The following is a 122094-nucleotide window of genomic DNA, read 5'->3' as shown; positions in this document are numbered from 1 at the left end:
AACCGTTTTTTGTTGTTGTTCTTCCCTCTCTCATTCTGTCTGTCTTGTCTGATTTGTTCAAATGTTTGTAATGTCTCTACGCTCTTATCCCTGCCTCCCTCTTTCTTCCCCACCTCCTCCTGACAGCTCCTCCCAAGACTAAAAAGACAACTAACAAACAACTGTGATTGCTCCCTTCTAGGTCTCCCCCTCCGAATAACGCCAAATGGATGCTGTGCTGGGCTCCTCACCCCCTCACCAACTGCTATGGAGGCATGCCAAGCCATGCAAGTGACCTTTATCACACCATGAATGCAAGCTCCGCCGTTCAAAGAGGACACAAGTAACCTTTTCTTGTTATCTAAGAAGGAGCTGTTGATCTGAAGACAGAGGCGCTGGAAACGAGAGGCCGAGAGAGAAGAGACTCGTAAAACAATCAAAGAAAACAAACACACGACGACAGGATGCCAAAGCGGTCCGAGGAGATGCTGATGGATCTGTGGATGTCCTTGCTGCTGGTGTGGATTACTTGTGTTCCCTGCGTGTCTACGACTCCTATCATAGGCCAGTCCAAAAGTACACAAACTGGTGGGTCCGCAGCGGTGGCGAGCAGTCCTGGCGAAGGACAAAGATTACTGAGCCGCGCCAAGAGAGGATGGGTTTGGAATCAAATGTTTGTGCTGGAAGAATTTTCTGGACCTGATCCAATTCTAGTTGGCAGGGTGAGTGCTGTGATTGTCAGCATTATATTAAGCTCGCTTATCGTGTGGAAACATTAATTTGGCCATTTGAATGCTCCCTCCGTATTTTTTTTTCTTCCTTCCCATGGGCAGCGGGAGGGTTTTGGTTGTCAAGGGGGAAGCAGAGATATGGGGACAAGAGAGAGGGATGTGTAGAGGCAGGGAGGAAGAGGGCTGACAAAATGCTTTTGGAAATAATTAAACTCTCATCAAATAATGGTGGCAACATTTTATGCTGTGTTGGATGTCCTTGAAATCCGAGATACTGTGCAGCAGTCACAGATTGTTTCTTCCCTTCTTTTTTACACACTTGCTATTTCTACACAAAATATACACATGCACGAGAAAGAAAGTTTTTTTTTTTTTTTTTTTTTTTTTAATTCCCCATATCCACCCACACCCATTTATTCCTGTAAAGACCTGATTAAATTGGAATTGTGCATTACATAAGAGAGGTTTTTATTTATTTATTTATTTATTTTTTCAGTTATGGTTAGTTTTTCCATTCTATAATGAACAGAACTGCAGGCTAATCCTGCGGCTCTGGGCCACCTGCTCCCTGGCCTGTGTGGAAGTGTCAGGCAGGTTTTCAGGGGAGGGACGGGAAGGCTGCTGGCCAGCCCGGCCAAAGCAGCTTGTTCACAGCTCATTGCTGGGACTCACCTGGGGAGAGTCAGCCTGGCAGCCAACGCTTGCTTCCCTCCCCCAGAATATCACCCAGCCACTCTGGCACGGACGGGAACGCAGGCCATCGAGCATATTTGATCTTGTTCAGTAATAGCTTTTGCAAACAGTGTTGCGGTGCCTAATATTTGATAATTGGTGGGTATGCCTTTCTTGTTTATGACATATTGCCGTTGTAGTGCATTGCAATATATGTTTTTTCAACCCCCTCAGAGCTGACAGCACTGACGCAAAAAGCTGCTGTTGCACAAGAAAAAATAAAGCCACTTGTGATCCAAGTAAATACTTTTAACTTCACTTCCTCTTGTTTTTTGTTTTTTTTTACTTATTTTATCCCGAGCATTGTCATATGGCTGCATCAATTAACCATTCGGCACCATGTGGGATTTGCACCTGTGTTTTCTAAATACCGTACGAACACAGAAATGCTGTTAAGTGATGCATTAATTTTTCACGCGAGTCAATTAGGCAGCCTCTGTTGGATTCCACGATGGCTGCTCATCAGAATGCTGAAACAAACAAGCGCACACTCCGGGGCCACAGTGGCCATCCGTGAGACTGGAATTTAAAGGTTAGATCTCAGCTGTGACATACCGAGTATCGAGGCTTTCACATATCAACTGGATATATTCAGTATGGATGGCTGTTTTACCTGAAAGTGTTTCTTTAAAAAAATATAACCCTTAATGACGACGAACGTGGATAAGAGATTCGTAATTTCAAGCTCACCAGGCTGTGTGCCTGCGAGGGTGAAATGCTCTTCGCACTGCCGACAGAGGATTGGTGGCACAAAATCAAGGTGTGTTAGCGGTCGTGAGGGATGCTTTCTCTCAAGGCCTCGGTTAAGGCTTTGCAACAAATGTGACCGTAGAATAGGTTTGTCATAGATATAGGCCTCTCCCTGTTGAAGGACATGCAGGGATTGGGCGCGGGGTTGGGTAGGGGGGGATGAAGAAGAACTCTGCTTGCCTTTTTGCGAGGTGATGATGATGATGATGATGATGGGTTGCGTTCACTGCAAGGTTAAGTGCTCATGACTATGCCTGGCAGAGCTAAGATAAGTCCTATGTTAAACCAAGATGGCACTGTATTGGTTTAAGACTATAAATCTCTCTCTCTCTCCCTCTCAGTCCCCTTTTCTTCCCCTTTCTCTGTGTTTCTCACGCTTAATTAAAAAATGAATCAAATGGGCGGGAGGTGTGATTCAAATGGGTCACACGGCTCTCTGTGTACTTTGCACAATTTCCTTCCACTGAGTGTGAGACTGCCTGTGTCTGAGGTTGTGGGCCTATTATCAAGGAAGTCCAGGGGCCAAAGATTGGATTCTTTCCATCCCATAGTTTTTTATTGCCGGTGCGCTCTGAGGTTTAATTATACATGCATCCCCAATCCTGTGTCGGTGACCAGGCTCCCCTCGACCACACCGACACCGGGGAAGGAGAGTGAGAGATGCCGTTTGCGAGAGGGATAGAGTGAGATTGTGCCATCGATTTTTAACGGTGTGTCATTCTCGGTGTTCGCTCTCAGCGGAGACGATTAGCATAAAAAAAGGCAGGGGAGGGGGGGTTAGAGGAGGCGGAGGTGTGGGAGAGTGAGAAGGATGGCCACAAGGCGTGACAGCACCCTTCCCTTTTGCTGTTCTTCTCCAGCGCGTCGTTTTTCTTGACATTGTGATTCACTGAGCGCCGTGTTCGTCAGCCCCCGTCAGTCCCGTTGGCGTCGGGGAGCAGACATGCAGTACCTGTTAAAGTGAAGCAGGGGAGACAGCTGTGAAAGCTTGTTGCTCGGCTGTAGCTTAAAACGAACACGGTGTTGGAAGGGATTTTAGGATTACTCATCAGGAGCCAGGGACGGTTCAGAAATAACCCGTCATTAGGAATAGAAGTACGCAAATGGAGTGTTAAGGTAGATAGGCTCGAACGTATCGCTCACACTCGGACTGAGCTTGGGGACGTGCGATTGCTCATTGTTGACGACGAGTGGGAGATATCACTTCAACGAGAAAAGACTCTCATGTAGGCCACTGGAAGGCAAGCAGAGGGTACTTTTAGGTAAAGCGGCTCTTGATTTACCATTTCACAGCCATGATGGGAAAGTGTAGCCTGGGTTTTAAAATAAAATGGCAGTTCTTTGGTGTATAAGGTTGTTGTACTCTTGTTGACAGCCTTTCTTCACTCTGGCATGAGGCCTATCCGAACCCTAATGCAATCTCAGCCATGTTTCCCTTCCCTTCTTTGATCAAAGCCATTTCAATTATTCAAACAAACAAAGAAGCAGCTCATTTACACCACGCCATTAAAGACAAAACGTTGCCTTAGAACAAAAAGACAAACAGTGGACAAATTGCTGTGTTTGCACCAAAGAGAAATCTGAATTCTTTTCTTTGTAGTGTGAGACAGATTGATGGCAGTTAGCGCCGGGATATCTAACGGCGTTAACTTTTCTCGACTCCTTTACTTCCCAGCCATCATTTAGCATATGGTGTGTTAGGATTGATAATGATGGCTTCCAGCCTGCTGAATAGTAGCGCAGATGTGGTAAATTGACTGATCCCTCATCCCATTGTCCAACGCTTTTATCCACCACAGCATCGTATATGTGTTTCGCACAAAGAGAATTGATAATCAGCCATTAGTATTAATCAATTCAGGTTGAACTGCAAGATTGCAAGGACTGACATTGGCTTTGATTATTGATTCAGCAAAGGAAACGGATATGTTGGGAAGGAAAAAAATACCTTTGTCTTTGTGTGTGTGTGTGTGTGTGTGTGTGTGTGTGTGTGTGTGTGTGTGTGTGTGTATGTGTGTGCGTGTGCGTGCTGTGGGAATGAAATACAAGCTTCATTCTTCCAAACAAGCTGTTTGACAGGATTCCCAACAAGAAGGACCACAGTAGTATCAGATAGGAGGTGTAATGGAAGTCCGCAGGGTGTTTAGCTTGTAGCAGAGGAGATATTGTGTAATATAAGTGATGTTTGCATTGCCCTAAAAATTTAAGACCTTTTTCAAGTAGTGACTTGTCTGAAATATTTGTTCAAGTCTTTCTTGTCTTCCCCTTTCGAGGTGCTTTCAGGTGAAACTGACAAGAGAACACAGCTTGGATTCATAGTGTTCCTTGGAAAAAAAACGGTGCCCTTAATATTTTATTATTAATTGATTTATTTACTGAATGGTGTATCTGTTCAACACGATACAAGTTAAGATTGCAGTAACTTTTCTTTCGTCTGTCATCTTTATCCGGGATGTTTTTTCCGCCGAATTCAATTCAGAACTGTTTGTAGCTTTTGTTGCTTTCTGCACTTTGGACTGCCAGAACAAGATGTCTATAAATACTGATGCGAGCTACTTCTGCTCGGCTGGATTACCTCTCCCCATCTCTGTCCCCCACCTCTCTCCTTCTCTGTGACGGGGTGATTATGGAGAGACTGACTCTTGAGCCCAAGTAAGCTTGCCTCCAGGGCCGATGTGGTGTGGTACAATGACATTGTTAGAATTTCTCCAAGTGTTTGGCTTTGGCATTGCGAAGCAGCGAGGCAAAGCTAAGGCGAGATTGAGTCCTGAATGCAGCTGCCAAACATCCCGGTTTTCTTGACCGAGTCGTGCCAACGCGGCCTCTGATCGGCGAGGATCTCCCACCTTAATCTGCATTTACCCCGGCTCCAACAATTGAACGCATATCTGGCTCTGCCTTTGATTGATGGATGAGGAGTGGGAGTTAACGAGAATATTAGCCGAATTATTGCCAGTGATTGATAGCCATTACGACACATGAATTATAAGCATTGGCTCGGATATAATGCATTCTGAAATATAGCCCAAATTAGACAAAGGTCCCAGTGCCATAGTGAGAGGATTGAATCCAAAAAAAGCTGTCATTAAATCCATATTTGTTGGACTTCATTTCATTCCATTTGGGTTCTCACACCCACAACAGCCCCTGGAATACAGCTCTGTAATCTCTCTCCAGGCAGCACCACAAAGACCCGTATTGAGCTGCAGTCTAGCAGCAGCTCCTCTGTCTCTCAGCCCTTAGATCTCCATCCCCTCCTCTTGTGTAATTTAGTAGAAAAAAAACATGCTAACATCCCTCTGTCCTCTGCTTCTACCTCCTTTGCCTGCTCTGTGACGGCGCTCCTCTCTTTCCCCGAGGCTCACCTGTACAGTATATCACTAATGCCGGCAGGGCCATTATATCAATGGGCCATGGTCACAGTCTCCCTCTTCCTTTCCAATCTCTCCCACTGTCTGTCCCTCCCGGTCTGTAATAAAACACTGGGCCCAGCGGTGGCTCTGATAGAGCTGTGGGATCACATTAGTGCTGCCCTCGAAAAGCTTGACAGGTTGTCTATGGCTTTGTGTCGTCATCCTGGTTCCCATTAACAAGCTGTGTATGTGTGTGTGCATGTGTGTGTCGTACAGTAGTCCATTCGGGAGTGTTCGGGAGGACTAAAATGAGATGAGCAGACAAAGGCTTGGATGGAGTATATTTAGACATGAGGGTTATATGTGCACCAGCAAATACATGGCGATGAAGCTTCATAGCCGTTGTATCATTGCAAACATTTGCTGGGGTGTCAGCGGAGACATATTCATGAAAGATTTCTCTCTAAACTGCTCTCTATGTGTTTTGAGAAGACATTGCAGTCTGAATTCTGTGGTATTTCCAATTTACTGTTGACCTCGTCCTCACTGGCATTATTACTTTTGAAGCAAACGTATCGCCATTGCCTGTATCTTAAATGCTATTGCCGAGTCGTTTTACTAGCCTGCCAGTGCTCATTTAATAGAAAGTGCGGTAACACTTTATTCAAAGGGGTGTGCATATGACTGACATGACTGTCAGAACCATCTCATGAACACTTCTCATGAACACAAAGTCTTTGTGAATGTTTATGACTGTTGTCATTAGGTGTCATTCATCTTATTGCTTTACTTGTGGTCAAGGTAATAATTCATGACACCGTTTTTGAAAGTGTAATGAAACTTTATGACATATATACAACAAGTCTCAATTCTAATCAAACTTTATGACATCTTTACGACGAAGTCTAAATTGTTTCTCTTTACTTGAGGTCAAGGAAAAATATTCATGTCACAAGTATAATGGTCTCATGACAGCCAATGTAATGATTTCTTGAAGATTGATAATTAGGCCTGCTATGACATATTTATGACAGGTTATATTGTCTCGCTTAATGTCAAGTTGTCATAACACATCTCAAAGAATGCTAACTTTGCATTAAAAGTGTCATAATTTACCAAATGACACTTATAGACAACAGTCATAAACTATCATAAAGACTGCTTCATGTTCATGCCATGGGTCATGTCATGGTTGTGAAGGTGTCATGTCAGTGTTATGCACACCCCTTCAAACAAAGTGTTACTGAAAGTGCTGTAGAGTATGTTTATAATATTGTACCAATGGCGTGATGTGTCATTTTTGAATCATCACTGATTCTGTGTCCCTCGTGATGTCTTTCTAAACACACCCACACAGATAACCATGGAGCATACACAGCTCACAGTGCCCTGTCTCTCCTCTCACATGTGCCGGGCGACTGTTGTGCATTAACTCACATACCGCGTTGCCATAAGGGAGCTGAAATCATGTTTCAGTTCAGTGTATCGTAAGGAGGCACATGACGCGTCTCGTCCGCGATCCCTGGTAGCTCTCTTGTGTACATGCATCAGCTGCAATTATAATTTAACAGGAAAGCACATCCATTCACATGGCTTCAGAGTCCCTGAGCAAAATAACAAGCTTGCTGCTATCACTCACATCTGTGGCTCAGCGTGATTAAATCCATGTTGTACGGTGAGTAGCTCACGCGGGGGCCACTTTCCTCAGCTTCTACAGCAGTGCTAATTCGTAGCAAATGGCCCCTTTAGGGTTCACCTTGGACTGCGTCGCCGCGCTTAGCTGTCTCCCATGTCAGTGTTTGTCAGTCAACGGTGTCAAACTCTTCCACTGGAAATCCAGAAAAGCCCTCTCTTCTAATTAAGTCCAACAATCCCTCTCCCTCCCCTCTCCTCTCCTTCTGCCTCCCTCACACTTCCCTGGCTCACCGGGCTTGGCCTGGGATGGCTGTGCGGAGGTGGAGCGCTTAGCAGGCTAAATCATCTGGCACTCGGCCTTGAACTTTGCTCTAACTAATTTATAGGAATTAAAGTGGTTCACCTCAAACACTTGGCTCGTGTGCCGCTTTGGCTAAATTAGTCTGGTTTCTTTTCAAAATAGGGGATTTGGCTTTGTTTGAATTATATCATTTTCAAAGCATCAAGAGATACATTTGCAATTTAATAGGCTTAAGCCACTTGGCCTTTTTCTTGCGCTGACATTTAAATGATTGGTGATTTGTTAAACAAATCGCCGGCCCGTGTGCATTGAAAACAGGCGGCAAAAGGCGACTAAATTAAGGCAGCATTAGAGAGCGTGACGTTGGACATTCTGCTTACTTATGAATCTGTGCTGTGTTTTCCAGTCAAAACATTGGCCAAGCATCAGTAGCAGTAAATGAGGTTACAATTATTCAAATCTGATTATTCAAATCAAAAGATTATGATTATCTGAAACCTGCTAATTGGCCCTTGCCTCTGACATAGTAGTTGTGGGCATAAGCTACGGCAGCAGCAGCAGCAGCGGCAGGAGCTAAAGATCCCTGCTCCCTGTGCCAGTGTGCTCTTGTGGGCTCAATGTTTGGCTCCATTCCCCAGGCAGCTCCTCTCCTATGGATAGAGCCCAGCGTATGTGAAATGCTGCAGGCGGCTGCAGGCGGCTTATCCCTGCGCCTCTGCTCCCATACACGTCCCATCAGCCAAACTGGGACTGCCGGAGTAATCTTGTTAAGAATGGATGTTGCTATTGTGCAACTGGATGTGCATTTTTGCTTCACAGTTAGCTGGGAGCACACGTGGGCTGGAGCAGCAGAGACAATGGGGAGGGACTTTTGGATCTGCAGGGTGAGTGCCTATTTCTGGCACTTAAAAGATGACAGTCCTTAACGCTCTTCCTCCGCCTCTTTACTTTCCCTCCTCACTCCTTTCCTAGCTCCTTTCTCACGCGCCTCATAGAACATAATAACAACAAAGCGGCCTCAGTAAACAGTGGAGGTGACATTTACTTGAAGATCGGTGTCTTCACCTATAACAGGTATTAAAGATGATGATTATTATCCCTGCTGAGTGGAAGGCAGGAGGTGGCTCACCTCAATCACTGACGTGACAATAAAAACACACACACACACACACACGCACACACACACACACACACACACACACACACACACACACACACTTCTCTTCCTGCAAACGCTCCTAACTCTGGTATCAGGGTGCCAACAGACTGTGGCTTTGACCTTTCTCACAAATGAATTATTTCGGTTTAATGATCCCTTCTGCAGAAAGAACAAAAAGATAGCTGAAATAATAGCCACAGGAGGAGAGGTGGAAACGTAAAAGGGCAGCACACACCACCCCCCATACTTTATTCTCCAACCTTACTTCCACTCTACCTGTGAAGACACCTGTATCCCTCTAATAATGCCTCTTCCTGCTGTTTGTGTCTCCAAGGTGCATGTGATACATCTAGCCTGAACCGTAGAAACGAACTGACGTGAAGATAATAATAAAAAAAACACCCTGGATGTAACAAGCAGGTGGTGATGATGGAAACACACGCTTCTTTGTTTGTGTGTGAAAGTGACACTTTGGATGTTTTTTTCTATTCTTTCGTCCTCCAATGTTTGATTAATTCTTCTTTTTTTTCTTCTGTCGGATCAGAAAAAAGGGATGGGAAGTGAAGGGGGGAGTAGATGCATGAAAAATTCACAACGTTATAATATAAAATCCAGATGAATCATAAATGCTTAATGGGAATCAGGGCCGAGCATGCTGGATGTTAAAATTGTTCTCAAAGATTCCTGGGTGTATGCCCTTTGTCTGCCAGCACCGCATGCACAAAGAGGAACACTGCATGTAACGTCGCCTCTCTCAGCTGCTCCATCTCTCTCGATGGCAACGAAATGAGGTGTTGAGGGACAGTGAATAGAGAATGCCAGAAACATGTGAAAAGCTTTTAGAGGGTAGAGGCCGTCTGTTATCGAAGTCTGGCTAATTACCTCTGGCCTAGCCGCAACTGACTGTTGTTGTGCTTGTGGATTGGACATGCACCGTCTATCTGATGAAATATTAACAAATCTTTGCTAACACCCAGTCTCCTCTATTGTGTTTTTAATGAAAGGCAGAGATCCAAGAAAAACTTCTGCTATTATGAATAATAGAACATCCAATTAGTGTAACATCATCGCAGATGAGTTTGATGAAGGACCGGACTGGTGTAACGTTGGAGGAGAGTGAACATTTAGTTAAGTTATCAAAGTGTTTGAATGTGGTAGGGCGGTGGAGGTTGATTGCTTATGACGCGCTGACAACCTCATACACAATTAACCCCTGTGTACTGCTTATATTAAGAATTACGAACAAGGAAGTTGAACTAAAGTTTGGATTGCACTTATTGTGTAAAAAAACTATGATGCATATTTTTCAGTTTTTCAAAATAGGGTCAAATCAGAAAAGTAACAAACTAGCTTGCCTATGCAAAGTGGAAGCCTAGCTTGCAAACATTAGCACTGATTTCCACCAGATGGTACTTTTGGATCAAGTTATATGAACACATGCTTACATGTAGTACACTGTGTACCCAATTTACTCACTTGTGTAGTGCGTACATTTAAATAGGGTTGTGTTGTCTGAAATTGCGCATGGCTGATATGCACTGACCAGAAAATACCCCTTCTGTTTAATGATAAATTGCAGCCAGGCGGAGCATTACTGCCACCTATTGTCGTCCACCTGGCTTGTTTTCTCACTGACAGCAGTATAGTGGTACTTATCAAAAAAAAAAAAATTGTTTGTGTTTCGTCCTTTCAATAATAACCGCCGCAGCTTCCTCGCCGCCGCGTTCACTAGTTGGGAAATACGTTGCTGGTCCCGTAGCTTCTGCTCCGTAGCAAAGATGGCGACCGCTGGGTGCGAGTAGTGTCCAGCGTTCCAAACTCAACATTTTGACCGCTTTGAGTACAGCATCTGGGTACTCGTAGTGCACTGCATGTGGCCACACTTCAGTGTCAATGCACTATGTACTTAAAATAGCAAGTGTAAGTACATAAGTACGCAGGTTTTAGTTGCATTAGTGTTGTGTTCATCCCACATTATGCAGTGGATGGGGCTTAGCTAGTGTTAGCTGTTTCTTTTGACCAAACACAATGATGAGTTGTCCTGTAACCTCAGCACTCTGCATGTTATTCAGTGATCAAAGTATTACACGCAGTAACATACAGAGTGCTCAGAGTACACATGGGACCAAGCAATGGCTAACCATGTCAGCCGACGAGCTGTTTAACTGTATGTGTGGCACTTGGGATTACAGCAAAGTGATTAGAAATTATTTTTACACAGAATTTGCATCAATCAAATTACAGTACTGAGACTGCCAGTCAGAAACCAAAATCCACAACCACTGGAGAACACTATTGCACTTTTTTCTGCCACCACAGAAGAATATATACTGTACAACTTTAAATTCCTCTTCTTCGGAAGTTACAGTTTTGACCAAATAAGTACACGAGTCAAGTCACAGAGAATATACAGTGTGTGCAAGAAAAAAGAATTAGAATTTCACTTAAACTTTTTTTTCTCAGAATGTTTTTTTTATTGAGACAGTTGTTATTGTGTAGACTTTTTGTAGGAAAGTGAAAGTAAGATTACATTCAATACATCTTTATATAGAACATTTGGTACAAATGTACAGAATTAAAACAAGATAACTTAAGTCCACCCATACCCTTTCCATTCCTCAACATACTACTCTTATTCATTCAACCCACTAAATAGATACATCAGTGCAAATATGTAGTCTACAACTTTTACTGTCAGGTATGATTTCGCTTAAACTTTAAATTCTATAAATCAATGTAATAATTACATGTAAACACATGAACAACTTTGTCATAATCAGAGCTATCCATAAGCTTATCCTGCTCGGGGTCACAGGAGGCTGGCACCTATCCCAGCATGCACTGGGCATGAGGCGGGGTACACCTTCAAAGGCTGCCAATCTATCACAGGGCTCAGCACACATTCACACTCACATTCACACCTACAGGCAATTTAGAATTTCTAGTTCACCAGTTAACCTGCATGTTAACAAGCATTAATTAATGTTGTTATGGGGAAGTATGTTTTGTCTTAATATACAATAAAAAAATTGTGCTGAATGACAGTTAAGGTCAAAATAAAAGCTTGATTTGCTCTTCACTGGTGCGATTAAGAACGCTAGTTAAGTAATGCATTGAACTGAAAATCCAAAAATACAACATTGTCAACAATATTATCCTTTAAGGGAATTCTCTTTCAGTACTAAGCAGTGAGAACAAGAAGCGCAAAGATACTTTAAATTTCACAAAAAACGAGGAGTGCTGTGCCTCGGAGGGGGGGAATCCCCTCCGAGTCTCCCGAGATGACTCTCCTCGCCTCTAAGAAAAGGGAACACTGCCAAATGGCACGGTGCCCTTTTATGTTACTTTCTGTGTTTGTTTTTTTTTCTGCGTCATGACGCCGCCGCGTCGCTGCTGTTAGCTGATGAAGACAAGGAGCAGCTGTGGTGAGGCAGCAATATTTTAATAGCTCCACAGATCTTTCAATGGTTTGTCACCGGGGGGAAACGACCTGGGCCTACCCCAAAACCATTGTAGCCTCCATCTGGATGGAAGCAGTCACACAGGTCCTCATTTTCCTCCATCTCAATCTGTGCGGCACTCCCAGTGTTTACGGCCGGCGCCCGCTTGGTTCACCACTTGCCAAGATACGGAATGTTTATCAGTGTCTGTCTGTGCACACAGGAACACGCGGCACACGAACACAGATGCACATGCAAACACAAACACACACATTGTCTGTGTCTCATTGAGTGGCCAGATAAGAAAACATGACATTATCTTTTCGGTGTGTCTGGTGTACCTGTGTGTCGGTTTATTTGTGTGTGTGTGTGTGTGTGTGTGTGTGTGTGTGTGTGTGTGTGTGTGTGTGTGTGTGTGTGTGTGTGTGTGCGTGTGCACCCATGTGTCCGCACAATGAGTGTGCAGTCAAAATGCTAATGTCATATCTGCCTTGATGACCTTTTCTTCTTTGTTGATGCCCGGTGTTTTTTTTGTAAACAGTGCTGATATCCTGGGATGTGTAATTACTGCACCGCATCAACACGATGCCTCTTTATTAGTTTTCTGACAATGGCCTTCCTATTCACAGCTGAGTGCTGTTTGTGTGTGCGTGCATGCGTGCGTGTGTGTGTGTGTGGGCTTTTCTCTTTTTTTTTTTTTTTTTATTCTTTATTGCAAGACAAGTACAATGGCAAAAGTGCATACATACCAGGGGTACCAGGGCTTAAGGTGTAAATACATTATGAGAAAAAGAGAAAAGAAAAAAATATAACAGAAATTTCAAAAGTTCATGCAATTAAGAAAAGACAGAATCTTTAAGGTTTTAGGGTTTGTAGAGTGCTGAATAGTTTGTATATATTGTTGCATTTCATTCATAAAAACTTTAGATGTTTTCTGTTAGGGAATTTACTAGGGCTGTCAAACGATACATTTTTTAATTGCGATTAATCGGCAAATTTCTATAGGTAATCGTGGTTAATCGCATGTTTTAACCCATGAATACAATTTTAGTATTTTGCATTTCCTAACTGTTTTTAAGTACATATTGACAATGGAAAGCAATTCTTACCAGTGTATCTTGATTGGGAATCAAATGAATGCAAAAAAAGTTACTTTATGAACTTGACTTTAAGATTTGTAATTGTTTAGTATTTATTTACTGTAAACAAAAGAAAAATGTGTGAATCTGTCATTATTGCACAATTCCTCCAAGTAGGCCTACCTAACCTAACTAAGGTGTAACACTTACACTTTGCTTATACAATACAAACAAAATGGTCCAAAATCAGATGCCACAGCAGGACATTTGTAACCTTTACCTTTTTCTAATAAGGAATGTAACAATTCTCCTGGGCAGAAAAGGGGGTGGACAAAGTCAATGTGCAGTAACTCCTATGTAAATAATTTTGATTACTCACTGACGTCCAGTGATCACCGGTTAATGAGACAGCGTTTGCACTTTGCAGCAGTTCCAGTGTGGCTGCTTTCTCCGTGGAGTACAGGCTGTGTGTGCGTGAAACTACTGTCCCCCTCGACAACGTTTTAAAAGTAAACTTTCCATTCAGAATCTTATTGGCATCCATTTCGGCGTCTCGCGCTCGCCATCCACTCAGAACGTAACATTAGCCTGCTACTCTTTGGCCGGCTCCAAGCCCAAACCAGTGTGTGCGGCGTGCCTGTTGTTTTGTTTCCGGTCTAGCTAGATCCGGTGTGGTGTTGTAGTTTTTCTAACGTTACTAGTTGTTGTGACAGCATGTGAAAAAAACTACAAAGCTAGGCCAAAAAGAACGTTAATCTCGCGCTAAGAAAATTGACGCCGTTAAAATGGGTTTGCGTTAACGCCGTTAATAACGCGTTTAACTGACAGCACTAGAATTTACTTTTGTGAATGTGAAATGTTGCTAAGATAATACAAATATTTATAATATATATGATATTGTTTTTCTGTTCTAAAATGCAGGCATCATAAAAAAACACAGCTGAATCCTATATCACTAGTCCTTAAAGCATCTGCTGCTGCTTCTGCTCTCACACACACACACACACACACACACCTGATAAAGACAATGGGTCATGTTGTTTTTATTTATGTCAGTTTAGCTCAACAATAGTCATAATATCCATACTATTTCATGTATTATCCAGTTTTTCATCTCCCGGAGCTCCTTAGAAATGATCTAAGGGGATTCATAAATAGATCATATATCCACGTTACCCAGAGAATGAAAAAAGGATGGAGGGATTTAACTGAGCAGATTCCTCAGTGCGATGTATTACTACAACAAATACCGCATCAGATCAAGACCAAATTCGGATCAGGTGTCTTGAGCGGGATCTATGCACACAATATGTGTGCAAACATTTACAATGCAAAAACAGGAGCGGGATTCCTGCCTTTGTTGCATCACCGGCGTGGAGGGAAAAAAAGCATGTCAGAAGTGTGTCTGTGCATACGTAATGGGATCCTACTCTGCACCGGCTCTGCGTTTGTCGATAAGGATCACACTCCCCAGGTTCGACTCCGGGGATTAGGGCAGAGGCCGTTTGATCTTGGTGGTTTAGCATAAAAATCGCAAGTCTCCCGAATCCTGAAGCAAAGGAGCTGAGTTAGCTAATTGGGCGGTGCTGCTGCATGCTGGGATGGACACATTGTAGCTTCATGTAGAGACCTCAAGATGCCTTTGACAACGCCACAATTACGGTAAAGTCAGAGTGCTGTGTTAATGATGCTTTTAGAGCGGAGGAGAGTAGAGCCATGTTTTAATTCATGCAGCTATTGACACAATGCTTTCAAATAGAGGAAACACACACACATAAACACACACACACTAAATAATGTGTACATAAAATAGCAACTTAATCTCAATCGCAGCAAGCAATCAGACAGGAAACTAAATCTGTCCATCATCAAATTGGAGCCGTGGTCAGCCTCTGCGTATGAAAGTGTATCCCGAAAGGCTCCGGAGCTGCGTTCAGGATCCCCTTGCATCTACATCGGATCCACATGCGTCTAAGCAGCCGACGCAGCAAAAGCAGAGAGGGGTGTGCATGTTACAGAACATAATTGCTACTAATGACCATTAGGAGTTTGGTTTTCATCCTCCAGGGGCCGTAGAAAAGGCCTTGCGTCTTATCAGTTGATTAGAAGCAAATAGACGGGGCCGGATCCTGCATATTAAGTAAACAGGGGGCTAAAATGGTGTTACTCTATCAGGGGAAAGTCTAATGGAGTGGCGGGGAGCTCATCCTCTGCTAATGCTTTGAGTTCTAACAAATGGACAACTGCTCACAAACCAAGCAACTCGTCAAATATTGGTCTCATTCTTTCTCCCGCCAGTGGAAGTTGTATCCGTACAAAACAAAATCAAGAAAGAAAATTGTTCCATCGGTTTGGGGTTTGGGCTCAGTTTACTTTCCTGCTCAGAACAGCAAAATGCTGTAGACCTTTGTGCTGCTCTGTAGTAAAGGCACTTATGCTTTTCCAGCAGCAATGCTGGCATCCAACTGTCAGCGATGGCAGCAAAAAAGTTGTTTTTTTCCTCTCGTGGATTCATTTGCATTATGCAAATAAACTATTGATATGGATCTTCTCCCCTCCGATGAACATTTTGCACAGCAATTTGCCAAGCAAGTAATTTCTTATTGATAGAATGATATTAAACAGGAAATTGTTTTATGAAATGACAAACTCATCTCACTGAAATGTTGGCGAAAAAAATAATAAGAATAAGAGTAATAAAATTAGAAATCATGAGTTAAATGGACAAATGGAGCCTTGCACTCGTCACAGTTGTTCTCGCTGCGCTCTCTTCACCGCCACCTGTGGTTGCACTCTGGGCTTGTGGCTTTGCATTTTAATTCAGTCCAAACATTATTAAGGTTACAAATTCCCTGTGTGAGCTGCAGGGATATCAGCAGTTATACACAGGGCTGTAGGACTTGACTCGAGACGCTTTTCTGTTGCCTCAAATTTGTCTTGGACTGTATTTGGACTAGGACTTGTCTTGAACTTGGACATTGGACTCGCCAAATATTCTAGTTGGTGACGACCGAGTCCAGCACTATATGTTTTTTTTCTGAAGTAACTTTCTCTTTCAAAACAACACCATTAATGAAGCGGGCTCATTCAGAAAACAGATATTAGTTTAATTAAAAATCTATCTAGAACAGGCGCTGTGATTGGTCGCCTGGGATACACCGGACTGCATCATATACCTCAATCATCAGCTATCAATCCTTTTCACTTAGACACAGACACAATGTCAGCGAGCACTCTGTACTCTGGGTTCTTTAGGACAAGTAATAAGAGAATTTCCATTTTATATTTTAAGTATATAATATGGCCTGATTTGATCCTATAGTGTGTTACTCTGCACTTGCTTTTTGATTGTTACACATAATAAAGAAAAATGATCATCTTAAAGTAGAAGATATACTGTCTCTCACATCACATAAATTATGAACAGGTACTGTAAATGATCGTTCTTGAAGAGGATTCTTTTTTTTTGTCTCGGTATCGACTGTCTCTTGTTTGAACTCGGTCTTGACTTAGACTCATACTTTTTTGGACTCGACTACTCCTGGTCTTGGACTTGTCTTGGACTTGACAAAGGTGGACTTGACTAAAGCCCTGGTTATCCATATTGCCAGGGAATACGTGTGCTGTGTTTGTGTAACCTGCACGTCACATTTGTCAGGATTTAGAGAAATGACGGACCCAAAAACGCAGAGATGACAAGGCAGTGTTGAGTTTGAAGATTTAATGAATAAAAAGGGTTACAACAAAAAGAGTCCTGAAGTAAGCAGGCAAAATTTTTTTCCGAAAAACATTGAGGAATCCAAAAGACCAGGAATCACAATAAACTGGACCACCAAGACAAACGGGGTCGAAATACAGACACACAGACAATGATCGGACAGCAGACAAACACAACAAAGACTGAATCCACAAGGTAACGAGGTGAAACAAGGGACAGGTGACACGAGGGCCCAGGAACAGGTGAGACACATCAGGGCGGGGCAGACAATAACAAAGGCGGGAAAATACAAAACAGGAAGTAAAACAAGACATGACATGGGAGAAAACGGACTACAAAATAAAACAGGAAATGAAGCATAAAACATACACAAGGATGAAAACAGGGTAACACGCAACAGAGAACACCAGAGACAGGAAACAAGGAAACGGGGAATGAATGAACACAATAAAACAGGTAAAACTATACAGAAAATCACAACCATGACAACGTTGTGTTTTTTTATTTTTTTTATTTTTTATATGGGGAAACCGAACAAATAGCAATATATTGCAGACTGGAAAAGGTGCCTTTTCAACGTTATTTGTATTTAGATCAACACCCAATTTTAAGTTTGTGTCAACAGAAATTTGCCTTTGTTGAATTATAAATCAAAGGCTGGATTCAAAAATGCATTTCATGTTTTGTTATTTTTCGTATATCATTTCAAAAGCCCGTTTTCAGCCCGGTGCTAAGGCAACATCAAAGCAACCAGAAACATGCAGCACCTCAACACTGTGGCCTCTGCTAACCTTGAGAAAAAGAAGGAAAAAAAACAAACGAGTCACTCAAGTCAATAAAAAAAAATAATATCAGTCCAGCAGGATCAGTCGCAGAAACATTAGACTCAGTTTAATTCATAATGACCTCACAGTTATATTTCCTTTTGTCTATGTCCGCCGAAAGAAATTATTTCCCAATATATATATATATATATATATATATATATATATATATATATATATATATATATATATATATATAGATATCTATAATATATAATGATACTTGTGTGTTATCTTCTGCCCCATTCCTGCTCTAATATCGAGCATATCCAGAGATTGGCACCTGGAGGAAAACAGAAAAGGGAAAGGGGGAAAAAAAGGGTGTGCAGCTGCATTTTCTTCCTCAGTAATCGAATCCCTCAAAAGAGGTCCATTTTTCTTCATCTCCCCAGGTCCACAGGACCTTTAAACAGAGCAAGGCACCAAAAAAAGGCGCCATACAACACAATTATAATTCCAATATAGTCTTGTAAAGAAAATGTAAACAGATAGCCAGGCTGTAAAACTGCCCCCATTTTCCCAGAAGACTGGTAATAAAGTAGAAAAGATGTAATACTGGAAGAGGCTTTTTACCCCCTGTCCTTTTCTCGCTCCAGAAATTGAAAAGTGTGGCTCTCTGCGATGACACTGGTAGAAGGGATGCTATGAGATTTATGAGCGATTTTAAAGGGGAAACAGAGGAGGGGTAGATTTAACCACAGGCGTTAATGCGGTTTTTCAAACGAACCCAATTGCACGAGTATTGATAAGAATAAATGGTAGTCTGCATTGTTGGTCGAGCACCTTTTCCAGTACTGCTGTGCATGTTTGGTCACAGGCTTCATTTCAGACCCGTCTTGACTCTGACAGGGGACACAAACAAGGCACGGGCCCCTCCAGAAATCTCAGCAAGAGCAAATTGGTGACAAATTTTGATTTGTGGGATTGTGCTGCTTCCATATTGGCATATTTTGAATTCTCCGGGCAAGACTTTTCGTTTTCTTCTTCCCTGCCCATAGTATTCTCCTCTTTTGAATATTCTGTTTGTTGTGTGCTGTCTTGGGGGTAGCATTTGTTTTATGTTCTTTTTAGTTTTTTCTCGAGTTTATTCTCCAATCATTAGAAGGCAGAGGAATGGCTGTTTATGCTCATTTCCTGGCAGTGGTTGCAACTGTCCTAATAATAATTACTGGTAGTGGGAGCGGCTTGTGCACACAGCGTAAGTGTGTGTGTGTGTGTGTGTGTGTGTGTGTGTGTGTGTGTGTGAGGACGGAATGTGTTTGTGTTGCATCACCCGTTTCTAAAACAGTTATATTGTACATATTTGTTATTTTGTTATAGTGTCCTTTGTTTATTCCCTTTCTTATTATGTCCATAGTAAGCACCAAACCAGGCTTTTCTCATGAACCATTCGTACAAAGAACATATTGCTTTGAAAAGTATTGCACTGTAATACATATATATTCCATATATATGTATTCCAGTGTTTTTAATCGGGATAACAGAAAAGGAAAACACAAGACTTTGACCCAGGTAATGGGCGTTTGTGTTCCAGTACTATTAAGGGCACTGGTGTTTCAACCCTAACCCTAACCCTATCTTAACTAGTCACTTTGGTGCCTAACTCAAGTGCAACGGCTGCTGAAACCACCGTAACCTTACATTACCCTGTACCTGGCTCTCACATTGGGAGCATGCCTATGTTCCCACATTTCTAAGATTTTTGGGAAAATTAGGCTCTATATTCCCACAGTTCCCACATTACTAAGATTTTTTTTCCAACATGATGCTCTATGTTCCCACATTTCCTTTTTCATAAATTTGTATCAGATTTTAGTCCCCTAACCCTAAACATTTTTGTGGGAGGATAGGGCTTAAATTGAAGGGAAATGTTGACCTAATTTTGAGGGGTTTTTTTTGTCCTAGAAATGTGGGAACATAGGGCCTAGTTTTAAGAAAAATCTTAGAAATGTGGGAACATAGGGCCTAATTTTAAGAAAAATCTTAGAAATGTGGAAACATAAGGCCTAATTTTCAGTGAAAAAAATACATTCTTAGAAATGTGGGAAGACAGGGCTGTGGGACCATTGGGCTGTGGGAACATATTTTTCACATTTTTAATTTTAATAAAATTTTAATTTAACTGTAAAGATTGCTAAATTTAATTGTCATGTGACAGCTCGAAACGTGACCGGCCGTTTAAAAAAGAAAAGAATCATTTATCATTTATTCTTCACAAAGTGTTGTAACATTTATGTGAGGACAAGAGTGTATTTTGTGAAACAGCGTTGATGGATTCCAAGCCATATTATGTAAAGTATTCTGATATTGTTCAGAAAACAGTTTACAACCCGACAGTGGTGACCAAAGGCTGCTGTTGTGTTGAGTCATTAGGGCTGTGTGGTAAGATCTCGTAGCGTGACCTTTTAGCATTTCAGCGTGAATGCAATCTGGTTCTCGCTTAGCCCAAGAGAAGAGGCTCCCGGAGCCGGTTAGTGGGATCATTGTGACTGGCCGAGCAGTTTCCCACTAAGCGTTAATCACAGAAAGGAAGAGAGCGGCATGAACTTTTGTACTTGTGTGAGTGTGCGCGTATGCATATATGCGTGTGTGTGTGTGTGTGCCCTCCTTGTTGTCTGCGCGGGTGTGAATCGCAGTTCGGGCCAAGAAGCAGTAAGGCCCGGCAGGCCGGGAAGACGTGGAGAAGAGGAAGGCTGGGTGTGACAGTTTAGTGTGAGAAGGGGAAATGGCAATGGGCTGCTGAAGCTATTCATCCGTCTGCTCTGACACCCAGCATGCGTGGAAGATGTCCCCAGGACTCGGCAAGGCGGAGAGGAAGTGTGGTCGTGCAGGGGAGTGGGCGGCAGAGTGGAAGTGTCATCCTCTCTGTAAGTGTCACTCCGTCTCTGGTTCCCTGTCTGTATGTGGCACATGGGCGCTGTGTCTTTGCACAGCACTTGCTGTCACTTTCCAAATGTCCGAGCACACAAATGCACAAACATGCTTTTAACCTATTGAACCCTGGGCTGCTTTGGCACTTCTTTTCTACGAGGCCTGTGGCAGTCGCAGCACGTCTTATGGGTATGCTGTATAATGTCACTTTTAATATCTTTAGCTTACCTTGCACGGCAGCTGGATTCTCGCTATATCACGAGATCACGCGACATATCACAGAAAAATCCATCTTGTCAGGCTTTAAGTAACGCGTTGTGTCTAAACTACCAGCTCACCAAACCAATCAGCGTCCTGTGAGGAGCTACAGGCAGCTACTTGGCGTGGTTTAGGTGTGTGTGACGGCCGCAACTTTTTGTTCTAAACGACAATGGCGGATGTGATGACAGATGGTTCATCCGAACACCTGCCAGGTATTTTTTTTTGGAAGTGCCTGCCCTTTCCTAAACAGTTTCCAATGACGGCTTCTCGGATGGTTCTGTGTAACAAACCATCTGGCTCGTCAGGTTCGATATTTAGCACCAATATGTTGAGAATGAGAGGACTTGAAAAGGAGCAAATGAGAAGAAAGTAAGAGATTAATATTTGAAACGTTTTGCCACTCCGAGTGGTAGTAGTACAAATGAGACGTGACTGTACTGTAACTTTACTGTTTTGAGCCCAAATTAGCTTTTTTTAACGGTTACAGTGTTTGTACATTTTCAGGGAAAAGAATAGTACTTTAAATGTAATGGAGTATAAGATTTGATTGAGTGATCTACATTGTTGTGAGTCCCTGGGAGGCAGAAACCACTCCAAAAACAATTCCATCTACCAAAGGGCTAAGACGCAGGGCAACTCTTCTAAGTCACTTTGGTAAATGACTTTTTTAGCCTTCATTGACAAGAGACACAGACGGGAAACACAGACAAAGAAAAAGAGGGATGACGTGCAACAAAGGTCCAACAAAGCAGCAGAACTGGGGACATTGTGGTTATGTGCTATGCATCTCATTTACTAGACTGCTGGGAAGCCACAGAGGGAGGAGGCTTTTTATGGAGAAAAAGTATCAGATTATTTGGTTTCCTGTGTCTTTAATGGACAGGACAGCTAGGTGAGAGGGAGGGGGAAGACATGCAGGAAATCATCACAGGTCAGACTTGAACCCTGGACCTCTGCGTCGAGGTATAAACCTCTCAATATATGTGCGCCTGCTCTACCCACTGAGCCAACGTGGCCACGTCCACAGGTTTTAAGCACACAGATAATAGTTTTACAGTACATAAATTGGATAGTGTGTCCGAGTACCAGAGATGTATAAGAACCACTTTGATAGGACATTCTGTCAAATAATATATTCATAAAACAAAACAAATAACACAATCATAATTTTCTGTCACTGCTATTGTTTTATCTTTTCTTATTTTCATTTGAGATGAATATGTAGGTTCTACAACCAGGGTTCCCATCATGCTTTGTAAGGCTTAGGGTTAGGGTTAGGGTTTGATGCTGAAGAAAATGTCGACGGTTGAGGTAGTACTTACATCCTTTAGTAACAGCAGTAACAGCAGTACAACATATTTCTTAGTATTCAAAACGATGCATACACTTGTAAGTAAATGTACAGAAGTACTTGCAGCAACATGTACTCTTAGTATCGGCAACAAAAGTACTTTCTATGCAGAATAGTCCCTTTCAGAGTAGGGACCACATATATTATATCATTTGAATATTATTATAGATGCATTCATGTGTAAGTAGCATTTTAATCTCCTAGTGGAGCTCATATTTATACACTACAGGGTAGTTTAATCTGTAAGATTATTAATTTTAAATGATAAAATATGGTATATGTGTGTAATCTTTTTTTATAAAGAAGTATGCTGTCAAATAAATATAGTGGAGAAAATCAAATGCAATATGTCTATGTGAAATGTGTTGTAGAAGGATAAAGTGGCATGAATTGGAAATACGTTGAGGAACTGTACAAATAAAGTACAGTATCTCAAAAATATCCTTAATTGCAGTACCAAATGTACTTACTGGAGTAGTTAGCAGTAGTTTCCACCTAAGCAGTCATGCTAATTCCCTCAGTATATGTATGAATGATCAACTGAGTTCAAAGGGTAAATCATCCGTCTACGCAGAACTTAAACTAACTCCATAGTCTGGCAGAGCGCTGCGGATGTGGGTCTGGCTCCACACAGCATTCTGGAATGGGAGAAAAACGTGCTCTGGTTTATTGGCATTTCTTTAAACCATTCACAATCATCTTGGGCGGCGCTAAGGTGCCTATATGCTATAGGTGTCTCTGCAAAATAGCCTCGGGAAGGAACTTGTTTTGGTGGAACACGTATACGTTCAGAAGTAGTTTTAGTCGTGCAACAGAAATCCCAGATTGGACAGATAGTCTAGCTAGCTGTCTGGATTTACCCTGCAGAGATCTGAGGAGCAGTTAACCGTAGTCCTCACAAATCCACCAGAGGTTAGAACGCCAACACAGAGACAGAGGAAGGTGAGGGACATCTGGCCAAAATGAGGGACATCCGGCGGAATTTCCGGTAGCACCTGAACAATCCCGGAAATGAAACGTCGTCGATATAGACTACTCACTCCGTAACATGTTGTAATGTCCCCCACCAGTACACCCCCAACCCCCCTTCCCTGCATAACAAGCACTAGTTATTAACGTAGTTACCTTCAGCATCAAGTCTGTCGCAGTGGGTGACCCAGTTGGGAGAGGGAGAAAGACAAAGAGAGACTGAGGGGGGAGCCAGAGTTGCTGGGATTTTAATGGCTCCTGCTTGCCAAGTGTGGTCATGAGCCTCGGGTGCACAGACGAGACCTAATCAAAAGCCCCTCACCGTGTGACTGACAGCATCAAAGTGCATCTGCTTACTGCGGGGAATGCTCCCAACTTTCTGATTTCTTCACAATTAAAAGTGGCTACGGGAATGGAAACGCACGCTGTGATGATTTCTTCCTGCTGTATTATTTATTTTTTGTCTCCCTCATTTTCCTCTTTTTCTTCTCGTAAACAACATGAGCGCTTATCCCGTTCCCCTGTTATGTTTGTGTACATTATTTCCCAACCCTCAGGAGGCCCAGTGGAGGAGAGGGAGAATTAAAAAGGGAGAGAAAGAGCTAAGGAGTGAAAATGTAGAAAAGACACGGAGAGAAAACGCTGCTGAGAGGCAAGCAGAGCGAGGAGAGTGGGAGAGGGCTGTATTTTTACACCCTCACTGTTTGTAGAGCGTTTTAGCACCCTGAGTAAGTACGCTATGTAGAAAAAAAGTGTTGTGCTGCTCCATCAAAACATCTTTCTGGAAAACGACAGCGTGACCCACAGCAGGAGCGGTTGACCACCCAACTGTAAACCCAACTTGAACGCTTAAAGACGTTACGGGAGCTTGTGTTTGCTCTGAGGCATTTCAGTTTCTGTCTTCCCACTTTTACATATTTTACCATGGATATTTCAAACACTACATACTCATCGAAAACACCAGGATAAATTGGATCTGTCGGATTTATACTTTCTATTTCCATTTCCCTCCCTTCGATTAGCGGATTGGCTACTTAAGAGCTGCTTCCTATCAAGGGAACCGCAAAACTCTGCACGAGCCAGAATGATGGAAATTACTTTGGTGGCTTCCCTGTGTGGCGCAACTATAAGGCCAGGAGTGTATTTCAAATATAATGGAGTTTGGTGCATTCCCAAAGGCAAAATGACGCACATTGTCTCGCTTTTGGAAACGCCGCCAAACCTTTAGCACAGCTACATTCACCTGCTTCCAAAAATCCCCCTCCGGTACTGTTTGTTAATGTTGTGATTGGTTTTGTTTCATACCTGCGTCCTTTAGACCTTCCAGTCCCCCCCCTCCAACCCAACCTTCCTCTCAATGTGACTCCCAAGCTCCTCCATTTTGGCTTTGGTGTTATTAAATGAAAAGACCTCAGGTTGCCGGGAGGATACTGGCACTTGCTCACAGCATCACACTCAACAGCGACATTTGGGAACACACCAAATTCAATTTCTTTCACTGCCAGCCTAATGACAATGACGACCTCACAGAGTAAAATGCAAAGTTGAACTTTTCTTTGTCATAAGCTCTTAGACGTGATTCCTGATCCTGTGACGTCCTTTGTTTTTTCATCCGCCCGTACCAACGGCGCAGGTCAATAGGTTTGGCCACCCCGTTTCTGTGTATGTAAGCATTTTTGCCAGCATCTGGAGCGACTAAATGGATATTGGAAGCTGTTGCTAGAGCCGAGAGAATGTTGGCCAATGGTTGAGATTGATGAGTGTTTGGGCGCTTTCCCTGTGACCCCGCCGCATCTGGCAGGAACAAAGTCAGGCAGGTGTGACAGCCAGCATCCATCTACTAGTCAGCTGTAATAGGGAGGGGGCATTTGTACAGTGACACACACACTCACACACACACACACACACACACAGGCAAGCACATACGCACACTAAAGCCTGTGTTTTCTACACATTTTAGCAAGCAAGGATGCACACACATATCTGTCACACACACACACACGCACACACACACAGGCCTGTAAGTGAAGTATGCTCACACTCCAGCTTGCACACACACACACACACACACAGGCCTGTAAGTGAAGTATGCTCACACTCCAGCTTGCACACACACACACACACACAAACACACACACACACACACACACACACACACACACACACACACACACACTGACTCAGAAGGGGAAAAAAAAGCCTTCCTGGCAAGCTCCACTGTGTGTGTCTTTCCAGGAAGGAGTCGTTTTGCGATGCTGACTCCCTTCAAATGTCTGCGAGCGCTCATGTCTTATTATGGGAGACAAATGACATGTCGCACAAACGCCGCGTCCCCGCTCGTTAGCTCCGGACAAGACAACCTGAACATGTTTCGCTTAACTGTGTCCTCTTCACATGGCGTTATATATCAGGCTGACTTGGGGTTTTAGTTAATTAATACAGTATATAGATGTTAGCCTTTATGGTATGACAGAGGTTCATCTCTGACCATATTTACATTTTTTTAAAGCATTTTTATTATTATTCAAGTTATGTTTTCTGTAAATTGACACTAATAGACATTTATCCTACAGTAAGGTCACACTGCCTTAAAGGGTGGGTTCACCCAAATTACAAAACAAAAAACAACACACATTTTTCAATCACCACTGGTAGAATCAGGCAGATTTGGATTCATGTGCCCAGGTTTCCCATTATAATTAAGAATACTTGGAATGTAGTTTTTACAGCATACAAAAATGACATTAAAGAGAGCAACATGTCCTTGATACAGTACTCCTGTTCGCTCTGTGGATGATTTAAAGCAGCCGGCACATTGTTTTTGGAAATGGTATTAACGTCCAATCAAAATGCATCAGTCCAGTCCAAAATACATAGATCCACATTTGTCATCAAAACAGGTACAGTATTACACTCCTACACACACTTAATTCCAGCCCGGAGGGATCCACGGTGTCTATGACTGGTTGCCATAAGTTTTCTCAACACCACTTTAAACCAATCTGTCACTGGAGATACATCTTTAGAAATTCTAAATGTGTGCGTGTGTGTGTGTGTGTGTGTGTGTGTGTTTCCACCTCGGCTCCATCGAGGAGAATAGAGATATGCAGTACAGTTGAATCACTGTGTAATGTCATCTTATTCTGAAGCTCCTTCCTGCAGGGAGTATTTAACCCCTGCCCAGACCAACGAGGCTCACTATGTTTCCACATGTGGTTATTCTTCGCAGAGATATATGTGTGTAAAGATAATTTTGGGTCTTGACTTCAAATCATATCTAATTATGGGGGAAACACGTAATCTTTCACTCCAAAATATCTGGATCTCTGTACTTTCTTAGAACATGTGAGCATATGTGGAAATTCCTGCATTACGTATTAGATAGAGCTGAGTTTAAGCCCAGTCTGTCCTGTAACAACGGCTTATAATGCAGCTGGTGTAATACATTTTATAGAGACTTAACACCCCATTTTAGCTTGAACACGCCCCCTTCCTAATTCCCATTTTTATGTATTTTGTATGAGTTTTTGGGGGTCAAGTGGACAGAATTATTGGATTTTCTCTGGAAAAAGAAACATAACTTCCTTTGCATCGAACACTATGAAGTAAAGTTTGTACATGTAATTTACTAACTCAAAAAAGTGGATTAAGTGTTACGTTTCTCTTTAAATGTTGACTCTCTGTTTGCATCACAGCAAAGAATAGTGAATGTGTCTTTTAGGAGGTAGTAATGATTTTATTACCCTTGGTTTTTGATATTACATGACGGTCTAGATGGTTTCAGAGGGTTTTTACTAGGGCTGCAGGATATCAAGTCAACTTTATTTTATTTGTCAATTCTGCAATATGTGCTGGACATACAGAGCAATAAAAAATATGTTTCTCTCCGACCCACGGTGCCATAAGGACACGTACAACAAGTATAATATAAAAGATAGAGGAAAAAATGCAATATGCAAGGATGTAGAATATCGCTATAACGTTATTTCTTTTGATAAATAAACAGTTCTACTGCTTTCTGTATTTTACTAAAATACAAAAAATTGCTTTGGAATTTAAAACAAACCATGTCCAAACTCTTTTATAAGACCAAATGAACATTGAATTGAATATTAAAAGAATGACAGTTACATTTTAAAGTGCAGTTTTCTACAGATATTTTCTTAGTGTGTCTTTTGCGATATGTCACATTTAGCGTTTGTTCAATATATTGTTCAGCCCTAGTTTTTACCATACCAAAATAATATCACTGTAAGCATTCAAAAACATTGTAACACTTTTTATTTTTAAATTGAACACTTAGCATTTAAAAAACCAAAAAGTTCTGGGAATAACTCAGTCCAACCTGTGTGCTGAACAAGGAAGATGGTGACATTTAAGGAGCAGGGTCTGATTGCAGTCATGCAGGTTCTCTTTGCAGTAAAAGCATCCCTCAGCTGGGTGGTCTACGCCACCATTGTTAGAGTGCCTTACTGCGTCAAGCCCCAGGGTACAAGCTCCACCGCCCCTCCACCCTATTCCACACCCACCACCGCCGCTCCCCTCCCTTCGCTGGCATGGAAAATCCCCCATGAGCCTCTTCTCTGATGTAAATCACAGGTAGGGGAAATGTGAGCCCGGCTGATGCACCGGCAGTGTGCCGTGAAATCTCTGTTGACATTACCGACGGGCGATTCCAGAAAAAGACACAGAGCGAGAGCTGGAGAGGGGGAAGAGAGTGATAAAGAGGGAAAACGAGCTAAAGAGAGAGCTAGAGAGAGAAAGAGAGAGAGTGAGAGAGAGAGAAGGAGAGAGAGAGAGAGATGTGAGGAGACGTGAGCATTTCAGGGAGTCCCTTTTGACTTTCTTAGTTAGCTCTTTTCCCTGTCTCTGTCTGCTGCACGCTTTCATCCTCAGCCTCTCATTGAGATTTGCCTTGTTATTTTTTCCCTCCATTCTTTTATAGGCTGACACAAAGAAACAACCTGTTTTAACTGGTCTTAAAAAAAGCCCCTTTAATTCACCTGCTGGATCTTACAGCTATAATACCCTCTAGGCCTAACCCGTTTTCTTACTTTTCTTTAGGTAACCTTTTAACAGAGAAAGATTGATTTTTTTGGTTAGATTTTTTTCATCCCAGTCCTGGTAGCTTTGTTATGTGATAGCAAGAAGTGGAAAAATGAAGATAACTTGGAAACGAAATGAAGGTAACAAGGGAATCAGGGAAATGGGTTAAGAGAGGCAAATTCCATGCCCACTTTCGGAAGGGGTAAATTACTTTAGTTTGTGAAAATATTTTGTCCTACCTCATGTCAAGTACAGCGTTCCAGGATGGCTTTGGTATCATTTCTCTTGGTTATGTGCTATTGGAGTGGTGCAACGGGACAGAAAAGTTGGCCCTGTTTAGCCAAAGGATATGATTATGTAAGCGAGAGAGGCCTTGGATATTTGTCTAATGTGGCGGAGGAATACTGAGGGTCTCCGAGCGACATAGTAATTCACTCAAAGGTCGTCTGTGTGGGAGGGGGCGGGTGAGGGGGGGGAAGGGATCAAAGGAACATGTCATCACTGTCCACCGTGTTAAAACAACAGAGATGACACCGTCTCCTCTGTCGTGTCTACTTTTTTCTCTGCTACTTGCTCCTTTTATTCTCCCTGCCTCCCTCCTTCCTTCCTTCCTTCCTTCCCTCTATACACTCCGTCTCCTGGTCTGTGTTCCAGACAGAGTGTGAAACACGTATAGTGGCATCATGACACACACAGGGAGTGCTTGTGCTTGTAGCTGCCGTCCACTCCAAGGTGATCTGACATCTTAAAGCGATGCTCTGCGCAATTGCACATTCGCTAAGACAAGCGTGTTGACGTCGCTGCCCCCCCCATCCCTTAGCAGTCTGAAGCCGGCTGCCAAGTGCTTCCGCGAAGAAGAGGATAGCTTAATTGTTTCTGCCACAGCCATGCCTCTTCTTCATTTTTCTCTCTTTCCTTCCTAATCCCAGGGACGGGAAAATGGAGCTGTTATTTGCATGTCTAATGATACTCGATATCACAGGCCTCTCAAAGGAGAAGGCACAGATGATTATTAATATAGCCGCTGAAGCCCTCATTTACACCGCCTTTTGTTCTTAGGCCTGAGCAAATACTGCTTTCAAATACCTGCCTTTTACTGTAAAAGCTGTATCCCGTATAAAGACGTTGGCTTTGAGGGTGGAGAAAGCACAGCAGATACGGGCAAAGCGTTTGTGTGTCTCTCTGTCAATTTGAATGCTGGAATAAGCTACTGATGTACAAAAAATATTCTTAGTCCAAATAATGTAGCTGGGATATTGATCCGACTGGAGATTAGATCAGAACACATATTCTTAGATGTTTTAGACATACAGATCATAACTTTTTTTTTTTGGCAGGGAATGGTCTGGCTCCATAAATCTCATAGTTGTCCTTATATGATCGAGCAGCTTTTGGCATTCAAAGTTACACATATTTGACTGATCACGTGCAGTTAGTGCACATTAACTATTGATATAATAAAGCTATAGAGCCTGCAGCACGGTTGGAAGAAACACAGCAGAGACTTGCTATAGGACAAACAAAAGTGCTCGGCATAAGCTGTCAGAGCCCATTATTCAAGTCCAGAAAACTTGCGGAATACCTGCAGGAGTTTTCAACACACAGCAATGCATGCCTTCCCAGCAGTGGCAGTTGGCATTGAAACTGGCTAATTTGCAAGGCTTCTCAGGTTGAGAACAATGACTATGACAGCTCGAGCAGGCACTGTGGAGCACATCTGCATTTTTCCGCAGGAATAAGCCCCAAAGAATGGCTCCAGCACTTCATGTCTTCCAATTATGGAAATTTGTGCATGTCTATATATACTATATATGAAACAGCTCTTGAAACATGCTTGCAATGCAAATTAAATTAGAACTATGACTCAGGTGTGTTCCCAAATTTACATGTATACACATGTATCGTTTCTTAATTATTATTATTTAATTTCTAATTTATAGTTTGGCAGGGCCAGTTTTCAAAGATTGAAATGAACTAAGAACATTGTACTTTTTACTATTTTGAATAAAACCATACAAACCATTCATCAGCTTAAAGAATATGATTCCTATAAATTAAACCACCTTAATATCAAAATGAATTTTTTTAAATAATTGACTATTGAAATTCTCAATTACAAGAACTTTAATAAACTTTAATTTAAAAAAAATCAATTTTTAATTAAAAAAACAGTATCAGAATTTTACTTTAGATACTATGTTTTGTTGATAATAACTTTGCTTTTATTAAAGTGCAATTTGAAATGTAGGACTGTAATGGAGAATTTATATAGTGTGGTAGTGCTGCTTTAGGGACTGTAGAGAAATTATCGAGGTCATGAGGGGGGCTGAACTTTATGTTTTACTTTGTAAAACAGCAAGGGTTATTTTTGTTTTCTTTAAACACTCCTCTTGACTTTGAGAGAAAAAAAGTGACAAAACAGTTATATTTGTAATTAATTCAACTTCTTAATCATGTACACCAATTTAACCCTAATATCTTAATGGAGCTGTTAATATCCACCACCAACGTACACGTCGATAGACAGAGGCAGATGAGTTTGTCCACTGCAAAGTGCACCTTTTTGAACCAGGTTTGAGAATGGAAAACTTGTACAGCAACAGACTTGGGATGGAAAGAAAACTACTCTAGAACGAGAGATTCAAGATGGAAAACCTGTCTTGTTTTTTATCTATTTGTGTAACTATTTAGTACGCTGCAAAGGAAGGCTGGAGTAAAAGATATATCTAGGATGAAAAAAATATTAACAGAACCTCCCCTGCTGTCTTAAAAGGTCAGACCACCCTGCCTTCAGTCAAAAGAAAAATTACAATTACTCCCCCTTTTCTGACATCCTCTTCCACCTCGTCATTTTTGTACACTCCATGACGTATGGATGTATACTACACTTGCGAGGACTCTCCTTTCCTGCTTTACTTTTCCTAAACATGAGCTATAACACTTCCCACATGAAACTCACCAGTCGGCATGTGTTGTTTGTGACATTTAACAAGATCACATGACACACACACACACACACACACACACACACACACACACACACACACACACACGCATGAGTCTGTGATACTTCCACATCCACACTCATATACTCTGTGGTTAAACCACAACCAAAAAAGAAGAAGAAAAAAAAAATGAGAGTTTTAAAGCAGGGCGGGAGGAAGGGAAGCGAAGGAAGGAGGGAGGGAGGGAGGGAGGGGGGGAGTAAAATGTTGAAATATGAATTACAAACCCGAGCGGCACCATCTGGACCGAGAAAACACACATCATAGTGGAGAGCCGGCACATTGAATTAGACTTGCTACGGGATCCATCTGCACCTCGTGAAATCAATCTCATTCCTTGATTTGATTAGGTCAGCCACGCTGAAGAAAAAGAAAACTGTTGTGCTTCTTGATTAAGCTTGTTTTGTTTTGCGCCCCTCCACCACCCCCCCACCTCCAGCACACTGTGTATACCGATGAGTTTGGGGCCCACAGGTAGGGTAATGACAGTAGTCGAGGTTAATGCTAAACAATCTCCCTCTATTTAACACTCAGCATGTGCGCCACAGCCTTCGTAGCCGAGCTCATTTACACTTTTTTTCACGGCTCTGTCTCTTCATTGTTTAGAACATTTCTTTCTTTCTTTCTTTCTTTCTTTTTTTTTTATTCGCTTTGCTTGAATCACAGATTTTTCTTCGGGACACATGTGGAGCCGCCCGTGCATTGGACTAATGCTTCATACCAGAAGTGGTGTTCTGTTACTTAGCCTTGTTTTCTGGTGTTGTAGGTTGGGCACACACCAATGAACAGACTGATTGTCCAGTGCTCTCTTGTTGTAACAACAGGCATGTAATGAGCAGGCGGTAAAAATCTATAGTGAAGAATGCTTGCATGCTGGGTGCATTATGCAGAGTTGTTTTTATTTTCTTATTTCCCATTCTCTCTCGGTGATGACACTGTACCCTCCTATGATTAAAATGCATCCTCCCATGCATCCACACTCACAAACAAAAGGCTCTTCATGGGTGGCTAAATCTAATTGCGTTGCCCTCTTGTACTAAAGGTAGCTGCTTTGACTTTGACTTATTCTCCAGAAGCAGTAATGCGCCTCTGGGTGTGGATGTGCCATTGCTCAAAGTGCAGGGATGGACACGGAACACATTAGACCTGATTGACCCTGGTACGGACTGCACGCAAATCAAGTTCAAATTGTCTCCTTTTTGTGTTTGTCTCATTAATTCATGATTGTCCAAGAGGAAAATAAAGCAGAATGAAAGCGGAAGCAAAAGCTTGCCGATGATCTCTCTCGGCATTAAAAGGAAGAGAAAAAACAAGCTGTGTGGAGAAGGTATAAGACTGGGAGTCTCTGTACTGATTGTAATTACTGTACCTTTTCTGAGTGGAGCTGGCTTCAATTACAAAGTGGCACCTTTGCTTGTATGTGGGTCGTGACACTATCTCTTTCCCATTGTCTCAATAAAGGAAGAGTGTCTGCAGTGATAATAAATTAACAGGGTAATATTCAAGGTGCTCTTTACCCTTTTTGGCCTCCATGAATATGCCGTTTGCTCTCTCAAAAGAGCAATGTTATTTTTATTTTTTTTGCAACAAATGTCCACAAAGCCAGTGTAAGACTGTGGCCAGTGTAAGAGTATATAACAATATAACCTATAGAGTTGTATTCTTACTGAGGTATAAGAAAGGTAGACAGAAGTAAAAAGCAATGGATCTTATAGCTATAAATACACAACACTTAAAATCTGTCCTCATTTATTAAGAAAAAAAAATTGAGGAGCCTACAATAATTCAGGTTAAAATATTTCTGAATGAAACTTTTAATTTCCAATGTTCCAGCATCTACCTATGTTCGCTATATGGTTTCCTCTTATGAAATATGTTATGGTTCACACCAGAAGGGAACTTTTCTGTCCAATTTGATAAAATGCTACGTGCCATGAGACAGACTGGAGGGAAAATGTTCCCAAGAATAGCTAAGTGTATCATATATCATGCATCGCGCCATCTGTTCCGTACATTCAAAATGTTATTGCAATATTTAGAATTACAGATTATTCATGTAGGTGTAATTAACAGAGTCAAAATCCAACAAATGGGAGGAAGCTGCAATTCATTTCCAGACATGTTTGAGCAGAATCTATCTGGAGTAACTATTTAGGCTACAGTTGCCTAGGGGTGTACAGATGGGAGAAAAAAAATGGTAGCGCTAATTTTACCACTTTTGCCAATGAATTACTGTACCCCTTGCAGTATTAGGCCCTCTTGAATGAATTCTATGGATTTGTTCTTGTGAGACTGGGTCACATTGGCCAGATGAAGAGAACTGGGTCATAATAAGTGACTGAACTGGATAGAAAAAGGTCAACATCTGGCTGTTACAAAAAGGTGCTATGTAAACTAGTCCACGCAGCACATGGCCTTGGGGTTCCCATACATTTTACATAACAACATGCAATCTACTGCATATTTAATACAAAACATGACATTTTCCAGTAGGATCGTCTCGTCTGGTCATGCAATCTTGGTTAAACAAGTCTGTGGTCTTCACCACATTAGGATCTCACCAAACATGACATTTAGAGTCAACACAGTGATGCATTATACAGCAGGTTTTCATGCTGTGCTATGTATTTGCCGGTTTGCATCATTTGCTACATTAAATAACATCAAAAGCTACATATTGTGATAAAACGCAGTGGTGGAATGACTGTGTACTAACATACTGTAATTAAGTACACATTTGTAAATGCTTACATAGAAGCAGTGTGTAGATGGGGCCCCTTGTAACATGTTTCATATGTGTATTAGTTGCTACAAACTTCTCACGTTTTCATTTGAAAAACAGTTGGGAGCTAAAACTGGCCTAGAATTGTCCAATATTTCACAATAAGGCAAAGATAAGACACATGTCCAAAAATGAATACAAATCTGTAAAGCTGAACTTTGTTTTTATCTTCTTTCCAACCCCATATATCATCTCACAGTCCCCTGGATTTATATTGTGACACTTTGGAGGACCCTTAGGTAGTGAACCTTTGGACTGAACTACCTTACCATGTGTCCTCACCCAGAAAACGACCGTATGGGTCGAATATGCAACCGCACGCAAAATTAAGTTTTTTGTTAGGCGGTGACCTTTTGTGGCTGAAGTAATTATCGAGAGAGCAAATGAGGAAGTAAGGTGACAAAGTATAAGAGCCAAATTCTATGTAAGAAGGTAGGTTGGGGTGGTGGATTAGTTCTGAACCCATAATGTCATTTAGGGATGAGGATGTGTTGCCCTAACGTGTAAAATAGTCAAAGCAAGCCTGACAACAACAACCAAACCAGCTACAGAAGTACAGTGCTACTCACACATTGTTGCATCTGTGTTAACAATATAGCAGTCACAGCGGCCATTTCTGTTGTACTAGTCAAAGTACTTGTTTCTATTACTTTGACTTTTGTCCATTTAAGTACATTTTGCTGATAACAGTTCTACTTAAATATAATTTTGAATGCAGAAATGGTGCATTTTTACATTGTGTACTCATGTAAAGGAACTGAATACATCCTTCACCAATGACAAATAGTATTCATACAGTATATGTGTGTAAAACTGTTTTTTCCCAGACGAAATTCCGCAAACGTAGTGACCCTTAGCGAGGACTAACTGAGGTAGAATTTGGAAAAGGCAGTTGGACGTACTGTGTGCAGTCTGTTCTAGCAGACAGTAGCTGACAAGCTGCATCACAGTGACAACATCTCCTCCCTCTCGCTCCTTGCTGCAGTCTTCCTCTCCTTCTCCAGTCCTACTGGTACATACATAGGAGGAGCACATGTCCTATCTACCATTTGCCCTGACAAGGAGCAAAATCATTAGTTCTCTCTGTCGGGTTACACTTAAGTATGTGGAAGCCAGGCCCGAGGCGGGGGTTGGGGGTTGGGGGGGTAGGTGGGTGGGAGTAGAATCTGTAGAATCTTTCTCATTAGGACACAGTGATTGTTCAAGTGATTGCCATAAAAGCTCATCTTCAGCAGGGACTGACATATTTCCTCCTCCGCTGACAGGATAAGCAGTCCCATGCAGCCCCTGATTGGGAGTTGTGGTTGGCAAATGGAGCTGTGCGTGTGAGTGTGTATGTGTGTGCGTGTCCATGTGCATGGGCGTGCACAACAGTTCTGGCACGAAGCAGACAGTGTTGTAAAGTACTGCCACAAGATAATTTCTTCAGGCAACCAAGGTTTTCTTTATCACCCTGAGTTGCAGCTTCAAAATATATGGATGTCAACAGTGGCTAAGGAAAGACTCATAATAACTTCCCCAGTCTGTATATATATACACACACACACACACACACACACACACACGCTGCACTCAATGGCATTATTACCTCTTGATGATATATTCTGTTTACATTCATACAATGAAGCAACTGTTTACTTTGAGAACAAGTACAATGTGACAGCTGTAGTACACTTCAGTTTCATTCGAGGAGTCGAAAGGTCTTTTTTAGACTTTACAGCCAGTGAAGACTTGCCTTGCACGGTTCTCGCAATATCACAAGATCACGTGAGAAGCATAGGATCACATTTTATACCAAAATGTATCTTCTCAGGCTTGAATGAATATTGCGTTTGTGTCTGGACTACCAGCTAACCGAACCAATCAGCATCCGCTGAGCAGCTATAGCAGCTACGGGCGTTGTTTAGGTGTTTGTGACGGTCGCAACAGTTTTTTCTTGAAAGTGCTTGCCCTTTTTCAATGACGGCTTCTCAGATGATTTTGACTCGTCCTGTTAAGTGAAAAAAGGCTACTAAGAGCTCTATTGCCACTGTAGTCTTACATTGCCAGACCTTCCTCCACAGAGCGGCGGAGGAATGTCTGGCTAGTCCGCACAGCATTCCAGGATAGGAGAAACACATGCTCTGGTTTATTGGCATTTCTTTAAACCAATCACAATCATCTTGGGCGGTGCTAAGCGCCGGACGGAGCCACGGTGCCTCTGCTAAATAGCCTTGGGAAGGAACTTGTTTTGGTGGAACGTGTGTACGTTCAAAAGTTGTTTAAGTGCAACAGAAAACTTAGATTGGACAGATAGTCTAGCTAGCTGTCTGGATTTACCCTGCAGAGATCTGAGGAGCAGTTACCATAGTCCTCACAAATCCCCCGGAGGTTAGAACGCCAACACAAAGAAAACGGAAAGTAACGGACATCCGGTCTAAATGAGGGACATCTGGAGGATTTTCCGGCAGCACCTGAACAATCCCGGAAATGAAACGTTAACGATGTAGACTATTGCCACTGTAACTACTCAAATACAAAAAAGAAATTGGCAGGGCAATGACCTATGTGTCTAAACCACCTGTGCTCAGAATACTGTATTGGTTCTTTGTGACTTCAGTCTATGTATTAGCACATAATCATCATGGCGACAGTACTGTATGCTGCATGTTTCCTGAATGCCACAGTCAAAGTCACTGACTCTTGGGACTGTTTTAGTTGCCCAGGCAACTCAGTTAATGACAGGGACCCGTGACAGCCCCCCCACCCCTCCTTTAGTAATTGTACTCTTTGATTGTCTCCTGTGCACTCCAGTGCAAAGGCTGTCTAAGAAGTGGGCGACCAGGGCATTTAAAGCAGACATCATTGTTAAGAACTGCAGCTGGTTACAGCCACCTCTGCTCAACTCTCAGGAAATGTGGTGTTAAGGTGGCAGTTTCTCGCAAAGTGATGATTGATTGCACAGCACTTTTTTTTTCTCAAAAGAAAGCACACAGTGTGACATTTTTATAAAGTAGAGGATTTAGTCATCCATGCGTAATTTTTGTTAACTCGTCAGCCGGAATGCACCATGGCTTGTTCTACCTAGACAGCCATACAAAGTGGTAAGTGATGTCACAAGAAGAGGAATTGATCCTCCAAGGCAAATGAAAGCAGTACGCGTTTTGTGTGTTGTAGATATGCATTGGTGTTGTTTTCAGGCATGGAGCCTGAAAGTGCTTGGCTGGTACATGACCCTCCACCTTTTATAGTTGTACAAGGCCCTGCACTCGAAGGACCCAAGCCATGGTGTGTGGATATCAGTGGATACAAGTAAGAGTTAATTTGGCACAAGTCTTTTAGTTGTTCCAAAGTGCGGGGCAAAATGTTTAGTTGAGAACGTATCTGCCAGCAGATCTGAGAGCAGCTGAAAGTGTTGATATTGAACTATATAACTTCCTTCTTTAGCCTTTTTTGATTCATTTATTTTTCTGCTATCTGTTTTAATGGTTTTATTACTTCACGTTTATATTTTCTATATATTTATGTTGATTTTTAGAAAGTAAAGGAGTCTAACTAATGAATGTAGCAATTCATACTTATAAACCAACACATTTTAATTGTGGTAAAATATTGTAATTTCAAGGTGACAATCACTAGCTTTTTTGAGCATGCAAAAGCTAGTAAGTCAACCTTGAGTTTACAATAAAAAACATTTTTTAAATTATTTTTGTGGGGCATTTTATATGCCTTTATTTGATAGTTTAACTCTTGAGTTGTGTTCCCATCGACCGTGCACTTGTTTCCCTCCCAGGTCAAAATAAACACCTTTTTTTGACACTTTTGATGCTTTTTGTCTATGATTTTGTTCCTTTATTTTTATGTTTTTGATGCTTTTGTTACCCAACCACCAAACACCACTAACACCAAGTTATTACCACTAGGTTTCCAATTCCAATTTATGAATAATAATCCTCATTTGTAGGAAATTATACCTCATTTTTGAGTTAAAAAAGCAGAAATTATGAAATATTTAGACTAATATTAGAGGAACATATGCTGATGGATAATCACAGACTTCAAAGAGTCAAAGATTAGTCAGAATACAGTTTTGAAACCATTTCAATTGTTTTTGAATTGCTAAAACTTGAAGAAAACATCCAAAATTCAATACGAGCAGTGATCATGCGAAGTACGTGCGAAGAGCATTGTATGGAATCCATCTAATTTTTGAGTAATTTTTATTTTAAAAACCGCCCCAAAAAACATCAAATCGGACCCGAGGACAACATGAGGGTTAAAATAGAGAGATGACAGCAAGTGAAGGAAGAGAGACAGAGATGGGTGATGACATGCAACAAAGGCCCCTCGTCGCATGCGTACATCTCCATCCTTTTTCTGATAAGATTACAACAAAACAACAAAAAGTGCACTCTTATTCAATCAGTTTCCATGGAATTATATAGGTATGACTCTAATCAACATCATTGTGCTTAACAGTTTATTCTTGGCCTTAAAAACAGCAGTTGGCAAAAAAACTCAAGGTCCCCTTACGTGCTTGTTATATCACATGGTCCTCATCAGCATGTGTTCAAACTTAACCGAGTTGCCTTCAAAGTCAAGCTGTACACTTCATTTCTATATTATTGTGCATTACTTTATTACACAAGTGACCTCGCTGTACACTAAGGATCAAATCCTTGATGGGTTGCTAAAAATATGTATGATATACGGCACAACCAAAACTGACATGCAAGCTAAAATAGTCCATTTGCACCCCAATGGTGGAAACATGCAGCCATACATGCCGAGCTGCAGGCATACCACTACACACTAGAAGTCACACAGGATAAAAAAAAAAAAACAATGACAGACCAGATCATTAATTTGAGCTCATTTAAGGAGATTCTCAGTGTGCAGGATGTTGCGAGGCATTTGTGTTAATGAGCTACATCATTCATGTGAAATGATGGCACAATTAGGAAAACAAAAGTGCAAGGTGTGACAATTTAAGTGAATGTGCTTTGTCAGTGTCTGCAAACAACACCTCCGAGTATATGCATAAGAGCCGGCATATAAAAACATTGCGGGGGGGGTGGGTTTAGAGGTCGGGATTCTCACCGACAGATTTTTACCTTGCTAGTCTGCACCCTAACCACGCTCCCGCAGGGATCTCTGTTGAAACACTGTGGCAGGAAATGAAATTAAAGCTGCTGAATACAGATGTTGGGATGCATGCCTGTGTGCTCAGTTGTGTGTGTGTGCATGTGTGTGCGTCTTTGTGTTTTTTAGAGGCATGCACTTTAACAAACACACCAACCAAAAAGAAGAGGGCTGCCAGCCGTGTCACTACAACACTGCAACATTGCTGAATTTGTAAATGCTCTGCTCGGTGCTTCTCTCCTCCCCTTTGAAAGTCACTCACCTTGGGGATCAAGAGGCTTATATGAAAGGTGACTTACAGTGAAATAAGTGCTCTTTCTGTTTATGTGAATAAAAGCAAAGTTCTTTGCTTCCCCTCGTGTCAAAGCCCTGGTGTTTCTCTTTCTCTCTGACCTCTTTTCGTCCCGCACAGATTTACCTTTGAATGTTCTGCCTGTTCTTCTGTCCACAGATGTTTCAACGGCCTTATGTAGCATTGTCAGACTCATTAGTTATACTCAGCCCATTCTGCAAAATGGGAGCCAGTCACTCGGCCTAGCCCGTAATGCAGCTTTAGTGAACTAATTAAACTGTAATTACAAAATAATGAGGGACATGCAGTATTGCCCAGTAACTTAGGGCTAGTTATTTGTGAGCGTGGATCGTCATGTGCAGCGTTTCCTCTTTAATTTTTTATGGATTCTGATACTTTTCTGTTCTCGCCGTGTTATGGAATGCACAGTCAAAGCACTTCCAGCTTCTTTGTTCAGTGAATTTCACACTGTAGGGAGCAAAATCCCCCACAATGTGTGTTTGTATGATGTATTTGCGAAGTATAATGAGGAACAATGTAGGCTAAGGTCCATTTCCTGTGCTACTTATAAAGTTATTGCCCCCAGCGGGCCTCATTTAGCAAAGTGTAGGCTATGTTGAGCCACGTTTAGTATCCTTGCTATACTAGTTGCAGCAAAGCACAGCAGCAAAAACAACACATTACAGTCATACCGTACACTTATCTGCATTTACACAGTGAGAACTTCTGGAATCTGCTGAGCATATCAACTTGCATTCATTAACCCATCCTTGTGTCCGTTTACACAGTGGGATCAAACTAAGGAGTCCACTTCACATTTTCACCTGCATTTCATCTTTTTTCTTTTCCTTTTAAATTGCAGCTACACACGGACTTGGATGTGGGCGGCAAGAACATCAAGTACGTCCTAGCGGGCGAGGGCGCAGGTACCATCTTCGCCATCAATGAACTAACGGGCGACATCCACGCCATGAAGAGGCTGGACCGCGAGGAGAAGGCCGAGTACACGCTAACAGCCCAGGTGGTTAACGCCGACACGGACGAGCCCTTGGAGCCGCCGTCTGAGTTCATCATCAAAGTCCAGGACATTAACGACAATCCGCCGCAGTTCAACGAAGGCCCGTACCGAGCCTCTGTTCCAGAAATGTCTGCCGTCGGTGAGTCACAACAAATAGACTTCCTTTCTGGTCTGCGCCGCACGCAGCAGCCTAATCAGTGTGTGAGATTTTCTGAGGCTCTAATGGGCTATTGCATCAAAATAATGAGTCAATAGGAACTAGAGGAAATGAGTGTGCCTATTTACATGCTTGTCTGCTATGAGCATCTTGGCAAATGAAAACACTGTGCAAGAAGGATAAATCAAAAACGATAGAACTTTACTCATAGCTCAGCACTGCAGTGAACAACTGCTGCCAGTGTAAGCACACACTTAGCTAGGCAGCGTAACGCTAATGTTACATCCTCTACATTACAGTGGTTCTCACCCTTTTCGAGTCGCGTCCCGCAAGAATAATGAGGTTGGTGTTCGCAAACCCCCCACCCCCCTCGACAACGAGAGAGAGAGAGAGAGAGAGAGAGAGAGAGAGAGAGAGAGAGAGAGAGAAATGCTCATTTTGAGTGATTTTAGTGAATGCTCTGATTGACACATGTACACAAATAATGCTTGATTTAATGACACTAGCACCTATAGCCTTGTTGAATGTGCTCCAGGCTCTGTGGATTTTTGATGCGTTTGTAACTTTTTTCTCTCCCCCTGACCTGCTTTTGGACCCTTTTCTGTGTTCCAGGACCTCCTGATTTACAAATGAAGCTTTCAATAAAACACATGAATGAACCAAACTCACACAGTGATGTTAAAGGTCCCACGGCATGAATATGTCACTTTATGAGGGTTTTTTTAACATTAATATGCATTTACCCCAGCCTGCCTATGGTCCCCCAGTGGCTAGAAATGGTGATAGGTGTAAACCGAGCCCTGGGTATCCTGCTCTGCCTTTGAGAAAATGAAAACTCAGATGGGCCGATCTGGAATCTTCTCCTTATGAGGTCATAAGGAGCTAGGTTACCTCCCCTTTCTCTGCTTTGCCTGGCCAGAGAATTTGGCCCACCCATGAGAGAGAGAGAGACATCATGGCTTTCAAACGAGCAAAGTGGCAGTTGTTCAAGGCCACACCCCCACCCTCCACCTTGCTCCCCCCTCTCTCCTCCTCAATAGCTATAGACACAGTGTGGGACTGGCTCTAGTGGCTGTAATTCTGCACCAAGGCTGAATTTCGGGAAAGAGACTTTAGATACAGTATTAGGGGACCACTAAGGTCTATATAAAAGAGACTTCAGATACAGTATTAGGGGACCACTAAGGTCTATGTAAAAGAGACTTCAGATATAGTATTAGGGGACCACTAAAGTCTATATAAAATCATACAAAGAGCACCATGTCATGGAACCTTTGAAAACATTCCCCAGTCTACAACATGTTATTTTTTTATTTTTTTATCCCCAACGATCTGGCGACCCCCAGGAATGATCTTGCGACCCTCCTTGGGGGTCCCGACCCCCAGGTTGAGAACCACTGCTCTACAAAACAGCCCACTAACGAAGAAGTCCAACTAACAAAATGCAAAAATAATTAAGCAAAATTGAACTCATAAACACATCCAAGGGCATAAATTTGGGTTCAAATGTATCTAGTGAAAAACGTTTATATCAACATTGGGGGGACAAATCGTCTGTCTGGATCGTCCCCGAGGAAATTTTGAGCATCAAACGCTTCATTCTGGTGAATTTTTCTGCAACAATGTGTGCCTTTTCTGCATGCAAATGTCTTTATTTATGAAAATATTGTTATTATTAATTTATCAATCTCCTGTATTTCTCAAAACTTTCTGCAGATTCAAAACCTTACACGTTTCGGGATGTTTTATTAGGAATTATGTTCATCTTAACAACAAATATTTGCTTGCCACAGTATTTAAACTCTTTGACTTTGTTACCCCAGCCAGTTTTGAATATTACTAGTAAATTATTAGTAAATTACGCCTATGAACACATCAGGATCGCATGAAATGCCATTTTAAAAGCTCTACCACACACAACTTGAGTTCTACAGAAGCTGAAAAAGCACAATGAGACGCCACCGTACAGCCACATCAGCATATGAAGATACAGCACTCGCCCTCTGGCACGCATAAAAAAAAAGCCTATTCTCCACTTTGCATAGGTCAACGGCCACGCTATCTTATGATGTGGAGCATTTGTGGAAAATGTGTAATTTGTATGGCATTCTTGAACATTTTCATGTGTGCAGTCACTAATGTGGTATAAGCTGGTGATCACTACGATCAAATATTTATGGAAAGATTAGAAAAGAGTTAAGAATGTAATATGTTGGAAAATCTGTGGGAAAGGGACTAGGAGCAGAAACCACCGTGGAGCACTTTATTTAGTATGAAAGCCGTTTAGAATTTGGCTTAACAAACCTCGCAGTAAGTTAGTTTTTTATTCAAGATTCAAGCGTTTTTAGTATAATCAAAGATGACACAGACTAAGCTAAATGAAAGCTTAAAGGGTTTGCATTTACACTCGCCACACACTGTCACTTAGCATGTCAACTCTGACTGATGCTAATTGCCACGAGCTACCTTCCGTCAAACCCCCCCACAAACGGTTACACAAACCGCCACAAACACTTTCCAGTCCACTGTATGCTAATATATTCATATATTCACATTATTATTCCATCCATGCATTTAAATGACCACTGCAGGATGATCACATAATTCAAATGTGCAGCTCATGTAGGATTGGCAGAAGCTGGTTTTTTTTCATTTGTTTTTTTCTTCAGGGGAGCCTGCGCCGCTGACCCCAGAGCAGCAGGAGTCTTGTAGAAAATGTTTCCATCAGTAGCAGGGAAGAGATCAGAGTGTGTCTTTATGCCGAGGTCTGTTGTTGGGCGTTATGCACTTGTTATTGTGTTTTCTCATCGAGCTTCCCCTTGTTACCTGTCACAAAGCTGACATAACACGCTAGGGCAGATGGTGCTAGGTATGTAACGGAATCTGTTTGGTGAATCCCATCTGTAGGTTGCAGCCTTTACGTCACTTCTCTGAGGTAACGGCGATTTAGCTTCAGCTTTAAGGTTATTTTTGGGCTTTTTTCCGCCTTTATTTGACAGGACAGCTAGATGAGAAGACATGCAGGAAATCGTCACAGGTCGGATTCGAACCCTGGACCTCTGCGTCGAGGCATAAACCTCTCAGTATATGTGCTCCTGCTCTACCCACTGTCCCATCCCGGGCACGATGTTGACGACTTTTATTAGCTGCTGTTGCTGCTGCGACGGCAGCGGTGGAAGAAGTATTCAGATGCTTGACTTAAGTTTAAGTACTAATACCGCACTGTAAAAATAGGGTGTTACAAGTAAAAGTCCTGCATTGAAAATTCTTTTTCATTTTTTTATTTTTATTTTTTTTTTTTTAAACAGGAAAAGATTAAAAACAATCGGACCTGACTCAGTATAAAACTGATTTTCAGCAGGTTCCTGTTCTGAACAGAACATAAACACCACATACACAACAGAAACTCCTAGACAGAACAGTAACAAACACACAGACCAGGAGAATGAACAACAGGGCACAGCCATAAAGCTGACTCAATGGTCACAGGTATACCTCTCCATTAAATAGCGAGCAAATGTTAATTTAAATAATCTTACTGACGTTAAAATTCTGATGTGCTGTGGAATGTCATTCCAGGCTTTAGTGAGCACATAGAAAAAAGGTCTCTGTCCATAACAGTTTCTAAAAGCAAAGTCTATTTGTAGCAGATCTCGTAATGCGCTCGGACCTTGAACTGGGTTTTGGGACCAACGTAGACAAAGCAGCTGCAGTGTGACAATTTAAAATTTGATAATACAATTTTATCCCAAGGCTTAATTTATAATTCTGAAATGTCAAGGCATTACACAGAGATAGTGCAGTACAGTGGTGAGTCCATCCAGGAAGCTTAACATGTAGTTTATAGGCTTTGTTATAGATTCTTATTACTGGTTCAAGAATCTCATTTGTTGTGAGTGACCAGACAGGTAAACAATACGACAAAGTGGACATAATGATGACATGAAGATAAGTCTTTGAGACAGAGAGCAGCAAATATGGTCTAATTTTACTATAAACAAATAACTTGTGGTTTAACTTTCTGGTTAGGGTTTGGACATGCTCACAATAAGTGAGATGTGAGTCAAGAGAGACTCCAAGATACTTATAAGTGGTTTCAACTGAAAGTTTTTGATTAGAAAACATGATGGGTTTGGATATGGATAAATGTCTCCTAGATGAGTGGAAGTACATGCATTCTGTTTTCTTGATATTAAGTGTTAAATGATTATCTTGCAACCAGTTATATAAATGCTGGAGATCTGTGTTAAGTTTGTGATTAATTGTATCAATATTTGAGCCAGATAAAACAATAACAGTGTCATCAGCATATAGCAGAGAGCTAGAAAAATTAAACACATAAGGAAGATCATTAATATACATAAGGAAAAGTAAAGGACCTAAAATACTGCCCTGTGGAACTCCCTTAGAACACACTCGTGGCTATGATGTTATTAAGTTGATTCTCACAGTCTCAGATTTATCACTTAAATATGATATAAACATATCTATTGTAGAGGAAGACAAATGAAAGGATAGAAGTTTATTTAACAAAATTTGATGATTAACTGTATCGAAAGCTTTTCGAAAATCTACATATACAGCTCCGGTAATCTGGCCCTTATTTAAAGACGCACGTATCTAAATGTTACTTACTTACTAAAAGTATATAAGTATCATTAGGAAATGTACTTGATGTATTATAAGTAAAAGTACTCGATGCAGAAGAATCCCCACATTTTAGAAACTGGAAACAATTAAAAGGGCCCTATCTTGCAGCGCCGAGCCTGACGCAAGTGTCTTTGCTAGTTTAAGAAAGTAATTTCCCATACAGCGCCCAAGTCTTTTAAATAGCAAATGCACCTGCGCCCATCTTTTCACCCATGGGCATGCTGGTCTTACAGGGAGGTGTGTTCAGATGCATTCTGGGCGTATTGCTATCTTGAGGCGGCGGGAAGTGATTGCGACATTGACCAACAAAAACCTGGTCTAAAGTCAATAACGCAGCATTTCATTGTTATTTTAACAGCAAATTAGTAAAGTGCTCCTAGGCTTGTGCACAGCGTGGCCACACTGTGCTTGTTACACACACAGGGACGCACAGCAGCACACAAACACGCAAAAGATTAAAAATAAAAATATTCACAATGTGAAGTAGTATTATGATATGATCTGCTCGCACGCTTTCCCTTCACGAACAAGGCAGATCAGTTCCTTCTCCTGAAGATCTCTCCTTCCTGCACGTAATAGCAATGCTCCAAGGTCCAAACGCACTTGGCTTTGAAGGGAATGAGAGATGACACTGAGATTGGTTTAATGTTGGGTAGTTTATTAAACTACCTTTGTTTTTGTGTGCAAAAATCTTAATCTGTAACTAAAGCTGTCAGATGAATGTATTGGAGTAAAAAGTACAATATTTCTCTCTGAAATGTAGCGAAGTAGAAGTAGGAAGTGGCATGAAAAGAAAAGACGCAAGTAAAGTACAATGCTTGAGTAAATGTACTTTGTTACATTCCACCGCTGCGGCGGCGGAAGCAAAAAGGAACAAAACAGTGCCAAAGAATCCATGTAAACACGGAACAACAGTGAACTCGGTTACTTGATCCCTGCTGCTCATTGTTTTGGATCTCAGTTGAAACGGATTGCAGCCCTCCGAGGGTTTTTGTCGGTGCAGTGCAGGGACAGCCATAGCGATGGGGTAGAGAGCAAAGTGCTAGTTGACAGCACTGTGATTTGCCAATGGGAATAATGCATAAGAAATGGAAATCGGCGTCTCTTTGTTGATTGTTGTTCCCTTTTGTCACTGCTGATTAATTAAACATTCACGTTTGCTCAGTTGTTTGCTTGAAAGGCTTTTTCATTCCTGCGACTAGTTTCCCTCTTGTTAAGTTTTCATGCGCTGCGGCATTATGGGGGGGAAGAATCTGATGCTGCGGACAAGCAAACAATCATCTCTCTCGCCTCATATTCATAAATCACCAGTTTCTCTCAGACTGCTGTTTCATATTTATCGCGTTGAAAATGAGAATTTGTGCAGGCCTCAGTGGATTAGTGGAAGTGTGTGCTGTGCAGTGGATAACTAATAAAGTCCACAGGAAAGGGAGTAGGAAATAAGCAGATGTAGGTGAAGTCTGCTGCACACGAGCAAATCTCCCCTCACTGCGAGAAACTGGGAAGCGTTACAATGTAATTACTGCACGTGGTAAGAGATGCCCCATCACGTCCGGTATTGAGTTCAGACAGTGCTGAGCGCGCTGATGTATTTCTGCTTAGTGGGGGAACCCACCTGCATGGAATAATCAAAAAAATCTAATCCAGACCATAACAGGCTGGTTCTCTTGACAATGTTATCTACTTACAGAGCTTGTCAGTTCCACTCCAGACTTCATCAATGTCTTACCAGCTCCTCGCTTATCAAGAGTGTCCACGGCATATCAGCAAGACCAGGGACAAATATCAACGCCCATCTTTTATCTGCCAAGGACTATGGCGAGATAGAAAACCCCCCTCATTCACCATCATCACCCCCCACCCCCTCCAACCCCATATAGGAAAACGGCCCCCACAGCCGGATGAGATATGTGACACGGGCCACTGAGGTCGCCATGTTTCCTGTGTGTGGAGGAGCATAGAGGTTAATGGGAAATGAAGGAGAAAGACCTTTTGTTCTTCCTTTTAAAAAGGGGCCGGTCGGATAAGACGTGTGGCTCTCTGTGACTTTTCTGTGACTTTCATTTTCCTGAATGGCTGAGAGTGGAGGTGACTACAGTTCTAATTGTTTGGCACACCGTCTCGCGAAGTACAGTTTAACAATGAGAGGAAGTGGAGAGCAAAAGGTGGTGGCCGTGCTGGAGGAGAGACGGCCAGTCAGAATAGAGTTTGATGTCATTAGTGGAAGGAGCCAGGATAAGCGCGATATCGGTAGAGGGTTTGTGACCGCCGTGCTTGACTGGGTGTTCTGTTTGACACGGAGGGAAATAAATCTCCAAAATGTCAACTTTATGGTAACGAGGGAAAACAGCCTTGTTGTCACTTTCAGGGGGGGGCAATGAAGCAAACTAACCCTAACATTATTTCTACATATTTACACATTTCTTGCCACCTGACAAAACTGGCCACTCTTCTTTTAGCTCTGTTTTTCTCTATGCAACATTTCCTGAAAAAAAATGCTATTTTGCTGCTAACTGCTCTACTACGTACACTCGCTAGGAGCTAACTTTGTATGTCCGCCATTTTGAAAACAGCTGCCTGCCATCGCTGGAAATTAGGTTGAGGGCTAGATAACCCAGACACCGAATCAACAGAAGCTAAAGTGCAGTGACCTGGAAAGCTCAACACCCTAACTTTAGAACATCTAGGCAGAAGCTAGCTGCAAATACAGATACAAGTCCAACACAACAATATGGAAATGCAGCTCGATGGTGTTTTAAGCCCCCAACGTCGACTTTAAGGCAGCGCTGCGACCGCTGACTTCAAGGCACCTAACCCTAACCTTACACCTAACCTTAACCATTGCCTAATCCTAGGGCCTTCCAGTCAGCGCTGCCAGGAAGACAACGCTGGGGGCTTAAAACACCAGAAATGCATGGTCACTGAAAACTGATGAATTTGAAGACTACTTGTCAAAAATGTTAAGAAATAAGCTAACTATGTCATTTTAACATTGCGCGTTTGTGATTCTGAGCTATTAGCTATGCACTAGTGTTAGCATTACACTAGCGTATCCCCCGGAGACTTTGTTCTGTTGTAAGGACTTTTAGACTCAGCGTCTTAATTAGAGCATTTGTATCTTAATGCAACGTATGCATCATAAAAATGGATGAGGTGTCTTCATTTGCCTGTGTTTAATTAAGTTGTGTTTAGTTCTCTTTGGCCACTGTAGAAAAAGCACTGTAGTGCAACCGTATCTCCTAGAAATTGCCTTTATATACTACTAACTATGTTCTGATGAGAAACATAATCCCTGCCTGTATTAAATTGACAGCAGACGTATTTTTTGAGTGAATGTGGGAAGGATTATGCAACAAAAAGGTCTTTGGTTGAGGTTAGGAAAAAACTGTGGTTTCAATCAGATGTTAATAAACACATTGTGTCTCATGCATGAAGTCACTGCATTGAGACCCCCGTCTTTCCCTAACATTAATCCGGTGCTGCAAGTGCCTATAACTATAACAAGTTTCATAAGGGTTCAGTTGTTAGGAACAGATGTTGTATTACAATATCTCACATTCACAAACTAATAAAATACATACAAAACATTTTACTGATAAGTTCCGTATCAACACTTTGTGACTTGGTAAATACGTTAATTAACATAATTATATTCATATAAAACACAAGATACACAACATATTTTCCCTCCAAAACATATTTGCTGTTGCAAATTCGTAGTATATAAATGTAATGATCGGGATACGGTTGTGTAATATTGTTGGGTATTGCAGATCTCTGTAGGCTTATCACTATGAACAACCCTTTCCACATTACGCATACAGTCCTCATTTGATCCATTGTCAATATAAAGATATTCATTAGTGCAGCTTTAATCATGTGTTTTTCTTAGATTAGCTAATAGATTTTTGTATGTATTTTATAAATCCATGGGTTGTGTAATTTCCTCTGCTTCAAATCTTCTGGCAATGGGTAGCTCACCTGGTAGAGTCAGCGCCCATATATAGAAGTTTACTCCTCGACGCAGCGGCCGTGGGTTCGACTCTGACCTGCAGCCCTTTGCTGCGTGTCATCCCCCTCTCTCTCCCCTTTCATGTCTAAGCTGTCCTTTAGAAATAAAGGCCTAAAATGCCCAAAAAATAATCTTAGAAAAAAAGTCTCCAGGCAATAGAGGACCATGTGCATTTTTCTTTTAATTTGAAAGATAAGAATTCAAATAAAAATTCATATTTGATATACTCCACCTCTCCATATCTCTTAGATATTCTGAGTTTCATGCGTATATTCGTTAGATAATTATGTTTCCCTGTCACTTCAATTTACATTATTTTTCTCGTTTTGCTGCTTGTTTGTCAAAGTCTGGCCATGATAAGAATTCTAATTCATTTGCACGGATTGTACAGATCTCGCAGGATTAGTGGATCCCGTTTTCCTGTTAATGGGGTCTTTGACTTTTAGGCCGGTACAAGCTGACAAATTCCCCCGTATGGCTGTCGACCATATGCAGGCGTTGCGAGGCTCTGCTACCCTTCTGCAACTAACAAGGGGGTTGTGATGTAGTTGGAAATTACAAAGTCTGCTTGAAGTGACGCTTCAGGTAATTAGGAGGAGGTCGCTAGACCATCCTCTCTGCGCTAAGGGGGGTGGGGGTGCGAATGACAATAATTGCTACACTGCGAAACAAACTTGCAGAAAGTTGTTTTGCCGGATGGAGCTTGTGTGAGAGTTGCCCCAGGAGTGTTAGGCTGTGAGTGTGCTTCATTATCAAGACGATTAATACACGGACGCGTAGACAGATGGCCCGTCTCCTCTTCACACAGGCCGTGCTCTCTGAAACCCCGGCAAAATGAGTACCTGTGCCGAAGCACGGATCCTCGCCAAATGTGTCAAGATCTGCTAAATTGGAGCGCAGACATAAAATTGAAGTGACATTAATAGATTACCTGGAGTTGATTTGCATTTTCAGAGTTATTATGGGTGTGGGTAACAGGCCTAACAGGCACAGCCGTCTATGTAGGGGCCTTAATGATGTTTCTGATTACGCTCTCATCACCACCGGCAGCTGGGAGAAATAAGTAAAGGCTTGTCATCACAGATTTGGACGATAAATGAGCAGACTTGATCAAGGGGAGACGTATGGAAATGAGCAAGATGCAGACCTTTATCAGAGTGGATCGTCTCGCACTTCCAAAGTGCAGCAGAAAAGCGCACTGCATGATCACAGATGACTTAATAACCACGCAGTTTTATAAGTGATACACTGTTACATAATCCTGCATGAAGGATAACGTTAAATACTGCTGTATACTTCACCACATCTAACTATATATCTAGCTATCTATCTATCTATCGATCTACAGTATCTATCTATCTATATATCTATATTTCTTAGAGTCAACTATTACATTTATTGGCAACTTTGATTGGTAATTTGTTTTGAGTCATTTCTCAAAAAGGTAAAAATTCTCTGATTCCAGCTTGTTAAATGTGAATATTTCTTTGTTTCTTCTCTCCTCTGTGACAGTAAACTGAATATCTTTGAGTTGTGGACAAAACAAGACATTTGAGGACGTCATCCTGGGCTTTGGAAAATACTGATGAACATTTTTCATCATTTTATAGACCAAATATTCCATTAATCAAGAAAATAATAGACAGAATACTCGACAATGAAAATATTCATTAGTTGCAGCATCTACTGTATCTATCTATCTATCCATCCGCCCATCCATCCGATATGTATAGCTCTTTGTGAAGAGCAATACGAATCACATATATTATTATGCTACGCATTGTCTTTCAGATCAATACAGGGAAAGCTGAGCTATTTTCAGAGCATTTCATGCTCCACTTGGACCAGATGTTCTATTATAAATCCGCTTCCTTGATATAGCTAAACATATTATTGTGCTATGCTGATCTTGTAGTAAATCTTGAACACATTTTGGTCTTGGTAAGTCTGACTCTGAATGCGTTAAATGCAGTTCAACTTGAATGCATCTTAGCAGTACTTCAGGGTCACAGCAACCCACATAAGTAAAAGAAAAAAGCCAATTATTGTGCATCTTTTATCTGGTGTATCTCTGTTGAGCTTTGAGCAGGGAGCTAAGAGTGAGGTTGCCTGGTGTTTGTGTACCACTCGTCTCTGCTCCTAGACTCTGGTCTGCAGCTTGGCAGATGGACTGAGTGGCAGGGGGCCCCTGGCCCTTTAACATAGTGGGCAGCTGGGCCAGTGCTGGGCTGGGGCACATCTGACGAGCAGGCTCCGGGGCTGGGCAGGGACGTGGCAGACCGGGGCTGTGCTGATGGTAGTGGGCGGCTCACAGGCTGAGCTGGGGGTGAAAGGGGGTCAGAGCAGTGAACCTGGCCAAGGCTGTGGCTCTCTCAGGCCTGTCTAACTGCCAAGCAACGTGGATGCCAGCCTGCCCTTTTCTGTGGCCGTGCTAAATGGGGATAGGACAGGCCTCCGAGGCAGAAAAGATTTAACTGACATGCTGCAGTTTCTCTGTAAATAACCTGCTAGTCCTATCTATCTCACCTCATTTGGCAACAGCATCTGCACTTGTGCATCTGTCTGTCTGTGTGTGTGTGTGTGTGTGTGTGTGTGTGTGTGTGTGTGTGTGTGTGTGTGTGTGTGTGTGTGTGTGTGTGTGTGTGCCAATGATGGAGTACTCGAGTCCTGGACTCAGACTTGAGTCGCCATTCTCTGAACTCGACTTGGATTCGCGCACTGATGACTTGGACTCGAGGACTCATGAAATAGGACTCTCACGTTGGATGAAGTTTCTTCTTCATGTGTAATAGGCAGCGATGGAGTACTCGATTCCTGGACCCGGACTAGAGTCCGACTCGAGTCCTGGACTCGGACTGGAGTCCATCTCGAGTCGCTATTCTCTGGTGACTCAAACTCAGGTAATGGTGACTGGACTCGGACTGGACTCTGAGTATTCTTTGGTGACAAGGACTCGGACTCAAACGCTGGGGACTCGAGACTTGACTCAGACTGACAGTTGGTGACTCGACTACGCCACTGGTACGTGCAACGTGGGTTTATTTGTAGGCTTGTCTTTCTTCACGCACGTTTTCTGGAAAACTTGTCACCTGTCAATAAGCCCGTGGCTCTTTTTTCCGTGTCCATTCATTCTTCTTCACGGCTGCTCTTGTCGGTAGCTACGCCCAGCAGCTGATATAGAGTCATTGCTAATTCAGCATCTCTTTCTTTCACACTTACCTATCGCATTACTGTGAATAAGAAAAAAAGGGAAAGCCAGATATTCCCTAGCTAACATACAGTATATGTTCTTCAGGAGTAAAAAGAAAAAAAGAAAGAAACACAACATATACACGCACAGTCACAGCTGCTCAATATCACATACACATGTGTATTACTAATTCATCAAATGTTATTTATTATCCAATGTACCTCTGAATTATGCATGTAACATCATCAGTCACTGGTCCAGATACAGTAATATAAGTCCTTTAGAGCCTCATGGGGCATTCTTTTGTTTCTAAAGCGTGCAGGCAGACATACGTGCACACGCTGTACATGTAAATGAGCACACGTACAAGTGCACATGTGCACTAAAACACATACCTTCTCCGCGTTAGCATAAAGCCACCGTGCCGTTGTAAAGATGCTCTTTCTCAGGTGTAATCTGTCCCTGCTCCCCTGTTTAGCCCGCAGAGACTCTTCGTACGCACACCCTCTCTTTCTCTTATGCACACACTTTTGTTTTTCTTTTCTCCTTCTCTGTACTTCTCCCTCCCTCGCTCTCCCTCTCTTCTCGCCATCACTCTTTTTTTTTGTGAAGCTAATGCTCTCTCTCGGTCTTCCCCTTGAGGGAGAACAAAAAAAAGTAGCCGGCTTCTAGGTAATGAAGCCCTTCAGTGTGATCTGCATGAGATTGCCTCCCTTGCTGGCCTGGTTGCCTTGCGATGAATAGCAAAAGACTCTCAATTAGACTAAGGACAAAAAGCAGCTTTCTCCTCAGCCACAGTATCGTTTCTCAAAAAAGTCGCCTCTTTTTTGTGTGTGTGTGTGTGTGTGTGTGTGTGTGTGTGTGTGTGTGTGTGTGTGTGTGTGCCGTGCGCGTGATGTAGAAAGAGAAGAAAAATGAAAAACGAAGGAAGCAAATAAACAAAATCCATGAAAGGGAAAGTAAATGAGAGAGTGTGTTGAGTGTCAGAGCATGTATGCAAGCCGCTGTGTGCCTGTGCTTGTAATGATGAGGAGAAGGATGTGACACAAATGTGAGTGGATGTGATTAAATGGATTTCATGCAACAGGGTCAACAGTGGTACAATGGGACATGATGGAAACAAAGGTTACGAGTGAAATTCGGCAGAATGCATTTATTTATTTTTTTGAAACATTTATGCAGCTGCAGTGTTGGAATTATCATCTGAAAAGCCATTTTTATTTTTTATTTTTTTAAACACACCAACTGTCACGTCCTAGGTTACTGTCCTGTTTAATTATGTGTTTGTAAGGAACATTTTTGCAGCCTTGAAATGCATGTAAAACTCATCTTTCGCTGTCATACTGTCACACGCTGCTGATCATTGTATCAAGGTCAGTTAATCAATCTGAGAGTGAAAACAAGGACACAGCATCCTCCCTTCAGCCGTGCTGCAAGGGAGGAGAGCCATGCACTGATCCTCTGAAAACACTGTAATGCCTTCTTACAGCCACTGGCACATACAGGCACATCCCCTCACTGAAACTGAGTGAGTGAGTGAGTGAGTGAGTGAGTGAGTGAGTGAGTGAGTGAGTGAGTGAGTGAGTATTTTAGAGCTGCAAAGATTTCGGGGACACAAGTGACACCAGCGATACAAAATACTGAAAACTCCCTAGCTCCAATTAGGTTAGGACTAGAGTTCTAAAACTTCATACAGGTGTTGTTGACCAGATGTAGAATATGTATATGTGGTGTTCTGCATACGCTGGCATAAAGCATGTCTTAGTTATTATTATTCAAAAATTACGTTTTTTAGACACGGACCAAAAAAAACAGTTTTGAACTGCTGTAGTATGTAGGTTGTGTTTTAATCCCATGCCATACAAGCACATGTCCAGAAATGAGAAGAATTTCGGTTCCGAATGAAGCCTCATACATGCATTTTGGAGCCTTGGAGTTCTTCTTTTATAAGCTTTTCCATTTGGGTATGGCAAATAGGCGAAAATCAAGCAAACATCTCCGAATTCAAGTTTCCTAAATGTGAATATTTTGTAGTTTATTTACTACTCTGTGACAGTAAACTGAATATCTTTGAGTTGTGGACAAAACAAGACATTTGAGGATGTCATCCTGGGCTTTGGGAAACACAGATCGACATTTTTGATCATTTTCTGATATTTTATAGATCAAACAAGTAATCCATTAATCGGGAAAATAATCAACAGATTGATCAACAGTGAATAAAACTGTTAGTTGCAGCCCAAGAATATTTGAGGTTTGAGTTACTATCTGAAAACACATTAAAATGTGAACATCAACATCTTGCAATCGGACTAGGATGGAGGATGGACTTTGCAAACTAGCATTTTAATAACTAAAGCTTAAACAGATTACTAATCAGCAACTAATGTGGTATTAATTTGTTGTTTTTAGTCCTTTTATCAAGAAGAAAATGCCCAACATTTCCTATAAAGGATGCCCAGCTTATTTGCTAGTTTTGCTTGTTATGTTCAATCAACAGTCCAAACACACTATTTAAAGATGTCACATTGTGTTTTAAGAAATTGTAATGGCCACTTTTCACTTTTTTTTCTGACCTTTAATTGACCAAATGATTAACTGGTTAATGGATTATTTGAGAGAATGAAACAGATTGAGTCAATAATGAAAATACTGTAGCCATCCATGGCTTTCTGCTGGGCCAAAGTGGGTGGTAAAGCCTTTGTTATCTATTGGCCCTGATTTCAATCGGTGTGCTTCATTCAGCCATTGATGTAAGGCAGTAACAGAGACAGCTTGTCCACAATGAAAGAATAACTCAATGCCGTGAACGGAACATTTATCATGAGTACGTACCTTTCATTTAAAAACACTACTTCAGCAATGCACCTCCATCTCGGGCATGAGAAAGATAAAACAAAGAATGATGAAATTATGGAGAGAAAGAGATATCCTAGTTTGTAGTCTCTAATTTGGGTCTAGCTCCAAAAACCCAACACATTCTCACTCCCAGTGCATTAAAAAGCGACACTTGGTCAGGTGCTTTTGGCGTTGGTAGTTGACGCAGAAAGTCTCTTTAGACACACTAGATCTGGAATCTTGGCGTCACTTTTTGACGCTCTTAAGTGACATGTGGCACAAGAACAGGACAGTTAAGTTTAGGAAAAGATGGTGGGTGGGGTTACAAAATGTACGTTTCAGTGACACGCGGGACAAGAACGGGACATGAACCCCGGTCTCCTGGATTAAAGTCCTGTGTTGTCTGACCCACCCACTGCCCCAACCAACCTCCTTTTTGGTCTTTTGTACTACTCGCTACGGTTGTCACTCTTAATACTACGTCATCATACAACACAGCAGTCCAGCTACTGCTCTGCCCGGTACGTCCCATACAGACACTACAGTAAAGGGTGATTTTAGCGTCGCTATCTGACACTGACAGCCACAGACCAAGCGTCAGTATGTGACAAGTTGAGAGTGAGAACCGGGCGGAAAAAGCACGGGATCCTACAATTCCCATAATGCAACTGAGTCTTTTTTACATCCACATCTTTTGAACCGCATGCTCCTCATAATTAAACTCCGCCAAATGGATCGCTTCGCATTTGCTCGACATATCCATCTGGGAACTTTCCGTTGGAGAACTTCTGGGAAGGGGCAAAAATACCGGTCAGATCAAACTCTTGCCGTAACCAGTCGGGAGAAGAGCAAAAACATCTTTTCCTCTGAGAAAAGCCTCCAGTGCCGTTTTTTGCTCTTCTTTCAATGAAGGAATACTTTTAATTCAGATAAAACTTGCGCGATAGCTACACTCATCTCATCCGTGGAAGCTGCCATGTTGTTTACACAAACAGTCGCTTCTTGTTGCGTCACACCTAAACCCGCCTCAAAACCAATGCTGATTGGTCGGTCGTTTGGCGAACGGCTCCAAATTTTCTCTATCTCAAGATGCCAGACTGATCTGCGAGTAGAAAACTGGAGCTCGCCAGATCAGGATGGTCTCACGAGGCTACCTCATAATGCAGGCCTTTTGTTAAAAATGTGTAGTCTCATATTTTTAGATAGGGTGCAGAGCATAGTGCAGACACTTGCAGAGGCAAAACGCAGCGCAGGTATATGTCATCACCGCTTCTGGCTACCTCACGGCTGTTATTTCAGTGGTTGCACTTTGAAAGGTTTACGTCAACGAGGTCAAAGTTTAAATTAATTGAACTTTTAGCGCAGCACTCGGTGGCAATTTTGAGTGGTGCGCCACTCCAACGGTAGCGCTCCTGCCTAGTTGGGTGTAAGCGCTCTCCCCCTGGGAAAACAATGGCATTGCCAGCGCAGAGTGATTGTTACCATTGATCACCTGTGGACGGCTTTTGTCTTCACAAAACTCCGCCAGAGCCACAGAGACATTATACAACATTTGCACAAATGGTGTAGTTCTTACCATGACTTGTAGATGGACCTTAACGTAACATTAATGTAAAATTTACCCCCTTTAAAGTCAAATGTAATTTGTTAATGGAGTGATATTCAATTGATACTTTAGTAAATGATTTGAGTAGTCTTCTTTTTTCACCCGTAAAGTGAACCAGCTATCAAAAAGCACATCCTGTGTGTGCACTGAACACATCTTACACTGTACTCTATTCTGCTGCTGCATCGGAAGCAAGAGTGTGCAACTGTAAATGTAAATAGACAGATGCTACAAAACAGCGAATGCCTGCAGTGATTATCATACTGGAGATAGGTCTATTCTAGTCTTGCATCACATGACCTTCCTCCACAGCGCCGCAAAGGAGGGTCTGGCTAGTCCACACAGCATTCCCGGATGGGAGAAAAACGTGCTCTGGTTTATTGGCATTTCTTTAAACCAATCGCCACGGTGCCTCTGCAAAATAGCCTCGGGAAGGAACTTGTTTTGGTGGAACACGTATATGTTCAAAAGTTGTTTTAGTCATGCAACAGAAAACTCAGATTGGACAGATAGTCCTCATAAATCCACCGGAGTTTAGAATTCCAACACAAAGAAAGTGGAAGGTAACAGACATCCAGCTGAAAAGAGGGACATATTGGGCAGAATTTCCAGCGGCACCTGAACAATACCGGAAGTGAAACCTTGTGGATATAGACTAGGTCCGGTGTAGCTCTGCTCAAACACTATTTTCTCCCTCACTAATTGCCCCCTATTCTAAATGTGCCACACTGAGCTGGGATCATTTCCCACACATTCTCTCTCCTACAGCTACAGTATATGACGTGTTTGTGTTTACAATGTTAAGACAAAGGACTATTTTTAACATTGTTGTTGATGTTTCTTAATTTATTTCTGCATACACAGAACAGCTCTGTAATTTTATATCTAATGCTATTGACTTGTGGAGAGATCCATTTCAGATGATTAAGCCCTAACCCATATTATGGACTTTATACAATTTCCTTATCCTTCAATATGACACAAAAGCTCTACTAAAAAGTAATCTAGCTTCCCTGTGAGTGGGGTCTGTGTGGTGTCCTTATCAGCTGTGTTATATATCAGCCAAAAGTGACAAGGGACTGTCTGAAGTCACGCTGGGGAGTGGGAGGTCCTCTGCATCGCCTCTATAACAACAGGCAAAATGAAAAGGTTCTTCAGTTCACACCGCCAACTTGGCAAATGCTTACTCATATCTGCTACGACGCCAGGATGCTTTCTCATATGCATCCTTCAGTACACAGTCGTGGTTCACCTATTAATAATTGAAGAATTAAAAAAAAGCCCTACAACACAACATTATTGTGTTTTTTTTTTGGTGCACTTTCCCTGCTCGGTATTCATCCCTCTTTGCTCATTCACGTCTCCCTCCTGCTGTATCTTGTATTGTGTGGATCATCCTCACTTACTCTTTGCTTTGCTTTTTTCAAAAAAGACAAGAACCTTTGCTCTGCAGCCAAGAGTACACATGAGTGTGTGTGTGTGTGTGTGTGTGTGTGTGTGTGTGTGTTGAGGCTGTGCTCCCTTTTAATGCTTCAGGTGATTTTACAGTGTTGCGCTGCAAGAACAGGATACCCCTGTACTCTCATCCCTCCATGTCTGCATTATTAATTGTCTAAGGTACCAACCATAGCTATCTGGAGCCTGCAGGCTCCCAGCACCTACAATTAAAATCAGCGATTGCATCCCATTGAAAGACATAATAACACTCTTTAAAGTTACATTCTGCTCCCAGAAAGACAGTGTAGATTTAACTGCAAAAAAAGACCAAAATGACAAAGAGAGAGGGAAAAAAAGAGGCTTGGCATTTTTTTTTGTATGTGGTCATATGTTGTGTGAGTACATCTTCCACAGATCTAAGATTCATGTGCCATACTGTAGCTGGCAGTGGGTGGGGGGAGTTGGTCAATGCAACATAAATAGGGGTGGAACACATTCATCAAGGTGGCAGAGATTTGAGACTAGAGAAGCCCATCCAATCACCGGCAGAGAATAAAAGGGGAGAGGCATAAAAGTCCGTACAGCAAGGTCATTTGAAAAAGAAGCTGATAAGACGAAAGGATCAAATCTCCAGTACGGGGCGAGGCCCTCTTCTTGATGTCTGTCCCCATTAACTAAAGCCCTCGCCTGGCTCGCCTCGCACAGTCACTGCCACGCCTCAGCTGTCTGATACAATGAAGGGGAAAGTAGAAAAAAATAGAAGACTCGTCCGACATGCCGTGCTTTCGCTGCTTATATTTTGTCATCAGAATTTATGGCCTTGCCCGTAATCTAGTTTTTTTAACCTTTTTTTTTAAATTTCTTGTTCAGGTAGTACTTTAAATGTTTCACTTTTTTTTATCGTTTTTTACGATCTCAAATTCAGGTCTGGCTACTGTTTGTGTTACCCTCCTGTCTTGCTGTCATGCAGGCGGCTGATTTGTGGCATCACGCAGCCTTCTCCAGCGCTCGCTGTTTGTGTATTGGAGCATTGGCAGCTGTATTGCACTCAACGCTGCAGTATGGATTTAGTCAGTTTGTGGTTTTACCACAGTCACAGTCTGGTGTACACACACACACACACACACACACACACACACACACACACACACACACACACAGGCACACATAAAGCCACGCGCACACACAGCACAGTCAATCCTACAGCAGGTTTACTATGTCACACTGGGGGCTGCTGTGTAATTGGGTGAATCTGCTCTCCAGCACGCTACAGAGATAGCCCTTTAAAATTTCACTTCACTTCTGGGAGTGTAAACAAACCTTGGGATTACTAGGGGTGTAAATCCACATCCCAACATTCCTGTCGCTCTCCTCTCCTCTCTTTTTCTCCCCTTTTTTTTTCTGTCGGCCACCTACTTTGAGAGTTAAAGGGCAGGGTAGGTGTTTGCTCAGTATTTGGAGTGTGTTTGTGCATCTGTCTGCCTTCCTGTGTTTTAGGACTGTCAGCATGTTAACAAGTGCACAAGCACGTGTCTCTCTCTCTACGTGGTAGAGACAGCGTGCATGTGTGTGTCGATAGGTTCGCGCCGTGGGCGTTGTCTTTATGTGGCGGCGTGCAGCTTTCTGTCTGTGTTCTCTGTGATGGATTGCTTGTCAGACGGCAGCATAGCACCGGCTGACGAAGACATTAAGTCACCAGTCACGTAGACGTGGTACGTTTCAACATTCCTCTGGGAAAAATGCTTTAACCCTTCTCGCTCCAGGACGGCTGTCAGATGACAGAGTGTATTACTTAGAAGGTGCTCGGCGCTAAAACCCACGGTATGGCTGGATTCAGTGGAGTTCAGCATCTTAATGCAGTTGGGTGGGAGGTGGGGGACCTCTGTAACACGTTGCTTTTAGATGGGCCAGTTGTTGGGGTTATGGGCTACCACTGTCATTTTTATTTTACTTCTGCAGGCTGTATGAATAGACATTATGTAGTTGACGGAGCACACCTTGCACTGCAGCAGACTCAGGGAGACGTTGCTGGGGGAGGGATGAAAACGCTTCCCTCCAACTCTGTCCTTTGGTTTTTAATGCAACGTCATCCCCAGTGCTGCTGCTGCCCCCGGAATATGGAAATAGCACACTCCAAAAGAATGTAAATGTTCATGCTAGCACCTAAAGAAAATGTAGTCTGTTACAGGTAGCTGCATTTGTAATACACATACTTAGATCTGAGATTACTTTTTGTTCATTATGTTTGTGATCCAGTATTAAAGTTGTTCTCAATAGCATCAAACATTGATTAATTATTATTTGTATTATTTATTAGGAATATAACAATAAAGAACTCATCTGTTTTATCAAGACTGCGTGGCTGGGGTTCGATCAGAATTGATTGGTATAGTGAGCAAACAACCCACCAACAGTTATCAGAATCCCATTCCAATAGCTCTGAATTCTGATTGGCACGTGGGAATGGGACGTCACATTTTTATAATTTAGCCCTGCCCACTGATAAGAGGGCAGACAAAAACACGCATCTAATGTGAAATTAGCACCAAAACACCAAAAGAGTTTGTGGAATCTATCTGGCGGGTTGGTTCACAGGACATGGAGCATCACCGTGGTACATCGCCACCGATAACAGTGTAGGAGGGGCCAACTGATGTTTCTGTTTTAAGCCATTTGTTGTCACAAGGCACACATGGTGAGGCTTGACCGTTGTGTTTTTTTTTAAATCACACACAACCATAGGTTTGTATCTGAATCAGAGACACAGAGGGCACTCACATGCTGCTTCATGTTGCTGCCAGAAAGAAAAAAAGGAAGTGGGCGGGACTTACAGAGTAGACCATTGATTAGGAGTGAGTGAAGTCAGGTAAAAATGAGTGGATCCATGTCATGAAAGTAAGCGGAGGTTTACCCAATAGTATGGCTCTATTCTACACTTATTTTGCGTTCATCTAGGACCCCAAAAATCTTCCAATAAGAAACCCATTGAAAACATATGTGTTCAGGGTCGGAAAGGCGTCTACTCTGTCTCCACAGTGCTGTCTGTCAAGTCAAGTTTGCTGAGATATCTTTTGTTCTTTTTCTCCCTGCTGATGTGGCCTGATAGTTTTGCAGGAGGATTTAATACTGAGGACATTTGCTGCTAACTCGCTGTGAGACGCTTGATGGACAGGCAGGGAAGCCACACAGCTAAATTAAACAAGAATCCTCAAATAGGAAGTTTGAAGCCGGAGAAATGCATGGGCATGATGGCTGCCTCGGGTGTCCTGCATCTGTTTGGAGCATTGGGTTTGCCCGTCCTCAAAAAAATGAACGCTGCACCTCCTCAAAATGCAATACGCACAGGGACATTAGGGCCGGTGCAGAGAGAAACATTGTCGCCATCGTCCTGACATTTCAATTTTATTTAGTGTCATGACACTTTCCATCATTTCTTTTTTTCATCCTCCACGTTAGCAACTGTGTGGAGGAGGGCTGTGGGTGGTGCGCGATCACCAAAGGCTTGCGCCATGTGGATGCTTCGACAGCGTTGATGTCATTACGTAGAATTCATCATGGGGGAGACAGAAACTACGTGCTATAGCTTTAAGTGGAGGGGACATGGTATTTTTATTTCACTCCTAATTCCCTCCTTGTTATATCTATCTGTCAAAAAAGGGATAGTTTTATTATATGTGTTATTCCATGTGTTATTCCACAGTTGCTCTGTATTCACACAGAAATATACAAGCACACCCACTCAAAGTTGTCTACTGCCTCTGAGCAGCTCAGCTCAGTGGGCTACACGCCTTGTTAAGGGCATTTTGGCAACAGTGTATACATAAGCAATTCATTTCTGGAATTAAGTAATAACTTTGATCTCTGGTTTACCACTCTGAGGAGCTAGTGCTGATGTAGGGCGGCCAAAATATTAACCGCAGGTCTATTTCCAACCACAGTTTTGCATTATGCTGAAACTTGTTTTTTTTCTCTTCTTTATTTTAGTTTTTTATTTTTATTTTTATTGAGGAAGCATAATTCACATTAAACACTCTTGCCCCTGTGGCAGAGTTCTCAAATTAAGCTAAATTTTGTTCATTTAGCCATGATAAAGTTGTTCATTAGACAATACACTTTGCCTTATTCTTTGTTATTACCTCGCCATTGTAAATGCCTTGGGAGCAATTAAACATGTGAAGTGCCCAATTTTCCGTCCTCGACTTTCAGTCCTGAACTCTATCTGCATGTTGCACACATTTCCTATGAACTAATTAAAGTGAATCAATGACAGCACCCTTTAAAATGGCAGCACATGTCAGCGGGGGAACAAAGGACCCTCTTAATTATTTGGTTCCTGCCGCTCCTGTAAACGGCTTGTCAAGGCAGTAGAGTCAGTAGCCGGCTCCTTGAAATAGGGATGTCACATACGCTGACATGTATTATACTCACACACACACACACACACGTAAAAGCACACGGACACACTCAAACAATGTCCCTGGTTTCTCTGTGACGGCTCCCTCTCTGTCTTATGAAAGACTAGTAATTGTAAAACAACAATGACAATATATGTGCCTAAGTGTGACGGCCCCCTTACTCTTCAAAAGTGCAGCATCCCTTATCTATCACTGGCTCTTGGGAACAATGTCTTAAATGCTGACAACCATATCTTATCTTCAATATATTTCTTCTCCTTGCTGTAAGCCCTCCTCTGGCCCATGTTGTATACGGCCAAGTCTAATTTTGAAAAGTGTGTTACGTCGTGATATAAACACATATATCCTAATCTTTTCAGCCTCCGCAGGGTGTTCCTCATTCATTTGCCCTGTTCCTCAGCTGCGTTCTGTGGCCCCGCGGCCCTGCTGAAACATGCACTTTAGCATGAGTATGCATTAGTCCTGTTATGAAGACTAATGGGCTGAGAGACACCATGTTTTTTCCTGCCCTGCAATTATTTACTGTGCCTCCATGTAATCCAAAATACTTATATCTTTCAGATATAAATACAAAGCATCATGGTAGAGGAGAGCAACCACTTTTAGTCACAGCCTGGGCTGTAGATCATATGAATGTTGGTGGAAATGGTGACAAATGAAGGGGTGGGAGGTTTGAGGCTGTGTTGGAAAAATGAAAAAAAGTAAGTTCACACATGCCAGTTGTTTATGAGCCTGATTATTTGTTTAAGGGTATCCCTCAATGCCCAGCTGTAATGTTGCCATAAATGCCCATCTGCAGCCCATGAATCTAAAACTGGCTTTGACTATTGGCTTTGACTACTGTAGAAAAATCTACTGGCGGTGCTCCAAGTATGTCATCTTCTCCTTTGAGAGAATAGATGGACGGGGATGGATGGATGGATGAAAGGATGCCTCGACACGCTTGTTTTCTCCACCTCTTTACAACCGTTTCTGTGTTATCAAGAGCTTTGGCCTGCCACACTACAACACAGCGCTACACTTTGTGTTTGACAATACTCTGCCTCAGAGAGCTAATCGCCTCTTAATTCTTGCGTTATTCCCCATCCGTGCACATGCATTTCAATCACATTGGTGGTAGTGGTACTGTCCAGAAATAGTGCTGGCGGCACTGCCTGGAGAGATGGGCTGTCTGTCTCTCTGTCTGATCATGAGCTATTATCCTCTCTGCCCACAGACAGGAGAGAGCAACACCAGTTTCTATGTGATCATGATCAATACATAATCACTTTCCTGTCACCGCAATGGCGCCGTCAGGGGACACACCAGCCATTTTAGGAAAAAAAGGGTTTGGCACGCCATGATTCTGACCTAGAAAAGCGGGAAGGGGGGGGGGGGGGGGAGTGGCTAAGTGAACTCGGGACTCACTTAAACATTCATTGCCATGGGGTGCATTATTACATTTTCACTGTGCTTGGGTTCATTACATTAGTTTGCACTGTGCTGTTGTAAGAAAAGGGGCTGTTATGAGACCAGACAAATATTTACTGGCCAACAGACGGACTGTCTCAGACTGAATGGCAGGGGAGCAGCTACAGTATGTAGTTTATTATTCATTCAGCATCATTTATGACATGGCTTTGTTCAACAATTTTCTAATTGGCCAGTGGATGCATTCTGAGGTTTGGGGGGGTGGGTGGAGGATGCGTGGGATTTCCCCCTGTCTGTCTAGCAGACATGGATTAAAGTGTTCATATTATGCTTTTTGGCTTTTTTCCTTTCCTTTATTGTGTGATATATCTTTTTTGTGCACGTTAAAGATTTACAAAGTGAAAAAGCCCAAAGTCCCCCCCCCAAAGGGACTTACCGTCTCCAACAGAAAACACTGTTCACAAACTGCTCCAAACAGCTCTGTTGTAGTCCAGCCTTTACTTTAGAGACAAATAATAATAATGTTCGCCTAGCTGCTAGCGTGGCACTCCCTCATACTCTGCTTCTGACTGGCTAGTAGTCCTTACCTAGGTACTGTCAGGACACGCCCTCATACTCTGCTTCTGACTGGCTAGTTGTCCTTACCTACAGTAGGTACTGTCAGGACACGCCCTCATACTCTGCTTCTGACTGGCTAGTTGTCCTTACTTAGGTACAGAGCATGTGCGATTCCCAACAAAGATGGAACAGAAGTGAGATGTCTCACTCTGTAGCTAAAACAGAGAGCTCAACACAGGGTGAAAAGAGGAGCTGCAGCAGTGTGCAGTACAACAAAAACATGGTGTTTTTTGAAAATGAAATCAGGCAAACCTATTCTGATATAACCTCTAACTACAATTATGAACCTGAAAATGAGCATAATATGAGCACTTTAACATTAATTTGGAGTCATACTGTAAGTGGCCTGACAAATGTAAGTAGAGAAGCTTTTACTGCACACTAGGTTGAGAACAGCTAGCTTTGTTCTTGTTGACAGCTCATATAGCCTGCAGGTTAATTAAGCAAAGCAGTCAATGTTAACATATAAAGCCAAAGCTATGACGTCACTTTCTGACTAGCCTCTGTTCTCTCATTTCTATAGCTGGTCTTCTGAAAAATAGTATTATTTTTATTATTATTATTATTATTATTATTATTATTATTATTATTATTATTATTATAGACAAAGATGTTTGTAATAACGCTAACGGCGGCCCCTTGGCTCACCCACGGACTCGCTTTTTTGTCAAGCTGTCACATTTAGCCGGAAAAGGTCTAGGGCTTTTGGGAAATGGTGTTCATGAAAGGCCACTAAAACCAGAAATGTCAAAACAAACAATGACATTCGACCATCAACAGACATTTAGAAAACCCAGAAGTTACTCTCTATTGTAGCAACTAGCTAACTGCTAGTGTTTTAGCCGCTTGCTTTAAGCAGCTAGTGAAATTTTGTTTGTAGCTAACGGGCTGATCTTACATAAAACCAAAATAAGTTTTTCTTTTCAGAAATGGTCAAAAACAACCCTATCTGATCAGTTCTCCTGAGACAGCAGCATTTGACTTTTTGTTAGCCACTCAGAGCTAATTTTGACAGAGAGCTGGAGAAAATGGCTACTTAAAGGGTTTGGTGTCACCTGAAAGCTCCCTGTTTTAAGAAGATTTTCTTATAACTAATATTTGCTTTGTGCATACCTTACTGTTACAATAAACCGCCAGGAATTCAGTGCTGTGATGCATACTACTGCTCCTGTCTTTATTTCTCCCTTTGCCTTTCGTCCCCCACAGTGTAAAGCCAGTGAGACATAAACAGTATTCTTTTACCCGGGTAGGGCTCACAGCAGGGCACTGTTAGCCCCACGCCTCATGCAGCCCACAGCTCTCCCCATGCCTCAGTGATATCCCTTCTCTATGGCTCAGTGCCTACATGCATATGAATGGCCCCTGTCTTCTACCCTTCACGCTTCTGAGCTGGTCCAAGCTGAGCAGAGCTGAGATGTTACACAGCTGCCATGCTTGTTGGACGTCGGGGTATGGAGGAGAAGTCTAGCCTTCCAGCACTAGAAAAAGGAACTGTAATGGCACATTCTTTTGAGCGAAGATAGGTATGACGGTACTTGAGCGTAGACTGCTTCACTGTGGTGCAGTTTGCTGAGTTGCACTACGCATGCTGAGGGTGAATTCTGGGCAATGGGGGGGAAAAAAGCAGATCATGTTCTTGTTAGATCAACTGGAAAATAGAACCCCTGTCTACATACATGTTATAATGAAGACTTTGTAATAGTTTTGTGCAATGCAGTTTTTTTTTCCTTTGCAGAATATTTCATAATGGGAGAGCGTATTTTTGCAGAATATTTATTTTTCACAGTAGTTCATGTTTTATTTAATAGTTTTTCAAGGCACTTAATTGCGGGGAGCCCATCACACACATTTTCATACAATAATGGGTTGATTGACAAAATACAAATAGAAAAATACAGTACTCCTCATTTTCATTTCATCATCCAGCAGCATTTTTTTGAGACCAGCTGGGGTAAACAAGCATCTTGAATTTTAACATATTGGATACTTAATCATGCTTATTCATATTTGTACACATAGGCAAGTGTAGTGTTCAAGTTCATTTCCTTTTCCTGCCACCCTGCAGTGTACAGTACGCGTCTGCAAATGAGCATCTCGTGATGGCTCAAAGTGACATCTTTACAACCTTCCACTGTTTGATTATGTGTGCAATACTTCTAAGGAAATAAGCAGGCATACAGATGAAGCTGTGTTGTGGGATAATGTGTTACAGAAATAAGCTGCAGTGTCCTTCCACAGCCATTGTGTGTCACATCGGGCTGCAGCCCCCAATTTATCCCCTCTCTGGTTCAAGGATGATTCCTATTGATTTCCCATCACTGAGGCAGTATACAGAGTAAATAGGAAGTGTGTGCCCTATTATTTCCGTCCGTTGATAAAAGAGGAGGCTAGACCCCCATGTCTTTATTCCAGGGGCCCCTTTAGAAACCGCAGGCCCTTCAATCAAAAAACAACAACTGTATTAAAGCCTCATATACTGTACGGTAATGGCATCCTTTGAAAATGAATAGTGTGGTAATAAATCCCGGGAATTTCAGGACGTGATTAATGAGATTACACTTAGCGTGGGAAAACAAGCGTAAATGCAGGCTGTATTTTCATACATGCTTAATGCGTGTCACTCTGTGGGCTACTGCCCAAACCAACAGAGGGAGATTTGCTTTTCCAGGAAACAGTTATATGTAATCTTTCAGTGTCTGGGCATTTGCTCGGCAGCAGGAGAAAAGTGGGACAAATCCATTTAGACAGGAAATAGCATGATTGCACCGCCATATTCCTAACAGGTTTGATCAAGAATGGTTTGTAAGCAACACTTTTTAGGTTAAAAAAAAAATATATATATATATATATCTGCCAGAGCAGTGGGGTGCACAGGACATCGGTTGCGTTTGGAGGCTTTTTACATACCTAATTCCTGCCTGCACTGCTTTTGTTTTTTTTGCAGCCATTCAGTTTTTGTTTGGGTTTTATCCCTGGATGTTTCTAGGTGTTGCTATTATTGTAATCGCCACAATGCTACAGGCTTCAAATAAAAGCTAGAGACAATATTCCTCCTACAATTGCGTTTCTGTGCCCGTTGCCTGGCCTACAGCTGCATCCATTTCTGCAGTGTCCCTGAAATTTCGGAGCATTATCAAGGGGAAGGACGAGCTAATCTGCACTGATTTGAAACAGGACCAAAACACTGGCTTTCCTAATCCCTCATTTTTTTATCAGGGGTGGTGAGGAGCCTTTTACCCCTGTGGGAGGGAAAGAAAGAGGGAGCAATTTAATGCTCCAGCGGTTCCACTGTTTTTATGAAGATTTTTTTTTTCCCTACCCTCTTCTTCCCCCACTTCAATCCATAGTGTAACTGAATTTAGAAAGCCTGTTTGCAATAGTCAGACACCTTTTAGAATCACGAAAGTACTTTTCATAATTAGGGATGTGTTGATGGCCGCCTTCTCCCTCTGTAGTAGTAGTAATTTAACTTTAAGGCAGATAAGGCTCTTTATCTCTGAATAAAAGGAGGTGCAATTTCTTTTTGCTCTTTCTCATTTTGTTCATTTGACAATTGGCAAACACCTATGGCAAACAGGATATAATTTGCTTCTGCATGAGAACACCAATTTGGATTACTCCACACAACAAATTATTCATATAATTGTGTTTCCTTACATTCTGTCAACCCATTTTATTTAATGTGTTATTTACTCGTCTAAGACGTTTGTGGGAAACGTCCACATAACGGCAGAACTGTGAATAGCAGACATGGAAAACCTCACACTGAGGTGTTCTCCAATATGGTGTGTAGATATTAGTAGTACTGGGATACATGCAGCTTAGTACAGTCAATTTAATGGAATATCATGCTCACAGTTTTTTTTCCTTCATGCCAATTGAGAGCAAGTGATCCAAATGTCAGTTAGTGGATTAAAGTAGAGAAAATTCCAAGTCTATCAGCAGCTGACATCAAGTTATGTGTTGTTTTGTTTTTTTGCTAGCGCTATTGCAGCGAACAGAAACAGTAACACAGGAAGAAAGAGAGCTCATTGATTTGCTGTGATCTTAACACTGCAAAAGGCTAGGGGTGTAACAAGTAGTATGAAATTTACAAGGTAAGCTTTGGCAACACAGCATGGGCCATCATAAGACTATAAATTACTAGAACACCCGGTGTCTCGGAGGACCACTTGAGGCTCTCTCACTGTGAAATAATTGGGTTGCAACAGTGAGACTGCTATTCCAGTGTGTAGAGTGCAGAGGTGGCTTTTGCTTTGTTTTGCTGTTACAAGACCAGAGATGCTGCGCTGATTATTAATCAATGGTTGACACATGGAGCTGACGTCATATAGAGGGAGATGACTGTATGGATCTGAAAAGCCTCTTTGGTCAACACATCCTCATACCTAAACAACAGAACAGGTCAATTGTCAATGACTCCCAAAACGGCAATGAGTGTTCTATTTACTGCTGCATGGTGGCCGTTTTAAACATGTGACTGTAACACATGACCGCAGTGGAAATTTTAATCATGTGACCGTTCTATTATGAAACCAAACTACTTAGGTGTAGGCAACAAAAGTCCTCAGTTAGGGTTAGTAAGTGAGTTTGTTAGTTAGTGGGTTAGGGTTAGTTAGTTATTTAGGGATTGGCTAAAAATAAGTCATGTAACTAGTCCACTACTAAAATGAGGATGCAACATGACTTCACAGATGTCACTACGTCACGGACTAAAGTCTGTCAAACTGGGTTAATTTCAAAAAGGGACAGGTGACTTTTGGTTTCACACAGGACACAACCCCCAGTCTCCTGAGTCAAAGTCCTGTGTTTGTTTGACCCATCCACCACCCCCAACATACACAGAATGTGGCGCTGTCCTACTTTGTTACCTCACTTTCTCGTTTGCTCTTGCGATAGTCACTACAGCCACGAGAGGTTGCTGCCTAAGAAGAAACATAATTATGAGGCATCATGAGCAGATTGTGCAATCGACCTATTTGTTGTTTTCTGGGCAAGGACGGTCCGTCTTTGCCGTGGTGCTATGTATGAATGGTTTGTAGATCAGATGTATCTTCAGTCATTCTGTGCTGCACATTGGTCCGCAGGTCAGTTGGAGGTTGTTCCAGTGCTTGTAGAGGCAACAAAAAAAAAAAAAAAAAACAGTTAAGCCAACAGAATACAGATGTCTGATCTGCGGGTTAAATACTGTGCACCGATTGTGTTTCCATCACATCTGGCTTTTTTTTTTATTGTCATGTTTTACTCTATGACTTCAAACCTCTGAATCACAATGTCGGAGCCCAAACTGGTACATGGCGGAGGTCTATACTACAAGCCTTTTCATCTGCAGTGGGCAGACTTAGGTGCCTGTTGAAGGACCTGTGCCGTCTGCGACGAGGGACGCCTCCCTTTGTTGTCAGAACACCTCTAAACATCTTTCACAGAAACAATTACCATACCATCTGTAGCTTCCTGCCAGCGTGTTGCTCACTGTCAGCATGTCAGCTTCTTTGCTCTCCATACTTCCCTCACACACACACACACACACACACACACACTCCCTCACACTGAGACTGATGAGAAGCTAGGTCACTGTGAATTAAAATGGATGAGTTTAATTGCGTTAATAGTCTCTTTATATTCAGTTTTTCAATGCATTTTTTCGCTGATACCTCATAATGGAGCCACCGTTGGTGGACTGAATTGTCACTAATCTCATTAACAAAAAACTAATGGCAGAGGTGACGTTGTTGAAGGTCCTTTTCCTGCACATTTCCTGCAAACCTCATAGAGCTGGTTTAATAAAAGACCTCATTCCTGCTACATTGAGTTTTGTTGGTGTGAAGGTAATGGCTAATTGCTCTAGTGCTATAGTGATATCCGATTAGCATTTTAAGAATACACGTGGCGACGGTTGCATTAACATAGGCAAACTTTTAATTGGGCAAACTCTTGTTCGTGTTTTCTTTGTGCTCGGCTCATTGGATTATCTTATAACCTTCACAGAGTGTTTCCAAGGGACGCACAACCTTTTAGTGTGTACATTAGAGGTCTGCAGTTCTTCAAGACCAACAGTTGTGAATGCATAACTTAGCAATCGGTTGATTGGCAGGTTACTTTCCCCTCTGTGTTACAAAATAAGGGTGTGACACATCCATCTCAGTCACGTTGATTTGCACACCAGCCAACGTGTCCAGCAGAAGCTAGCATTACAAGAGGCTACAAGACTAATCAACACTGACATGACTGGTTTGCTCACTTAGGCCAAACACCCATTACAAAATATTTAATCTGAAGTCCCGTCACATTTGCCGCAAGTAATTGACACTATGACGGCAGAACTGTTAATGAATTAAGGACCTGGGGTGGCACAATGACAGATACAGTTTGTTTATGGGTATACATGCCTTTTCAAATATCATGTTGCTTTTTGTTCAGACTAAAAATGACTCAAAAGTTTGTTTATTATATTATTGTGTGTAATGACTGTACAGCAATTATTAGTCTGTGTGTATGTCTTATTTCTGCTGCAAGGATAGTGCAACATTTTTGGAAGAGCAGTGGAGGGTCTTTTAAATTTACCTCACACTATATTAATATATATTTTTTTATTTGCTGCCTGTGCCCAGCTTATTTACTCACTGACAGTCTGTTCAGTTAGTAGCTCTTGGTTCAGTGGCTGCACTGCTTGGGATGTATTTGGCATAAATTAAAATAAAGTTATTGTTCCATTTGCATATTACCTTTAAAAAAGTACACATTTTTAAATATATGCATTATTAAAGTTGTACCAATTCAACACTGGTATATTTTGATAAAGCCTTGCTTTTAAAGTGAACCACATGGTTTAGCTGGCCTCTCCATACCAATAATTTCCATACTGTCCCTCATGTACTGAATTCCAAATATACTGATATGAAAGGCTAATATTTCAGAGCAACACACTTGCAAATGCGTTGTCAAGCTTCTCTGAAACAGATGGGATCAGATTTTTTGAACAAATCAATCCCACATAGGGTTGAGTAGGCACATCTTGATTGTCACAGCTTTGTAGAGATGATTGCCTATAGAGGTATAGTTCATAAGTCTGTCTTTTTGCCCCACAGGTACCCCAGTTACCCGGGTAACAGCTACAGATGCTGATGATCCAGTGTACGGGAACAGTGCTAAACTAGTCTACAGCATACTGGAGGGACAACCATATTTCTCTGTAGACCCCAACTCTGGTGAGTGCAGTTCTCTGTTGGTGTTTGCTAAGATTCATTTCTATTCTGTGGACACAAAGCTGTGAGGGTTGTGTCCCTCCACCTTAAGTAAGTGTCACACACTGGAGGCCATTTTGGAACATATTTGACACATTGGATATAAGAGTCACCTGTGCAGGATGGCCATGTCAATGTGTTGCTAACTGTAAGCAGCTGTAGTTCAATCAGGAGATACTTTGTTGCAGATATGCAAACATTTGTTACAAGTGCAAAGTAAGAAGGTACATAACTTTGGAGATTAGACTCCATCGTAAAAAGTTATAAATATATATATATATTTGAGGTTTAGAAAAACCCAAACATATCCCTCGATGGAGCCTAGACACTGGTGGTGGCGACTAAAAACCCGAAGACCGGACGACAAAAAGCCAACAGGGAGCCGTCAGCCGGAAGAAGACCAGGAACACCGTGGTTGAAGATGCCTGGAGGTGTCACGTCACGTCTGAAAATACAACTGACAGAAGCAGGGGAGAGCACAGATTGTCATGCTGTGATTGGCTTGAACATACATGCCCGATTCTGATTGGTTTACACAAACCCACAAACCAGCTGATCAGTTTAAGAGAAGAGTGTAAATGTTAATGAAGTCTCCCTGACAGAATTTGCACTGAGCTACATTATTACACTATTTAGCATGCTTAATGCTACACGCAATAATACAGAGGTCTAGTCTGATCATTATGACTGAAAAAAAGGAGACACAAAAGGAGGACACCTCTGTGGGGGCAGGCAAAGCTCTTTGTGTTATTCATTGTTTGCCTGACAAAGCCTGACGGAGATCTCGTTGAGATCGAAACCTTAATTCATTACATTTAATGGGAGCTATTTATACAGCATGCAAATGCTTTGTCAGTTTCTAACCAATGGAGAGCATAATGTAGTACAATATGTAGCAAATGAACGCCACGCCCATAATGGGACAAAAAGGAAAGAAATAGGCTTAACAGTGAGACAGTGATTACATCTATGGATTATTTCAGTGGTCCTTTTCTTCTCGACACAGCCATCCACATCAGGCCAGAACCTTTTAGTATTTAAACATTTGACTTTTTCAATACCTGCTTCAACTTAAAATAAGCTTACAAAGTCACCTCAGGTCAAGTTATGGGCTATCTCAATGGAAGTATGTCCCAACTCACTGTCGGGAATACATTTACCTTAGAAGGGCCTAATTTATTGTAGATGCAGATATAGGGGAAGCTCCTACCTTAACTGTGAGGCCTATGCTTTCTGTGTATCAGACCCACAACAAACAACTCAATGTATGGACTGTAGACACATTTAAAGCAAGCAGTATGCAGTGCACAATTATAATGCAAGTTTACTGTTTGTTTTTTTACTTCTTTTGATTACTAAAATATATTTTCACAGCACATACCAATTTTCTTTCACCTAAAGGCAACAAGGTTTTCTGAAAAATAAAGATTTTGATTTTGACTGTATAACTGATACACACGTACCAAAGACGCTGGTATCGGTTAAATGTAGTCTTAAACAGATTATTCCCTGCCATGTGAACATAATCTGTAAGATGTATTAATCAAATGCATTACATACTGACATGTAGAGCAAAGATCTGCACTAGCTAATAAAAAAATATAAAATCTATTCTGGGAAAAAGAATAAACGTCGACACTCAGTTGACAGTTCATTTGTTTGGCGTTCAAAACGCAAACTCTGTGGGGGAAACGTCACGACAACTCAGAAAACACAATCCTCTTTAGCAGTTCTGTCACTGAGCCATTCCAACTAGAGTTTAGATTCTCTCCCTGAACCCGAGCCCGAACTTGACCCGGCCGGGTGGGTCGAGTTTTTTTTAATGTTTCTTCATTCAGATCCATTTGTGATCCATTCCATTCCGAGTAAATAAACAGCGCCGTTTACATGCTTCGTCCTTGTTGCATTATTCATTAAGATCATTCTAAACAGATTTCTGTAGTTCAAACAACTCTGAATTGTAATTGAGAACGTCAGTTATAACGACCCATGTAGTTAAAAAAATGTCGGGTTTAAATCGGGCTCAGGCTCATAATTACAGTTAATGTGTCGGGCCGGGCTGGGCTCGGTCACAATGTGCACGGGCTCAGGTAGGGTCGGGCTTGATTTTTTTGGGCCCAATCTAAGCTTTAGTTCCAACACAACACGTCCTCTCGAGTCTGCTTCATTTCTGCTTTTCAGCTCCATGACACAGATAAGCCACACCCGCCCCAGCCCGGCAGCCATTAGAAGCCCACAGTGGGATTACGATGTGACATTCGTAAATCAGTTTACATGCATTTATAACACTGCCTGAGTTTGGCAGCAGAGCTCTCCGTGCTGTGTAGATTGAAATGAAAAAGAAAGCCAGATGTGACTGCAGTGAGAGCGTGGTTTTTAATGTACATGTGCACTGCCCACAGGTGCAACAGGTTGTACAGTTTCCAGCAGGTGGAGATGCAACAGCTTCCCCACCTGCTGTCTCAACTGAAGTCACCTCACACTATTGCTGTGCATTAGGCTAAAAATGCATACATTTTCTGAAAGGGCAATAAAGAGATTTATACTAAAAAGAGAAAAAAAAACACTTATCAAAAGACAACTTGGCAACTTTGTTAACGAGCGTGGTGTTCACCACCATGTGTATGTCTGCATAACTTCTTTATGGCAAGCCTGTAAGGGACAACATTAGCAAACGCATGCTAAACGGGAGCTGACAATGTTGGTTATAGCTTTAAAAAAGGACTGCAGGTAACTCAGCCCATCTGTTTTTTGAAATGCTTGTAGATTATCGCTGCATGAGGCTGCTAATAACTTGGGCTCCGGGGCTCGCTCCGTTTCTCTACCCCTTCCCTCTACAGCTGCACACTTATGTTTCAATCACATCAGCGGGGGCATTGTAGCTAAAATGAGGAAAATTATAATGAAATAATGCAGAAAAATATCGTTGCATGGATAAATAAACTAAAAAAGCACCCACACAGCTGATATGCGGAGTGAAACAAGAAAAAGACCCCGTTCTGTGTATGTGGCTCCTACAGTAACTCATTTAATAAGGAAACATTTAGATCTCTCAGAGATCTTCGTCAGGCTTGTCAGCAGCTACTGACATCACTAATGGAAAGTATTATATACACACAATATCACTCACGCATGATTGCAATCTGGATAATACAATCACCCTGGGCCTGCTGAATAAGACACATGTAGCCTTTCACAACAGGAAGTAAAAGCTATGTGGGTGAGGACAAAATGATGGCTCTGTCAGTGGGATACATCATAGCAATCTCCACAGCGCTGTGGAGTAAGGTCTGGCTACACCACACACATTCTGGGATAGGAGAAAAAAATGCTCTGGGTTGTTTGTATTTCTTTAAACCAATCGCAATCGCTTTGGGCGGCGCTAAGCTCCAGACTAAGTGACAGTGGCTGCATCTCATGCCCTTTATTTGATAACTCCTCGACACCTCGGTTCTTGGCTGAACCGGAAGTTGTTCTGTCCCTCCTCTCCTCTTAAAGCTCTTATTTCTGCCCCGAGAACCAAGGAGTGATAGCCGAGGATACACGAGAACAGCCTTCCCCGAAAGTCGTGCAGCTGAAGGAGTTGCTAACTCCACCCGTACAGCTGACAAATTCATGTGACGCTTCAGAGGAAAGGACAGCTCATCCCTCTAAAACACATTTGCTCGTTGCCTCTCTCTCCAATGATTTCGCGAGGAAGGGAGGCAAGTGGAGGAGTTGGGGATGCAATTTAAGGGCAATGGGACGTACACAGGGGCTCTGCAAAATAGTCTCAGGAAGGAACTGGTTTTGGTGGAACATTTGCACCCCACAAAAGAAAACGCCACATACAATATTAAATGATGTTAACTGTTGACACAATACCGAAACGTGAGTTATTTCAATTAGCTGGATACATGGTTAAACTTAATTTGCTCTTCCAGTGTATCGCCGTGTGTACTTCGTGTTGGTCGTCCTAAATGCTAAATGGGCCAATACTCATATGCTGCTGTGTAACATCATCATGCGTTATGAATTCATAATAATAATAATAATAATAATAATTACTTGCTCATTTCACAAGGCACATTCTTCAGGAGCGTCACCATGCATAAATTTATCTCAAAACAGATTCCAGATTGGATCTTTAATTGCTTTTTCAGCTGACTTTTTAACATGTGTCTGTAAGCAATATGATTAAATAATGGTGGAAATTACATTAATAAGAAATGAGATGGAAATCGACTGCTCACAATTTTGGAAAATAGCACACAATAAACAAGCTTCAAGAAAAGGGAGTCTCTAAATGTATGCACATAATTAGGACCAAGGCTTAGTTCAACACAAAAATCGGGCTGGTCCTCCTCAGGGCTATAGGTGTCTCCGTCTCCGAGCAACATGCAGACAGACAATTTAAGGATTAGCATGCATGCTTTTTGTGATCGTGGCGCACATGCAGATGGCTCATTCAAGTGAGCCAGATGTTTTAATGAATGTTAATGACAAATAAAAGGTAAGGGGGAAAACAACCATTAGAATGTCTTTGACACTTACAACGCCACGTTGGAAATGAAAAGCATTCAGCAAATAAATAAACATCATGCCCCAATTCATCACTTGGTTAATGGTCGGTGAGGAAGGAAAAAAAAAAAAAAGTTGAGGCAAATATCTATGGAAATGAGTGTTTGTCTATCCTCCCTTTTCAGTGATTAGGAATTAATTTGAATAATTAACGATGATCAACACAGATGAGTGTTGCTTCTAGCATGAAGTGTGTTTGTGTGTGCGTGGAAGCTGGAGGATGAGTGACTTGTTTGTGTTGCCTTTTTTTAATGTATGGGTTCTATTGTTTACGTGACTAGAGGAGAGGTAGGTTGTTGATGCCAGTCAAATCTCATTTTTTACTGCTTAGACCAGGGACATAATACAGCATGTAGAGCAGGGGTTCTCAAGCTTATCACTCAAAGATCTGCATCTGATTATTATTTTTTTTTTTCAAAGTTATAGGTCCGGAACGATTGGCAATAACAAAATAACATTCAATCAACTCACTTGTAACTTTTAAGTAACATCCAGTCAAGTTAAGTACTCGGTACCCTTACAGTATACTGTATATAAATAACATACAACATTGTATTGATTACACAAGGTATGGGCTGGGTCCACATTGACTTGCCGTTCAGTCCCAATCCGACCTTGGTCCGGACTTTCAGGAGCCCTGATGTAGAGTATAAGTTCTGCTTTTGCACACTAAGCATACGCCCATATATGTTTGATTATTACTACACGTAGCAGATATTAGAATAAGGTGGGAGAAAAGTTAGATTAAAGTCCTTTATTTAATTGGGCATCTTAATGGTTTAAAAGGGCGACCCATTTCTTTCTCTGATGACAGATTTGTGTCCACTCACTTCACTCTATCGTTCAGATGCTCTGTGTGTGTCCCATGCACATTTACAAGGACAAGTGAGACGATACACTTCATACTGTATTGTGTTTCAGCTTAGGAGTGCTTAAAAAACCCTTTTTCTATGCCCAGTTTCATTTTTTATCTTTAAGAGCATTTAAAGGTTAAAGGTTATCTGGATTTATTGCATTTGAAACTCAGCACTCGGCCGCTGCATTGTCTATTGCAGTGCTCTATTTTTTTTTTTTGCCAATATATGTATTGGTTTTCACTTTTACAACAAGTAGAATATGGATACATTATGACATCCCCAGGAGAGAGAAAAAGTACAAAAGACCAAACAATAGAAACAAACAAGCAAACCAAAAACACAGGACAGCAGCTCAGATTCATACAGGCAACACCGGGGGGTTACAACGATAACGTGCAATTAATAATTATTAATTTTGAATTAAAGGGTTCAATGTGTTGTTGGATCCCTTATCTGTTACTGCATTCACAATGGTATGTCACTAGTCCCAGGATCTATATATGAATGTAACATTCAAATATAACTTGTGTTTACAAATTGAGCATCTTTTAATTGAAAAACATCTTAACCCTAACTTAAACAGCTAAAAAAACATACTTTATCACCTTGATATTATTTGAAAAACCTGATGTGATGTTTCAGAAGTCCACTACAGATAATGGCACATTAAATAGAGTAGAGGTTCATATGCTGTGCTGTGATTGGTGTCGACGGTACTTGTAATACCCCTCTCACTTCCCAAATAATTTGGATTTGTTTGGACAGTTTGTTTCTAAGAGGCCTGGCAGGAAGTTAGACCTCTCTGTGGTCTAATTTACTACAAACATAAGTAGCATCACTAGAATGTGTTTGACATTTCTTTTTTTATTCCTTTCAGTGGATGACTGAAGAATATATATATAAGTTCATGCATAGACCATATAACATATCCTACAGTACAAGCCCGGTTCGTGGCAAATTAAAATGGTAACCACCTCAATACTTTTCTACATATAATAAGTTCAGAAGAAAAGCATAAACATATTTTTTTATTGTATTTAAAGGACAAAAAAGGTTATGTTATTTTAACATATACTGTAAAGCAGTGGTGCCTGTGGGACCCAAATAATGATGAACTAAAGCCAATGTCAACAATGAACAAAAATCAAGATTAAAATATTTCACTTGGTGGATGGGAAGATCTATAAAATACAGACATGGAGACATACTATGAAAGTAACCTTATGGTCCTGGGTCTGGGAGTAGTGGTCTATGGCGCTAATGTCCTAAATCCAATGGTCGAAATTGATTCGTTGTGCTGATTAGAGCTGTAATCGGGCCTTAAAAGTGAGGCCTGACGGGGCTCGAGAGTGCGACCAATTTGGTCGCAAATGCGACCAAAATGTGTAAGGGTGCGACTAAGATTTTTCCTAGGTCGCACCGGTGCACCTAACGTCCTCGCATCCGCTGCCTCTCCACTAACAAAGCGATGTCGTTTCTATATGGTTTAATGTTGCGTTACATGACCAATTCCTTCTGGAAAGCCGTGCCTGTGTTTGGATCTCTCCTCCGCGCAGCCCTCCCCCTTTCACTCACACGGCAACATGGAGAGACACAGCGCCGCTGGTCCAAACTCCCGACATTTGTCTACAGTTTTAATTGTTATTAACACAGCTGTATATTGTTAAGTATGAGAGAGAAACCTGTATTGGTACCAGTGTTTCCGCTGGTAACTCTCTGTTACTGCGGCCGCCACGGCGAAACACACATTAGAAGTTATTAAATGCAACTAACTTCAGTTGGTTGAGTAATAGTGTGTAAGACGGAGCCTGCTTGATCATAGTTCACAAAAATGCAGCGCAGTGACGATACAGACATTTCATAGCCGACACAAGACGGGTGTAACGCTGCTAATGAGTCAGCCATCACTCTCTGAGTAGCCTAGCATAATGCTTCAGTCCATCACACTCCCTCGGTCTTTCGGTCGTTTTTTTTTTTTTTTTTTTTTTTCTAAAGATTTCGGCCTTTATTTTGATAGGAAAGCTGAAGACATGAAAGGGGAGAAAGAGAGGAGGGGGGGGTGACATGTAGGAAAAGGGTCGCAGGTCGGAGTCAAACCTCTATATTTACCAACTGAGCTATCCGGGCGTCCTCTTTCTCTTTTAATCAGTCTGTTATTTTTGTTGAAAGCTTATGAAGGAGCTTTCTCAGATATATATTTTATATATATATCCTAGGCTATTTATTTTAGATAACTTTCATTTACATGTGTTGCAGCTGTATATTTTCAAACTGGTAAAGGAAACCCTGTCTTTGATTTTTATTTTAATCACAATCTGTTTTAATAAAAGAGCTTGTGAAAAGTGGCTTTGACTTAAAACTGAACATTTTGCCCACTTTGTAAAAAAATACAGAGCTATATATCGTGTATCGCCATTCAGCGTTACGGCGATGCGAGGAAAAATTTGGGTGCACCTAAATTTTGTGCTGGTGCACCTAAATAAAAAAAGTTAGGCGCACCAGTGCAACCAAGGCAAAAAGTTAGTGTGGCGCCCTGCCTGACAAGGCCCGAGCCCAACAGAATTCGGCCAGAGCCCGACAAGTACATTTTGACTGACAGCTTTTTAAAAGCCCAAATCCGTTTACAGCCCGACATTATTCAAATGTGCGCCCGCACACAGCTCTTTTGTTTGCCTTTTGTCAAGAATGAGTCATTTATATAGTTTTTTACATCATTTATTCATGACTAACGTCGGCTATAGGCCACTTGGAAGTTGGAACAAAGAAATAAAATAAGTCCTCCAGAGCCTCTGTTTCACCTCCTCAGCATCCATTTTCGCGCTAATCAAAACGCATCACCTGACCGCTCATTTACCGCACAAGCCGGGGCGCAAGCCCGAGCACGTGTAAAATGATAGAAATTAAGACCCCATCGGGTCCCGCCGCGTTCGGGCAAAGATCGTCAGCTCTAGTGCTGATCCCATGGTCACCAAATACACATACATATTTTTGTATATTTTTGCTTGTTTGTTCATTACTGTGGAGATGTTATGGCAATGGCAACATTTAATGCTTGAGGTGGAGGTGACACAACAAGGTAATGGCGCCTTCCTCCAATGTGATCTTGCTGTTGAAGTTAGGTGGCTATTTTGTTTACAATGTCCTTCACATTCTCTAGTTTTTTAGATAATGGTTGTTGTGCATGACTCCCAAAACCAAAACTGACCCTGAAATTGTGCTACATCTCGAAGGAAAATCTATCAGAAGAATAGAAAATGCAGGCACAGACAACATCCTAACCCCTCCCACGGTTTTTTTCATCATAGCCAAGCATATTCTCATTGTCTGAGGCAGCACAGGACCAAGGCACGGTGTCATGCCAAAGCCTGGATTTTATGAGGGGTTTTATATTCATTTGATGATCCTGCGGGCCTCTGTTTCCTGAGTGGATTAGCCGTATATGCCGGTGCTGAGCCCTTTTTATATTCAGCGCCGTGGCAGAGTCAATAAGGTCCATTCTGCATACAATATTCAAGATTATACAAGACAGACAGCATAATTCACACTCAATCAGAATACAAATGACTGCAGATGGCGGAACAGCACATTCAAAAAACAAACACAGCTGATTCTCGGTGCTGGGACTGGCTCAGCCATGGCCACCTTGCCATGCTCTGCTCAGACTGAATAAACCTGCCAGGGATTTTATATATATATATATATATATACCTCTGCTTTGTATGGAGTCCTTGTTTTGTAAAGTGATGATCTAAAATAATGCAACCTACAAAACTGGGAAGTAAGGGGGGGCGTGAAGGTTACAGTATGCCTGGCTTTTTCTTGTGGGTGCTTGTGCATACTTGCATGAGCATCATTACAATGATGTGCAGAGTCTATCAGTCATGTTTATAATTGCATCAATGTTTCCACCTCCAGCGACCATAAAAATCGCTCTTCATGGGATGGATCGGGAGATGAGAGAGGAGTACCTGGTGGTCATTCAGGCTAAGGACATGGGAGGACACATGGGGGGCTTGTCTGGAACTACGACTGTCACCGTCACGCTAACGGACATCAACGACAATCCACCAAAGTTCTCTAAAAGTACGTAACGCCATGACTTTAAACGTCCCAAATCAAATTTGAAGGAGAAACAAATAACTGCTGCTTTAAATGAGTATTTCTCTGATTGGTCATAATTAGGGAAAATAAATGTTATTTTGTAAATTTAATCAAACAGGCTCCTCAGAAACTAATTCCAACTGCTGTAAAGTCTAATGATGATGTAGTACTGTAATATGCTTTCCTAACTTTGTTCAGTTTGATCAACATTTGTGGAAACCAAAGAGTTATGTGTGTTCCTCCCTAGGTTTGTATGAGTTTGTGATACCTGAAGACCTACCCATAGGGAAAATGGGCGGCAAGGTGAAGGCAAACGATAGAGACATTGGCGAAAATGCCAAGTCAACGTATAACATCATCGAGGGAGACGACCAAGGCATGTTCGAGATTGTCACAGACATGCAGACACAAGAAGGGATTCTACGACTGAAAAAGGTAAGACCCTGAGGCCCGCTGCCAATGGCTAAAGCCAACTCCTCATAAGTCACTGACAGTCAAACACAACAGGGTCATGGACTGTGTCATACAGCAGTTGTTAGCTAACGATAATGTGTTTTACTACCTTCAAAGTCACTGTTCCACTATCTTTAATGCGACTATTATCGCCATCACGCCCCCAACCGGCCCCGTCAGACACCGCCTACCAAGAGTCTAGGTCTGCCGAGGTTTCTTCCTAAAAGGGAGTTTTTCCTTGCCACTGTCGCAATAGCCACTGCTAATGCTTGCTCTTGAGGGAATTACTGTAATTGTTGGGGCTTTGTAAATTATAGAGTGTGGTCTAGACCTACTCTATCTGTAAAGTGTCTCGAGATAACTCTGTTATGATTTGATACTATAAATAAAATTGAATTGAATTGTTTTTGCAAGGTGCAGGTGCACACGCTAATGTTAGCTGGAAAACTAATTTGCTTAAGCCATGGGCAGCAGCAAGGGCCAAATGTTCCCAGCAAAGCCCGGCTTTTTTTTGTGTGCTAAATGCAGTCATAGAAACCCATGTGTTTTAAATGGAATGACCTGAGCCAAGTGCGGCAGGAATGGAAAAGAGAGCCCCTACCCCTACAGACCTTTTCTTTACTTTCTCCCAGTGGCCAGCCCGTATGTCCTGACAGTTAACAAAGCAAGTAAAGTATACACAACACATGACAGCTATGTTGTAAAAGTGCTCACTCACAACATTACATTACATTACATGTCATTTAGCTGATGCCTTTTTCCAAAGAGACTTCCAATTAAGTGCTTTCAACCTTGTAGAATATATATATATATATATATATATAGATAGTGAAAAGTTTTGGGTTACTTAGGAATTTCCATTCCAGTCCATTATAGACAGAATACCGGCTGAGATCAGTTGCATTGATTTTTTAACCAGGGCAGCAGTTTTCCGATTATATTATGTGCTTACATAATTGCAAAAGAGTTCTCCAATGTTTTCTCAGTTAGCCTTTTAAAATGATAACAGGTAAGTAAACAGGATGTACCTTTGGAATATTGGATGAATGGTTGCTGATAATGGGCAACGTAGATATTGCATTAAAGATCAGCCACTTCTTTCTACAATAGTCAAGAACACTTTTGCAATTATGTAAGCACATAATGTAATCTAAAAACTGCTGCCCTGATTAAAAAAACAATGCAGCTGATCTCAGCTGGTATTCTGTCTGTAATGGAGTGGAATGGATGTTCTAAGTGACCCCAAACTTTTGACCGGTAGTGTATATATATATAATCAAATTGGGGGACTTCACCATAGTATTACAGTTTGAAGTGCATTGGGCGAATGTGCAGACTGATTATTATAAGACAGCAAGTCATGGTCATTTAAATGTCTCAGAAAGCTGAACATACCAGACGCCGCCTTGTCCCTGGTAACGATGATAATGATGATCCACAAGTGTTACAGTCCAACCTGCTGACTGCCTGACTCTCCTCTTTCCCCTGGATCCCAAACATCAACAACCATGAGCCCCTCAGGTGTGCCTTAATACAGTCATACTTCTATATCCTTTATTGGTACTATAATTGCCACTGTTCATCATACCAACTGCTATAATTATTATGAATTATATTTCTCCGTATATCTGTATCAGTGTCTCTGTGTCCCAAGCAGCAGCGGCAGATGGCCACCCACCAAGAGTTTCTACCTGTAAAAATTCAATTCAATTCAATTTTATTTATAGTATCAAATTGTAACAAAGTTATCTTGAGACATTTTACAGATAGAGTAGGTCTAGACCACACTCTATAAATTCCAAAATTTGCAGGACGTTTTTCCACACCACTGTCGCACTTAATGCTTGGGGGGGAAATTGGGGGGTATTGTTGAGTCTTTGTTAATTACAATGTGGTCTAGCCATATGCTATCTGTAAAGTGTCCTGCGATAACTCCTGTTGTGATTTGACAGTACAAGTCAAATTTAAATGCTCTTATTTCAAACCAAGAGTGGCTGGAATATTAGTTATTTAGTTAGGTGTTTCTGAAATGTTGTCAACCCCATCTACAAACATGAGAAGAATATTAGAAACACATTCCATTATAATTGCAATCCAGTACAACAACACCACCACTAACTATGGCCTCATTAATACACTTATAGTTGAATTAACACATCTCTGAAATGTGAACATTATATGTCATGGCAGATCTATTGGATTGCATTCAATTGCATCGGTGTACCAAAAACATTAATAGTAATAATAATACTAATAATATAATAATAATAATAATAATAATAATAATAATAATAATAATAATAATAATAATAATAATAGTAATACTTTATTCATATAGCAGTGATTGATATTGCAATAGTTATGAATGCATGACCCCAGATTCATTTAAAGATTTCAGGGCTAAACCCCTTATCTCCACTGACCCTACATACGGCCCTGGCCTGCATCAAGCTGCTATAGTTACTTTCTTTAAGACATAAGCAAAAACTGTATACAAAGTAACTTCAGTGATGCAGTTGCTGGTTAATTGCCTTGCTTTAGGGAAGATTAGCAGTAGTTGTTCAGTGAAGAAAATGCAATGCTCATTAAATATGTTCAAGATATTCCCATGTGTATGATCTTGAGGAAAGCAAGCTAGTGACATTCCTGTCACAAAACCTGAATCTCGAACCTCGAGGCAAACACATTAGCATATCATGGCATGGTACAATGTGATGTTGGTGAAATGTTCCCATCAATAGCGTTGTATTAATCAGCTAATTCTGAAGTATAAACAAGACACATGCTTTGCTGCTGATAGAATAGGAATCCCATGATCTCATGATGTAAAATGTTTCTAGATATGCAGTACAAATGCAGTATGAATATTTCCTCCAGGATAAAAGCCGTAGAGGTTTGAGCCTGGATGTCATTGCTTGCCTGTAGACAATTAGAGCACCCAATCCCTTATTTTTCTCAATATGGAAAATGTGTGAAATTTACATTTGAAAACCGTGATGCATTTTAATGACACTGTAACCCCGTGAGCAAGTTTAGACATAGCTGTATCTCAAGGACATCTGTGGAAAATCAAACCGAGGTTTGAACACATGGCATCAAAGATACCATAGCTGTTTATAAATGCATGCATTCTATATTCTAAGTCTATAGCTGCTCGGCTCGGTCGAGGATGTTTGCATGTATTGAATCATACGTGATTGATGGATGGGCGTTCTTCAGTCTTGAGTCATGGTTGATTCAGTGTCTGTAGAGAAAAGCTATACATCATCATATGTGGTATGCCGTTGTGCTGTGATGTAAAATGACAATACCCCAAGGACATGTGGTGTGACTTTGTCAAAGTGTGAACAATGAATTGCGTGGGACGTGGAATGTATCTAATGTACGAGCTTAGGCAATCTGCCGGGACTACGATTCACTGCCAGTAAAGAAAACATCAGTGCTGGAGAACAAACCCGACACAAAGTCATAAAATCCCTAACTGTTGACAAAGCAAATGTCAAATGTGTTATTTTTTTAGGCAACCTCTACTTCCATGTCCCGCGGAGAGAGACTTGCTCTTCCCGTGCCTTCTCAGCTTCATCTCTCTGCGGCCCGTGAGTTGGTTGCCTACATCACTAAAGCAAGATAGATGATAATGTTTTGGGAGAAGTAGCAAGGCATCTCCACACTTACTGTATTTGCATCCCTCCAGACGGCAGCGTCTCAAATTGAGATGAGTTAAAAAAGGGAATTGTGCTTTTGCTCTTTTGTTCTATATCCTCACTGGTGTTATCCTGCAACCAGGGTGACAGAACACAAGACTTAGTGTAACTCTTTCCCCCTGTCAAAAGCTGTATGAGCCTATAAACTGCCATCTCACGTTGAATTCAAATTATTACAGATCCTTTGCGGCAAGGTTAAAAACATATTGATCCAACTGAGGCTGGAGAGGCACAAGCCAGGCAAGAGATTCTTTGCTGTTTGGGTTTTAAGCTTTTTATCTACCAGTCCCCAGGCCTGTCGAGGGATGTTAGTGGGATGCTGAGCTTTCACCCCTGCAGCCAACGCTGAACTTTGAAGTATCTAAATGGCCTGTGTGTACATACCGATTTGATGCTAACGCTTGAGAGAGCCCGAAAAAATGACACAGCGGTGATGTGGGGTGGGATACGACGGTGAGGGGTTGTTTACACAGGAGAAACTAGAATAACTCTTTGTTGTTGTCCCCCATTTAGAAATTTAGCGTCATTTGGTTAAGCCATGTTGTTTACCGGGAACAAGTACACTAAGAATTGAAACTGGCCATGCAACCTCGACTCCAAAATGTCTCGTACACAGCTCTACTGTTTTTCTTTTGTACTTGCAATTCACTTTTTCATAGTCAGCAGTAGCTGTGCAACAGTATGCATGCTAATACAAATCAAAGTGGCTCTCTCTGGATTATTCATTCAAAGCGCTGTGTGCGTTTATTGAATTAATCATTTGAGCTGGTCAAAATATGACTTGTATTCTGATTCCACGGGTAGGATAGCATACACTATTTAAAAGAGCAGCCTCTTGGATTTTGTAATTTATATTAAATATATAAATAATGAATCAAATGTAACTAGGCTAATCAGAAAAGCTGTTCACCACTGTTTTCTTTAAACCATACAAGTGAATTTGGTGTAATTAAATATGTCAGCAGCAGCAACAGTGAGCGTCCCCTTCTCCCCTTTCTCCTCTCTGTTAGGACACAGGAAACAAATACAATTAGTTGTTTCTGCCTGTCAAGTGGGAATTATACTGAAATATATTGATACGGTAGAAGCCATTTTTCATGGAATTTAATGGCGAGTTATGTATGTAAATGTGAAATGCAGCCCATGAAAATTACTAGCACTCTTAATGCTGCATTTATCAGAGACTGTCCTACCGGAAAAACAACCCCGTAGGTCATTTGTGCTAGCACCTTATTACGACGTTTTATTGTTAGGTGGCGCCCTCTAGTGGCCGCCGTAATAATTACAGGAGCAAAGCAGGAAGTAATTTCAGGTAGTATTAAGAGCCAGAACGTCTGTTAATTAGGTGGATTGGTGAAAGAAACACAGGACTTACACCAAGGAGACTGGTGTTCGTGTTCCGTTGTTCTGTTGGAAGATAAAAGTAAACATGAAGTTATTTTGACTTCACGGAGGAAACCGCCTGCGTAATTACTTCATGTACGCACAAACAGTAAAGTGAAGTACAGTAATGTAAAAAATTTACTGATTTTAACCCAAACCCCAATCCATATATCCAATATTGTTTGTGCTTAAACCTAACCAATCTGCAAATGTTTCACAACTTTAACTATGTGTTTAAAACCGCAACCTTTACATTTGGGTATAAGGATGAAAAAACGCTCCTGTATTTCCTGCCGCTGCTAGGGGCGCTAATTGATGGAACGCTCCTATGTGTCGTATTAGAGGGTAGGAATAAACAACCTATGTGGTCGTATCGGTTTGGAGGACCTGATAATTCATCAAGACTGTTTCAACAATTGATAAAATGACTATGTGTAACGTGAAAGTTGTTGCTCATAGTGACAAACCTACAGGGATTTAGCATCCCACTCTGAATTTCCCCTCAGCTGTTGAGTGTTTTACTGTCTTTTCGCTCATTATTTTACGGCCCACAGCCTTCAGCAGCTAGAGAGACGGATATGTTATTTTTCAGGAGTATACAAAACAGAGCTAAAGGAGAGTGAATGTTGGACATTCAGCTTACATTCAGGTGGCCACAATACAATGCTAATGTTGCTCTGTGTCTGCTGGACGTATAGGCAACTGTTTGCCAACACATTCATCAGTATTTCAGTGTTGTGTTTACAGCTTATTCTGCTGCCCCATGGGTGGGGGAAAACATGCTGTGGTAATGCCAGTGCAACTTGATGTCTCTCTCCATAAGTTTCCTTAGACGGTGCAGCTTTCATTTTGAGAACGGATCACTTGAATTTTGTATGCCCAGCGTTGGTTGCTATCAGTAAGCCTGTGGAATGGCTAGCATTACAATATTCAGATGTGACTGTAGTCACCAGCTTAAACATTTGAAAATGATAAACTTACATTGTAGTTAGCTTTACCAAGTAAATGACTTTCAAATAATTCATACTAAAAATGTCCTGCTCTCCATTTCCATGTAATCATTTTGACTATCCAGCCACGATCCACGAGCCACTACACTCTGAATGTAAGTGTAATCCATTGGCTCCAGGTCCAGCCACACTATGTACTTTCTCAGCACAGATGGCAGGATCAGAGAGAGAAAAGGAAGGAATAGAGGGGGGAGGTTGGGTGTCAGGAGTAAGGCGGAGGAGGAGAAAAAGAAGACGAAGGGGAGGTTAATAATGAAAGTGTTCCAAATAGCTTCTCCGACCATGGAGGAGTGGGCTTGGAGAGACTTCAGGGGTTTGGTCTGCCTACTAGTTTCCTGATGCCAGGAGTGTAGGAGTCACAGCTGGACCCCCAAATACCCCTCCACGCACCGACCCCCTTCTGCCCCTGGAGCTCTCAGCACTGGCCCTGTCTGACCCCAGGGACAATCCCTCTTGCTCCCTACCTCTTTCTCAAACTTAATACATTACTCGTTTTGTTCATCTCCATCCTCTCCGTCCTTTTCTCTCCCCAAGCCAGCTCCTATCCCCTCAAGCGGCAAGGCCCACTTTTGAGTTCCCTATAAATCCCGGTTATGGAGCGTGGAAGTGACTTGATCCCATTATTCTCGTAGTATGAGAGCAACTAGAGGTGATTCAGAATGAAATTGTGACAGTCCGGGGTGTCCTCGGAGATGCCAGGAGACTAAAATTGTGACTCTTCTCTTTCTTTTAAATATTAATGATAAGCCATCTGTTAAGGAAATACTGGCATAGCAATTGGAAATTGAAATTCCGATTAAACGGATATGTCAGTCACACAATGACATGTTCCGTGCAAAATGTTTTTAGTTCTCTTTGGGGAATTACACCTTTTGTTGATAGTTTTGAATAAGCACCTGTTTGTATTTTATGTGAGCTGGTTATGAAAGCAGTATGAAAGCTTTAATAATCTGCTGTCACTGAGAGCATTAGCAGGGAGATTTGTGTTCTTTCATGCCTAAAAAGGTTGTAAAATATTTTCAGGTTGTGCCACTCTGAAATTTACAATTATTGTGTTTCTTTGATTTAAATCAAAATGATGATCAAATAAATTATGTTTGCTGCATTAGACAGTATCACAGTCACTCTCAAACTCTATCTCTTCAGATTAAAGCCCCCTGTGTGTGTAATGGTTATGTTGTTACAATTTATTTTAAACGATTATGATGGCATGATTCTTCTTAATAGAAAATGAGAAAATTGTTTACAGTTTGGATGCTCAATCGACACAGCTCAGGGATAAGATAGCAGCATGCATTACTGTCTGCCCGGGGTATTTTGGATACTACCACTGGGGGGTGGGGGGGGCGCCTAATTTAGAAATGTTCAAATTTTATTCATATGTGCTTTAAGTTTGAATTGCAGCCAATGACACAATCAATTCACATTACTGTAAATGCTAATTTCTCTCTGTAGCATCTTTGTGAAGATGCATCTCAAAACAGTATGCCTCATGATGTTAAAATTAACAAAAAATAAATATGATTTCAATAGCGTTGAAATAAATACTAAAAATAAAGTAGCAATAACAGAAAAAAATCTCATTTACAAATATAATTCCTCTGTTCCCAATGGTTTTAAATAAAAGTACAGATGCATTTCTTTAGCAACATATACCTAAAGTATTAAAAGTAAATGTACTCATTGTGCAGAGTGGCCGTTTTTAGATTGTTGTATTGTTTATGATGTTGTAGCTGGTTGAGGTGGAGGTAACTTTTACTTTACATAAATATTGTTGGGTAGTTTAAAATGGTACTCTAGCCAAGTATAGCATTTTAATGAAGTCAGAGGGCACAAAAGGCAGATAAAAATAATGATAAAAAGGTCAAAATCAAAGCAGCAGAAAACCAACCTCCAAAAACATTGGACCCCACCTTGCCCATAATGAAACTTAATAACGATAACTAAACTTGAGTTGTAAAATTGGTGGAGTGCCCTTTGTTCTATAACAATGCATAGTATTTTATAAGTTACTCATACATTATATTTTGCATGTAAAATTTGTCTACCTGTCAGATCAACATGAGGAATATAAGCATTATTTTCCTCTGGAATGCATTGCAGTAGAAGTATACGATAGAATGACTCAAACATATTCAAGTAAATATACTGAAGTAGAGTTGGTTACCGAAACAAGGGACCGGTATCTGCCGGATCGAATGACAACCCAGTTTTTGGTGCCTTATTTTGGTGCCACTTAAATGCCTGCTTTGCTCTCTGGTGCTCCGAAACGGACGTTACAGACTACAGAAGCATCACTGCATGTGACACTAGTTACCATTATACTTGGCAGCAGGTAATGTTAACCTACCGTTAGCTACTGGCTGACTTAAACACGGACAAAATGCTAAAACCTCAACGGTCTAACGTGTGGCTGTATTTCACTGGAAAGGATTCCAACACCGAGACATACAACAGTCTGCAGCTAAAGACACGGTGTGTGTGTGCACTTTGTTGAATCAGATTTGTAGGAGAAACAACACCAATGTGACTTTTTGTTGTTTAACATCAATTGACTGTTGAAATAAGTGATTTTTATTCTATTTCAAACATATTATTTAAATTTGACCATATGGCCTTAGCAATAAACAACTTTATTGTCGCCAGTTTTTTTTTTTTTATTGTTAAGGCACCAGCCCTGTTTTAAAAGTATAATTTTAGCACAGGTGTTGGAAAAACCCAAACGATACCCAACCCTATACTCATGTACAGTACTTGAGTAAATGTACCACTAGGCCTAGATTGTACATGTGTGATTTGGACAGGTCAGGACGCAGGATAATACCTCCTCTGGACAATGAAGCAGCCCTTGACCACCTGTGTCTTTGTCCCTCCCCCTACAGCCTGTAGACTATGAGACCAAGAGAGCCTTCACCCTGAAGGTTGAAGCCACCAACATCCGCTCGGAGCCCAGCAGTGGTGGGCCCTTCAAGGACACAGCTACAGTAAAGATTGTGATAGAAGACTCAGACGAACCTCCTGTTTTCGTTAAACCAGTGTATTTACTGGAAGTGAATGAGAACGCCCCCATCAACACGGTCATAGGGACAGTCACCGCCAGGGACCCAGACTCTACTGGAAGCCTCGTCAGGTAAGAGAGTGGATGCAGTTTACAGAGAGCTCTACCTTTACTGCTTACATATTTGCTATTAACTGACCTGAGCTATACAGTAAGGCTGGAACGATTCGATTCTTTCACGATACATGGGTGCCGACTGGATTTGTATTGCGATTTTCATACATTGCGATTTTAGAAGTATTGTGATTGGATAGAATTGATTATTGTGATTTTCGTTACCTTCTTTCACAAAAACAAAAGCTAAATAATACAATTCTAGAGACATTACATAAACATTCCTAAAAACTAATTGTTGTTTTGACATTTATTTAATTTGTAAAGAAGTAGTCTACATAACATGTATTTTTTTTGCTGGAAATGGATATGATGTAGTCGCCGTCTGCAGTACCATATAAACAGAAAATATTTAGGAGAATCATTGGTAAAAAATAAATAAATAATGGGCGCCCGGGTAGCTGACCTAGAGCGTGCGCCCATATATAGAGGTTTATTCCTTGACGCAGAGGAATGCAGGGTTCAGATCCGACCTGCCGCACTTTCCTGCATGTCTTCCCCCTCTCTCTCAACTTTCATATCCAAGCTGTCCTATCAAATAAAGGCAGAAATGCCCCACAAATTATCTTAAAAATAAAAAATAAATAAAGAATATTGGTTCTGGGGAAAATAATAGATTTTTAAAATTGTTCCAACAAAAGAAATAACGATACATATGTGAATCAATGATTTTTTCCCCCCAACCCCACTATACAATGTAAAAAAAATAAAAATAAAAACTGAGAAAGAAAAAGATCTTTAGTGTAACTTCAATAAGTGATGGGGAGTATAGGTTAACAATGAGCCTTTTCAGACTATAATGAGTTGTTTTAATAAAAGGGTTGACACTGAGGTATGCAATTAAATCTCCTCATGCCTGTGACCTTTGGAGACTACGGTAGAGTCTTTGGCAATGAGGAAGCAACCCAATGATTGCTCTCATTTCCACAGATGTAGATTATGAGTTGAAGGCAGCACAACTTTCACTTCCAATGTATGCCTCTCCTCTTGTGTGACTTATTCTTGGAAATACCACAAGGGCACCTTGTGGAGAGGTTATACAGGCAATTTCTCTCCCTCCATCTTGGCATTTTCATTAATTCTCCAGCGACTTGCTGACTGCATTCCCGGGACAACACTCAACAGGTTGTGTGTAATTGCATGGCGAGCAGAGAGTAGGCTGGGTTTCATAGATTGGACGAGGCTATAGAGCAAGGCTGGTTCATTCTACTTTTTTCTTTTTTTTCCTTTTCTGGTGGCATCCTCATGTTTAGTGATGAGATTGCCAGGAGGAATTGAGCCCTGAGGTTGCATGATGTCCCTACCCTGGTAAAAAAGAGAATTATATTTCAAGTGTAATGGCATCTTTTGCTTCTCTCTGTCCTTATTTGGTGTCCTAGCAGAGCTCCTATGTTTGTTGAGCAAGTCTGTGTTTGTTAGAGGGTGATAGCTGAGTTAATGAGTAAAAGTAAAAAGGATATGATCAGCCAATTGTCAAAACAGCTGCCGATCAACTACTTGAATAATCAACTTCATCAAACAAGTTCTTAAATGCTAAATAGTCTTTTGGTCATTATTTAGTTGAAGTATCAAACAATTCTGAAGCAAACAGACACAGAGAGGGCTTGCATTATAAATTAATGCTTTTTATTTATTTATTTGTACATCCTAAATGCATGAATAATGCATAAAAGTCCAGTATATCATTACATTTAATCTAACATGTTCTTCTGAATTTCGTGCAAGTGGCGTCTTCGAATGTCTTTTGTTTTGTCCAGAGCCCAAAGTTATTTAGTTTACAATGATAAGAAACAGAGAAAGTTTACAATAGCTTAGTTTCCATCCACTTGTCAATCGAATTATCTGAAGTTCGGTAAAAAAATTCAAGCAAATAAAGCTGGTGAAGGTATGTTTCCATCCAATGGCTTTAAAGCGAATAAAAACCTGTGCGTAATGGCGTCACATGCTGTTTTGCGGTCAAATTGGTATATCGAATTGATTTGAGACATTTTATGGTGTTTCCATTTATTTTCGCACTGAATCGAGAAGCGTAAACGTTTGGGGTCAGCAAGACCACCGTGTGTTTACAGCATGTGCAATGCCATACGAACGGTGATGCCCTTGTGCATGCAGAGAGCACCTTGTGCCACGGAGTTGTATGATGATATGAAACAAAGGTTTACAATGATGTTAAACAAATAAGGTTTACAATAGGGCTGGGTGATATGCAGAAAATCAAATATCACGATATTCCTGACTAAATACCTCAATATCGATATTGCGACGATATTCTAGGGTTGATAATTGGTGCTTTAACAAAATGTTATTTATACAATGAGATGTTTGATAAATTATCATCAGACATGTCAATTTAATGACTAAGTGGGTAAGGTCAAATAATAAAAAAGCTAAAACAGTCTGCTGACTTCAGAAAAGTACATCACTTTACTCTAATGCAGCTTTTGAAACCAGGAAAAGATAACACTTACCATATTACAATTTTACGATATCCAAAATCGAAGATGATCTCTAGTCTCATATTACGATATCGATATAACATAGATATATTGCCCAGCTGTAGTTTATAATGATATGAAACAGAGAAGAGCAGTAAGTTGTCACACTAGAGAAGCTGGAGCCAGAGTTCTAGTGTTTGATTTAAAAAGGACCTGAATGATGAACCAGCTGATCAACGAATCAATTAAACAACTCATCATTGCAGCTCTTTTGGTCTTTATTTAAATATATATGAAAAAGAAAACATACATTGACAGGGCTGTTATTGTAAATGAGTGTGTGGGGGTGTTAATTTTAAGTGGAAAAAGTCTGGTTTAGCCTATTATTACATTTCATATCCTCAAAATAGCATTTCCTTCTGAATTGTGTGCAGTGTTAATAGCTAGTTACGTTTGCCTACATTCTTGTTATTAGCCTCCTTCAGTGCATCATTATTGAAAGAAAAAAGTGAGTGAATAATGAATGAGTGTGCATGCAGATGGCAGCACCCTGCTGACATGATCTCTTCACACATTTGCTGCTGCGATACTGTCCAAATATCAACATCCTGTTTTACTTCCATGTTAAATGCTTTGAGCACGATGCAGTGGAACTAAGTCATACTGTAGGCTGAGGTCTTTATGCACCAGGTCACTCAGCTCTTTGCACTCTACATCTCTCTGTCTTGCTTTTTTCATTTCTCCTGAGGTCATTGGCTTACTCTCAAAGTGCTCCGTTTTTAAAGCTTTAGTGCGTAACCTTTTTTATGGTGCGCGATCACTGAATGCTTGTGTCACGTGGATACAACAGTGGTGTTGTCATTACTTCGAATTCCTCATGGGGGAGAAAGAAACTATGCGCTATAGCTTTAAATGCCAATTTCCCCAATTTTGTGTAGAAGTTGTCATTTTCAGAATCGATTGTTGCTCATGGGTTTTGTGCGACTTAGGACTGCACGACATGAGGAAAATATGTAATTGCCTTTATATTGACTGATATTGCGATTTTGATATGATCCACAATATTGGAGGGAATTACCTTTGTTGTATCATTATTGTCATTTTCATTGACAAATAGTAAAATTAAATAAATGTAAATGATTATAGTGTGATTTTTGCAAGGATCTGTACAAAACAAAGACTTTTTTGTCAGTCTGTAGGATAGGATTTGTAGTCCGGATGGTTTGACACATTTGTTTGCTTTAACAAATATTGCGTCCCCTTTGCGATTTGGATATTGCACTAGTCCATGTTGCGTTTTGGATAAAATTGTGTTTAATTGTGCAGCCCTAGTGTGACTGTCGGGCCCCAAAGAGTCCCACTGCAGTCTGAGAAACAGAATAGACTCTTTTGAAAATAAAAAAAGAACTGTTAGATGTATTCAGTGCAGCTCATTCTCAAAGTATCAATTTTATTCTCCAGGGGAAAGAAGAGGAAGTTGTAAGTGGCTAAGAGAATGCTGCATTAATCGTCTGCCAACTCCTGTAAAGCCACTGATCAGCGTGGAGGGAAAAAAATGCTCAAAGATTACACGCACAACCAGACATTTTCTTGCCAGTTTGCATTTTGTCACAACAAATTGCTTTGCCGGAACATGTGATTTTCTTTGAAGTCCAAACGCCCCCCACAAATGTTCAAGATGAGCGTGATCTATCACAAAGGTCAAGTGTTTGCTTTGTTGGGGGGATGAGATGAAACAAACTATTGTCATGGAGGGCTTTAATAGGCCGCATAACCCTCACCAAATACCGTTTGGTTTTACTGCTTTTGTATTACCCTGTAACTCTGAGCTTCAGGCTGAGAGAATGATTACAGTCTGGAAGGTTGTAATCCTTCCAGATATACTGGCTAACAGAAGGCTGTAGCCTCAATAATGCCTCTTACAAATAAGCCAATAAGCCATAAACAATAAGCCAAATAATTAGACTTTGCAGGACATACAGGGCTGCAGTTAACAATTATTAATTAAGCTGGAACCAGAAAATTGTTTGAGTTTTTGATTGAAAAAAATGACTTAAAGGATGTAACCAGTTGTCAAAAAGAGCTGGCGATTATTTTTCTGCCAATCAACTAATTGCTCAATCGACGAATGGCTGCAGCTCTAAATGCAAATACTGTCTTTTGGTCTTTATTTAGGGAAGGTAACAAAAAAACGGTGAATAAAAAACACGCAAACAGGGCTGTTACTGGAGAAAAGATGTTATTTTCCACCTTTGAAACTGATTACAAATAAGAAAGTATTTTATTAACTGTGTAACTATTTTGTAGATATTTCAATATTTGTCCAGAAAACGAATCAGCCAACACATTCACCTTGAATTACCCGCAAATTATACTTTTATCAGCCTACAATTTTCATTTCTTCCCTCCCTCTCTCCCTCTCATTCTTTAACTTTCTGTTTCAACGACTGGTAAGAGAAAGTGCTCCCAAAAATAATGAAAGGTGTAGTTAGTGAAGGTGGGTCTGTAGTGGTGAAGTGGCAGCAGTAATAGCAGACTGAGCGTGGACTTTCTCTCCTGAACCGCCGCCGAACAATCTCTCAATCGACCCCTCTGATTAGAATCCCTCTCCACCGCCCCCCACCCCCCCACCCCTTGCAGCGGGACCAGACTGAACCAGTCTGAGTCGAGAGCACTCGGGGCGAGTGCTCTGGTGGGCTGCCATGTCCTCTGCACTCAGGAGACAAACAAGCCCTTAGCTGTACTTAATGCATCCAACCAACAACATTTCAGGTGCACTCCGTGAAATCCTCCCTCAGTATTACTTCTATCTGGAGCCAGCGCTCTGTCGTTTTCTACCTGACTGATCACAAATAAAACGCAATGTGTCATCTGGCAGTCACCATGGCTGTCTGACACAAACTGCAAAGTATTGATACTGTCACAAGCATTGCCACAAATCTGCACTGGATTTTAAACGCATTCTTTGTTATTTTTTCCCTTTCTTCTTTTTTTTCTTCTTTTATGGTTAAGGGCAATTGTAATGGAATTCTGTAAAGCTCATTTCTTACTGCAGACTTCCTTATGTTGTTTTAGCACAGCTGACAGCTAACACGCTGCATATGGTAATACAAGCAGTCATGTAAAGGGGATGGAAATTTGATATCAGGAAGGTACATTACGCAGGACTTGATATTTTGCTATTCATGATTTACTTTGAACGCTCAAGGAAAATCACATTCTTGGTAAAAAAAAGAAAAAAAAGAAAGGCCAACCTGAATACAATGTAGTGTTGAAACACAAGTGGTCAGCATTCAGGGGACGGCGAAATGAGTTCTACTTGGTCCTAGTGGAATTACTGACCTGATAACAAGCAGGCACGTCACAGAGGCATTTTGTTCTCTGCAGGAAAAAACTAAAATGAAACATTTGTTCTGGATCTGTTCATCTCTTCTCCCTCCAACTTGTACAGGCACTTGCAGTCACAAGCTCACACTCTTAACGGGGATAAAACCAGTGGTCTAGTCCAGTTTTTTGTAGTGAGTATGCTGTCATTTTTCCCCTCCCAGCATTAGACTCGCCCGTCCCAGAGAGGCGCGTCCCAGAGCGACAACCCCGTAGGTTTTTTGTAACGTTACCACGTAAAGCATCAGCCTCATCTGGCTCATTTTCTGTAGTTTCTGTAGGCTAACGTTAACGTTAACGTCTGCTGCAGCGTCACTCGTAGCGGGAGTATACAGTAGCTTCAGGGGCGGGCTTACCAAAACTTTGAAAGAGTGTTGTTTAAATTTCCTTTCGTTTCATATAGCTACTTTAGTCTTTCACATTAGTTTATTCCAAATTTGCGCAGAGAATAACCGCCAAGCAACTATGTTGTTGTTCCTAGGCGACTCGCACCACAGACGTGTGAATTCGGGTGAATTTATGAACTAAGTGTGAAAGTTCTCTCACAAAACAATCATCGTTACATAACTTGTTGTCATTCAGGCTGGTTATCGGCAAATGATTTTCAAAATTGATTCAATTCCGATTTAAAATGAATTAAGTTTGGAACATTTAAAGTTACAATACCAATTTTGCTTGTATATAAAAAAAGACTCTCAGAGGGGGCGGCCTGAGAGTGGAAAACTGGAATATTTGTAGAATAAAGGTTGGGATATTACAGGGAAAATAAACTCAGAATATATTTAATTCTTTTTTTTTTTTAAGTTGGTAAAGCTGGTAGGGTGCGCGCCCCATGTAGGCTCAGTCTTTGCCAGCGGCCCGGGTTCGAATCCGACCCGAGGCCCTTTGCTTCATGTCATCCCCCCTCTCCCTCTTCGGAATCGCTTTGTACTGTAACTGACATTACCGAGTCCATTTCCTGACTATATTACTTTTTACTACTTATGCTACTGTGACACAATATTACACATTTATCATATGACTTTATTGTTTAAAAAAATAGTTCCACGCTGGTACTCCATGCAGTAATAGTCCAGTGATGCTGTGTGTCGTTCAGCTCAGTCAACACAATGTCTTGGAGGTTATTGTGAGCAACCCTAAAGGCTGTTTTAGGCTTCTGCGTCAACTCCACGCCATAGCTACGCCTTCGCTCCTATGGCATCGTGACCCTTTTGCATCGCGGTGCATTTCACCGCCATAACGCTAGGGGGTGATAAGCCTGAGGTTATTTGCGAGGTGTCTGCCAGCCAGTTTATGTTATGTTAGCAAGTTATGTTAGCAAGCTAACTAGCACAGCTGCCCACATAGTACTGCTTGCTGGCGAAGTGCTAATTCCAAAAGGTTACTGACATATAGACACTTTACAAACGGATAACCCCGTCATTGTAACCAAAATATGCCTTAAGTTTATTTGCCAAGCTGATGTCAGTGAACTAGCATGTTGCTAACCCCCAACAGTAGGCTGCTTGAAACAGCGACTATCAACACACAGGACCAGTTGACCAATCACAGTCCTTGCGATCTGCGTCGCCTCGACGCAAAGTTACACATTTTTGGAGGTGCACGTCAAGCTACGGCGGAGGGCTCGGAGGGGGGGTTCACGGCGACGCGGAGGGGTCTGCGGGAGTACGCCGTCGATTCGACGCAGAAGCATGAATCAGCCTTAACCCTTTATACTTCATCTCTCCTGTCCCAGTGTGTCTTTTAGTTTAACAGTTCAACACACATCCTGCCATCTTATCAGGCACATCCGCACCAACCTATACAAATGTTACAATTTAGGAACGGTGTTTTGTTCAATGAGAAAAATGCGGAGTTTTTTTGTGATTGTTGCGGGCAAAAGTCCTTGATTATGAAACTCGTTTTCTTAAAAAATGCAATGGAATTATGCGGGATATTTATGCAATTTTATGCGATGAAATTGCGGGAACTTGCAAAAATTGCGGAAATTTGTAAAAACTGCGGTTTGGTTCTAAAAAAGAAAAAAAGTGATTCCCCCAACACTTTGCTTTTTGATGATGTTCACGTCGGGTAATTACGTCACTTCATAATGTTCCCATGGCAACAGGGGAAATGGCTGCTCTTGTGTGAAGTAAACATTTTGTTAGAAATATGTGACTTTTTTGCAACGAAAATGAGGGGATTATGAAATCATGCAAGCCCCGCATATTTTGCGCGGAAATCGGCAATTCATGCGGCAAAAGTGCGTCATATTTGAAAAAATGCGGCCCCCGCATAAATATGCAGACTTTGGCTGATTATGCATTGAATTATGCGATCGCATAATCGCGTTTTTCTGGAGGGACTGATTGCATTTAAGATAAAAGACTATGTCACACTAATAAATGTTTGTGATGCTTTGTGTTACTGCATGTAGCACAACTGCAGTTAAACTGTTATTGCTAAAAGCTTGTACACTTGCTCTCCAATGGTTCAATGGTACATCTTTCCTAGAGAAAATCCTTTGACACACATTATGTGATGGAAAAGGAAAACCACTGGGTAGTTAACATGAGCAATGATAGCCACCGGCACTAAAGAGGCTAAAGGATTACCACCCACAGAAACGCAAGCAGAGAAGATGTCCTGGACACACTGTTTGATTGACAGGTGATGCAGTGCGGAGACGGCGCATCAATGCACCAAAGGACCATAAATGAGCGAAAAAAAATGAATAATGATCTCACTGATTACAGCTTATGGTTATTTTTTTTATGCATGGAACTGCTTCTGTCACACATAATGCATTTTGATTAGCCTATTATGTTATGTTAAGCCTATTGTTTCGTATAGAGGTTGAATATATTTTGATGTCTGAAATAAAAAGGCTTTATTTCTTTCTGATATTTGGCACAAAGGACTTCTCCGCCATGTTTAACTGTTAGACTGAGGTCAGCCCCTTTAAAGGCCTGTGAAAAGTAAAGCAAAGCTGCAACGAGACGGCGCGCACACACCCGAGACGTGTGCGCACACATTTGCACAGATCCTCGCATCACTCTCAGGAAAACCACGCACGTATAACGCTGGATATCATTTTTTTATTTGCTTTTAATTCTTTTCACATCACGTTGTCAGTTTGAGTGACAGGTGGCAGAACATTTCAGGGTCTGTCTCCCCGCGCTTCCACGTGAGGCTGTCAGAGTCTGACTGGGATCCACTCATTCTGCAGGAGAGAGGCTGCTCCCAGGTGGTTTGCTGCTGTCTGCCTGTCTTGAAAGTGCGCTGCGTCTGCAGGGCAAAAGAGAGAAAGAAAAGGGTGGGGGGGGAGGGGGGTCCTCATGGACCTCTCCCAGCCTGGCGTCTAGAGGATTTTACACCATTTCATCTCAAAAATGGAAATGTCACGGCTCGGTACATCTCCCCAACAATTGGAAAACTGGGCCAGTGGTTTATTTATTTCATTTCCCATCATTCTTGTATGAGCAGCAACCCTCCTTCATATAAATTGTTGTTATTGTGACTTTGTCTTTGGCTTTCTCTGGTGCTCTCTCGTTTTTCCCCTTCCATCCCTCTGTATCCCTCCCTTCCTTCCTCCCTCTCTCTCTTCTTTCTCTCATAGAGACACTGTAGGGTTCCTGCCAACAGGTCTGCACTGATAGGGATGAGCAGTTCCACTGTTATAAGACCCAGGGTTGGGAAGGAAGGGAGACAGTGTGTCTGTGTGGGGAAGGGGTCTGCAAAGATATGGATGGGGTGGGGGGGGGGGGGGGGTTGGATTAGGAAGAGCTAGAGACCCAGCTGGGTGAAAAATAAAATAAAAATTAAAAACTTCTGACTGTTGAGTGAGTAAGAGGGGGATGAGATTGTGAGAGAGAGACAGAGAGAGAGAGAAAGCAACAGAGACAGTTTGTCCTGGAGGGATGGAAACACTTGTGCGGTACTCGGTGTATTTAGCTCACGTGAATCACCGCGGCGGCCCAGTGTTTTAGGTGAGTAGGATGTTTATGACAGTCACGCATAATGGCAAATGAAACGTGTGAAACCAAAGATGACCCATAATGACAGATTCTTTTTTTGGTCCGTTTTGTGTGGGCTTGTCCCAAGAATTGGCGCTGTGCGAGTAGCAACATGAAAGAGCGATTTCACAGCTTCAAGTGGCGACGGAAAAATTCTCTTTTATGTGCATTCCAATTTCATACTCGCTGCTGGAGTTTTGGGGTTTTTATTTTAAGTCTTGCCACTGTATTCTTAACACTTTCTCACAAAACGTCAGTGTGTCCCGGGAAGGGTCACAGAGAAAACAGAATCAGGATAAGGAACGCTTCACCAATGTCTCTTGATTAATGTTCAAAGTGTGCGGCTTTGTTGACTGGGACCAAAAAGTGTCTGGTGGCTTGAAAAGCAAACACAATCATTTAACTAAAGGTCAGACAAGGTCCAACAAAACAGGCCGGTCATTGGTTCATCTTCATTAGATCCATAACACCCCCCCCCCACACACACACACACACATCCCCCCCATTGTGTGACACAATGCTGTCCTAACTCATTAATGCAAAGCCTTTGGGGGCCATTGAGTGTTGAGAGAGGGTTAACAACACACAAACAGGGTTATTAACACCCCATCTCTTACCCTGACATATCACATGCTAACGGTCTTTTTTTGCAGGAGGGAGGTGTCGCTGTGATTGTGGGGGAGGGCTTCTTGAAACCTTATCAGGCTTTAATGCCACCTGCTGCTCATGTGAAGGCTGCAATAATTCCTTAGATAACTATTGATTTCCAACTGTTTTTTGCCGTGCTTTCATCTACAAATATCTTTTGATGGATAGCAACGTTAGCCACAACACCCAACTGGGTTGCAAACGATGCTGCAGTGGTGGGTCGCTAAAGAGTTTTGGCTCAAATTTCTGATGATGGAGGCGCCTGGGGTAGCTCACCTGGTTTACAGAGGCTCAGTCCTCGCTGCAGCAGCAGCAGGCTCAAATCTTCATTGCTGTTATTCCCCCTCTCTCTCCCCTTTTATGTCTAAGCTGTCCTATAAAATACCAAAATGCTAAAATGATCTTAAAAAAAAGTATGTTCTGATGATTGATTGTCTTTGCAGGTACTTCATCGATCGGCACACGGACCTGGAGAGGCAGTTCAACATCAACGTGGACGATGGGAAGATCACACTGGCCAAACCGCTGGACCGGGAGACGGACATGTGGCACAACATCACAGTAACGGCCACAGAAGTCAGTAAGTAACCTCTCCTGACTGTGCTCTGGCCCCCTGATGTGAACACTGTTCCTAGTGAATTGTAATGTCCTATTTTGAAAATCAACATACCATTAGGCATTCATTGGCACGCAGGGTTTAAAAACTGAGACCTGCAGGGAGACACGTACCATATCTCCTCCTGAGCCACTACTTGGGTTGTTTCCGTCAAAGGAATCACTGACCTGCTACACACAATCCTCTGTTCAACAGTATAGCGCTTTGTAAACCAACGTTTTTAATCGCTCCGAGAGTATGGCACAAACAATTAGCATTTGAATCCACAGAGGCATTAAATACGTTAATTTGCTGAGTTTTGATTGAATTAAACAGCTCAGTAGTCAATTTGTGGAAGTGCAAGAACATTAAGACGTATCAAATAAACAGTTTTAAAGACATGCTCCAGAGTGGATTGCTCCAACGCCAGCATCCATTACAGATTAAAGAACATCTGCGAACCGCAAAACTCACTGACTGCGTAGAAAATCTTGCCGGCAGAGCTACAAACAGCTCAAACCAGATGTAAGGCTTTATTTGCATACAGATTGTTTCAGGGGGGCTGTATGTTGTGATAAAGCTTAATGTAGCCCTTAAAGCTATTGGAACAGAAATGTACACAGCTTGTAACTTTTTGTCCCTGTCCTCTTCCACTCTATCTCCCTCTCCTTCTCTCTCTGTCTCATCCTCTATCTGTTCCTTTCTTTTCTTAATCAAAGGAAACACACATTAATTGTCAGAATAAATGAAAGCCCAAACGCTGTCATAATGTTTTGGCCATGCGGCACAGACGAATCCCACCATTGTAGCAGCCCGTTGGAGGAACTGAATATGTCTCATTTGATAAGCCGGTTGCCTTGTCATTCCTCGCACCCATACATTTAAAGTGTGTTTTCATGCCTCTTGGCAAAGTAACTGTGGCTCGAGATAGTGGCATCTCTGAGACCACCTAATGGGAATTTGCCAAAATAAATACGGCAGTTTTGCTATTCTTCACGGATGGGAGGGAAGCCGGTGTCTTCTCTGGCGTGAAGAGGAATAGATGTGTTCCCAGTTCTATCCCGATGCCATTTGCCACCCAAACGGAGGCGCGTTCTGCCGCCTCGCACCAGTTGACATCTGACTAATCAGACTCTATTCCCTGTCTGCTGCCGGGGAAAGTCACTTTTGTGGTGCTGGGGAGGGGGCTTTCTGTCTCCCTCTCTCTCTGCCCTAATCCATCTATCACTGTCTATCAAACTGTCAATTTCCACTCTCCTCACTGCTTACCTCTTTTTCAACTCATCTCCTAGCCTGTCTGGTGGCCTTGGTTTTCTGGGGCATCCTGTCCACTGCTCACTGTTAAGGTTCTATTTAAAATAAACCAGAATAAAGATTTAAGATGTATTTATTTTATTAGGGCAATGCACATATAATCATCATTTCTGTCTATAGCCAGATGGCACATTTTCAACAGTAAAAATAATAAAGACAAAAACACAAACATTTGTCTGGAAAAGTAGCAGTAAAAGTGATATATTTTAAAGAAGAAATACCACAATTCCTCTTGTAAATGAAAAAATGAATTCAAACGCATTTCATTACACAGGATTCAAGACTTTGCTGCTACAGCTCCATGTGGTCTGGTACCGGGGGGTTACTGCTAACATTAGCTACTTTGACTTTCTTGCTTTTGACTTTGAGTACAGTTGCTGACCGTATGTGTGCTTGTGCTCCTGCTACACTACATTTGCACATGAATGGCAGTAGCTCAGTCAGTAGGGAGTTGCGTTGGGAACTGGAGGGTTGTGGCTTCAAGTCCCCATATGGACCAATGTATGGTGGAGGACTGGTAGCTGGAGAGGTGCCAGTTCACCTCCTGGGCACTGCCAAGGTACTCTTGAGCAAGCCACCGAACCCCCAACTGCTGGGGGTACCTTTCCATGGGCAGCCCCCTCCCTTGGGACTTGCGGGATTAATAAAGTATACATTATTATTATTATTATTATTATTAAAACATATTTTTTAAGGAGGATCTTGGGAAATGAAGGCAAATTGAAGTTGCCATTATGTTGTAATTACAGTGGCTGCTGTTCAGCCTCACTTTAAAACCAGTTTTAAACCAAACAGTTGACACTCTCAAGATTAATTTGATTTAAAATCCCATTTGATAAAAGGAAAATAAAACCCTTAAGAGTCTCTATTTGCAATTGACTACCATGAGAGACAACCTCACTGCTAGGGAGATCTCAGGTGTTTGTCTAAGCATCAAGTCAATGCACTTTCCACTCATTCTTCTTATAATGTGACAGCAGGGGCATGCATCACGAAACCAAATTAATAAATCAATCAATAGAAGAGAAAATAAAAACACACCAGTGTCATTGGCCACAGTGACACAGCCCTCTTGGGGCAACATTAATACATAATTGCTTTAAAAGTTGGCATTTGCTACTAATTAATAAATACAACCGTTCGCAGGGACTCTCGAAAGGGACTGTCAATTACCAGTGATGAATAATTCCAATCAAAATCTAATCTAATTAAACTGCCTTTTATTGTCTTTTTTCGACTTTAGTTACCAATGACTCATTAATATGCATGACTTTAACCCTCATGTTTTAAACATTGCAGTGTACAGGGGATTTTCAAAAGCACTTTGAATGGGATTTTTTGTCTTCTTTTTTTCTGTTGCCTCGAATCCTGCTTTGCATCGCTTATTCCGGCTGAAATGTAGATTGATGTGGCTTATCATCTGTCCTCCCATCAGCTCAGGAAATGAAGGGTGAAATAAAGATGGAAAATAAAGGAAATTAAAACTAGGTCACAGAATTTACCTGGGATTTCACACGTAACAGTTTTTTTTTCTTCCAGTTTTATATTTTGCTCATTGTCTTTTCTTATTTATCTCCTCTTGTCTCTCCCCTTTTCTATCTATCTATCTATCTATCTATCTATCTATCTATCTTTATTTCACACTGTATATTAGGAAACCACAGTCAGATATCGAGGGCGATTGTGGCCATCAGAGTAATGGACATTAATGACAACGCCCCGGAGTTTGCCACCGAATACGAGGCCTTTCTGTGTGAAAATGGAAAACCTGGACAGGTAAGGAAAGAAGTGGCTCATTCATGAAACCAGTTATCTGTCTTTCTTTCTCTCTAGCTTTCTTTCTTTCTGTCTCTCACTCCTCCCCTGTAATTATTGGCCACAGTGAATTATAGCCTATTTATTTCACTGGGAAACTACAGAGGTGGGAGTGCAGTGCTTTTTTCTCCCCCCCGCAACAGTCCTCTCCCTTGACACAGTGTGCATGGAGCAGAGGGGAAATGAGAGCAGTCAGGATTGATCAGAGTGGATCATAATTCAAGACTGTCTTTCATGTCCTCCTCCAGATGGCACAATGCTTCCTCCAGCCAAAAAAAAATCTGGACAAGTACTTAGCATTCTCCTTCTCATCAATCGACCTCATTCAGGGGACCTGTGTATGTACAATGGGGAGCTTTATTGAAAGGAGAGGGGGGGGGGAAAAAAAAAGGCAAACCGTCCTGCGGGGCCTGAATTCTAATTTCCAATCAATCATAAAGACATACAGCCCGATAAGACCTATAATGACAGATTAACAGATAGAGCCTGAACGTGTGCCAGACTAGACAGGACCTCATTGATAATAATAATAATAATAATAATAATAATAATAATCTCAAACTCCAGGAATGAATAGAGCATGTATTTCATCATGTGTGATCCAGCCAGTATTACACTGAGGCAATCTGCGGTGGAAAAATGTCATAATGAATAGGCTACCTTCTTCTAATGCACGTGCCAAACTCAATCCGGCCCCTCGCAAATTTTGACCCATTGCCTAGATGTGCGGCAAACCAAAAAAACGGGAAACTGTTTTTCAAACTGTAATTACGCGACACTCAAAGCAAAATTTGGAAGATTTGCCGACTTTGAGACTCAAAAGTTCCCAAACAACCATTGAGTTTATATATTTGAACCTGTGAAAGGTTGTTGTGAGTCGGCTGGCCTACTTTCAAAAATGCAATCAAAAAGATTGTTTTGCTTGACGTGCTAAACTCTATGATGGCTAAGGAACTTTCTTGCTGACTTTTTTAGGGCTTTATGTTGACCAAACTTTATGTGTGGAAGCTATATGAGACGGTCAAAGATATTTGACTTTTTCCGAATAAATAAAAGTCAATAATCTACAGTATACATGTCTGGCCCTTGATGTGATTCCTTTTTTCCAGTGTGGCCCATATTGAAATTGCATTTGACAACACTGCTCTAATGACTTTGAGCCCTCCTCTGTACATCTTTGTGTCTCTCTGTTTTCAACACAGGTGATCCAGACTGTCAGCGCGGTGGACAAAGACGACCCAATCCAGGGCCACTACTTTGACTACCGTCTAGTCCCAGAGATGCTCAACAACCCTAATTTCACCATCAAAAACAACCAAGGTGAGTAAAAAAAAAAGAAAATCACAACAAAGTAAGTCTTTTCCTGGCAGAATGGCCGAGGGTTCTTTACATTTCTCCAATATCTTTCCAGTCTAATCTCTGAACCGTGGCGCGTTAGCCGTACTCGAGATGAAATCTGGTGAAGCAGTGTAGCTCACAATTAGCAGATGTGAAATTGTCTGGACACCAGCTTCTTTTTACTCACGAGTGCGTTTTGAGGGAAGCTAAATGAATGAGATCCAAATGGCTTTTCCTGGTAGTCTTGCAGCTCAATGTAGGATGACTTCCGATGAGCTGTTGCAGCAGATGGTGCTACATTTATTTGCTAAATACTCTGATTGGTTTATTTACCGTTTTTTCTCTTTCTTAATCTCGTTGCTCTTCTCCTGCCTCTCCTCCATAACGGGCTCTGAACAGGCTGCATTCATGATGACATTGTGTAATGTTTTCAGCTCGGGGCGAATCATCTTCATATGGTACTAGCCTTCTGTTTCAACGCAGAGGCTGCAGGCTAACTTACTGCAACCACACTCTGACGGAGGAAAGAGGCCATAAAAATCAGGTCATCAAATAGAGTCTGCATTTTTTTAAAGAATGGTAAAACCTTTTACTTCTGAAACATTATCAGGCAGGAACATGAGATGCCAGTGTAATAATGGCAGGCAACTCAGAAATACCCTTGGCTAAGTACATATGTACCTCTTTTGACACATTGAGCAATAACTAAAAGAACAAAAATCATATTTTTCCTGTCACAAATAGCCCTGTCAGAAAATGAAGGTCTGTTTAACAGGCAGAGACTTGCTGCAAAACACTCAGTCTTAACTGCGGATCAACCTAAACCTGTATAAAAATGCAGGTTCCTGAACCCTGCCCTTTTGGTAAGAAGAGATTTAATAGTTTCTTTAGATGATGTAATGGATAAAAACCCCACTAGAAATGTTTCACCACTATAACAACAAAAAGATTCTGCATTTTTTTTTTCCTCACTTGCCTGAAACCACAGCAGATATATGTTGAGATTGAGCTCTCTATATATTACGTACATACTGCACCAACCACTTGTCTATAGTATTGTTAATCCCAAACCCACCGCACCATATCCCCCAGCACTTCAGTGACTATTTCTATCTGAATCGGCAGCTGTGGGAGACACTTGAGTGAAGAGCGTCGGGCTCCTGTGAGCTCCTGTGTGCTGCCTTTGTTTGAGATGATGAGTCTAATTGTAGGGATTGCACAGTAAAGGGGTTAGGAGCTGCCCACTCTGAGCAACATGGCTAAGGTTCTGACCAGCTGTATACAAGATATCAAGCACTCTGACAACTGTGTTCAGCAGGCGGAGTTTCAACATCCCATTATCAGTAATTGAGACAACATACATTTACCTTTCTGCCAAGAATGAAATTCTGCCGATAGAAACTCTTTTCAGACGCTTTCAAATTGTGTTAAGATATTGCATCTTTTTCTTACAAATGTGAAGGTAAATGTGTTAGCAGCAAAATTCAGCCTTGATCAATTCAATTCAATCAGGGGTTTAGCAGATACAGCCTAACTTGGTCGGTTATGAACAGTACCTTGTGGTGGCTAATGTTAGCAAACTAGATCACGTTAAAACTAACAGTATGAGTCAGTTCAGTGACGTTATGACTCCTCTCTACAGATGCTAATCTCTTAATTTTTTTGTGTTATCCAATAATCATTACTTGTGGCCACAGTGGCTGCTGTTTAGTAAAAGTTGCATAGACTCATTGAAGTCCAACTGAAAAAAAATGGTGTCATGTTTTTCAGTTAGAGCGTGATTTGTACCCAAAAAGGGGAAATTAATCTTTAGCATTTCTTGGTTTCATGACTGAAATGCAGACTGTAAACCAAATTGCTGTTGGAAAACAAAATATGTCTATGTAGACGGAGAATCATTTTTCCATAAAGCTGTTCAAATCATTGCATTTTTAACTTACTAGTGCAGTGCCTGTTCAAAACCGATTGCTCGGCCTTCTGTGTTGCTGTTTGTAGCTTTCTCCAGAACCATAGTACTTGAAAATAACTTGAATGTTTCATTCATATTTATTCATATTTAACGCTGTCCAAACTGCTCCAAATCCCAAATGCCATGTTCATTGTTTACACAGCAATACCTCGCCAAGGGTGAAGTAGATTGGATGAACGGTTCTCGAGATATTTAAAGACAACGGACACACACACACACACACACACACACACACACACACACACACACACACACACACACACACACACACACACACACACACACACACACACACACACACACACACACACACACACACATCCTTGCTTTATATTTAGATTACAGTGGGATTAGGCAGTATGCGTCATTGTTTAATTATAGGTTGACAGTTACACTAACTAATAGCCAGTTGTGACAAAACACAAAAAGCCCAAACCAGCTGTGGCTTTGTGGCTGTCTCCTTCTCCTCCTACAATCATGGAGACGTGTCTTGTGTTGCACATCGGCTTGCTGAACCAGCTACCAGAGAAACATCCACCAAGGGAAAAGTGCTTGCTAATGATTGCTGATTTGTAGGCAAATTAGCTAGTCAGCTAAAGCACACTGAACAGCGTAAAAGTCTACCTGCAAAATGTCAGCGGCCATCAGTTTAGATGTTAATTGTTGCAGTCATTTTTCTTTAATACCACTGCCAACACAACAATGTCCTTAGCTTGTAATCTACATTTCCTATTGCAGGTTTGCTATTATTATGTACTGTAGGTGCCCATGCTGGACCAGTTGTCAATCACCCTGCTCATCCACAAAGAGGCTTGGAGGCTAAAGGAGCATTTCTGGTGTAGCTCTGAAAACATTTTTTCCCCTTTAGCAATACAGTAAAACAAAACTTGCCTTTAGCAATACAGTAAAACAATGTAACAATTCAAAACTATTTTTGACAGTGATTTTTGAATTCTAAAAATAATACATTTTATGATTTCAGTTGGACTTCAAGTAAGTATATAATTATAATGAATTAAGTATAAGTACATGCAGGTTGAATGTATTATGATTAGGTAATTAGGGACCAATTATTTCATCTCTGTGTTGCATACACATGCAATACTGCATCATTTGCATATAAAATCACATATGCACAATAACATACAAACGGTATGTAGTGTGAAAACAAATCATACACACTTTGCATCCACCGGTAGGTCTAACATTGGCTCTTGTGCTTCTTTCAATCCTTTGGTATTATGATACTATAAAAGCATTCAAGTCCTACTTATTCAAAACATTCTCACACCCAACTAATCACATACTGGCGCTAGGTCAGTGGCTCTCAGCGTCAGATAGGGACACATAAGGCACCCTTAAGCGTCTGAATGGGCCGACCCGGGCTAAGCAGCTGTCGTAGTATTACGAGCGACGGTAGGGAGTATTACGAAAGACCGGAACTCCACACAAGGATGTTGGTTGGGTTGGTGGATGGGTCAAACAACAGAGAACTTTCAGCCAGGAAACCTGGGTTTGTGCACCGTTCTTGTCCCATGTGTCACTTAAACGTACATCTTTTAACCTCACCCACATTCTTCTCCTAAACCCTAACTAAACGGTTTTACCTTACACGTTGAAAAATGACACCAAAGGGGCACCCAGAGCGTTAAAAAGTGACGCCAAGGGGTCCGGACCAAGCGTCGGTACTTGACGAATTGGGAGTGAGAATGTGTTGAATGATTTGGCATGCTGAATGTGTTGCGCGTACTGAGAGGCACACATAATCTGAAGAGACTTCAGAAGTGCAAAAAGTTTTTTAGTGTCACTTTTGCTGTCACTGCTGTCATTTGGACCCTCCCACATATTAAGTTATTTATGGCTAAAACTTCATTCAAATGAGCTTAAGCTTTTGTTATGGTGATGATTAATATTACAATGTACACCGTCTCTTTCATCAAATTCCATCAGTCGCTGCATGAACCACTTTTAATGTGCCCTGATATATGTAAAGATAATAAAAACAGCATTCTTGTAACTCCAGTGAGTTCAATCACTTTAAAGGTTATCTTCACAACTGCCGTTCTCTTTGAGTAGCAGGCTGATTATGTTGATGGGCTGACGGCAGGACATGTTTAGTTCTATTTTTAACATCAATACTTGCCAAGAAAATGACCTGTATACGAGGACAAGCCCTGATGGTTTACTTCAGTATAGTAGATACTTGCATACTATATATGCTGCTGAATGATCCAAATGAAATAGGACATGTTGGTGCTCACAAAGCAGAGTGTACCACTTTGTGACAGCACTCATAAGAAAATAAATCTGAGCATATGTTCACATCAATTACAGATTGTGCAAAGCAAATAATTCTATCATGAGGCATTCCAGCTTTTGATTAAGTTGGCTCAGTCAACGCCGATGTTTCAACGTGGCCCGTCTCTCGTATAGCGTATATATCAGCAGATCTATTTTCCCCTCCCTCTTAAGTGCACCCTCAAGCAGAGAGGCAAAGGTTAGACTATGAGAAATCTTGTACGTTTTCCATAAGATCAGCAGGAGTAGATTCTTATGGGAATGCGAGTATTTGATAATGTGGGCAGGGTAAGGAGAGCCAGCTAATGAGCAGACAGCTTCACAGAAGTGTCATCAAAGAGCAGCTGGCACCTTTCTGGGTCGACATGTGCCATCTTCTAAGTTGGTGTCGCTTGCCGTGGTCCCTTCATTTCCTCAGCTTTCAAAGGGGGACAGAAAACTCGAGCTCGCCTTCCTTCAGAATTCCCAAATTGGACTGTCGAGAAAAAGGAAGGTGGCTGAAATGCATCTACGGCATTGGAATGTGAGAGTGCTAGAAAGCCCGGTGACGATTGATGTGAAATTAGTTTACCCTCACGCTGCACTAATCTTCACACAATTTAATAATAGAAATTCAGTCTGTTGCTACCATGAATAATAATGTTTTTTTTTTTTCTCTGGCTTTACCTTTCTCTGACAGACAATTCAATCAGTGTTCTGGCCAAGCATGATACCTTCCGGCGACAGAAACAGGAGATGTACTTCCTGCCAATCATTGTGACGGACAATGGGAATCCACCGATGAGCAGCACCAACACCTTGACCATCCGGGTCTGTGGGTGCAGTAAAGACGGCATTGTCCAGTCCTGTAACGTGGAGGCCTACGTCTTACCTATTGGCCTTAGTATGGGAGCTCTCATTGCCATCCTGGCCTGCATTATACTGCTGTTAGGTGAGGTGTTTCTTTTTTACAGTGTCACATTATTACCCATTATATGTTACCCATTATTACCATTTACAGTTTTAAAAGATGTAGATGAAAACCTTCAGAATCCTTGATAAATGATCTGTTTGTACTAACAGAAAATCCACTCAAAGCTTGACCTAGACTTCTTCTTTCTTTCTTCCTTTCTTTCCACCTGTCTTTCTGACAGTAATAGTAGTACTATTTGTGACCCTGAGGAGACACAAGAATGAGCCTCTGATTATAAAGGATGACGAAGATGTGAGGGAGAATATTATCCGTTATGATGACGAAGGAGGCGGCGAGGAGGACACGGAGGCCTTTGACATCGCGACTCTGCAGAACCCGGACGGCATCAATGGTTACCTGCCGCGCAAGGACATCAAGCCCGACCTGCAGTTTATGCCCCGAGCGGGACAGCACTCTGGCCCAAACGGCGTGGACGTGGACGAGTTCATCAACGTACGGCTCCATGAGGCAGACAATGATCCCACAGCGCCGCCTTACGACTCTATCCAGATCTATGGATACGAGGGAAGGGGATCCATCGCCGGTTCCCTCAGCTCATTGGAGACGGCGTCGTCAGACTCGGACCAGAACTATGACTATCTCAGAGAGTGGGGCCCGCGCTTCAGAAGACTTGGGGAGCTCTACTCTGTGGGCGAGAGCGACCGCGAGACCTGACCTTTGGTCTGTTAGAAAAAAAAAGACCTTTTCCGATTTCTTTCCTGTCCACATACTTGTGTATTAAACGCTAGGGGGTTCGCTGGCTTTTAGAAACAGGTGTTTAAAAAAAAAAGAAAAAAAATACAGTTAATAACAAGGGAGGCCACCTTTTTGTATTCTTCTTAGAGTGAGGTATAGCAGTCGTCATCCACTAAGTCAAGCGCATTGTAATTGTTGAGCCAAACAATGTCTTTATTAGGAGATCTATGATTCTTGTGGAGTGTAACTTAGATTCCGTTGTGGAGTGTCTAACAGTATTTTGGGTGTTAGTGATTTGCTATGACTGCCAGTAGCAGAAAAACCCTGGGACTGCTGGTAGTTGCCCGATGAAAGGAAATCACGGATGTCGTTGGGTTCCCTGAAGCTTCAGCAGACACTCCATGCTCCATGGACAACAAGCTGGACCTCAGAAGCTGCAGAGAGACTCTTATTTCATGTCTGCCGAAGCCACCCAGCTGGCCGGTGATCTGAAACAAAATGACAATGAAAAAGCAATATATGGTCTACATTAAAATGATGAATGTATGTATGATTTGAAAAAAAAAAAAAAGCATAAGATAAACCAGTATTGGCTTTAAGATGAATTTGTTATTATTTGATATGTTCTCTGGTGGCCACATTTATAAACTATCTAAAGCCCGGAAAGGCTTGCTTTATACAACTCTTTGTATTTACACGCTACAGGTGTGAGTCGCAAGTGTTACTAGCCTATAAAAGACTGAAGTGGAGACAAAAAAGAGAAATGTAGAAACTCTGAGGCCTTCTTTTTACAGAAGCAACATTAAATACAATTGTAATCTACTGTTTTTTGACAAGAGATGTGTTGATTCTTCTTTCTTGTTCTATGAGTTTTTGTATTTCTGTTCTCTTAAATCACTTTTTCCTGTGCTGACAATTTATAGTGAGTGTGTTTAGATTATTTCACATTCAGCTGTTTTGTTTCCAACAACTTGAATACTATTTCATAACAGCCAAACCATATCATGAATTTATTGCAGTTGATAATATAGATTAGATGTAAGCAAGCAAACACAAGCTCTAAGTTACTGTAACAACACAGATGATCAAATTAATTGGGACTGCAGGAATGGGACCTTTCTGACACATGCTAATTCTCTGTAACATATATCTCATAACATATTCTGAGGTACAGCCAGTGAGCGTCTGAGCACAATAGTCCAATTGATACCTGAGTATGTGACTATCTCCAAACATTAAATCTCATTTAGGAAACGCAGGTTGCAATTAGCCCAAGAAAAATGAAGACACAAATCTAGACCATGTGCATATTGTGCTTACACTGTATGATATCAATAAAAAAAAAATGACTTGTACTGTACATAGAGTTACTGCTAACGTCATTAGCTTTCAATGAGGTGGTAGGTTTGTCTCTGCACGTTAGCTCTTGCACATAATGAGAATTTCAATGGCACTACAGCCGCGTGCATACACAGTTTGTACTGATACAGTATTATGGCTCGGTTCTCGTTAGACTAAACAATATATATGGAATAGTCCTACATGCAGATCATATTTTGTACTGTGCTTTAATGCTTATAAATGTGTATGTTCAATTATTTACTCCCTGTACTGTAATCTAAGATACCCTGTATTGTTTCCTACTTTGTGAAATATATTTTTATAAATATTGCTGAATGGGTGTGGTTTTTCTTACGCAGATGAGAAGTTACGGACAATCTAAAGTCGCAGATAGAACATTAACACTGTTAAAGGGGCACTTGGCCAAATTTATTCATTTTTGTTTTACATTTCTTAAAGACACAGGTGTTGACCAGACAAAATATGGTATTGGTTGCATATGGTAACTGTAGTTTTTTTATTTATTTATCTTGAACAATTAACAATGTTGCAAAAGAAAACAAAAAAAAAATGTAAAACCACCAAATTAAAACACAATCACAATTTACCAAAGACCAACAAAAAATATATATAATAAAAAGGATAAATTCGAGAAGAAGCAGGCGGACGATACAGCTTATTAAGTCCTGCCCCTACTTCACAATATCATATTACGAAACAAATAGATATGCAAATACAGCATACAATCTTTCAGATCTTCCAATACCTTACAGCAATACAACAATACCTTTACATTACACAAACTGAAACACACATGCTTTTAACAACAGTTCACACAAGAGCTTGTTTGAACATACAGTACATTGTCCTCTTAAATGATATCCCCCGTCTCTTTCATTAAACATTGCATGTACATTACATGGTTAATTTTTTTCTTTAACGTTTTGAATTTAACAATGTCCATACATTTTAGCAAATGTGAATTTAAAAACAGATGATTAGTGTACTCATAATACCCGGTGTGATTTATTATCCTGATTGCTCATTTTTGCAAAGTGCAAATATATTTGTAAGGTGCTTTTGTAGGTATTTCCCAAACATCCACACAATATAATATATACGGTAAAATAAGTGCAGTACAGAGTATGTAGTGTATTTTGGTTCAATATGTATCTAGTTAACAAAGCAGTTTGACTGAAAGTAGATACATCAAAAAAGTAAATTGCAACATTTCATCACAAAATAGCTCCCGGAAAGATTTGAACATCACAGAATAATAGATCCAACAATAGAATCCTAAAGTAAGATGCACAACTGGAGCCATTGTCAAAATAACAGGACGGCTGTGCTGAATCTCTAAAAATGCTTCTGGCCGGCTTATGCGTCATCAAACAGTGTCATACACACAAAATAAACCCAGGAGGCTACCATTATATTTCCCAGACTGTTCTTCACTTAGTCACCTAGCATATTCTGGCCTTGCACTCCTTGAATGCTATAAAAGTATGTTTCACTGTGTTTGCTGCTGATGTTGAAAGCAAAAATGGACTTTTAACCCACTTGACTCAACATTCTATTATTACAGATTTAGACTGATCCTGCACCCCAAAACAGCAGCAGGATAGGAAAACACATCAATAAGGAGAAAAGAAAAAAATAAGGTAAAATGCTTATCGTCTCTGACTGCCAGCTGTTTTTTCCTTGGCTTGAAAACGCCTCTGATGTTAAAGGCAACCTTTCATCCCTAAACGTTGCCATTTTGCTTGCTCAGAAAATATACTGTCTTAAGCATGTGCTTTATCAGTTTGACATTATGAAGTTGTGACATTTTAACTTTTAGAAGGATATAGCCAACAGTGATGTGCAAATAACTTGCAGGATTGAACATTAGGTGGCCCTGCCACATTGATTGGAACATAGCAGTCCTTTCACATATGGCCACAATATATCAGAGGGTAAGAGGATAAAATCAACAAGCACTGTATATGTGGTGTGTCATCGTCCAATACAGTATATATCATTCTAAACATTAAGACATAATTTGATTAGTATAACCTAATCTACTGTCTGTCATTATCTATGTCTTATCAAAGAGGAAAAAATAAGACTTGAAGACCATTGTATTAATCCTGATTTGTTATTCCCATCTGAGAGAGTATGTACCCAGGGAGATAAAGGTTTTGCATGAGAAAGAGCATTATACTAATTAGTCTGGGATCTAAATTGTGGGGTTGTGTTACAGTAATACTCGTTTGCCCCTGTTATTTATTTTATTTTTTATGAGCAAAGGAGATTAGATGTAATGCAATTTCCCATCTCTTGCCTTTTTTAAATTTTTTTATTTCCTTTATTCTTTATCCTTTCTTTCTTTTATTTATTTATTTTTTACATTGTCTCCTCTTTGTTAATCTTGTTGAAAGATTAAACTTCTCTGTTCGGCTTTATCTGATATTACGGTTTCTCATAAATGACAAAAGCTTTTGATCGTATCAATTACCGGCTGTGCCTCGCTGAAGTCAAAGGCACAAAATCACACAAATCCACTCGCACATATGCCTATATATAGAGCTTGCAGTACACACTCAGGCAATACACACGCACACGCACACAAACACACACACACACACACACACACACACACACACACACACTGAAGACAGTACAACTACTTGATAATGTCCTTGTATTGAAAACAATATGGATACTACTCACAAAGATTAGATACATTGGTTGTAAAAAAATCTGAAATTTCAGATGTCTTCTCATTTGATCCCACGTTGCAACATACATCTACCTTTTCCAAACTTTCCGAAGTGGTGTTGGTGTTTCAGATGCTTTTGCCCTCTGGGATTGGAAGTGATGTTAAACCTGAAGGCTGCTATCTTTACGCACCTGATCCATTAGTCAAAAAAAAATCTGCCATGGAACACATTTTAGCGACTGATATCTCCTGCTAAATGATAGCACAAATTGTTTTTCCGGAATGTGCGACCCCGGCAGGTCAGCAGACTCATTTGTAGTCAATCTTCATGCTCCCCCACTGCCGTGTATGGCTGCAGGTCTGACAGAGGTTGCCTAACTAAACAGTAAATCAAATTATCTTCTCACTTTTGTCACGTAATGGAAGTGTCCCTCGGGTGACAACTTTGCACTTGTTGTTCCCTGCTGATATGCACCAGATTTTATAAGGCAGGCCTGTGGCTCCAGCTCGCGTGATGTAGAAACTGTAATTACTGTTGCCTGGCAGAGATGCCCTCAATTACAAACAAACTTTGGTGCATACAAATTAAGAAAGCCACTTTCTGTTCTGGATTTTCAGAATTCATGGGATTTGGGATATAATTGGTTGGTATGTCGCACCCCATGTTTTTTTTTCTTCATATTTACCAGTGTAGTGTTTTCATGGCTAGATTAACTCCTTTAGGGGGCCCTAGAGCCGTGGGCCCTTACTGACCCTCTGTTCCTACCTCTCTCTGTATTGCATATGTAGCCAGACCCCTTCAAGCACCCATCACACACATAGCAGACGACAGATAAATGATATTCCAATCAGTCTTTATTACAATGACACATGAATCGATTACATAGTGCACAATAAAGTGAATCATGAAGAGTCTTTGGCGATTAGACCCCATCTAGTATATTAAGGGAGTAGTAATGATATGATTAATCCAGAAATATCTCCCCCTCCCCTGGGGTCTAGACACTAGTGAGGGTGGGGAAGAGATGAAGCGAGTTGGCTGAAGGTCTGGATGATTATATGTGGAGCAGGACTGGGCACGGGATGGAATGGAGACTGGAGGTGAATGAGGGTTGCATCGGATACTGACAGCAGCAGAAGTTAAAGTTTGATAGGCTTAGGGAAACCGAGGCAAAATCTGGTTGGTTAAACCTAGAGATTGTGCATGAATGAATGAGAGCCTAAAGAGGGTCTTTCTGACTGAATTTTTGCTGAGCTTCATTTTGCCTAAAGCTCAAGTCATCTGGAAATCTACCTGGCCCCATTCATTTAGAAATACGCACCATGTAAGCACATTATCAACAGAAGTAATAAAGGTTGCAAAACTAGAAGCCCCAAGTTAATATTTAATAATGCAGTATTTGTATATTTTCTTACTCTACCATCAATGTGCCAGTTACTCAGGATAACTCACCAATGTCCCTGTGTAAAGTGCAGTCCTGTTAAAAATTGTGTTCAGATTTTTGTAGATACAACAAATAGATAATGGGGCCTTTTTCAAAAGAAAAGGAGTCTAAGCATGCAGCGGGAGGTCTGGGAGAAAATGTATTATGTTTGAAATGTTTGGAATAAAAACAGAAAGCTATGAACAAAAATATGAGGCTTATTAGCATGCACGTTTTGAAGTTATTGATGATGAACATGGCTGAATGTCTTAGTATTGAGTATACTTTAGCCTATATGATTACTTATTATTTTTGGCACATCTGCAGTATCTGCACTGTACAGGCAACAATTGCCTCGGTTACCCTGACACATAAGAAAAAATCAAAAAAGGGACAGTTAGGTTGAGGAGAAGATGGTGGGTGGGCTTACAAAATGAACGTTTTAGTGACACACGGGACAAGAACAGGACACGAACCCCAGTCTCCTGGGTGAAAGTCCTGCGTTTTTTGACCCATCCACCACCCAAACCAACCTCCTTTGGGTCGGTCTGTCATACTACTCACTACTGTTGTCGCTCTTCATACAATGTCATCTACGTCACGGTCGAGCTGATGCTATGCCCAGTGTGTTTTATACAGATGCTAAAGGGTGATTTTTGAGTCCGTTTTTGACGCTGAGAGCCACTGACCGGGCGTCAGTATGTGACTTGAAAGTAAGAACGAGTTGTGAATACATGATGCATGTTCCAAAATATATTTGCACTAATTAAATTAACCCTGGCCTGGGAACGCCTCGGGATCCCCCAGTCGGAGCTGGTTAATGTGGCTCAGGAAAGGGAAGTTTGGGGTCCCCTGCTGGAGCTGCTCCCCCCGCGACCCGAACCCGGATAAGCGGACGAAGATGGATGGATGGATGGATAAATTGACACAGACCAAGAGAAGTACCATCATCCTGAGGGCTTTGGGGCCCCTGGGAGTCTGGGGTACTTCTTTTGCCAATAGGAAAATGGATGACAACATATCCCACTCTGGTGTTTCAGAATTCAAAAAAATGACTATCATTAATTATCTGTAATCTAATTCATAGCACAATTCAAACAGCTTTGTTTTAGTTCAAACTAGTTCATGAGCCTTGACAAACACATATATGTACACTGTACATATGACTGTTTTACAAAAGAAGCCCTTTGTATTTTGTCTTCAACACACCTTTCCTCTCGATAACAAAGTCCCAAGATGCGATCACAAATAAACCCATTTCTTTATTATATGAATTTATTCCCTCATTATGATTGAACTTATTCAGGCATAATAACCTTAACTGTACCTTTTTAATTAAGTTCCATCAAACAGTGTTTACATGTCTAATTTAGTCCACTTTGATCTTCTGTGAGGTTGCTGCGTGAAATGTTCCACAGCACCACTACAAAAGAAAATCAAAGTAAACCGTGTGATCAGGTGCTGCTATATGTAGTGGAATAAGTAGACTTGTCGAAACAACGGGAAATCATCAAAGATTAAAGGCAGGCTGTCTCAAAGTTTGTTTCAGGAGTGGACAAAGTATTTTGGGGCCCCGTTAATGTTCTGTACTGGGAAAGATTACACTAATGGTCGTACCAATCTTGTGTTTTTTCACCATTGGGTCACTGAACCGCCAAACCTCGTAAACACCATATGGTTGCAGCTGCTGGTCTAATTCATCCTGCTAGCACTTTTCAAAGTTTTGTTCACATGAAGGACTATGTGGCCAAAGCTAATTCAGCAAATGTTGATACCTAGTAAAGTTCAAGTTGGAACTTTCCTTCTCTCACATCCCCCGCTTGGCCTATAGCAACCTGTAATTAAAACGACAGTAAAGTCACATTTTCAGAGGAGAAAGCAAGCCAGGAGAAGAAGTGTCTGATAAAATCATAATGTATCTGCATGCTAATTATTTCTCCCGGCATCCTCAGCTGCCCAGCCAGTGGAAATGCAGTTGGGTGGGGGCAAGTAGGAACTTTGCTGTTTCAGTGGTGGAATGTAACTACATTAGTACGTTTACTCAAGTACTGTACTTAAATACAAATATGCGGTACATTTCAGAGAGAAATATTGTACTTTTTACCCCACTACATTCATCTGTTATTTTACAAATTAAGAGTTTTGCACACAAAACGCATGTACTTTATAACATACAATTATTATAAATTAAACTACCCAACAATATACAGGCCCAGTCCAGCTGAAATGATTAGATGATTGAACACTTAGTTGATTGACAGAACTGTTTGTAACCTTTCCAGTTTCTGAAATGTGAGGATTTTTCTGCATCGAGTACTTTTAATTTTAACACTTTAAGTACATTTTCCTGATGATACTTACATAATGCCGGACTTTTACTTGTAACAGAGTATTTTTACAGTGTGGTATTAATACTTCTACTTTAGTTAAGGATCTGAATACTTCTTCCACCTCTGCGCTGTTTTGGGACTATAGTGGGTGTAAAGTTATTGTTCCAAACCACAAAGAGTACAGGCTGGAAAGTCAAACGTAAAGTAAGAAATATGTGCACAAATCCAAGTATTTGTTAAAAAGTATTGGTTTGCAACTCTATCCTTCCCCTAGAGAAATATGATGGTCATTTTGTGCGGAGGGGAAGAGAAAATGCCTCGTAATACACCTTTAATTCAACACCAATATGTTTTTTGTGTTCTGCTTTCAGCGGACGAGAGGATAGCTGTTGTTTTGATTCATTGGTCGCCAACACGGTGGTCCTAATCATACACCATGGAGTGTATAATTGACCCCCTCTTGCAATTAACATTAATTAGCACCTCTGTTGGTGGATAACAAAGCCAGCAGAATTGCACCATAACTGTCCTGTCGTTTTGACGGTGCACCACTGTCTCGGCTTCAGCCAAACGACTGCTGGGACCTAAATCAGTTCCTGAGCCGGCTGGTCCCCTCACAGCTGCTCATGGGATGAACGAGGCTTGGCCCTGCTGGACTACACAGCGGGTCTCATGAGCAGATGCATGGGGCTGTGTTTGGCTTATCTTTGTTGGACACTGCTCTGTTGGAAGTTATTACAGCTGGTTACTTTACAGCAACATCTTTTCAGAAACCCTGAGAATATGAAGCTATAACTTATACTATATTGTTGATTATATTTCTATGTATGCTCAAAAATGTCCATAACTCTATAAAGGTACAAAAATGTTTAAAACAACTCGACGCTGCAGTCCAACGGTTTACACATAAACGCAGTGATTAATATATATAAGCCTGAAACGGACGGACATCCTTAAAGCGGCTATAATCAACATTTTTATATTTGCAATGGATCATGTAAAATGTGAAAGAGGTCACTCATGGTGATGGACTTTCAGACACGTATCATCTGACTGCCGTGCCCATTCAGCTCTAAATAGCTTTTTTAGCTTGATGCAGCTGGCCCCAGTGTTGTGTTCAGCCACTGCAGGCACCTTTTCTCAGAAAAAATGCTCTGAAAACCCTCTGTATGCTACTTGCCCAGCACAGAGCAACTAGGTATTCAGGAACTAATGTATTTAATGTCTTAACATGTATGTATAACATGTTATATAGCAATTAAAGTTACAATAGATTAAATATATATTTTCAGAGCCACTTTGGTCCGCCCAAAATGACTTAGACCCACATTTTCACTTCAAACTGTGATGTACTGTTAGGAGTGTCTGCTTGTGTTAAGCTCTTTGCCAGAGAACTGTTAGGAGTGTCTGTTTGTCTAAAGATCTTTGCCAGAGAACTATTTAGATCTGCCTTTTGCTTTTAGTTGAACTTACTTATGTGACAGATGGGTGCAGTTTGCTATGTGAGGCAACATTTTCACAGTGGAAAAGTTTAGACAAATCAAAGCAAAGTCGATCAAAAAGACCTCTTCTGCATGGCAACTTATGCGACACTATCTGAATTTAAATGTAAGTGTAACATAACA

General features: G+C 41.3%; 1 protein-coding gene across 2 annotated transcripts; it reads left to right on the top strand.

The window, feature by feature from the left end:
- The first annotated feature begins 443 nt into the window (after positions 1-443).
- Positions 444-113272, top strand: cdh8 (cadherin 8). Of its 2 annotated transcripts, XM_028575718.1 has the most exons (11): positions 444-701; positions 40262-40556; positions 71839-71958; positions 81327-81494; positions 81760-81947; positions 90945-91192; positions 102140-102276; positions 105260-105381; positions 106623-106740; positions 111705-111956; positions 112159-113272. In XM_028575718.1, the coding sequence occupies exons 1-11, from the start codon at positions 444-446 to the stop codon at positions 112650-112652; spliced, it is 2400 nt and encodes a 799-aa protein (XP_028431519.1). In that variant the 3' UTR covers positions 112653-113272. The 2 variants fall into 2 exon arrangements, with proteins under 2 accessions (XP_028431519.1, XP_028431528.1); XM_028575727.1 differs by lacking the exon at positions 444-701 and having other exon boundaries at positions 40261-40556; positions 105260-105393.
- The last annotated feature ends 8822 nt before the right edge of the window (positions 113273-122094 follow it).

Source organism: Perca flavescens, chromosome 1 (assembly GCF_004354835.1).
Source record: "Perca flavescens isolate YP-PL-M2 chromosome 1, PFLA_1.0, whole genome shotgun sequence".
Taxonomy (NCBI): Eukaryota; Metazoa; Chordata; class Actinopteri; order Perciformes; family Percidae; genus Perca; species Perca flavescens.
Note: the sequence above shows the minus strand (reverse complement) of the source record. Positions and strands in the feature narration are given on the sequence as shown.

What these genes read in the sequence shown, in the direction of transcription:
- cdh8 (XM_028575718.1), top strand. Translation starts at nt 444, where the DNA reads ATGCCAAAGCGGTCCGAGGAGATGCTGATGGATCTGTGGATGTCCTTG. An exon ending in TCCAGAAATGTCTGCCGTCG is followed by an intron (nt 40,557 to 71,838) that starts GTGAGTCACAAC and finishes TTTGCCCCACAG; the next exon opens with GTACCCCAGTTACCCGGGTA. An exon ending in CTGCATTATACTGCTGTTAG is followed by an intron (nt 111,957 to 112,158) that starts GTGAGGTGTTTC and finishes TCTTTCTGACAG; the next exon opens with TAATAGTAGTACTATTTGTG.